The sequence below is a fragment of the Scyliorhinus torazame genome, chromosome 10 (assembly GCF_047496885.1).
Source record: "Scyliorhinus torazame isolate Kashiwa2021f chromosome 10, sScyTor2.1, whole genome shotgun sequence".
Lineage (NCBI taxonomy): Eukaryota > Metazoa > Chordata > Chondrichthyes > Carcharhiniformes > Scyliorhinidae > Scyliorhinus > Scyliorhinus torazame.
The window spans coordinates 136,432,455-136,576,633 of NC_092716.1; positions in this window are offsets into that span (position 1 = coordinate 136,432,455).

The window sequence follows — 144,179 nt, forward strand, 5'->3', positions numbered from 1 at the left end:
TCAACTGATTTGTTTGTTCCATGACGGTCATGGACACCAGGGAATCGATCCCACTACAGCCCACCTCAAGCAGCTTTGTTGGTGGCTGAATTTAAAGGATGATGTAAATCACTACATCGAGAATTGTCTTATCTGTGCCCAGAATAATCCGGACAGATATGCCAAAAATGCTCAACTCAGTCACACACGACCCGTTAATGGCTCCTGGACTAACCTCCAGATCGATTTTATAGGACCATTGCCCCCTTGCAGGAATGGTTATAAATATGTACTCGTGGTAATAGACACGTTTACGAAATGGGTGGAAGCATTCCCAGCCAGAACTAACACAGAAAAGACCACAGCCAAGATTTTGACCCACCACATTTTTACAAGATGGGGACTCCCCCGCAGCATTGAATCCGACCAAGGTTCCCATTTTACGGGACGTGTCATGCAGAACGTCCTCATGATATTTGGCATCACCCAAAAATTCCACATAGCATACCACCCACAGTCGAGTGGTATCGTGGAGCGTCCCAGAGGATTGGAAAATCGCTGTTGTAACCCCCCTGTTCAAGAAGGGAACAAGGAAAAAGATGGAAAATTATAGGCCAATTAGCCTAACCTCGGTTGTTGGCAAGATTCTAGAATCCATTGTTAAGGATGAGATTTCTAAATTCTTGGAAATGCAGGGTCGGATTAGGACAAGTCAGCATGGATTTAGTAAGGGGAGGTCGTGCCTGACAAACCTGTTAGAGTTCTTTGAAGAGATAACAAATAGGTTAGACCAAGGAGAGCCAATGGATGTTATCTATCTTAACTTCCAAAAGGCCTTTGATAAGGTGCCTCACGGGAGACTGCTGAGTAAAATAAGGGCCCATTGTATTCGAGGCAAGGTACTAACATGGATTGATGATTGGCTGTCGGACAGAAGGCAGAGAGTTGGGATAAAAGGTTATTTTTCGGAATGGCAACCGGTGACGAGTGGTGTCCCGCAGGGTTCAGTGTTGGGGCCACAGCTGTTCTCCTTATATATTAACGATCTAGATGACGGGACTGGGGGCATTCTGGCTAAGTTTGCCGATGATACAAAGATAGGTGGAGGGGCAGGTAGTATGGAGGAGGTGGGGAGGCTGCAGAAAGATTTAGACAGTTTAGGAGAGTGGTCCAAGAAATGGCTGATGAAATTCAAAGTGGGCAAGAGCAAAGTCTTGCACTTTGGAAAAAAAGAATAGAGGCGTGGACTATTTTCTAAACGGTGACAAAATTCATAATGCTGAAGTGCAAAGGGACTTGGGAGTCCTAGTCCAGGATTCTCTAAAGGTAAACTTGCAGGTTGAGTCCGTAATTAAGAAAGCAAATGCAATGTTGTCATTCATCTCAAGAGGCTTGGAATATAAAAGCAGGGATGTACTTCTGAAGCTTTATAAAGCATTAGTTAGGCCCCATTTAGAATACTGTGAGCAATTTTGGGCCCCACACCTCAGGAAGGACATACTGGCACTGGAGCGGGTCCAGCAGAGATTCACACGGATGATCCCAGGAATGGTAGGCCTAACATACGATGAATGTCTGAGGATCCTGGGATTATATTCATTGGAGTTTAGGAGGTTGAGGGGAGATCTAATAGAAACTTACAAGATAATGAATGGCTTAGATAGGGTGGATGTAGGGAAGTTGTTTCCATTAGCAGGGGAGACTAGGACCCGGGGGCACAGCCTTAGAATAAAAGGGAGTCGCTTTAGAACAGAGATGAGGAGAAATTTCTTCAGCCAGAGAGTGGTGGTTCTGTGGAATTCATTGCCACAGAGGGCGGTGGAGGCCGGGACGTTGAGTGTCTTTATGACAGAAGTTGATAAATTCTTGATTTCTCGAGGAATTAAGGGCTATGGCGAGAGAGCGGGTAAATGGAGTTGAAATCAGCCATGATTGAATGGTGGAGTGGACTCGATGGGCCGAATGGCCTTACTTCCGCTCCTATATCTTATGGTCTTATGAATCGGACCCTAAAATCCACCCTCAGAAAAATGGTCCAGCAAAACAACACCACTTGGGACTCAGTCCTCCCTTTTGCGCTGATGTTTTTGCGAAACACAGTTTCTACTTCCACAGGTTACACCCCACACACTCTCATGACCGGACGCCCCATGAAAGGTACAGAATTTTTACTAGGTTTAGACTTGACAAGCCCCAAAGTGACGGCCCTCACACACGAGAAAGCAGTGGAATAATTAGTGGATAATGTTAAAACGGCTCAGCTAGCAGCCGCAGTGAAATTGGGAACAAGAAAGAAACAGAGCAAGGCTTGTTTCGACAAGACAGTGCATGCGACAGAGTACAGTGTAGGACAGCAAGTCATGCTCTCCGTATACAACCCCAGCACATTCCTGTCACCAAAGGACTCGGGTCCGTACTCCGTACTCCATTGCAGACAAAGTAAGCCCTTCCGTCTACAAGATAAATTACCCCAATGGAAAGACTGCATGGTTCCATATCAACCAGCTGAAGGCATATGGAACACAGTCTAACCACGCACAGCATGTCATGCTCGATCCAGCACACCACACTCCGCCCACAGCCAACGTATTCCTACCACCCCCATCACGTCCAGCCCAGCCACGGACTCGACCTCGACTCCACCCCCGAAATATGCACTCCGCCCCGGAACACCCACAGACTGCAGCAGCAGAGACAGCGACTGTGACTCGGACGATAGCCACAGCACGCCTCCCTACTATCCCCGTGCAACAGGACCCACACCCAGCGAATCTGACCACGATTCGAGTGCTCCCTTCATGATCACTTTCCTGAACAAACCCCACCACCGACTACTGACCTATAATGATGACCCCGATTCCGTCCCCACACAACTAGACACCACCTATTGGCACAGAGATAACTCGTACAGACTCGTCCGGAATGACGAGAGCGATCCAAAATCATACCAAGCAGCCCTATCTGCCCTGATACATTCAAGAGTTTGGCATCCAGGAGAAGATGACGACCTTGAGTTTGACTCCCAAACCGAGACCCCCTTTGCGACCCTGTTCGCAACCGATAACTGAGGTGTCCAGATGATGTTTTAAAAGGAACCGCTTGGGAGAAAACGGTGTCCTTTCTGATGGAACCTGCAGCATGTTTTACATTGTTTGTACTGTTTTGTTAAATGTTGTATGTCAGACCGGAAAAAAAAATTTCCCACGGCCCCACGCCCTTTCAGCAGAAACCTCTGAGGACTTGCCCACAGAGACCTGTTAAGGTCCCAGGCGCCAGTTCAGCGGAACTCGTCTGTCGACGGAAACCCAGACCCCCGTTCATAACTGCCCTTCTGGTTCGAGGGAAGAACCACTACGGCAGCCCCCCACGATGACTACATTTCTTGCCCGTTCTTGTCGGTTGCTCAGGCAGTGGAGAAACGGCTTGGGACCCGCCCTGCCTGGGAACCCCCTCTGGTCAGCTACGCTCGGGTAGGGGAGAGACATGGCATTGGTCGCCGTCCTACCCGGGGATTCCATCCAACTCTTACATCCTGAAACATTTGGATGGTAAACAGCACAGACTGCGAGACAGCTCGCACTGGTTCATTATTTGTAGGTGTGTCTTGTCCTAAAATTCGGTTTTTGAAAAAAAATGAGGGAGTACCACATAGTGACCAATTATAAAGGGAGTAATTGGCACTAAAGGACAGACAGACTATCGTATGAGATGTTAAACCAAGATAGTAACAGACACTATGCTTGCTTGTTTGTATGGTTGAGGAAGTTAGAGTGATGAAATGTTTATGTGAGAGTAGTGTATTGAAGATAGTTAGAGGTTCCCATTTTCTTGTTTTGCAATGCATATCCCTGTTTGACATAGCGCCCCTTAGAATTGTCAGTTAAAATTTTTTTGCATAGTTATGGTCAGTGTAGAGGCCATGAAAGAAGTGCTCACCAGGCCAGGGAATAGAAAGCAACGTAGTTATTTGATCCTTCACGCTTTGCGTTCGGTAAAGGCTGATGGGACAGTCAGCCAACATAGACAGAAACCAGCAGGTGCAGGTTTGCTGTGTATTTAACTCTGCAAAAGGCCTGACAACATCGATACCAGCGACCATCAGCATAATAATGTAGCAGCCATCTACATACTAATGAGCAATCCCCAGGGACAATAGCAACATTTGGGGCACTCAAAACTAAGCCAGACTCCCCGGCGCCAGCAGAAGCCAACACAAAGGAGGTGAACGAACACCTCAAAACCGCCCATTGATCAGGGAACCGCTCCAGTATTGGAGAAATCGAACCAAGCGATTGGGACAAAGTCCAATCACTTGGGACCAGGTACAGGGTCTGCCCCGAAAGGCGGGAAGCCCCTGGGGACTATAAGAGTTAAGCCCCAAGTTCAAATCGCTCTCTTCATCTCTTCGTCCTGCCCGGGTCACCCAGCAACGCGAACCAACTTTGACCGTGACCGGTGCAGTGACCACCGAAAGAAGTAAGTCTTAATTCAACGCTCGCTACGAGATCGGCGCTCCTAGCTACAAATCCGTATCAACTTCGAATCCTGCAGACTCAGAACCCGAACGAAAGGCCATTTGTTCCCCTGAACTGGTGGGCCAGTCCGAAGTTAAGTACAGGCCTGTTAGTTGTAGAAGTAGCTTAGATGTAGAATTTGTCCATGAGAAGCGATTACTGTGTATAATAAATGTGCTTTGATTTGAATCTTACTAATCGGTGTATTGAGTTATTGATTATTATTTGGACTTGACCACGGGGTAGGCCTCTGCTGTGGCCTGGACCTGACACATGTTGCGTCGGAGCCGGTGCAGAGAAGGGAGCCACCGCGCAGTGCGCAATTGTGCCGGTCTCACTGCGCATGCACGCCTTGGCGCCGGTCCCACTGCACATTTGCAGACCATTTGCGCCGCCTATTTGATGCCGGGAACGGCAGCTGGAGCGGCATGGGTCGCTCCAGTGCCATGCTGCCCCCCTGTAGGGGTCAGAATCGCTGCTTAGGATCAGAGCATCCTGCCTCCTATTTTCCAGTTTGAACTTTAATTCCCATAACCAAAGTTTGGATTCATATGATGAATCACAAAACAGATATGCGGTATACCACACACTTATATGAATTACATGCACACTCCACAGAAACGCACAGAGTGAAAATTGTTCTTGATTCTTGCGACCTGCTGCTACCCCGATTCTCCCTGCAGGAACGTTGTACCAGCTACTCCACTCTGACCCCAGTAAAAATGCCGTTGGAGTCTCACTGGAGACATTTGAGAGGCTGAAGCTTAGTTTAGGCAGGAGTCCCATTGATTTTCAGAGAAGCTGCAGGTTTTAAATCAGCGATGGAGGAAGAAGTCAAGTTCTGAATCAGTAATTACCTGGATATTAACTGACTAATCTTCTAATTTACCGGAGTTGGATAGGAAAAGGATGACCTCTGTGGTTTAGAAATATTGCTTAGGCTGCAAAGTAATATTTTAATGATGATGATCAATCTTAACTTGTGCACTTTTTAAGACTGATAAACACCATTGTTACATGTTTTTAAAAATTCCATATCTGTTGTTGAAGCTGCAGTTGTTCCCAATGCTGAACGGGATACAGTTGATGATGTCAGAGTGGGAAGCATCAAAATGATCCATTTTTATCAATGGAAAATATCAATGAACAAGTTATTGAAAATCAATCCTTTCATTTTAACTGAATTAATTTTGTTCTTGATTAAACACCAAAGATACATCAATTCCTAATCATTTCAAAATTTATTGAATTTTTATTTAATATCGCAAAAGAAATGTCTATATGTGTACAAAGATGTTAAAGCTGGAGAATATAGGCAGCATGGCAGCACAGTGGTTGGCACTGTTGCTTCACAGCGCCAGGGAACCAGGTTTGATTCCCGGCTTGGGTCACTGTCTGTGCAGAGTCTGCACGTTCTCCCTGTGTCTGCGTGGGTTTCCTCCAGGTGCTCTGGTTTTCTCCAACACGTCCCGAAAGATGTGCTGTGAAGTAATTTGGACATTCTGAATTCTCCCTCTGTGAACCCGAGCAGGTGCTGGAATGTGGCGTCTAGGGGCTTTTCACAGTAACTTCATTGCAGCGTTAATGGAAGCCTACTTGTGACAACAAAGATTATTATTTTTATTCATTAACAGCATGTAATGCAGTGAGAAGTGGCAGCTTCTGAGCTAATGTTATACTGATGGGAGTAGAATGTTCAATTGGTAGCTTCTGATGGAGAGAGTTTAGCTTTTTGATCAATTTCTGCTCGCCAGAGTTGGCACTCACATTCTGATGGTTTCCGTGATCAAGGAAACGGGAGTTAAAGTGAAGAATAATGCTGTGGGAAAAGGTATTAATGTATCCATTTATAGCGTATTTGGAGAACCAAGGAAAGGGGGCTTTTTTCTGTGAATAGGAAAGTGAGTATTAGTGTCTGGGCAGAGTGCCTGATGAATTAGTGCATTTAGTGTTCTTGATGTCTGCACTTGTGAGCCAACAACCATTTGTGTATGTCGCCTCTCAGTGACAGTCAGTTGCAGCTACCAGAAAGTGGATAGACTAGGGTACGGTGTTATTCAGGCAACTAATACTATTGAAGAATTGGAGCCTGTTTACCTATTCGTTGTTCCCAACTGTTTCGTGACTATTTGTGCACTAAATGCAGGAAATTCTGCATGTTGGATTTGCAAAGCACACAAAAATATTTTCTTCATCGTGGGAATCCTGACTGCTGCAGAATATGAACTTACCATATTAATATTGATCTGTCTACAGTCTTCTTTTGTTACAGTGTTAAGATTGAGCTGGGAAAAAATCTTGCTCTGTGCAACATAATCTGATAAGATTCTACTACTATGCCTTATTCAAATAAAGTAAAAGTAAAATATTACTTACTTGGCAAAGTGCCTCCAACTGGACTTTCACCTGAAAGACATAATTTGAAACAAATTAATCAATTGAATGGCAAATGTTTAACATTACTACGATGAATTTATGTCTCAAGTATCACTGGAGATGAAATGCTAAGAATGGGAATGCTAAATGGAGATTTCATCAACTGTTAATGAAATTAGCATGTTGTCAGGGGGACCATGAAGAGATTCAGCCCTGTGTCTCCTGCTAACAATGATCATAACGCTTTAAATTAATACATTCCCATTGGTGTTTCAATCTGAAACTCCAGGCCAATATATGCGGCTTTTTAAACTATCTTCATTCTGAAGATATTGCTGAATGCATATTGTCAATATCATACCTGTTGTCAAAGTTGATGGGATTGTTGTTGCTGAAAGGCAAGTAATTCAAGATGTAAGTTGAGAAAATATAACATTTTCAGTTGAAAATCTTCCTTGTCAAGTCAACAGATGAGATTTTCTGACCACAAATTTTAGACTCTTCCATGTTCTCATTTAATCTCGTTGGGTGGTAGCTGGAATATAGCCCAGGAGAGTTGGTCAATCACAGTAAAGACGTTTAGTGTTTAGGACTGGCTTTTAGGCCCAGATTCCAAAAGAACAACCTTCTTTTGAAGTGAAAATCTCGAATTTGTAGCTAGGTGCATCCTTTGGAAAATCCAGGTTGTTTGCATGAGGTCATGACTTGGCCAGACGACCCAAACTGGCGCTGGAGTGTGGAGATTAGGCGATTTTCACAGTACTTTATTGCAGTGTTAAGCCTACTTATGACACGAATAAAAATTATTACCACAATCACATCCTGTTTACACACCCACACAATTACTATTTCTGACCCCCCTCAATCCTGTTGGAATCGAATCCAATATAAATAAAAACATGAACAAGATTATAAACCTTGTCTACTTTACCTGTTGTTGAAGATGGTCTTGGAAAATAAGGCTGGCTGCTTATTCTGCCTGGAATTGAAAAAGAAAATGACCAAACAAGTCTTCTCTGGTGCTCGAAGAACTCTCAATCATTCACTCTCACGAATTAGAGGTCTGCAGACTTAACGCCCCAATATCATGATCATGTCTTTCTTGTTTTCCACCTCTAACATAACCGGATGGTTATTGAAGTTGGTGTGCTTAACACATGAAAAGATTGATTTGAAGGGGCGAGTGTATTAAAATCTTGGTCGAATAAGTCTACACAATTGTGTTGTGAGTGTCAAGCCTGATGCACGGCCCCCGATGGGACAAGTTCCCGAACGTGCATTTGACCCATGATCTGAGCGATGGGGAACCCGGTGTGGCGGCTGCGGTCTGTGTCCAGCACCACCACAGTCGGGCGGGAGCCGTGCTGTTGTCCGGTGGGGCTGACGTGAGGACTGGGTGTCTGGTGGGGGTGGCCCGGGGTGTCGGGGGTCTCCAGTGTGGAACTATCTGGCAGGTCAGGTGTGCGCACGGCCGGCGCAATGTTGTATGGCGCGAGTGCTGTAGGTCGTCGCCGTGCGCATACACGGCCACGGACCCGGCAATTCTCCGCCCGTTTTTGCCGTGGTGGCTAGGCATTTTACATGGCGCCGGAGGATCGGTGCTGGGGCGTCATCGATTTTTTTTGACATAAAATGCCACGGATCCTCCTGACATAGCCTGAAAATCGGAGAATGCAGCCCCTGGTGTCTGAAATTTGTACTGGATATGCTGAGTGGACTGACTCTGGTTTCCTCATTGGTGTTCAGGGAGTTTGATTACTTGGATTTGCCCATATACACTGGGATGGTAATACTTGCTCATTTCAATCACTGCTGTTGACATTTCACAATTCACTCAATCACACATGGGGTGGTGAGGTATGGTGTTGATCTACTTTTTGTGGGCAGCACATTTCTGCTCACTTTTATTCTGGTGGATATTGTTTCAATTTTCTAAGTATTTGTACATTAATAGTTGATACACTCAATGATGCAGCCACTGGTGAGGTTACAGTTAGTGCAGATGTGGAAAATACTTATTACTTTGTTGACGATATGTGGTTCAGTTGATACCTGTTGTTGAAGTTGCTCTTGTTGTTGACTCTGGAAGGATACAATTGATGATTTAAGTGTCTAGAATACAAAATTATCTTGTTATCAGAGAATGATCCATGGGATGGGATTCGCCATTCTCCGATGGCGAAATCGGAAAATGGGATTGGGCGGAGAATAGCTTCCGACGCTAAAATTGCTGCAGGAGCCGATTTGACGCCAAATTGCAATTCGCAGTCACCACAGAAATGGCGTCAATGCGTTTTACTCCGCACGTACAGTAGATACCGTTTGCATATCATTAGCGAGCCCGACCCAGTATTGTCCGGGGCCTCAGCGATTCTCCGCCTCCGATGGGCCGAGGTCCCGAAGGCATGGTTCACTTGTGCTTCAAAAAAAATCAGGAAACCGGCGGCGTCGCTATTGAGGGAGAGAGAGACGAGGTCGGACATGGCTAGGAGTGACTGCAGGTTGCCGGCCCGGACGCTGCCCGTGCTTGCAGGGATGGGGGGCCCTGCCAGGGCAGTGGGAGAGGCGGATGGGTTGTAAAGGAGATTTGGTGGTGATGCGGGGCGGATCCATCAGTGCCAGTCGCGTAGCCCGGTGGACATGGTTGGGCACGGAGGTACGCACCATACTAACATGCAGATCTTTCAACCCTTGCAGACAATGGATATTGGAACACAACCAGGAATGTTGGTCTTCCTGCTGGTGGCTGCTGACTCTTGCAATCGGCTATGGAACTGCTGGAGTGCTGCTGACATCAACCACTAAATCTCACAGATAGGAGTAACAGCAGGCCACCTCCACTCCTGCTGTACCATTTGGGGATCCACCAAGACATAGTGTTCAGGCCCATAAGGCCAGAAAGGGCACAAACTTATATATATTTGTTCACAATAAACATCTGCTAACTCTGTTATTACGTGTCTGGATGCTCTGTCTGAGGGATGTGAGGGGTGGGCTGGTCTGTCAAGGCCACAGAGGGGGGGGGGGGCATGGAATGGTGCGGGCTCTGTGGGTGGCCAGTTTTCCCCACACTAGCCAAGTCCCCCTACTGTCACCGCCACCGCCACCCCAGGGGATTCGATGAGAGCGTGTGCTGGAATGGCCAGCTCCCATGCAGGGATCATGCAGGTGGAGGCGCTACCATAGGCAAAGTTCAGATGTTGTTTACGATGCAGAGCACCAGAGCTCATCGCAGAGCGGGTTGTCATCATCCTTCATCCCATGGACCAGTCCTGCTGTTGCTGCCAACCCAGGGCCCGCACCATTAGTGCGGCAGGTATGTATCACAGAGGGGGTGCAGGCAGTGGGGTTCCAGGGTGGTGGTGCCCCGGGCCTGTCCCCCTCACCCTTGTACCTCCCCCATCCTAGTCAGTGAACCTGGAGGCGATCAGAGCGTCCCGCGCACCTTGGCTCTGGCACACAGGTCGTGCGGACTCCTGTTCCTGCATGGACCCCATGCCCTGCCCAACCTCGCCTTCCCCTACATCCTCCTTGTCAGACGAGGCCAGGCCTACATCGTCCTTCTCCAGCACATCGCCCCTCTGTTGCGCGATGTTGTGGAGGACACAGCTGTCCATCACGATGTGTACGACCCTCTCGACATCATACTGGAGGGCCCCTCAGAATGTTCCTGCATCTTCAGGAGGCCGAAGCTCCGCTCAATCACACCCCTGGTCGCTGCATGGATGTCATTGTAGTGGGTCTCCGCGCGATCTGTAGCCTCCAGTTAGGTGTCAGCGGCCACGACCCCAGCAGATATTCCCTGAAACCCAAGAGCCAAGCCGTCAGCCAGGAGGCTGGTGGTTCTCCAACATGTCAGGAATTGTCGATTGTGCGAGGGTGAAGGCATTGTGCAGACAACCTGGCTATCGGGCGCAGGGGTGAATGATGCATAGCTGATGGTCACAGACCAGCTGAATATTCATCGAATGGAACCCCTTTTGGTTTACGTGGAGAAACCTGTCATCCGCAGGTGCCCATAGGTAACATGCATCCCGTCCATCTCTGCTGCTCGACATGCAGGGAACCGTATCCCAGCCAGCATGGCCAGTGTCCGGCCCGGTAGCCCGCAGTCCTCCCTCTTCACTCTCTCTCAGAAGCCATCGCGGCAGGTTCACAATTTTTAATAGCACACGTGGACCGCGCCGTCGGGAACCCGGCCCATCGGGGGTGGAGAATGGGCCCACAAATGATATGCAATAGCGCTGCTGCGATTTTGGCATCGGAAGCTATTGTCCGACAAATTGTTGTTTCCGATTTCGCCAAAAGAGAATCCCGCCCATGAAATTTTACTATTTAAAGATTTTGTTCTCTGTCAGTTTAATTGATCAATGGCTCTTGTCTGTTTTCTTGCTTTGTTGAAGGTTTCGAAAAGCTGTGTGCTGGCTGCTGAACTCAGATTTGGATGTGAAATCCACCATGAATGGAATGGGAAATAGTTCAATTTAACTATTAATAAGAATAGCTAAAAAAAGGGATTAGGAGAGCTAGGAGGGGGCATGAAAAGTCCTTGGCGGGTCGGATGAAGGAAAACCCCAAGGCTTTTTACTCTTATTTGAAAAATAAAAGAATGACCAGGGTGAGGTTCGGGCCGGTCAAGGACATTAGTAGGAACTTGTGCATGGAGTCAGAAGAGATAGGAGAGGTGTTGAATGAATACTTTTCTTCAGTGTTCACCAAGGAGAGGGGCCATGTTTTTGAGGATGAGAGTGTGATACAGGCGGGAAGGCTGGAGGAGTTAGATGTTCTGAGGAAGGATGTATTGACAATTTTGAAAAACCTTAGGGTCGACAAGTCCCCTGGGCCAGATGGGATATATCCAAGGATTCTTTGGGAGGCAAGGGATGAGATTGCAGAGCCTTTGGCTTTGATCTTTGGGTCCTCACTGTCCACGGGGATAGTGCCAGAGGACTGGAGAATGGTGAATGTTGTTCCTCTGTTCAAGAAAGGGAATAGGAATGACCCTGGTAATTATAGGCCGGTTAGTTTTACTTAGGTGGTCGGTAAGTTAATGGATAGGATTGATGACCATTTGGAAAGATGCAGCTTAATCTGGGATAGTCAACACGGTTTCATGAAGGTAGGTCTTGCCTCACAAATTTGATTGAATTCTTTGAGGAGGTAACAAAGTGTGTAGATGAAGGTAGAGCAGTTGATGTTGTACACATGGATTTTAGTAAGGCGTTTGATAAGGTTCCCCATGGTTGGCTCATGAAGAAAGTAAGGAGGTGTGGGATAGAGGGAAATTTGGCCAATTGGATAAGTAACTGGCTATCACATAGAAGACAGAGGGTGATGGTGGATGGAAAATGTTCAGACTGGAGACCAGTTACCAGCGGTGTACCACAGAGATCAGTGCTGGGTCCTCTGCTATTTGTGATTTTTATCAATGACTTGGAGGAGGGGGCTGAAGGGTGAGTCAGTAAATTTGCTGATGACACCAAGATTGGTGGAGTAGTGGATGAGGTGGAGGGCTGTTGGAGGCTGCAAAGAGACATTGATAGGATGCAGAGCTGGGCTGAAAAATGGCAGATGGAGTTTAACCTTGATAAGTGTGAGGTGATTCATTTTGGTAGGAAAAATTTGAATGCTGATTACAGGGTCAACGGTTCTGAGGAATGTGGAGGAACAGAGAGATCTTGGGGTTCATGTCCACAGATCTCTGAAGGTTGCCACTCAAGTGGATAGAGCCGTGAAGAAGGCCTATCGTGTGTTAGCGTTTACCAACAGGGGGCTTGAGTTTAAGAGCCGTGGGGTTATGCTGCAACTGTACATGACCCTGGTGAGACCACATTTGGAGTATTGTGTGCAGTTCTGCTCACATCACTATAGGAAGGATGTGGAAGCATTGGAAAGGATGCAAAGGAGATTTACCAGGGTGCTTCCTGGTTTGGAGGATCGGTCTTATGGGGAAAGGTTGAGGGAGCTAGGGCTTTTCTCTTTGGAGCGGAGGAGGATGAGAGGTGACTTAATAGAGGTTTATAAGATGATGAGGGGGATAGATAGAGTGGACGTTCAGAGACTATTTCCTCGGGTGGATGTAGCTGTTACAAGGGGGCATAACTATAAGGTTCAGGGTGGGAGATATAGGAGGGATGTCTGGGGAAGGTACTTTACTCAGAGAGTGGTTAGGATGTGGAATGAACTGCCTGCTGTGATAGTGGAGTCGGACACTTTATGAACTTTCAAGCCGTTATTGGATAGGCATATAGAGCACATGAGAATGACAGGGAGTGGGTTAGCTTGATCTTTGTTTCGGACAAGACTCGGCACAACATCGAGGGCCGAGGGCCTGTTCTGTGCTGCACTGTTCATGTTCTATATTCTATATTAATTGCTCCATTGACAGTTTCATGGGAGTTTCCTGTTTGCCTCCAGAACCATCCCTCTTAAAGCAGAAAGTCGATGGCATTATGTTCCTCCCGACCTACTGGTATTTTCGGGTCTCTCATCTGCTGCATTCACTGAAACCCACCACAAACCCACAATCTTGACAATTCGAATCCTGTCCTCTATCTGATTGGGAGAAACTCTGGTTCACAGAAAGAAATTTGAATCCGAGGTTATGGAACACATATGTTGACAGTATGTTGTTTTTTTACATACCTGTTGTTGAAGTTGACATTGATGTTGATGCTGTAAAGAACATAGTTAATGATGTGAATATACAGAATGGAAAATCATTCCATCATCTCGGAATTCAGAATCCCAGTTGTCAAGTGAGTGGGGAACATTGAGTTAATGAGGAAGTGCTGAATCAATTTGGAAAAAGAAGATCGACCGTGCATGTGCAGCAAAGGTGATAGCATATTACAGGGAATGGTTGAGAGAGGAACCATTGTATCTTTACACAGCAACGTGAATAAACATTTGAAGCAGGAGAAGATATTGGGACTTGTATTAATATCAGAGTAATGAGGATGGATTTAGACAGCTGTCGGAAAAAGGAGCACAGAATCCTCTGGGACAATTTGTGCTGTTAATTTCTGACATTAGTACAATTTCACACTTACTCAATGGGAAATTCAGAAATATTGGTTCAAATATTTTGGTGGCAGTGCGGCATTTCATCAAGCAGGACAGAGGTGAGTTGTGAGATCACTGTCTTCCTGCCTTTTCCCGATGAAGTCCATGGTGTGTCGGCTCCTGAATGGCGTCCCCAGCCCACCAGCAACTGAGGCACTTAAGTGGGCAATTCCACTTTGGATTTGTGGGGGTGCTCTCATTCAAAGTCATCCGGTGTCTGATCACTGGACACAGGATTGGAAAGGAGAGTTCCCTTTGAGAGACACGCCCCTGACCTTGCTGGCTTCTATTTGCTGACTACTCGTCATGGACGGGTTTTGGATTCACAATGTCCTTGATCCCAGGAATGTGCCGTTACTGCACAGTTTGGCAATTAATGAGGACGCCCTTCTGAAACTGAGCCAAAGCAGGGCACTCACTTCTTTTCACGCCGTTGACCAAAACACTCATCGCCGAAAATAAAATCCTTTGAATAATTAACACACGCCCTTTTGATTCATTAAGTTATTATGTTCCTACCTGAAGACATACTTATTGAAAATACCAACTAACCTTGTGATCTTTAATAGTGAACGCCAATTATCGAGTTCTTAAATCCCTCTGTGGCTGGTTTAGCACAGGACTATACAGCTGGCTTTCAAAGCAGACCAAGGCAGGCCAGCAGCACAGTTCAATTAATGTACCAGCCTCCCCGAACAGGCACCGGAATGTGGCAGCTAGGGGCTTTTCACAGTAACTTCATTTGAAGGCTACTTGTGACAATAAGTGATTTTCATTTCATTTTCATTTTCATTTCACTGTCATTCTCATTACAATATATTTGTTATGAGGTGACAGGGAAATCATTCAATTTATATTCGCAATTTGATACCTGATGTTTGTGCAATTGTTGATGTTGCTGAAAAGTAGAGATTTGGAGGTCTTGGTGAGGGGATTATTGAGCAATTACATCATCTTTCAGTGAGAAATGCTGATATGAGGTAAACCAAGGAACCTGCTCACAAAGACTCTACCCTGAATCAGAATCATACAGTGCAGAAGGAGGCCATTTGACCCATCAACTCTGCATCAACCCTCTGAATGAACTTGATCCATGTCCACATCACCGTCAACACCGCCCTATCTGCTAAACCTAACCTGCACATTCCTGGATACTAAGGGGCAATTTAGCCGGGCCAATTCACCCACCCCACATATCTTTGGACTCTGTGAGGAAACCGGAGCACTAGGAGGAAGCCAACATGGTCACAGGAGGATGGTATAAACTCTTCACAGAACGTCACCCAAGGCCGGAATTGAACCTTGGTCCCTGGTGCTGTGAGATAGCAGTGGAGCATGGCACCTGGCCATACTGTATGAGGAAGGTTTTGGATTTTGGTGGAAGGTGAGATGTAAGTGAGATGCAGGGAGGTGGGTTTTGTTTGGTCTCTCGTGGAATGGTGGTGATGTGACATGTGAGGGACAGGTGTAATGAGGAAAACAAAGGAACCTTCTCACCAAGAGTCTACCCTGAATCAGAACCATACAGTGCAGAAGGAGGCCATTTGACCCATCAAGTCTGCACCAACCCTCTGAATGAACTCGATCCATATCCACATCACCGTCAACAACTCCAATCCCCGAAACCTAACCTAACTAAGGAGCAATTTAGCAGGGCAAATTTACCCACCCCACATTTCTTTGGCTGTGGGAGGAAACCGGAGCACCAGGAGGAAAGCTACGTGGACAGCAGTGGAGCAAGGCACCTGGCCAAAGAATACAATGACGGTGTTAGATTTTGATGGAAGGTGAGATGTACGTGAGATGCAGGGAGGTGGGCTTTGGTTGGCCTCTAGGGGAATGGGGATAATGTTACGTGTGAGGGACAGGAGTGATGCCACTGGCACAGAGAGAGTGACTCACGCAAGCTGCCCTGAGGAGGTCATTTATCTTTTTCCTGCCCTGGTCCCAGTACTGCTGGTGAGGCAGGCAACACTCACTGCCTCTGCAACCTTTCCCGACTTTGTTAACACTGGCGGGATTCAGACTCTGGCCCACCCTGGCGAAGAGGGTCTCCCTCCTCTTCTCCACCTCGTCCAGCATGCAATCGAGCTCTGATTATAAAATCAGGGGGCAGGTCTATATGAACCTCTCTCCTTGGCTGAAATGAGGAAGTTTCGGGAGTGGAGAGTATATAAGAAGCTCCAGCTAATCAGACTCTCCAGCGCAAACTTCAGCCCCAGTGAATCGGATGCCAAGGAAATGGGATTTTCTCCAAATTCTCATGGGTAGAGTGTTGGCCTAGTTGTGTCTCGTGACTCGCTTCCCGAATAAAGCCCCAAAGGAAATGCGAGCCAAACTATTATAATGCCAAGGTAGTCCGATGAGTTTCTTAAAATTATTTTCCTTCAGGAAAACAACATTACTTGCGTGACACACGGAACACATCACCGGGTCATGTTTCCATTCTAATTGGCTCAACAGTAACCAAGCTTTTATCCTCATGGTGGGTGAGTTAACCTGCCCACAGCAGGGGAGCACAAATTGCAAAGATCATGGGGAAACAATCATCACCAGCTGAATGAGTCCCATGCAGGTTATTCCACCCATGCATTTCAGTCCAGGGGCCAACACTTGGTCTCCCAAATGGAGAGTCCTGCACTCTGTCTCAATCCAGAAGTCTCTAAATGATTCATCTGTTGTTCAGTGTTTACACTTGGAACTCTGACCTTGAACCTAGGTTAGAATTTGATTGTAATTAACTCCAAGCTTGTTCAAATTGCATTTACGTCGGGGTGCCTGTCACTTTCTCAATCAGAAGTGTAGCCACCTAAAATGGTTGATTCCCTATTAATTTGGCCAAAACCCGATTTAAAATGGCTAACCGAAAAGGCTGATGGGAAAAGCAGCCAACAGGACACAAACGGGCAGCTGCAGACAGAATAGCGTATTCAGCTCTGGGAACGTCGGCCCAGATCGATAATCAAGACCATTAGCAGCACATCAACCCAAACATCTGCAGTTTAATCGGCTATCCCCGGGAACAATTGCAACATATTAGCAATTGAATGCTGGGCCAGACCTGTCGGCGCCTGCAGTGGCCGAAACAAAGACAGGCGAACGACCACCCCCCGATCGAGGAATCGCCCCGTTATTGGATATATCGAACCCAGTGATTGGGAACAGGTCCAATCACTTGGGACTCAGGGTCAAGGGCCGCCCCGAGAGGCGGGAAGCCCCAGGACCCTATAAAGTGAGGGGCCAAGTTCAGAGTGCTCTCTCTCCCTTCTTCTCCTGCTCGAGACATTCGCAAGAACATCTGCCAGAAACAGTAAGTTTGACTCCAGCGATCGCTACCCGATAAAGACTCCTAGCCATCGACCCGTATCAGCCTTTTTGAATCCCGCGGGCCAGATCCGATTCGGTAAGCCATTCGTTTCCCTGACCTGGTGTGCCCTTCCTAAAGTTAAGTATTAGCCAGTAGTGGTAGGTTTCTATATATATAGTAGGATTATTGTATAAGCGTTACCTGTTGCATATAATAAATGACCGTTGATTTCAATCTTACTAAGCGGTGTGCTGACTTATTAATCATAACTCGAGCTTGAACCACGTGGCGGTATCAGAAAGATACCTGGCTACTCGTGAGCAAAGGTGACATAATCAGAGCTAATAAACTAAGGCTAAAAAGAACAACAGAAGCCATTATTTCCAGTTTGAATTTTAATTCTCAAAACCAAAGTTTGGATTCATATGATGAATCAGAAAACAGATATGTGGTACAGCACACACTTATATGGATTCCATGCACACTCCACAAAAACTGAGTTTGTGTACATCGTTCTTGATTCTTGCCATCTGCTGCTATCCCGATTCTCCCTGCAGGAACGTTGTACCAGCTACTCCACTCTGATCCCAGTAAAAATGCCATTGGAGTCTCACTGGAGAAATTTGAGAGGCTGATGCCTACTTTATGTGGGTGTCCCATTTACTTTCAGAGAGGCTGCAGGGTTCAAATCAGCGATGGAGGAAGAAGTCGAGTTCCGAATCAGTAATTACCTGGATATTAACTGAATAATCTTCTAATTTACCAGTGTTGGATAGGTAAAGGTTGACCTCTGTGGTTTAGAAATATTGCTTAGGCTGCAAAGTAATATTTTAATGATGATGATCAATCTTAATTTGTGCACTTTTTAAGACTGATAAACACCATTGTTACATATTTTTAAAAATTCCATATCTGTTGTTCAAGCTGCAGTTGTTCCCAAAGCTGAACGGGATACAGTTGATGATGTCAGAGTGGGAAGCAGCAAAATGATCCATTTTTATCAATGGAAAATATCAATAAACAAGTAATTGAAAATCAATCCTTTCTTTTTAACTGAATTAATTTTGTTCTTGATTAACCTCCAGTTATACCTCAATTCGTATTCATTTCATAAGTTATTGAATTTTTAGGTAATATTGCAAACGAAGCATCTGTATGTGTATAAAGATATTGAAGCTGGAGAATATAAGCAACGTAGTAGCACAGTGGTTAGTCCTGTTGCTTCACAGCGCCAGGGAACCAGGTTTGATTCCGGCTTGGGTCACTGTCTGTGCGGAGTCTGCACGTTCTCCCTGTGTCTGCGTGGGTTTCCCCCAGGTGCTCTGGTTTCCTCCAACACGTCCCGAAAGACATGCTGTGAAGAAATTTGGACATTCTGAATTCTCCCTCTGTGTACCCGAGCAGGTGCCCGAATGTGGCGACCAGGGGCTTTTCACAGTAACTTCATTGCAGTATTAATGGAAGTCGACTTGTGATAACTGAGATTATTATTTTTATTCATTAACTGCATGTAATGCAGTGAGAAGTGGCAGCTTCTGAGCTAATGTTATACTGATGGGAGCAGGATTTTTATTTGGTAGCATCTGATGGAGAGAGTTTAGTTTTTTGATCCATTTCTGCTCATCAGAGTTGTCACTCATATTCTGCTGATTTCTGTGATCAAGGAACCGGGAGTTAAAGTGAAGAATGATGCTGTGGGAATAGGGGAGTGTGTTGGTTTTACCGTAAGGGCTCTCTCTTTTCCATTTATAGCGTATTTGGAAAACCAAGTAAAGGGGGCATTTTTCTGTGAATCGGAAAGCGATTGATAGTGGCTGAGCAGAGTGCCAGCTCAATGAGTGCATTCACTTTTATTGTTGTCTGCGCGGCAGCCACTCAACTCCGTGGGACCCAAGTGCTACTACTGCGGACAGACAAAACACCCCCGGCAGCGCTGCCCGCCGCAGAGCGCGCTCTGCAAGGCCTGCGGCAAGAAAGGACATTTCGCTGCAGTGTGCCAGGCCCGCTCAATCGCCGCTATTGTCCCTGCACCTCCCGCATACGGCCAGTGGGTGCCGCCATCTTGCTCCCCTCACAACATGTGCAGCCCGTGGGCGCCGCCATCTTGCTCCCCTCACAACATGCGCGGCCCGTGGGTGCCGCCGTCTTGCTTGCCTCACAACCAATGGGCGGAGCCATCTTGCCTGCCCCAGGACACGTGCGGCCCGAGGGCACCGCCATCTTCCCCGCCTCTGGACCTCTGCCCATCGGGCACCTCATCGGGCCGCTCATCGCCTGCAACCGCCGCCGACCAGCCGCGTCTCGCCTCCATCACGATCGACTAGTCCCGACCGCACAACCTCGCGACCGCGTCGACAAAGGTGAAGGTCGACGGGCATGAGATATCCTGCCTTCTGGACTCCGGGAGCACTGAGAGCTTCATCCACCCCGATACGGTAAGGCGCTGCTCCCTCGCGGTACACCCCATGAACCAAAGAATCTCCCTGGCCTCCGGATTCCACTCCGTGGCGATCCGGGGGTACTGCATCGTCACCCTCACCATCCAGGGCGTAGAGTTCAGCGGCTTTCGGCTCTACGTCCTCCCCAACCTCTGCGCTGCCTTGCTCCTCGGCCTGGACTTCCAGTGCAACCACCAGAGCCTAAGCCTGAAATTTGACGGGCCCCTACCACCCCTTACTGTAGGCGGCCTCATGACCCTTAAGGTCGTCCCGCCTTCTCTGTATGCAAACCTCACCCGGATTGCAAACCCGTCGTCACCAGGAGCAGACGGTACAGCGCCCAGGACAGGACCTTCATCAGGTCTGAGGTCCAGCGGCTGCTGCAGGAAGATATCATCGAGGCCAGCAACAGCCCCTGGAGAGCCCAAGTGGTGGTAGTGAAAACAGGGGAGAAAAACAGGATGGTCGTTGACTACAGTCAGACCATCAATCGATACACGCAGCTCGACGCGTACCCCCTCTCACGCATATCTGATATAGTCAATCAGATTGCATAGTACCGGGTCTTCTGAACATTTTCTTAGGGTTCCCTTCGGCGTCACTAACAGGGTCTTGGTCTTCCAACGGGAGATGGACCGAATGGTTGGCCAGTACGGACTGCGGGCCACTTTCCCGTACCTGGATAACATCACCATCTGCGGCCACGACCAGCAGGACCACAACGCTAACATTTCCAAATTTCTCCACACCGCCAAACTCCTCAACGTAACCTATAACAAGGAAAAGTGGGTGTTCAGCACAAACCGATTAGCCATCCTCGGCTATGTGGTTCAGAACGGAGTTCTAGGGCCTGACCCCGATCGCATGCGCCCCCTCATGGATCTCCCCCTTCCCCACTGCCCCAAGGCCCTCAAACGATGCTTGGGGTTCTTTTCGTACTGCGCCCAGTGGGTCCCTAACTATGCGGACAAGGCCCGTCCACTCATCCACTCCATCGGTTTCCCACTGATGGCTGAGGCTTACCAGGCCTTCAACCGTATCAAGGTCGACATCGCCAAGGCTGCGATGCACGCGGTCGACGAGACGCTCCCCTTCCAAGTCGAGAGCGATGCATCAGACTTCACTCTGGCCGCCAACCTCAACCATGCAGGCCCGTGGCATTCTTTTCCCGCACCCTCCATGCCTCCGAAATTCATCACTCCTCCGTCGAAAAGGAGGCCCAAGCTTTCGTTGAAGCTGTGCAGCACTGGATGCATTATCTGGCCGGCAGGAGATTCACTCTCCTCATAAACCAACGGTCGGTTGCCTTCATGTTTAACAACACACAGCGGGGTAAGATCAAAAATGATAAGATCTTGTGGTGGAGGATCGAGCTCTCCACCTTTAATTACGAAATGTTGCATTGCCCCGGTAAGCTCAACGAGCCCCCCGATGCCCTTTCCCGAGGTACATGTGCCAGCGCACAAGTGGACCGACTCCGGACCCTGCACAACGATCTCTGTCATCCAGGGGTCACCCGCCTTTATCACTTCATAAAGGCCCGCAATCTGCCCTATTCCATCGAGGAAGTCAGGGGCTGTCACCAGAGACTGCCAGGTCTGCGCGGAGTGTAAACAGCACTTCTACCGGCCAGACCGTGTGCGCCTGCTGAAGGCCTCCCGCCTCTTTGAACGCCTCAGCGTGGACTTCAAAGGGCCCCTCCCCTCCACCGACCGCAACACGTATTTTTTCAATGTGGTCGACGAATATTCCTGATTCCCCGTTGCCTTCCCATGCCCCGATATGACGTCTGCCACCATCATCAAAGCCCTCAACACCATCTTCGCTCTGTTCGGCTTCCCCGCCTACATCCACAGCGACCGGGGATCCTCATTTATCAGTGATGAGCTGCGCCAGTACCTGCTCAACAGTGGCATTGCCTCGAGCAGGACGACCAGCTACAACCCCCGGGGAAACGGGCAGGTGGAGCGGGAGAATGGGACGGTTTGGAAGGCTTTCCAGCTGGCCCTAGGATCCAGAAATCTCCCGGCCTCCTGCTGACAATAGGTCCTCCCCGACGCACTTCACTCCATTCGGTCGCTCCTGTCCACGGCGACTAACGAAACACCCCATGAACGTCTCTTTGCCTTCCCCAGGAAGTCCACCTCAGAGGTTTCGCTCCCAACGTGGCTGGCAGCTCCAGGACCCGTTCTCCTCCGCAAGCACGTGCGGCTCCACAAGGTGGACCCGTTGGTTGAGAGAGTACAGCTACTCCATGCGAACCCGCAGTACGCTTACGTAGCGTACCCCGAAGGCCGCAAAGCCACAGTCTCCCTCAGGGACCTGGCACCAGCTGGGTCCCCAGACAACCCCCCCTCTGCCCCGGCGCCACCCTCCCTTCCCCCAGTGCACCCCACCACAACCCCCGCTCCAGGATAATCAGTCCTCCCCTTGGTCCCACCCGGGGATGAAGAGGATGTCGACATGCTCCCAGAGTCACCGACGACCGAGCTGACGCCTGACTCGCCACCAGCACTGCGGCGTTCTCAACGACAGATCAAGGCGCCCGACTGTCTAAATTTGTAACCTTCTCTGAAATTTTAATGACAACCTGTATGTAAATAGTTTTCCACCACCCCCGCTGGACTCATTTTTAACAAGGGGTGAATGTGGTAGTCATCACTCTTGTATAATATTGTATATAATGCACTGCATGCAAGGGTATTACGCCAAGATCACTGCCTGCTGCCTCCGCCCAGTAGGCGGAGTATAAATGTATGTGCTCTCCGAACGGCAGCCATTTCGGCAGCTGTAGGAGGCCACACATTTCTGTGTAATAAAGCCTCGATTACTCTCTACTCTCGTCTCATCGTAATTGATAGTGCATCAGGCACTTAAGCGTGCAATTCCACTTTGGACTAGTGGGGGTGCTCTCATTCAAAGTCATACGGTGTCTGATCACTGGACACAGGATTGGGAAGGAGGGTTTGCTTTGACAGACATGCCCCTGACCTTGCTGGCTTAATATTGACTGACTGCTCGTCATGGACGGAATTTGGACCCACGATGGCCTTGATCCCAGGGATGTGCCATCACTGCAGACGTTGCCACTTAATGAGGAGGATCTTCTGGAAGAGAGATGATGCAGGGCTCTCAACTCTTCTCAAGCCGATGACGGGAACTCTCATCGCCAACAATAAAGTCCTTTGAATAATTAATGGTTGTTCTTTTGATTAGTAAAGTTATTATTTTGTCGACTTCCGGTTGTGGCTATGCAGAGCTAAGTTGCACGTTCGGCAGCTCCCGCTTGGAATGGACTTTTGGTCTCTTTTCAGGGCCCCCAACGGCATTTGTCTGACATTTCCCGGTGTGGGAAGAAGACTGCAACATTCCCCCGACAGTGTATGGCTTGGACCAGGAGCGGGGCGACTAAAAAAGTGGTCGTGAACCCAAAGAAAGTGCGAGGGAAGAAGAGCAAGATGGCGGCGGGCGGGGACCAGGCAGCGTGGATGCAGTGGGCGCAGGAGCAGCAGGAGGTTGTCAAGCGCTGCTTCAGGGAGCTCAAAGCGGACCTGCTGGAGCCGATGAAGGCTTCTATCGATAAGCTGCTGGAGACCCAGGCGGCCCAGGGGGCGGCGATCCGCGAGGTCTGACAAAAGATCTCCGATAACGAGGACGACGAGATCTTGGGCCGAGTGGTAAATGTGGAGGCGTACGGGGCGCTCCACAAGAAATGGCAGGAACGGTTCGACGAGATGGAGAATCGGTCGAGGCGGAAGAATCTGCAGATACTGGGCGTCCCGGAGGGGCTGGCGGGGTTGGACGTGGGGGCCTATGTGGTCACCATGTTAAACTCACGGATGGGAGCGGGGTCCTCGTGGTAATACCAGGTATTGCAGTACCTGAGAGGTGAGTGACCATTGGCTACCCCGAGGGGTCTACCATTGGATAATGTACATAGCCCCGCCCTGAGAGGCGGGGTATAAGAACCGATGCCGTCCCAGCAGCCTTCACTTTCTGCATCACCGCTGCTGGGCACAGTTCTAGCTGATTAAAGCCGATTAGATATGACTCCTCTTTGTCTCGAGAGTATTGATTGTGCATCAGTTCTTCCAGGGGCCCCTGGAGCTGGAAGGGGCCCATGGAGTGCTGGCGAGGAGGCCCAAGGCTAACGAGCCGCAATGGGCGGCGCTGGTGCGGTTTCATCGGTTCGCTGATCGGGAGTGCGTGCTCAGATGGGACAAGAAAGAGAGGAGCAGCAGGTGGGAGAACACGGAGGTTCGAATATATCAGTACTGGAGCGCGGAGGTGGCGAAGAAGAGGGCCGGGTACAACCGGGCGAAGGCGGTGCTGCACAGGAAGGGGTGACGTTTGGCATGCTGCAGCCGGCGCGACTGTGGGTCACCTACAAGGACCGGCACCATTATTTTGAGTCCCCGGAGGAGGCGTGGGCCTTTGTTCAGGCCGAGAAGCTGGACACAAACTGAGGGTCGGGATGGGTGGTCGGGGATTGCTGTTGGTGTGTTACATTTTGAGGGGGGGGTTCTTTGCTCTTGTTTCTTTTTGATTTGGTGTGGGTGGTTAGGGTGGGTTGGGCACTGTTTTGGTTGGGTGTGTCGGGTGGGCTCTTGGAGGGGGGCAAGTAAATGGAGTAGGGGTGGATGGCCGCTAGGGGGGATGGGGCCCTGCGGGGGAGGGGGAGGCCCGAGTCGGGGGTGAGGGGACTGGGCCTGTAAAAGGAGCTGCGCCAGAGGTGGCGGGGCCGGGCAGGTGGAAAGCGCGGGCTTTTTCCCGCGCTGAAGGCTGGAGGGGGCACGGCCGGGGCGGGGAAGCGTGGGATGGAAGAGGGAGGCGGAGAGCCTGCTGATGGGTAATGGAGGAGGAGGGGAAGTCCCACAATGGGAGGAGTCGAAGGAGAGGCGGGAGTGGCCGGGGTCAGCAGGAGTCAGCTGATGTGCGGGAGTGCAATGGGGGGAGCAAAGCAGCTAGGAGGGGTCATGGTCAAGGGGGAGCTGGAGCGAGTAGAGGGGGTTGGGACGGGGGTCTGCCGCCGTGGGGAACGGGCCGGGTGTGGGGTGCGGACGCGTGGCTGGCCGAGGAGGGCTTATGGCTAGTCGGCGGGGGAGGGGGGGCGGGTAGCCCCCTGATCCGGCTGATAATCCCTGAACGTAAGGGGACTGAACAGGCCGGTTAAGCGGGCCCCGGTGTTCACGCACCTGAAGGGGCTGAAGGCAGATGTGGTCATGCTCCAGGAGACACACCTGAAGGTGGCAGACCAGGTAAGATTGAGGAAGGGGTGGGTAGGTCAGGTGTTTCATTCGGGACTGGATGCCAAAAATCAGGGGGTCGCGATCTTGGTGGGAAAGAGGGTGTTGTTCGAGGTGTTGAGCATTGCGACAGTCAATGGCGGTAGGTACGTAATGGTAAGTGGTAAGCTGCAAGGGGAGAGGGTGGTGCTGCCCAACGTGTACGCCCCGAACTGGGACGATGCGGGTTTTATGCGGTGCATGTTGGGTCGGATCCCGGACTTGGAAGTGGGGGCCCTGATAATGGGTGCGACTTTAACACGGTGTTGGATCCGGCACTGGGCCGCACCAGGTCTAGGACGGCTAGGAAGCCGGCGGCGGCTAAAGTGCTGAGGGGGCTTATGGACCAGATGGGAGGGGTGGACCCTTGGAGATTTGCAAGGCCGGGGGCTAGGGAATTTTCATACTTCTCGCATGTTCAGAAGGCCTATTCCCGGATCGACTTCTTTATTATGAGTAGGGCGCTGATAGTGAGAGTCGAGGATAGCGAGTACTCGGCGATAGCCATTTCGGATCACACCCCGCATTGGGTAGACCTAGAGCTGGGGGAGGAGAGGGACCAGCAGCCGTTGTGGCGTTTGGAGTGGGGCTGTTGGCGGACGAGGAGGTGAGTGAGCGGGTCCGAGGAAGCATAGGGAGATACCTGGAGGCCAACGGTAACGGGGAGGTCCGAGTGGGGATGGTCTGGGAGGCGCTGAGGCGGTGGTTAGGGGAGAGCTGATCTCCATTAGGGCCCACAAGGAGAGGAGAGGGCAGAGGGAGAGGGAGAGGCTGGTGGGGGAGATGGTGAGGGTAGACAGGAGGCATGCGGAGGTGCCTGAGGAGGGACTGTTGAGGGAGAGGTGTAGCCTCCAGGCCGTATTCGACCTGTTGACCACCAGGAAGGCGGAGGCGCAGTGGAGGAAGGCCCAGGGGGTGATTTACGAGTATGGGGAAAAGGCAAGCCGGATGCTGCCGCATCAGCTTTGGAAGCGGGACGCAGCTAGGGAGATTGGGGGAGTTAAGGATAGGGGAGGGAGTGTGGTGCGGAGTGGGGTTGGCAACAATGGGGTCTTCAGGGACTTCTACGAGGAATTGTACCGATCCGAGCCCCCACTGGAGGAGGGAGGGATGGGCCGCTTTCTGGACCAATTGAGGTTCCCGAAGGTGGAGGATGGACTGGTGGTGGGATTAGGGGCCCTGATTGGGCTGGAAGAGCTGGCCAAAGGGATAGGGAGCATGCAGGCGGGGAAGGCACCGAGGCCGGACAGTTTCCCGGTCGAATTCTACAAAAAATATGTGGACCTGTTGGGCCCGTTGCTGGTTAGGACCTTCAATGAGGCAAGGGAGGGGGGGCTTTGCCCTCGACGATGTCCCGGGCACTGATCTCCTTGATCCTGAAGCGGGACAAGGATCCCCTGCAGTGTGGGTCTTACAGGCCGATTTCGTTGTTAAACGTAGATGCCAAAGTGCTGGTGAAGATCATGGCCATGAGAATTGAGGACTGGGTGCCGCAGGTGATCCACGAAGACCAGACGGGGTTCATGAAGGGGAGGCAGTTGAACGTGACTGTGCGGAGGCTCCTGAACGTTATTATGATGCAGGCGAGGGAGGGGGAGGCGGAGATAGTGGTGGCAATGGACGCTGAGAAGGCCTTCGATAGGGTAGAGTGGGGGTACTTTTGGGAGGTGGTGAAGAGGTTTGGGTTTGGGGAGGGGTTCGTCAGGTGGGTTAGGCTGTTGTACGAAGTCCCGATGGTGAGAGTGGCCATGAACAAGAGGAGGTCTGAGTACTTTCGGTTGCATCGAGGGACGAGGCGATGGTGCGCAAGTGGGTGATGGAGGGGGAGGGGGCTGCATGGAAGAGGCTGGAGACGGCGTCTTGTGAGGGTACGAGTCTGGAGGCGCTGGCAACGGCGTCGCTGCCTCTCCCTTCAATGAGGTATACCATGAGCCCGGTGGTAGCGGCTACCGTCAAAATCTGGGGGCAGTGGAGGTGGCACAGGGGGGAAGTGGGGGCCTCGGTGTGGACCCCAATACGGGGGAACCACCGGTTTGTCCCAGGGAGAATAGATGGAGGGTTTTCGGGGTGGCACAGGGCAGGGATAAGAAGGTTGGGGGACCTGTTTGTGGATGGGAAGTTCGCGAGCCTGTGTGAGCTGGAGGAGAATTATGGGCTCCCTCCCGGGGAACACCTTTAGATATCTACAGGTAAGGCCGTTTTCCAGGTGGCAAGTGGTGGAATTCCCACGGCTACTGCCACGCACGGTACAGGACAGTGTGCTTTCGGGTGGTGGGTTGGAGAGGGGAAGATCTCGGCAACTTACCAGGTGATGCACGAGGAGGAGGAGGCCTCGGTCGTGGAGTTGAAAGGTAAGTGGGAGGAGGAGTTGGGGGAGGAGATTGAGGAGGGGACGTGGTCAGATGTCCTTGGGAGGGTGAACTGTTCCTCTTCATGCGCGAGGCTCAGCCTCATACAGTTTAAGGTCCTGCACAGGGCACACATGACTGGAACAAGGATGAGCCCGTTTTTTGGGGGTGAGGACAGGTGTGTTAGGTGCTCAGGGAGCCCAGCAAACCACACCAATATGTTCTGGGCATGCCCAGCGCTGGAGGAGTTTTGGAAGTGCGTAGCAAGGACGGTGTCGAGGGTGGTAGGATTTCCTCACACAGTCCAAAGATATGGGTGAATTGGCCCTGCTAAATTGACCCTTAGTGACCAGGAATGTGCAGGTTAGGTTTCGCGGATCGGGTGGTGTTGACCGTGAGGTGGACATGGATCAAGTGTTCATTCAGAGGGTTGGTGCAGACTTGATGGGTCAAATGGCCTCTTTCTACACGATATGATTCTGATTCAGGGTAGAGTCTTTGTGAGCCGCTTCCTTGGTTTTCCTCATATCAGCATTTCCTACTGAAAGATGATGTAATTGCTCAATATTCCCCTCAATTAAACTTAAAAATCTTTACTTTGCAGCAACAACAACAATGACACCAACAACAACAGGTATCAAATTGCTAATATAAATTGAATGATTTCCCATTCACCTCACAACAAATTCATTGTAATGAGAATGACAGTAGATTTCAGAACTCAATAATTGGCATTCACTATTAAAGATCACAGGGTTATTTAGTATTTCTATTAAGTATGTCTTCACCAGGTAAGAAAATAATAGTTTAATTAATCAAAAGGACGTGTGTTAATGATTCAAAGGATTTTTTTTCGGCGATGAGAGTTTTGGTCATCGGCTTGAAAAGAGGTGAGTGCCTTGCATCGGCTCAGTTCCGGAAGGCCGTCCTCAATAATTGCCAACCCTAGCAGTGATGGCACATTCCTGGGTACAAGGACATTGTGGGTCCAAATCCCGTCCATAACGAGGAATCAGCCAATATAAGAGCAGCAAAGACAGGGCGGGTCTCTCAGAGGGAACTCTCCTTCCTAATCCTGTGTCCAGTGATCAGACACTGGATGGTTCAATCAATGGTGAATCTCATGCCCCTGTTCAAAAAAGGGAATAGGGATAATCCTGGGAATTACAGGCCAGTTAGTCTTACTTCAGTGGTAGGCAAAGTAATGGAAAGGGTACTGAGGGATAGGATTTCTGAGCATCTGGAAAGACACTGCTTGATGAGGGATAGTCAGCACGGATTTGTGAGGGGTAGGTCTTGCCTCACAAGTCTTATTGAATTCTTTTTTTAAAATAAATTTAGAATACCCAATTCATTTTTCCAATTAAGGGGCAATTTAGCATGGCCAATCCACCTAGTCTATACATCTTTGGGATGTGGGGGCGAAACCCACGCAAACACGGGGAGAATGTGCAATCTCCACAGAGCCGGGATCGAACCTGGGACCTCGGCGCCGTGAGGCAGCAGGGCTAACCCACTGTGCTACCGTGCTGCCCTCTTATTGAATTCTTTGAGGAGGTGACCAAGCATGTGGATGAAGGTAAAGCAGTGGATGTAGTGTACATGGATTTTAGTAAGGCATTTGATAAGGTTCCCCATGGTAGGCTTATGCAGAAAGTAAGGAGGCATGGGATAGTGGGAAATTTGGCCACTTAGATAACGAACTGGCGAACCGATAGAAGTCAGAGAGTGGTTGTGGATTGCAAATATTCAGCCGGGAGCCCAGTTACCAGTGGCGTACCGTAGGGATCAGTTCTGGGTCCTCTGCTGTTTGTGATTTTCATTAATGACTTGGATGAGGGAATTGAAGGGTGGGTCAGTAAATTTGCAGACGATACGAAGATTGGTGGAGTTGTGGATAGTGAGGAGGGCTGTTGTCGGCTGCAAAGAGACATAGATAGGATGCAGAGCTGGGCTGAGAAGTGGTAGATGGAGTTTAACCCTGAAAAGTGTGTCCATTTTGGAAGGATAAATATGAATTTGTCCATTTTGGAAGGACAAATATGAATGCGGAATACACTGCCTTCCTGCCTCTGCCCGATGAAGTCCATGGTGTGTCAGCTCCTGAATGGCCTCCCCAGCCCACCAGCAACTGAGGCACTTAAGTGGGCAATTCCACTTTGGATTTGTGGGGGCGCCCTTATTTAAAGTCATCCTTTCAGAGAAGCTGCATGTTTTAAATCAGCGATGGAGGAAGTTGTCGAGGTGCGAATGAGTAATTATCTGACTAATCTTCTAATTTATCCTTGTTGGGTACAAAGAACAAAGAACAAAGAAATGTACAGCACAGGAACAGGCCCTTCGGCCCTCCAAGCCCGTGCCGACCATGCTGCCCGACTAAACTACAATCTTCTACACTTCCTGGGTCCGTATCCCTCTATTCCCATCCTATTCATGTATTTGTCAAGATGCCCCTTAAATGTCACTATCGTCCCTCCTTCCACCACCTCCTCCGGCAGCAAGTTCCAGGCACCCACTACCCTCTGCGCAAAAAATATGCCTCGTACATCTACTCTAAACCTTGCCCCTCTCACCTTAAACCTATGCCCCCTAGTAATTGACCCCTCTACCCTGGGGAAAAGCCTCTGACTATCCACTCTGTCTATGCCCCTCATAATTTTGTAGATCTCTATCAGGTCTCCCCTCAACCTCCTTCGTTCCAGTGAGAAAAAACCGAGTTTATTCAACCGCTCCTCATAGCTAATGCCCTCCATACCAGGCAACATTCTGGTAAATCTCTTCTGCACCCTCTCTAAAGCCTCCACATCCTTCTGGTAGTGTGGCGACCAGAATTGAACACTATACTCCAAGTGTGGCCTAACTAAGGTTCTATACAGCTGCAACATGACTTGCCAATTCTTATACTCAATGCCCCGGCCAATGAAGGCAAGCATGCCGTATGCCTTCTTGACTACCTTCTCCACCTGTGTTGCCCCTTTCAATGACCTGTGGACCTGTACTCCTAGATCTCTTTGACTTTCAATACTCTTGAGGGTTCTACCATTCACTGTATATTCCCTACCTGCATTAGATCTTCCAAAATGCATTACCTCACATTTGTCCGGATTAAACTCCATCTGCCATCTCTCCGCCCAAGTCTCCAAACTATCTAAATCCTGCTGTATCCTCTGACAGTCCTCATCGCTATCCGCAATTCCACCAACCTTTGTGTCGTCTGCAAACTTACTAATCAGACCAGTTACATTTTCCTCCAAATCATTTATATATACTACAAAGAGCAAAGATCCCAGCACTGATCCCTGTGGAACACCACTGGTCACAGCCCTCCAATTAGAAAAGCATCCTTCCATTGCTACTCTCTGCCTTCTATGACCTAGCCAGTTCTGTATCCACCTTGCCAGCTCACCCCTGATCCCGTGTGACTTCACCTTTTGTACTAGTCTACCATGAGGACATTGTCAAAGGCCTTACTGAAGTCCATATAGACAACATCTACTGCCCTACCTGCATCAATCAGCTTAGTGACCTCCTCGAAAAACTCTATCAAGTTAGTGAGACACGACCTCCCCTTCACAAAACCATGCTGCCTCTCACTAATACGTCCATTTGCCTCCAAATGGGAGTAGATCCTGTCTCGAAGAATTCTCTCCAGTAATTTCCCTACCACTGAAGTAAGGCCTGTAATTCCCTGGATTATCCTTGCTACCCTTCTTAAATAGAGGAACAACATTGGCTATTCTCCAGTCCTCCGGGACATCCCCTGAAGACAGTGAGGATCCAAAGATTTCTGTCAAGGCCTCAGCAATTTCCTCTCCAGCCTCCTTCAGTATTCTGGGGTAGATCCCATCAGGCCCTGGGGACTTATCCACCTTAATATTTTTTAAGACACCCAACACCTCGTCTTTTTGGATCTCAATGTGACCCAGGCTATCTACACACCCTTCTCCAGACTCAACATCTACCAATTTCTTCTCTTTGGTGAATACTGATGCAAAGTATTCATTTAGTACCTCGCCCATTTCCTCTGGCTCCACACATAGATTCCCTTGCCTATCCTTCAGTGGGCCAACCCTTTCCCTGGCTACCCTCTTGCTTTTTATGTACGTGTAAAAAGCCTTGGGATTTTCCTTAACCCTATTTGCCAATGACTTTTCATGTCCCCTTCTAGCCCTCCTGACTCCTTGCTTAAGTTCCTTCCTATTTTCCTTATATTCCACGCAGGCTTCGTCTGTTCCCAGCCTTTTAGCCCTGACAAATGCCTCCTCTTTCTTTTTGACGAGGCCTGCAATATCTCTCGTTATCCAAGGTTCCCGAAAATTGCCGTATTTATCCTTCTTCCTCACAGGAACATGCCGGTCCTGAATTCCTTTCAACTGCCACTTGAAAGCCTCCCACATGTCAGATGTTGATTTGCCCTCAAACATCCGCCCCCAATCTATGTTCTTCAGTTCCCGCCTAATATTGTTATAATTAGCCTTCCCCCAATTTAGCACATTCATCCTAGGACCACTCTTATCCTTGTCCACCAGTACTTTAAAACTTACTGAATTGTGGTCACTGTTACCGAAATGCTCCCCTACTGAAACATCTACCACCTGGCCGGGCTCATTCCCCAATACCAGGTCCAGTACCGCCCCTTCCCTAGTTGGACTGTCTACATATTGTTTTAAGAAGTCCTCCTGGATGCTCCTTACAAACTCCGCCCCGTCTAAGCCCCTGGCACTAAGTGAGTCCCAGTCAATATTGGGGAAGTTGAACTCTCCCATCACCACAACCCTGTTGTTTTTACTCTTTTCCAAAATCTGTCCACCTATATGCTCCTCTATCTCCCGCTGGCTGTTGGGAGGCCTGTAGTAAACCCCCAACATTGTGACTGCACCCTTCTTATTCCTGATCTCTACCCACATAGCCTCACTGCCCTCTGAGGTGTCCTCCCGCAGTACAGCTGTGATATTCTCCAGAACCAGTAGCGTAACTCCGCCTCCCCTTTTCCATCCCCCTCTATCCCGCCTGAAACATCTAAATCCTGGAACGTTTAGCTGCCAATCCTGCCCTTCCCTCAACCAGGTCTCTGTAATGGCAACAACATCATAGTTCCAAGTACTAATCCAAGCTCTAGGTTCATCTGCCTTACCTGTAATACTTCTTGCATTAAAACATATGCACTTCAGGCCACCAGACCCGCTGTGTTCAGCAACTTCTCCCTGTCTGCTCTGCCTCAGAGCCCCACTGTCCCTATTCCCTAGTTCTCCCTCAATGCTCTCACCTTCTGACCTATTGCTCCCGTGCCCACCCCCCTGCCATACTAGTTTAAACCCTCCCGTGTGACACTAGCAAACCTCGCGGCCAGGATATTTATGCCTCTCCGGTTTAGATGCAACCCGTCCTTCTTATATAGGTCACACCTGCCCCGGAAGAGCTCCCAGTGGTCCAGATAACGGAAACCCTCCCTCCTACACCAGCTGTTTAGCCACGTGTTTAGCTGCTCTATCTTCCTATTTCTAGCCTCACTGGCATGTGGCACAGGGAGTAATCCCGAGATTACAACCCTAGAGGTCCTGTCTTTTAACTTTCTGCCTAGCTCCCTCAACTCCTGCTGCAGGACCTCATGCCCCTTCCTGCCTATGTCGTTAGTACCAATATGTACAACGACCTCTGCCTGTTTGCCCTCCCCCTTCAGGATGCCCTCTACCCGTTCGGAGACATCCTGGACCCTGGCACCAGGGAGGCAACATACCATCCTGGAGTCTCTTTCACGTCCACAGAAGCGCCTATCTGTGCCCCTGACTATAGAGTCCCCTATTACTATTGCTCTTCTGCGCTTTGACCCTCCCTTCTGAACATCAGAGCCAGCCGTGGTGCCACTGCTCTGGCTGTTGCTGTTTTCCCCTGATAGGCTATCCCCCCCGGCAGTATCCAAAGGGGTATACCTGTTCGAGAGGGGGACAACCACAGGGGATTCCTGCACTGACTGGCTGCCCTTTCTGGTGGTCACCCATTTCTCTGCCTGCACCTTGGGTGTGACCACATTTACATAACTGCGATCTATGACGCTTTCCGCCACCTGCATGCTCCTAAGTGCATCCAATTGCTGCTCCAACCGAACCATGCGGTCTGTGAGGAGCTCCAGTTGGGTGCACTTTCTGAAGATGAAGCCATCCGGGATGCTGGAAGCCTCCCGGACCTGCCACATCTCACAGTCAGAGCACTGATAACTGGTAGCTTTGATAACTGATCAAGACCTTGGATCCAGACCTTCAGAGCACCCTACTTGCTCTCATCCCACTTACTCCCAGCATTGGAGATCTCTACTGCCTCCCAAACATACACAAGACCAACACAGCAGGCCGTCCTATTGTATCAGGCAATGGGACCCTGTGTGAGAACCTCTCTGGCTACATCGAGGGCATCTTGAAATCCCTCATACAAGGAACGCCCCGCTTCTGTTGCGATACGTTGGACTTTTTACAGAAACTCAGTACCCATGGACCAGTTGAACCAGGAACATTCCTCGTTACCATGGATGTCTCGGCACTCTACACCAGCATCCCCCATGACGATGGCATTGCTGCAACAGCCTCAGTACTCAACACCGACATCTGCCAATCTCCAGATGCAATTCTGCACCTTATCTGCTCCATTATGGATCACACCGTCTTCACCTTCGACAACAAGTTCTTCATCCAGACACCCGGAACAGCCGTGGGGCCCAAATTTGCACCTCAATATGCCAACATCTTCATGCACAAGTATAAACAAGACCTCTTCATGGCAAAGGACCTTCAACCGACGTTAGATGCCAGATACATTAATGACAGTTTTTTCCTTTGGACCCACGGAGAAGAATCACTGAAACGACGACACGATGACATCAATAAGTACCATCACACCATCAGACTCACCATGGACTACTCTCCAGAAAGGGTTGCATTCTTGGACACACTCATCTCCATCAAGGATAGTCACCTCAGCACTTCGCTATACCGCAAGCCCATGGATAACCTCACGATGCTCCACTTCTCCAGCTTCCACCCCAAACACATTAAAAAAGCCATCCCCTATGGACAGGCCCTCCGTATACACAGGATCTGCCAGACGTGGAGGACCGTAACAGACATAAACAGACGCTGAAAGATGCCCTTGTACTAATGGGATTTGGTGCTCGACTCATCGATCAACAGTTGCAATTCGCCACAGCAAAAAACCGCACCAACCTCCTCAGACGACAAACACGGGACACAACCGACAGAGTACTCGTCGTCGTCCAGTACTTCCCCGGAGTGGAACAGCCTTAAACACGTCATTGATGAAGCCGAACATCTTGCCAATGTCATCCCCACACCCCCGCTACTTGCCTTCATACAACCACGCAACCTCAAACAAACCATTGTTTGCAGCAAACTACCCAGGCTTCAGAACAGCGACCACAACACCACTCACGCCTGCCATGGCAATCTCTGCAAGACGTGCCAGATCATCGACATAGGTACTACCATTACACGTGAGAACACCACCCACCAGGTGCGTGGTACATACTTGTCCAACTGAGCCAACATTGCCTCCCTCATACTCTGCAGGAAAGGATGTTCCAAAGCGTGGTTCATTGGCGAGACCATGCAGACGCTGCGACAACGGATGAACGGACATCGCGCGACAATCAGCAGGCAGGAATGTTTCCTTCCAGTTGGGGAACACTTCAGCAGTCAAGGGCATTCAGCCTCTGATCTTAAAGTAAGCGTTCTCCAAGGCGGGTTTCAGGACGCGCGACAACGCAGAATCGCCGAGCAGAAACTTATAGCCAAGTTCCGCACACATGAGTACGGCCTCAATCGGGACCTTGGATTCATGTCGCATTACATTGAACCCCCACCATCTGGCCTGGGCTTGCAAAATCCTACCAACAGTCCTGGCTTGAGACAATTCGCACCTCTTTAACCGATGATTATCCATCTCTCCAGTTGCTCTGTCTGGACCTGTAGACTTAAATAAATGCAAAGTATCGTCTTGCATCTTTGACTTTGTCTATATATATATATGTTTCTGGAACCCACCTCTTCATTCACCTGAGGGAGGAGCAGTGCTCTGAAAACTAGTGATTCGAAACAAACCTGTTGGACTTTAACCTGGTGTTGTAAGACTTCGTACTAGTTGGATAGGTAAAGGTTGACCTTTGTGGTTTAGAAATATTGTTTTGGCTGCAAAGTAATATTTTAATGATGATGATCAATCTTAATTTGTGCACTTTTTAAGACTGATAAACACCATTGTTACATGTTTTTAAAAATTCCATATCTGTTGTTGAAGCTGCAGTTGTTCCCAATGCTGAACGGGATACAGTTGATGATGTCAGAGTGGGAAGCATCAAAATGATCCATTTTTATCAATGGAAAATATCAACGAACAAGTTATTGAAAATCAATCCTTTCATTTTAACAGAATTAATATTGTTTTTGGTTAACCTCAAAATATACCTCAATTTATACTCACATCATAAGTTATTGAATTTTTAGTTAATATTGCAAAGGGAGCATCTATATGTGTATAAAGATATTAAAGCTGGATATGGGCAGCACGGTAGCACATTGGTTAGCACTGTTGCTCACAGCGCAAGGGTCCCAGGTTCGATTCGTGGCTTGGGTCACTGTCTGCGTGTGTGTTTTTGAGTTGCTTGAAATTTTGTTTTCACCTAATTATTTTTTTTAATCCAAGGATGGGGAGACTGTTAAGTAATGGGTTTAGAGACATTCCAATTAGTTGTCTCATTTATGTTAAGCACCCAATAATTGACACTGATATGTAAAAGGGCTTCAGGTGGCCTTTGTGTCAGGTGATGTGATGTTAGAGTTTTCTGTAGAGTCTGTTGAATTAGTTAAAGATGTTTGTGGAAAAGGAGCAGAACCTTTGACTCTTTATACAACAGCAGCTAAACGTATAACAAATTGTTTTGCCATCGATGCCTATGAACTTCCCTGAGCCTTTCCATTCATTAAAATTGTCTCTCTTATAGTATACCATGTCTCCTTGCTGAAAAACGGTATTTGATGGCCGGACATTATGAGTCACAGTTCTGCGAATTCTTTCAGAGACCTCTGCTTCCAAAAAAACTTTTCTACTGCTATGTGATGCACTAAAATGCTCAGCAAAGGCAGAACTAATTAGTCCCTTCCCAATCTGGAGGCTGGTCATCCAAAATGGATGGAATTTTAGTATTTCTACCAAACACTAATTGAAAAGGACTATAGCCCCCAACCAGCTGAAATGAATTATTTGCATGTACCGCCCATGCTAAAGCTGAATTTAGCTTGCAGTTTGGTATATCTGCCAAAATTTTCCGGAGCATGTCATCTATTACCGCATGGTCACTTTCACACATACCGGGCAAAATTCTCCGGTATCGGCGTGATGTCTGCCGACTGGCACCAAAAGCGGCGCTTATCAGTCGGGCATCGCGCCGCCCCAAAAGTGCGGACTCCTCCGCATCTTCAGGGGCCCAGCCCTAACCTTGAGGGGCTAGGCCCGCGCCAGACTGATTTCCGCCCTGCCAGCTGGCGGAAAAGGCCTTTGGTGCCCCGCCAGCTCGCGCGGAAATGACATTGCCGGGCGGCGCGTGCGCGGGAGCGTTAGCGGCCGCACACGGCATCCCCCCGCATGCGCTGTGGAGGGAGTCTCTTCCGCCTCAGCCATGGTGGAGACCGTGGCGAAGGCGGAAGGAAAAGAGTGCCCCCACGGCACAGGCCCGCCCGCGGATCGGTGGGCCCCGATCGCGGGCCAGGCCACCGTGGGGGCACCCCCCGGGGCCAGATCGCCCCGCACCCCCCTCAGGACCCCAGAGCATGCTCGCGCCACCTTGTCCCACCGGTAAGAGAGGTGGTTTAATCCACAAAGGCGGGACAGGCATCCTAGCAGCGGGACTTCGGCCCATCCGGGGGCCCGCCAACCGGCGCGGCGCGATTCCAGCCCCCGCCGAATCTCCGGTGCCGGAGAATTCGGCAACCAGTGGGGGGGGATTCACGCCAGCCCCCGGCGATTCTCCCAGCCGGCGGGGGGTCGGAGAATCTTGCCCACCATTACTAAATAGGCTTTCCGCAGCCGTATTCATAACTGTGATATTCACGTTTCCACACCTATCCCTAAACACATCATTAGCAAATTCTCCCCCATTGTCCGTAAGGAATTTTACTGGCGGGCCCATTCCTGTCCCATATCCAGTTTCATGTTTGCTTTCTTCATCGACGGTCTGCTCAGAAGCAAAGGTATCTCACTTGATACAACATCTGTGCCAATGAAATGATTCACTCCGGCAATATTGCAAGGGATCACCACTCTTTTCAGCGACTTCAGAGTATTATCATCCCCAAACCTGAAACTTGTGGAACTTCCAAATTCCTTAATCTTGTTCTGATTTTCAGCATTCAAGGAGTCCAGATAACATTTTAACCAGTCAATTCCACACACAGTAGATGTGCAGCCACTGTCCAATACAGCACAATTGAAGGATTCTGCAACCAACACTGTAGTGTAAATGGAAGACTACTTGTGACAACAAAGATGATTATTATTATTTATTAACACCATGTAATGCAGTGAGAAGTGGCAGCTTCTGAGCTAATGTTGTACTGATGGGAGCAGGATTTTTACTTGGTAACTTCTGATGGAGAGAGTTCCATTTTTTGATCTATTGCGGCTCACCAGAGTTGTCACTCATATTCTGGTATTTTCTGTGATCAAGGAAACGGGAGTTAAAGTGAAGAATGATGCTGTGGGAATAGGGGTGTTGGTTTTACCCTAAGGGCTCGCTTTTCCATTTATAGCGTATGTGGAGAACCAAGGAAAGGGGCTTCTTTCTGTGAATAGGAAAGCGACTGTGAGTGGCTGAGCAGAGTGCCAGATTAATTAGTGCATTCACTTTTATTGTTGTCTGCACTTACGAGCCAACACCCATTTGTGTATAACGTAGGTTGATGTCCCCTCTCAAGGACAGTCAGTTGCAGCTATCAGATAAGTGGATAGACTGGGGTATGGTGTTATTCAGGCAACTAATACTAAAGAAGAATTGGAGCCTGTTTAGCCTATTCGTTGTTCCCAACATTTCAGTGACGATTTGTGTACTAAATCCAGGAAATTCTGCATGTTGGATTTGCAAAGTACACAAAAATATTTTGTTCATCCTGGGAATCCTGACTGCTGCAGAATAGGAACCTACCATATTAATATTGATACAGCGTTAAGGATTGAGCTGGGAAAAAATCTTCCTCTGTGCAACATAATCTGATAAGATTTTACTACTTTGCCTTATTTGAATAAAGTAAAATTAAAAAATTACTTACTTGGCAAAGTGCCTCCAACTGGACTTTCACCTGAAAGACATCATTTGAAACAAATCGATCAATTGAATGACAAAATGTTCAACATTATAACGATGAATTTATGTTTCAAGTATCACTGGAGATGAAATGCTAAGAATGGGAATGCTAACTGTTAATTAAATTAGCTTGTTGTCAGGTGGCCAAGAAGGCATTCAGCCCTGTGTCTCCTGCTAACAATAATCGTAACGCTTTAAATGAATACATTCCCATTGGTGTTTCAATCTGAAACTCCAGGCCAATATATGAGACTTTTTAAACAGGCTTCATTCTGAAGATATTGCTGAATCCATAATATCAATATCATACCTGTTGTCAAAGTTGATGGGATTGTTGTTGCTGAAAGGCAAGTAATTCAAGATATAAGTTGAGAAAGTATAACATTTCAGTTGAAAATCTTCCTTGTCAAGTCAACAGATGAGATTTTACAACCACAAATTTTAGACTCTTCCATGTTCTCATTTAATCTTGTTGGGTGGTAGCTGGAATATAGCCCAGGGGAGTTGGTCAATCACAGAGATATTTTGTGTTCAGGACTGGCTTTTAGGCCCAGATCCCAAAAGAACAACCTTCTTTTGAAGCGAAAAACTGTAATTTGCAGTTAGTTACATTCTAGGGAAAATCTAGGGCAATTGCCACTTGGCTGGACTTTCCAATCCATTTGGGGAATTAGACCTTCGATACATCATAATCGTGCAAGAGCGAAACATGTTATTTTGTGGCCATCATGACACCACAGGAAGTATTATGTGCTCATATCAATACTTGTATAATGGAGGAAACCTCATGTATTATTAAGTCAGTATCGGTCAATATTTATTTGCCCAGATTTTTTTTCCATGACCAAAATGACAAAGCTCACTGCTGACACTGATTAAATTGGATATTTTAAATTAAAGAATTGGGGACTTTAAATCAAACTGCTGTCAAGGGTAACACAGTGGCCCACTGGTTAGCAATGCTGTCTCACGGCGCCGAGGACCTAGGCCAGGTTTGAACCAGGATCACTGTCCCTGTGGAGTTTGTACATTCTCCCCGTGCCTGAGTGGGCCTCACCCCCACAACCTAAAGTTGTGCAGGGTAGGTGAATTGGCCACGCTAAATTGCCCCGTAATTACAAAACTGCAGTCAAACCTCAGGCAGGCTGATGGGAATTCAGACTTGACCAAAGTCAAAGATACAACCCATAGATAAAGTGTCAGGACATGTCTGGTCCTGCCCGGTCAATGACATACCAGGAAATCATCGATTCAATTGTTCTGAACCGATTTTGGGAACCTAGCTCGAGCCAGATTCTCGGGCGCCCAGACTTCCCGTCATTACCTTATGTGGCAATCAGGTATGTGCAAACCACACCACCGTAGATGGACACCGGGGGCTGGCTGACCCCCGGTATCTTGTCAAACGGTCACCATGTAACTCATTGGGTGTTGGGACCCCCCCCCCCCTACCCCATGGCATCATTGGCAGAAAGCCAGAGAAGCTTCCAGAAAGGTGTGAATGGAGGTGGATCAAGGTGGATGCCAAAGAGCCATCATGAGCGAAAATTCAAAGTGGGAGGTGACCTTGGCTATCCAGAAGACTAACCATAGAAGGAAGGAAGAAAGATACCAGCGAGACTTACCTTTGTAACGATGGACCAGAGAGGGAATTGGACCCACAGTTCGACCAAGCCATCTTTACGGGCAGTTTACCGAATCTTGGGCATCTCTTGTATTTTATGTGGGTTAATTTAAGGGTTAATATTGTGTTTGTGAAATAAAGTTGGTTCAATTTTATATTTTGTTCTCCTGGCTATTAAAGACATCGAGGTAAAACCTTTGAGGAAATAGACTGGTTGAAGTATCTGAACTGGGTAGAAACAACAATGCTGACGAAGATTTAATGGTGCCCATGTTCCATAAACATCAGGAGGCAGAATTTTGGCTTTTAACCTTTGGTGCGGCAGCTTATTGAATGCCTTTGGTTATTGAATGAGATATCCAGGTATACTGCCCTTCTAGTTCCCCTTCATCTACCATAGGAATTAAATCCTCAAATATGACTTCCGGTGATGACGACGTGCTGAGCAGTGGCACGTTTGGTGGCTCTTCTCCCTTGGATCAATGAAACATGCTAAAAAGACGCAGCAATTCAGTCCCCAACGTCAATAAGACAAAGAAAGGAAGAAAGCGAGAGACCAGAAGCGAAAATGCCCAAAGAAAACCAAGCTAGAGGCAGAACAGACACCAGAAGCAGAAGGTGCCAGGGGCGAACACACTCGGACGAGCCGACCAGCACACGAGGTGGCGGAATGGAAGTTTCGCCGAAACGAAAAGAGCAGGTCAAGCAGGAGAAAGTTCCTGCTGTACCAGGAGGGAACTGGACGGCACCCTTCGCCGAGGTGCTGAGGGAGCACCAGCAGGAAATAAAAGCAGAGGTGAAAGCAGACATGGAGGCTGCGATGAAGGCAGCGGTGGCAAAGACCCTGGCCGAAATACAGCTTGCCCTGAGCAGAGCAGAGAAGAGACTGGAAGCCCAAGAGGCGACCATTAAAGAGTTGGAAAAGGCCGCAACTGACAAGAACGATCGGATCACCGCACTGGAAAAGGCGGTGGCGAGGCTGGTCACGACGCAGGGGCACCTGTAGGGCAAAGTGGACGACCAAGAGAACCGCTCGAGAAGGCAAAACGTACGGATTGTGGGCCTACCGGAGGGTATCGAAGGCAGGGACCCCACGGTATACGTGGCCGAGATGCTGGGCAACCTAGTGGGGAGGAAAACTTTCCCCAACCCACCAGAAATGGACAGGGCACACTGGTCGCTGCGTCCGAAACCCAAAGCCGGGGAGCAACCGAGGGTAGTAATAGCCAAACTGCATCGGTACCAAGACCGGGAAACAATCCGGCGCTGGGCCAGACAGGCCAAGAACTGCCAATGGGAAGGACATAACATTAGGGTATACCAAGACATTGGGCGGATCTAGCCAGGAAACTGGCTAGAACAAAATCAGCCCTTTATAAGAACGGCGTACGCTTCGGTATGCTGTACCCAGCGAAACTCTGGGTCACGTATCAAGAGAAAGAGTATTTCTCAACAGCCCCCACCGAGGCAAACAAGTTTGTCGAGGAATGCGAGCTGGAAAACCAACAGCAGGGGATGAAATAAGGGCCCCAAGGCAAGGAGCAACAGCATGTCGTGGGGGGGGGGGGGGGGGGGAGGCAACACCTAGCTTCCCCCCCCGACTGGAAACACACTCTGAATGATGTGTGGGAGTGTGTAGAGGCGGCATCATGCAAGGACACAAGTAACGTGCAAGATACTTGTGATCATGCAAGTAATCATTCAAGTTAACGGTCCCTCTGCCGTTCTCGCCGGCCCAGTACTCCACAAGCCCGGTGGTGGTGGCAGCCCTGAGAGTCTGGGGGCAGTGGAGGAAATATAGGAGAGTGGAGGGAGCATCAGTCTGGGTCCCGATTTATAATAACCATTAGTTTGTGCAGGGAAGACTGGATGGAGGGTTTTGGAGATGGCAGAGAGTAGGAATTGAGTGGATGGGAGATCTATTTATAGACGGGAGCTTTCCTAGCTTGAAGGAGTTGGAGGAGAAATTTGAACTGCCAGCAGGGAATGGGTATAGAACATAAGAAAATAAGAACTAGGAGCAGAAGTAGGTCACCTGGCCCCTCGAGCCTGCTCCGCCATTCAATGAGATCATGGCTGATTTTTTGTGGACTCAGCTCCACTTTCCGGCCCAAACACCATCACCCTTAATCCCTTTATTCTTCAAAAAACTATCTATCTTTATCTTAAAAACATTTAGTGAAGGAGCCTCTACTGCTTCACTGGGCAAGGAATTCCATAGATTTGCAACCCTTTGGGTGAAGAAGTTCCTCCTAAACTCAGTCTTAAATCTACTTCCCCTTATTTTGAGGCTATGCTCCCTAGTTCTGCTTTCACCCGCCAGTGGAAACAACCTGCCCGCATCAATCCTATCTACTCCCTTCATAATTTTATATGTTTCTATAAGATCCCCCCTCACCTTTCTAAATTCCAACGAGTACAGTCCCAGTCTACTCAACCTTTTGTCGTAATCCAACCCCTTCAACTCTGGGATTAACCTAGTGAATCTCCTCTGCACACCCTCCAGTGCCAGTACGTCCTTTCTCAAGTAAGAACAAAACTGAACACAATACTCCAGGTGTGGCCTCACTAACACTGTATACAATTGCAGCATAACCTCCCTAGTCTTAAACTCCATCCCCCTAGCAATGAAGGACAAAATTCCATTTGTCTTCTTAATCACCTGTTGCACCTGTAAACCAACTTTTTGCGACTCATGCCCTAGCACACCCAGGTCTCTCTGCACAGCAGCATGTCTTAATATTTTATCATTTAAATAATAATCCCTTTTGCTGTTATTCCTACCAAAATGGATAACCTCACATTTGTCAACATTGTATTCCATCTGCCAGACCCTAGCACATTCACTTAGCCTGTCCAAATCCCTCTGCAGACTTCCAGTATCCTCTGCACTTTTTGCTTTACCACTCATCTTAGTGTCGTCTGCAAACTTGGACACCAACTCCAAATCATCTATGTAAATTGTGAACAATTGTGGGCCCAACACTGATCCCTGAGGGACACTACTAGCTACTGATTGCCAACCAGAGAAACACCCATTAATCCCCACTCTTTGCTTTCTATTAATTAACCAATCCTCTATCCATGCTACTACTTTATCCTTAATGCCATGCATCTTTATCTTATGCAGCAACCTTTTGTGTGGAACCTTGTCAAAGGCGTTCTCGAAATCCAGATATACCACATCCATTGGCTCCCCGTTATCTACTGCACTGGTAACGTCCTCAAAAAATTCCACTAAATTAGTTAGGCACGACCTGCTCTTTATGAACCCATGCTGCGTCTGCCCAATGGGACAATTTCCATCCAGATGCCTCGCTATTTCTTCCTTGATGATAGATTCCAGCATCTTCCCTACTACCGAAGTTAAGCTCACTGGCCTATAATTACCCGCTTTCTGCCTACCTCCTTTTTTAAACAGTGGTGTCACGTTTGCTAATTTCCAATCCGCCGGGACCACCCCAGAGTCTAGTGAATTTTGGTAAATTATCACGAGTGCATTTGCAATTTCCCTAGCCATCTCTTTTAGCACTCTGGGATGCATTCCATCAAGGCCAGGAGACTTGTCTACCTTGAGCCCCATTAGCTTGCCCATCACTACCTCCTTGGTGATAACAATCCTCTTAAGGTCCTCACCTGTCATAGCCTCATTTCCATCAGTCACTGGCATGTTATTTGTGTCTTCCACTGTGAAGACCGACCCAAAAAACCTGTTCAGTTCCTCAGCCCTTTCCTCATCTCACATTATTAAATCTCCCTTCTCATCCTCTAAAGGACCAATATTTACCAAAGCCACTCTTTTTTGTTTTATATATTTGTAGAAACTTTTACTATCTGTTTTTATATTCTGAACAAGTTTACTCTCATAATCTATCTTACTCTTCTTTATAGCTTTTTTGTAGCTTTCTGTTGCCCCCTAAAGATTTCCCAGTCCTCTAGTCTCCAACTAATCTTTGCCACTCTGTATGCTTTTTCCTTCAATTTGATACTCTCCCTTATTTCCTTAGATATCCACGGTCGATTTTCCCTCTTTTACCATCCTTCCTTTTTGTTGGTATAAACCTTTGCTGAGCACTGTGAAAAATCGCTTGGAAGGTTCTCCACTGTTCCTCAACTGTTTCACCATAAAGTCTTTGCTTCCAGTCTACCTTAGCTCGTTCTTCTCTCATCCCATTGTAATCTCCTTTGTTTAAGCACAATTTGTTTCTTTGTTGGGGCGTGAGGAACGTGTCAGGGATGGAAATGTCTTATATACTATGTTCATCTATGTTGTTGTTATTGTTATTATTATAAAAACTATAATTACCCGAATAAAATGTTTTTTTTCAAAAATGATCAGGGATTGAAGGGCTGGAATACAACAAATAATTAGCAGGAAGCTTCCCTGCCAGTGTTCTCTTTAATTTAAAGTCTGACAGGCTAAGGTCATGTTAACGTTAAAGCATTATCATGTTTAACTCTACAGCAACCAGATGTATTAAAATCTGACAAACCAAGGTTATGTTTTACACCAAAGCATCCTCATGTTAACAGTACAGCATCCTCCTGTTAACACCACAGCAACCAGATGTAATCAGTAAGGCTTCTAGAAGGGTAATAAATACCCTGAATCGCTAGTTGCCAGGATGAGCTTTTGCAGCTACTTTGGTGTATGGGGACATCCGTACTGAGGAGCCGAACAGCGAACTGCGACTGCTGATAACAAAGAGGAAAAGAGATTGTCAAGGGGGCCAAGAAGGTCTCATCAACTCGAACGGGACTCCAGAAGCAAGTAAAAACAGTGATTTTATCTTTTGAGACAAAATAAAGTAAGTTAAAAATTTACTCCAATCTGAAATAGCGGTTGTTACAAAATAGTCAAAGTCTACTTTACTGTACCTCAGCAAAGCAGAACCCAGGATCAAAGCTACTGAGTGGGAAATAGATAAAATCTTCTTTGTAGATATAGGTTTTACCGGGAATAACTTGAAATATTAGTTTGACCTGAATAGCAGTCTGTAAAGGAGTCAAGGAGTGAAAATCCTTGCACCATATCGAGTCTTTTTGACCCTTAGGTTTAGGGGGAGATTTCAAAAGACAAGTTGGTGATCAAAATACATGACGCCCAAAATCTAAACCTGAAATAGTGGTTCACCTAAAAGACTCACCTAGACATCCTCAACAAATCCAGACCCTAAAAGGACATTGAGTGGTAAATGAGTTAAAATTCTTCTTGTAGATTTGGGATCCTACAAAACTTGAAATATAGTTTGAAATAGATTAGTTCCCATCTAGTATCAGCAAGGGAGTCTAAGGGGTAGAAGACTTGAGAGTATCCAAATAATTAAGAAGGTAGAGGATATAATAATCCAGAAAGGATTAATATCTTTAGTCTTAAAAAAGTTGAGCATAGAAATACAACTAGCATGAAAGCTAGCACCAGAGGTATTCAACAGAGCAAGGCCATGGCACCCCCCCCCCACTCAAACAGGGGGGACGGCGCCAGGCCCGGAGCACGTGGGGGGGGGGGTTTGGGGGGTACCACACTGTGGTGTTGGGTGCTCTGAGGTACAGATGAACCAACACGGTTGCAATTGGTACAACGCTGTTTTATTCCAACTTGTTATTTACAGATTTGTCTTAATACTCTGCACGTGGTGACTCCCTGAGTGTGTTGTTAATCAGGTCCTGTCCTTGTCCTGGTCTCTAGATGGACTGACCACCAGGTGTCGTGTTTCTTGTCCTATACTGTCTCTGTCCTTGTCTGTGATTGGCTGTCGTGTTATGTGTGCTAATTGGTCTGTTGGTCTGTCTATCATGATGTGTGTGTTTGAATATCATGACACACACAACAGGGGTGGGGGTGCAAACAATGGTTAGACCAGAGGAAAGACTGACAAAAGAGGGGTAAACAGGAGGGGGGAGGGGGGGGTGGATAAGAGGAGGAGGGGAGGGATCGGGTAGGGGGCACAGGGAGGGAGGGAAAGTTAGGGCTAGAACGAGAGCAGCAATAAGGCTACAAAAGACCACAATCAGAGGCTCGGAACAAGGAAGCACTGCAAGCAACTACCCAGTTCGGTCTCTGGGTGAAGAGAGACCTCGGACTGCAGGGGCCTACCCACGTGGTGGACGCAATGCTGGCGGCTATGTTGGGTGCCCCCTGGACAAAGGGAAGCCCCGGAGCGCAGGGACCCGACCGCATGGGGAGAGCAGTGACAGTGACCATCCTGGATGGCCCCCGAACAAGGCGAAACCCTGGAATGCAGGGGCACGTCCACCAGGTAACTATGGGAAAGCCCACAGGAGCGGGGAGGGGGGGGGGGGTGCAGAAGCCCCCCCACCAGGACAGTCACCTGGAAGGTAAGGGGACTCAACGGCCCAGTGAAAAGATCCAGAGTCTTCACCCACCTAAGAAACATAAAAGCCAAGATAGTCTTTCTCCAAGAGACGCACCTGAGAGAGCAGGACCGACTGCGGGTAAGAAAGGGCTGGGTGGGACAGACCTATCATTCCTGCTACGGGACGAGAGCCAGGGGGTGGCAATATTGATCAGTAAGAGGACGATGTTAGGGCGACGAAGATGGTTACGGACCCAGGGGGACGTCATGGTCAGCCGTGGACAGTGCACCGGTAGTACTGGGATGACACAAAATTCATTAAAAAGACCATGGAGGAAAACCCCGACCATGGAGGAAAAGCCCATCGAGTCTGCACCGACCCACTTAAGCCTTTACTTCCACCCGATCCCTGTAACCCAATAACCCCTCCTAACTTTTTTTTTGGTCATTAAGGGCAATTAATCATGGCCAATCCACCTAACCTGCACGTCTTTGGACTGTGGGAGGAAACCGGAGCACCCAGAGGAAACCCTCCCGTAGCGACGCACCGACTAATCATGGGGTTGGGGGGACTTCAATTGTGTACTTGACCCAATGATTGACAGATCAAACCCAAAACAGGGAAGACCTCAAACATGGCAAAGGAACTTGGTCGTTTTATGGGACAGATGGGGGCGGTGGACCCCTGGAGGTTCACCCACTCAGAGGAAAAGGAATTCTCCTCTTCTCCCCAATACACAATGGATATACCAGGATTGACTTCTTTGTGGTGGGGAAAACGGTGCTTCCAGGGCTGATCAAAGCAGAATACTCCACAAGTGTGATCTCCGACCATGCTCCACATTATAAGGACATGAGGTTGGAGACGGGCAAGGCCGTACGCTCCACATGGAGGTTAGACACTGCCCTGCTAGCCGACAAAGCTTTCAACGAAAGGGTATCATAGCCCACAGAGGAGTATACGGAGAATAACCAAAAGGGGGAGGTCTCACCCTCCACGTTTTGGGAAGCGTTAAAGGCCGTAATTAGAGGGGAAATTATCGCTGGAGCAGGGCTAGGTTCCACGGGGTGGGGCCGAGGGCCAGCTTAAGTCAGTAGTGGACCTACGATGCTGGTGGGGGAGGGCTGGAATGCCCTGTGGAGTGGTTTTGGCTGATAGAAAAGTGGGGGGGTTGGTGAGCGTGTGAGAGACCCCCAGTCTGAATGGTGACATATAATATACTGGGATTGGCTGGTCCAGTGAAGGGGGCCTTTTCTCATTTGAAGAGCTTGAGAGCCTCCGGAAGGCCGCTGCCTTAGACTCGACATGTATGCTCAAGCCGTCAGGAGTCGCGTCAATGCTAGATTCATCCGTCGCATTCACAAGACAGCCCCGAACGTCACCCAAGCACAACGCAATGCCATCCGCGCTCTCAAGACCAACCACAGCATCGTCATCAAACCAGCAGACAAAGGGGGGGCCACTGTCGTACTGAACAGAACGGACTACTGCAAAGAAGTATACCGACAACTGAACAACTGAAGGCTGTGAAGAAGATGTCAGAAAATCCTGTACCTGTAGATATCTAAACCCATTCCCTGCTGGCAGTTCAAATCTACCCTCCAATTCCTTCAAGCTAGGGAACCTCCCGTCGATAAATAGATTCCCCCATCCTCTCAATTCCTACTCTCTGCCATCTCCGAAACCCTCCATCCAGTCTCCCCAGCACAAACCAATGGTTGTTGTAAATCGGGGCCCAGACCGATACTCCCTCCGTTCTCCTATATTTCCTCCACTGCCCCCAGACTCTCAGAGCTGTCACTACCACCGGGCTTGTGGAGTACAGGGCTGGCGAGAATGACGGAGGTGCCATTATCAGTGCCCCCAAACTTGTGTTCTTACATGATGCCGCCTCTACTTGCTCCCACACCGAGAGACCCCCCCCACCCACTTCCTAATCAGGGCTATATTAGCCGCCCAGTAGTAGTTACAAAAGTTCGGTCGCGCCAACCCACCCTCCCCCCGACTGCGCTCCAACAACACTTTCTTCATTTGCAGGGTTTTACTCGCCCACACAAAGCCCAAAGTCACATTCTTCACCTGTTTAAAAAAGGCCCTCGAGATAAAGATGGGGAGACACTGAAAGACAAACAGAAGTCTGGGAGGACCGTCATTTTCACGGTCTGTACCCTCCCTGCCAGTGACAGCGGGAGCATGTCCCATCTCCTAAAGCCCTCCTTCATTTGTTCTACAAACCGGGACAAGTTTAACTTGTGCAATGTCTCCCATTCCCGTGCCACCTGGATTCCCAGACAGCGAAAGCTCCTTCCTACCATTCTAAACGGCAGCTCTCCCAGTCTCCTCTCCTGCCCCCTCGCCTGGATCGCGAACACCTCGCTTTTCCCCATATTCAATTTATACCCCGAAAACCTGACAAATTTCCCGAAGATCCGCATAATCTCCCCCATCCCTTCTAACGGGTCCAAAATGTACAGGAGCAGGTCATCTGCGTAAAGCGAGACCCGATGCTCCACACCCCACCCTGGACCAGCCCTTTACAGTTCCTGGAAGCTCTTAACACCATAGCCAATGGTTCTATGGCCAGAGCAAACAACAGCGGGGAGAGGGGGCACCCTTGCCTTGTCCCTCGGTGCAATTTAAAATAGCCCGAAATCAGCCGGTTCATACGTACACTTGCTACTGGTGCCTGATACAGCAACCGCACCCAATCAATGAAGCCCTGACCAAACCCGAACCTTCCTAACACCTCCAACAGATAATTCTACTCCACCCCCCCCCCCGGGGATCATGATAACGTTTAAGAGCCTTCTAACATTGGCCGTGAGTTTCCTGTCCTTTACAAACCATGTCTGCTCTTCCCCTATCACCCCCAGGACACAGTCCTCTATCCTTGTGGCCAATATCTTAGCCAGTAGTTTGGTGTCCACATTCAATCGGGAGATCGGCCTGTAATACCCGCATTGCTCAGGGTCCTTCTCCTGCTTCAGAATCAATGAAATTGAGGCCTGCGACATTGGGGGAAGGACTCCCCTCTCCCTTGCCTCATTAAATATCCTCACCAGCAGTGGGCCCAATATCTCCGAGAACTTCTTGTAGAATTCCACCGGGTAGCCATCCGGCCCCGGGGCCTTGTCTGACTGCATGACCTCCAGCCACTCCATTTTTTCCTCAATTTCAATTGGGGCTCCCAGTTCTTCCACCAGTTCTTCCTCCACCCTCGGGACCCTCAGCTGACCCAAGAACTGCCTCATCCCCTCCACCCCAGCCAGGGGTGCTGTAATGACCTCCAATTGGCATTATTGGTTGACCAATTGGAGTATGAGCTCCCTCAATGATAGATAATTGAGGGGGCCCATATAAGCACCTGTGTAGGCTTTGTGAGGCAGTCTTAAGTTGACTGGGATACTAGCAGCTCTGTTTGGAGCTGCTCTTGTATATAAGTTATTGCAAATAAATACTGGTGTAGTGACGGAACCCCTGCCTCCTGTGGATTATTACAGGTTCCGACTCATATAACTTGCTATAAAAGTCCTTAAACACCTCATTCATGGGACATCCGGAGACGGCGGGTGGGAGGCAGCCGCAAGTCGGAGGGCTCCCACTCAGGAATAGAATTTTCGGGGTTTTAATGTCCCAGGGGCAACTCATGCTGAAAAAGTTATAGGAAGACACAGTGAGGAGAAATGTCCAAGTTTTTTTAAAAAACGGCCGTGAAAAAGGGGGCTAATGAAAGTCCGCCGGTGAGTGGAAAAGCCGGCGCGGGAACTGTAAGGAAAGCGGAGGCTGGTGCGCCGGGGAAGGCCCCATTGCTCTTGGCAGAAGGAATGACCAAGGTGATGGCCGTGGAACTTGAAAAACAGTTCACAAAGCACATGGAAGCGATGAAGAAGGAGATGGAGGCCCGTATTGAAAATGCTGGTGGAGGAGGCGATTGCCCCGGTGAGGGGGTGGTGTCGAGCGCAGCGGCGGAGGTGTGGGAGTAGGGTGAAACACTGAAGGAAGTGGAAGAGGTATTATCGCAGCACAGTGATCAACTCACCTCGATGGGGAAGGAGCTGCGCAGGGTGATAGAGACCAACAAAGGTTTGCGAGCCAAAATGGAAGACCTGAAAACAGACCTAGGCAGCAGAATCTGAGGATCGTGGGTCTGCCCAATGGGGTGGAAGGCCCGTGGCCGATGGAGTATTTTGCCACGATGTTGGCGGAGCTATTGGGGGAGGGGGACGATCCTTTTCGATACGAACTGGATCGGGCTCATAGGTCATGGAGGGTTGTACCAAAGGCGAGTGAGCCACCAAGAGTAGTGACTGTTTGTTTCCGTAGGTACAGCGTGAAGGAGAAGGTCCTGTGCTGGGCGGTACAGTGGGCTGGAGCTGGTATACGCATTTACCAGGACATTACGGTAGAGTTGGCGAAGAGGCGGGCGGCCTTTGGCCGGGTGAAGAAGGCACCGTACTACAGCAAGGTGCAGTGCGGCATAGTGTATCCAGCTAAGTTAAGGGTGACCTACAAATCCAAGGAATTTTATTTTGGGACAGCGGAAGCGGCGGAGGGGTTTGCGTAGGCAGAAGGGCTGTGGCAGAATTGAGAAATGGGACTGAGAGCTGGTCTTGTACTGATGTAGCCTCATGTAACTTTATTTTTTCACTGTGTGTTGCCGTTTGTACTAAATGAGTCGACGCTGTATATTTGGACAATGGAAGAGTTGGGACTTTCATTTGCAATGGTGGTTCTTTGGGGCTTGAGTGTGTATGCTGGGGTTGTATGCTGAAGGGGATTTATTTGTTTCCCAGGGACGGGGCAGGGGGTGAAGGAGCAGGGGCTTCCACGCTGGCTGGGTTAAGCCTGCCACTGAACGGGAGTGAGGTGGGGGGAGGGGCTGCGGCCATTGGAGCCTGGTAGAACAGGTTTTGATGAGTCTAGCCGGGGTGAAAAGTTGGGGGAAGGAACCAATACTGGGGGGAGCTGTTTACAAGAGGAAGTGGAGGGGAGGAATCTGTGTGTGTTGGGAGGGGGGGGGGGGGGCTACAATTCATGGGTGTCATTCACAGTACACTTTCGGGGATTGGATGACTTTGAATATTCGGGGGAGGGGTTGGACTATATGTGGTAATGGTGACCATCGGCGATTCCTGATTCCTTTTTCTTTTTTTTCTTGGGAGGTTTCTTTTTATTTGATGCTAATATTGTCATGCAGGCCTTTGTTTGGGGGTTGGTGGGAGGATGGAATCATTGTTGTTAATAAGGGGATTGACATTGTATTCATTACCATTTACTGTTTGTTGGTGGTGTGTAAATTTTGAAAAAAATGTGAAAAAGGAGAATAAAAATATTTTTTAAAAACCCAAAAACACCTCATTCACCCCCACTGGGTCCAGGACCGCATTCCCACCTCTGTTCTTTACTCTCCCTATCTCCCTGGCCGCCTCCCTTTTCCCCATACTCATACACTGCTCCCTTTGCCTTCCTCAGTTGTTCCACCGCCTTCCCTTAGATAACAGCCCACCTCCCCCTGTAACCTCTGCCACTCCTTCAGTAGCCCGTGTCCGGGGTCTCCGAATATCTCCCATCCACCTTTAACATACTTGAACTGTGGGTAAATGCAATACCAGCTTTAACTGTTGACCCTTGCCTAGTCCTAACCAGGTGATGCACTCAGCACATGGTGAATGTCTGTGTTGCAGGCTGTGAGCTCTGTGCTCCGAGCTGGCTGCTACTAGAATGAGCGGGAACTCTCCTGTCCCCTGTCTTTATAATGCGTGTGCTCTCACTGGTGATTGGCTGCGGTGTTGTGTATGCTGATTGGTCCCACTGCATGTCCATCAGTGTGTGTGTGTGTCTGCACCATGATATACCGGTGTATATTATGACATCCCCCTTTTATATAAAGAATATGTACCTGCGTGACAATAAATATCGTGTAGTTAATGTACCTGACTATGTGTGTGCGTGTTATTTGCATGACTGTACATGAAGCTAATCTATTTACACGGGAAGGTGCCTGGTGCCGAGAAATAGGGTGTCACACCAACAACGAAATGAACATTATATACAAACTACTGGAACGATGAAACAGGATAACAGAACAGATCAAAGAGTCCAACATCATAAAACTCATAAGTCAAGTCTCTGAGGTGGGCGACGAATTCTGGTAGACCGCCTCAAGGGTGGTGAATTCTGGTTGAATGCCTCAAATTGAACTGTTGACCCTTGCCTAGTCCTAACCAGGTGATGCACTCAGCACATGGTGAATGTCTGTGTTGCAGGCTGTGAGCTCTGTGCTCCGAGCTGGCTGCTACTAGAATGAGCGGGAACTCTCCTGTCCCCTGTCTTTATAGTGCGTGTGCTCTCACTGGTGATTGGCTGCGGTGTTGTGTATGCTGATTGGTTCCACTGCATGTCCAGCAGTGTGTGTCTGCACCATGATATACTGGTGTATATTATTATTATTTTTTTAAATTATTTTAAAAATAAATTTAGAATACCCAATTCATTTTTTCCAATTCTGGGGCAATTTAGCGTGTTCAATCCACCTACCTTGCACATCTTTGGGATGTGGGGGTGAAACCCACGCAAACACGGGGAGAATGTGCAAACTCCACACAGACAGTGGCACAGAACCGGGATCGAACCTAGGACCTCGGCGCAGTGCTACCACTGCGCCACCATGCTGCCCTTACTGGTGTATATTATGACATCACCAACCATCTATCCCGCTCTGCTCATTCCACCTTTTCCCTATGGGCCCGTATCGAAATTAACTCCCCTCTAACCACTGCCTTCAGAGCTTCGAATGCTGTTGCTGCTGAGACTTCCCCCGTATCATTTATTTCCAAATAGTTCTGGATGGACTTACTCACCCGCCCACGCACCCCCTCATCTGCTAATAGTCCCACATCCAACCTCCATAATGGGGGTTGCCCTCTCTCCATACGCGCCTGTAAATCCACTCAATGTGGGGCATGATCCGATACCGCGATTGCCGAGTACTCGGTATCAATCACCCCCGGCAGTAGAGCCCTGCTCAGGATAAAAAAGTTGATCCGAGAATATACTTTGTAGACATGGGAGAAAACAGAAAACTCCTTCAGTCTCGGCCGTCCGAACCTCCATGGGTCTACTCCATCTGCTCATAAACCCCTTTAGTTCCTTCGCTACACCTGCACTCTCCCTGTCCTAGATTTTGACCAGTCCAATCCTGTATCAATGACTGTATCAAAATCTCCCACCATGATCAGATTATGTGACTCCAGGTCTGGGATCTTACCTAACATAAGCCTCATAAATTCCACATCACCCAGTTTGGTGCATATACATTCACGAGTACCACCCGCATCCCCTCAAGCTTCCCACTCACCATAATGTACCTCCCCCCCGCATCTGACACGATTCTCCCTGCCTCAAATGCCACCCGTTTGTTAATCAGGATCGCTCTATAACCTTCAGGTGTGTCTCTTGTAACATTGCCACAGCCGCCTTCAATCCCCTCAGATGCGCGGACATGCGAGCCCTCTTAACCGGCCCATGTAGCCCTCTGACGTTCAAAGTAATCAGCCTAGTCGGGGAGTTTCCCGCCACCCGCCCCCCTGCCGATTAGCCATCACCCTTCTTAGGCCAGCCTCCCACTCGCGTTTCTCTCCTCCTCAGGCATCCGCTGTCCTCGACCTCCTCTTTGTCCCCTAGCAACAGTTCCTCCCCTGTCAGCAGAGCAGCTCCCCCCGACTTCCAATGGAACAGAATTAACTTTACATTTCTGAGCAGCAGCTCAAACATTTAATCACAACGCAAACCAACGAAAAAAGGAAGGGCAAAAGCAACAAAAGAAATATAAAGAACAAGAAACAAAAATAACCCCTTGTTACAGAGAGCACTGCATATTCAAAACAACACAGAAGTGATTATTATGTTATTCTCTAAGTCTGAATAAAGATTGTAGACTTCCAGTTAACACAAATACTTTATTCAATGGGTTTGTTTTGTTTCCAGAGCTTAACTAGATATAATACAGTCAAGAGGTATGACCAGTGAAGCTAAGGTAAACTGCCTATGCTGAGCTGTCTCTGTCTGCTGCTGCTCACTAGCCCTGTGCTTCTGAAAGAGGCGGATCCTCCCTTGGGCTGGACCCTTTATACCCGTCTCTGATGCTGCCCTCGAGTGATGCTGTGGTTGTTACATCTGTCTGTAGTCTCTGGTGTATGTGCAGACATATGTACAGATGTACAAGAAAACTGTACATAACAAGTGGTGAGAATATGCAAATCTGCACACTGTGAAAATGATAAAAGTAATACAGAAACAATTAACTGTGTTGTGAGTCCATTGTAAGAAATGTCCATATTCGCCCTATGCGTGTGTTGAAGTGTTGTTACAAATCTAGCCAGTCGGGTGCCTTATGGCTTCTGCTGGAGCATCTTAATGGTGGTAGTAAGGATGATGGTTTGATGTCATCAAGAGTACTGTCTGGCATTGTGTGGCGAGGAACGTCCTATGGACAAATGGACTCAGTCAAGTCCAGTGTGGGAAATACTGGCGTTGTAGATCGAATCTCTAATAGATCCCGGCGGTTACGGAGAAAAAGTACTCCCGCCTTCTGGGTCCCTGATTCTGATGGTGTCACCTATTGTCAGTGGCTTGAGTGGGATCGCATGTTGATCGTAGTATAGTTTTTGTTTGGAGCATAGTGCCCTCATGTCGTCGAGAACCGGTGCGTTGCCGGGGTCTCGGAATTGCTTTGCAGGCAGGGTTGTCTGGATGTCTCTGCCGAAGAGCATTTGCGCTGGCGACAGTCCTAAGCTCAATGAGGTTGCTCGGTACGATAACAGAGCGAGGTTTATGTCGGAACATGACTCGGCTGCTTTGCTGATGAGCCGTTTAATGATGTGGACACCTTTTTCCCCTGTTCCATTTGATTGCGGGTAGTGATTCTGTGTCGCACCGTTGTCTGACCTCAACGTTTTCCTGTGTTTGTGGTATTGATTCTGCATGTCATCGTTCATGAAAGCTGTTTTGCTTGTTTGTTCTGGAGCTGATGTGAATTCGTGAGATTCTTTATCATGCCATGGCATGTTTGTAGTCTTGTCATTGTTTCGCAGTGTGCTGTGGCATTGTCCTTCATGTGCAGAGTTGTACCATGTTGTACAGATCGTTGTTTCATTGTTGGTGTTTCTGTCATTTCTGTCTTTGTTGTTTTCGTTGTCGTTCTTGTTGTTGTTTTTGCGTTTCTGTCTTGGTTGTTTTCGTTGGCGTTCTTGTTGGTGTCATTCTTGTTGTTCTTTTTGTCATGCTTGTTGATTCTGTTTTTGTTGTTTTTGCTTTTATTCATGTTCTTTTTCTTGCCGTGCTTGGTGTTTCTGGGATGTTTCGCTTTTTGTTTCGGAGTTGTGATCGTTCTCTTCATGTTCATTGAACAAATCATCTTCTTGTGTGGAGGCTGGGACCCTTCCAATCCAACGGCAAAGCAGAGAAGGGCGTCCACATAGTCAAACAGCTCCTCTGCAACGCTGCCAATGCTGGGTCCGATTTCTACCTCGCCTTGCTGGCCTATCGCTCTGCCCCACTGTCCACTGGCCTGTCGCCAGCCCAGCTGCTCATGGGTCGCAGACCTCGACCAAGTTCCGGTGCAGGTGTAAAATCCCGCGCCTTGGGAGACTCTAGCATCGACATATTTAAGTGAGGGTAACTGCTCACTTAAATACGCAAATCTAGACCAAGCCAGTGAGGGCAAGATCCAGATTGCGATGTCTCGCGAGGTCTCGTTAAGAGTTCGCGAGGTGTCCAAAGCACCGCAAATCTAATGAGAGGCCTCTCGTGAGACTTAATGGCCTTGTCACGTCCCGGTTTGGCGCACGGGACCTTTTGATCGGGCCCTTGATACTTTCATTCGAGTCCAAGGTAGATTTTGTAAACTATATTATCCTTACAAATCTGTATATATTGGTAAAAGTATAGTTGAGTGTGAAAGAGTAGTGCAATATGGTTAATCTTTTCTTGTTTAATAAGTGTTTTATTCTTTAATTAAAAGTTCATCAATGGACTCTGTAACTCTGCTCAGTAGCTGTTCTCCACTTTTCGAAACAAAATTAAATATTTGTATCTATCATGCCTGGCTCCACCCTAGGATCTGACTTGTCCAATAGCAAAACCAGCTGGGATCATAACAATGACCTCAACTAACAAGCTGCCTGAGCCATGTTATATTCAGTCATGGCTTCCAAGGCTACGAGAGGCTGGGGTCAACAATGACTTTACAACTGATGGGTGGGGCCACTAGGTCTGCATTCATTCTAGTTCAATGATTCTGATTTATTGTGATTCAATTTTTAGAAAGACCACAGCTGCCATGCTGCAGTTAAGGAGGGGCAACTCCTTCACTGGATTGGCCAGAGATTGCTCATGTAGGTATTCAGCTAAGCCCTGAACATCTCACCTGAGTCTCTAACACTGAGCTCTGATAAACTTGTGTATGGTCCCAGACAGCAGAAAACAACCCATCAGAAGTTGAAAGTTCCTGGGCAATTTAATCGCGCGTGTGTGCGTCAGAACCTCAGCAGGGATCTGAAATTCTGATTTTGATGATATGGATACTGGAAAGTTTGGGCCAATGATTCTCTCACATTATTGTGATTAATTTGATTATTAATTTCCTACTTGATGAATGTACAACTTTCAGAAATCCTAAATGATACTATGATTTTCCATGGAGAATGCAAGTTAACAAGTCTAACAATGTGCTGTCAATCTTCTAATATGTCGGTGTTTTGAGGTGAATGGAAAATAGTTAATTTTATATTAGTAATTTGATACCTGTCGTTGAAGTCAAGGTTGTTATTGGTCCCACTGTTGACGATGCTGCAAAATAAAGATTTGAAGGTTTATGTGAGCAGGATATTAAGAACTGGCTGATCACCAAGTGGGAAATACTAGATGTGAAGTGAAGAAACAATGGAAATAGAAGCATATGCAATAAATTTCATCCTGTTTCTGTTAATATTAGAAATTTGTTTCAAAACAAATATTTCAATGAAATACATGTTTCATTCATTGTCCAAGCGCAAGTTTTTACTGAACATTCTGTCACATCTGCACAGCTCATTCCATACCTGTTGTTGAAGTTGTAGTCATTGGTGATTCTGGAAAAGATACAGAAAGTGTATTCATGGAGTGCACAAAATCATCCCATCAATTTCAAAAGCAGTGTCGCAGATTCTGAACAACGTTGACTGCACTTCTAATCTAAGGAAGAGCTTTGTGTTAATGCATAGAAATGTCATAGAGTAACTTACAACATTTCAAAGTTTCATGTTGCCATCTATCCCTATAACCTTTGATTCTCTTACCTTGGAATACGTGGCCCAAATGCTCGGCAAACTGGTGGAAAGGGAAGGCTTCCCAAAGCCGCCAGAAGTAGACTGAGCCCACAGGTCACTCTGGCCAAAGCCCAAGGCCGAGGAACAGCCGCAGGCCATCGTTGTGAAACTGCACCGGTACCAAAACCAGGAAAGGATCCTAAATTGGGTGAGACACACACGGTCTTGCAACTGGGAGGATCATTCGATCTGGTGTGTCAGGATATTGGAGCAGACCTGGCCATGTGCCGGGTAGAATTAACAAAGCCAAGGCAGCCCTTTATATAAAATAAGTGTGGTTCGGAATGCTGTACCCAGCCAAGCTCTGACACTCCAGGGCAGGGAAAATTATTTTACAGGACCGGTGGACACAGAGAGTTCATCCACAAACATGGGCTGGGAAGACAACAACGCAACCAGCCTGGAGTTCTCCTTCTTCCCCCAGGTACACAGAGTCTACACCAGGATTGACTTCTTTATAGTGGGGTAACGGTGCTTCAAGGAGTACTCCGAAATCGTAATCTCCGAACATGCTCCACACTATATGGATGTAAGGTTGGAGATCGACCGGGCCCAACGCCCCCCCCAAGGAGGCTAGACACGGCCCTCCCTGCTACTAAGGCATTCTGCGCATGATATCACAAGCCATAGATAGGTACATAACCAACAACCAGAATGGGGAGGTCTCACCCTCCATGTTCTGGAAGGTGCTGAAGGCAGTGATAAGGGAAGAAATTATTGCGTATGATAGTAAAGAGAAGGCAGCTAGGCAGCAACTGGTTGACTCCACAATGGAGGTGGACCGGCGGTACTCTGCGGCCCCAACTGTAGAGCTACTGGCGGCGAGGAAGAAGCTACAAATGGACTTTGACCTGCTTTCCATGAAGAAAGCAGTGCACTAGGTCACCAGACATGGAGGATCTTTTACGAACATGGGCAGCCACGGGGGAAATAGTTAAGGTGAGGGAGAGCAACGGCAAGCTGGTCGCTGTGCCGAAAAAGGTCAATGAGGCCTTTGAGACCTTCTATCAGTCATGGAGGAAGTTAAGAGATAGGGCCTGGAAGCACCATTAGAACTGGGAGAAGTTATGGAGTGTACCAACTCCATGCAGGGAGGAAAGGCGCCGGGGCCAGATGGATTCCTAGCGGACCTCTACAAAAGATTTGCGACAGCGCTGGCCCCACATTTGTGGAAGAAGTTCACAGACTCGCTGGAAAGGGGCTCCCTGCCACCGACACTGGCACAAGCCTCAATATCGCTGATACCCAAAAAGGACAAAACCTGACTGAGTGCAGGTCCTACAGGCCCATCTCGCTACTAAATGTGGATGCAAAAATCCTGGCAAAAACCCTGGCTAAGCGACTGGAGAGCTGCATGCCAGTGGTGATCGCGGAAGACCAGACGGGCTTTGTCAAGGGCAGGCACTAACATTGAACATCAGGCGCCTGCTGAGTGTGATAATGACCCCATCCTGGGAGAGGACACCTGTTATAACCTGCCTACTTACCATTAGCTGGGGACTAATGACAATCCCACAATCCTGTGGGAGTATGAGCTTCCCCATTGAGGGGGGCGGAGAAACCATTAGTAAACAGCTAGTATAAATAAAGCTGGCCAGTTTAGGAACCAGCAGGAAGGAGTGTGCAGCAAGGGAAGTTGCTGCTGCTGTTATATAAATATATATATGATATTGTAAATAAATGTTATTACTTTGTATCCTTAAAACTCGTGCTGGATTCTTCGTGGCCCTCACAAAACTGGCGACGAAGGTTAAAGGAATAGTTGTCTACACTGCTGAAGCCACCTCCCTGGATTTTTGTTGGATACAGGTTGGAAGTTGTTTTCTATTATACCATGCCTCTGTACGGACATTTGGATGTTTTTGATGCTGCGCTGGAAAGCTGGAACCAGTACGCACAACGGATGCGTTACTATTTCCGGGCAAACAATATCACCGAAAACTAGCGCCAGGTGGTCATATTGCTCACCGCCTGCGGCCCGCATACGTTTGGGGTGATTAGGAGCCTTACATACCCAGCTGCGCCGGACACCAAAACGTTTGATGAACTTGTGAATATAGTGGGGCAACATTTTAACCCAACCCCGTCCACGATAGTCCAGCGTTACCGGTTTAATACCGCTGAGAGGACCCCTGGAGAATCCCTTGCCGATTTTCTATCCAGGCTACGCAGGATTGCGGAGTACTGTGACTATGGTGAGACCTTGTCAGAAATGCTACGCGACCGTTTGGTTTGCGGTATTAACAATGCGGCCACCCAGAGAAAGTTGTTAGATGAGCCAACATTGACTTTTCAACTGGCCATTCAAATAGTATTGTCCCGAGAGAGCGCAGAACGAGGAGTGCAGGGGCTACAGGGAATGGAAGTGCATGCCTTGGGGCGCAACCCCTTCCGTCCGAAAACGTCCTCCCGCACTCCTGCAGTACCTTGGGCGAGGCAACGTCCAGACCGACGCCAGTGGCCGTCGGATATTCCTCCCCGAAGGGAGCCTTCTCCAGAACCAATGGATGAGGAGCCATGTCTGTGTCAGACTTGTAGGCGCTGACCCCGTCGTGGACGGCGGTCCTGGGGATGCCAGAGGCGCCGTCGTTCCGACTGAAACTGGGACCAGCCCAGGGGCCGTAACTGGGACCAGCCCAGGGGCCGTACCTTCCATGTGGATGAACCTGCGGCGACTACTCCTGAGGACGTGGAGACGGAGGACGACTGCCTGCAGTTGCATTGTGTGGCAGCTCCCCATGTGGCCCCCATTAAGGTGACAGTACGGGTCAATGGCCACCCGCTTGAGATGGAGTTGGACACTGGCACAGCGGTCTCCGTGATCGCCCAGAGGACATTCGACCTCATCAAGCAGGGTATACAGACCCTTACATTAACCGACTCACAGGCCAGGTTGGCCACCTACACGGGGGAACCACTGGACATTGCAGGAACTACCCCTGTTGTTTATGGACGCCAGGAGGGGCGTTTCCCACTTATCGTGGTGCGCGGTCATGGGCCCAGCCTGTTGGGTCGGGTCTAGTTGCGCCATTTGCGGTTGCAATGGCAGCACATCCTCCAAACAGTTTCTGAAGCGTTGACTGAGGTGCTAGGACGATACCCAGATGTATTCCAGCCTGGTTTGGGGAAAATAAAAGGGGCCGTAGCCCATATCCAAGTCGAACCAGGAGCCACGCCGCGCTATTTCCGGGCGCGCCCGGTGCCTTACGCCTTGCTCGAGAAGGTAGAAGGGCAGCTCACTCGTTTGGAGAGTTTGGGTATTATCAGGCCCGTCCGTTTTGCTGACTGGGCAGCACCAATTGTACCTGTAATGAAGCCAGATGCCACAGTTCACTTGTGTGACGACTATAAACTTACAGTGAATACGGCTTCCCGGCTCGACCGATATCCAATGCCTCGCATAGAGGATCTCTACGCGAAGCTTGCAGGTGGACTCTCGTTCACAAAATTAGATATGAGTCACACCTACCTGCAGTTGGAGCTGGACCCTGCCTCCCGACCATATGTAACAATTAATACACACCGGGGCCTGTATGAATATACACGGTTGCCCTTTGGAGTATCCTCTGCCTGCGCAATTTTTCAACGTGTTATGGAGGGCATTTTGAGAGGTTTACCACATGTTGCTGTCTACTGAGATGACATTTTGATTACAGGGACGTCGGAGCAGGAACATTTGGAAAATCTGGAGGCTGTCCTTAGACGCCTTTCGGAGGCTGGAGTCCGTTTACGTCGCACAAAGTGCATATTTCAGGCAAAGGAAGTAGTCTACCTAGGTTATCGGGTGGATCGCGAAGGTTTGCACCCCGTCGCAGAGAAGGTGCGTGGAATTCAACAGGCCCCCGCCCCGACTGACACTTCGCATCTTCGTTCTTTTCTCGGTCTCGTAAACAATATGGGAAGTTCCTCCCCAATCTGGCAACTACGCTGGCCCCTTTGCACCTTCTGCTAAAGAAATATCACACCTGGGTTTGGGGTCAGCTGCAAGAAACCGCTTTCCGGCGGGTAAAGCAACAATTGTCGTCGTCTGGGTTACTAACCCACTATGTTTCTGGAAAGCCTTTGCTCATCACATGTGATGCAACCCCGTATGGCATTGGGGCCGTCCTGTCCCACAAGATGGAAAACGGGGCCGAGCGACCAATAGCTTTTGCCTCCGCACATTGACTGCAGCGGAGAAAAAGTACGCGCAGATCGAGAAGGAGGGCCTGGCAGTGGTTTTTGCGGTGAAACGCTTTCACCAGTACGTGTACGGCCGCCATTTCACTATCGTGACTGATCATAAGCCTCTGCTGGGACTTTTCAGAGAGGATAAGCCAATACCGCCCATTGCTTCCGCACGGATCCAGCGCTGGGCTTTGTTGCTTGCTGCATACGAGTATTCTCTGGAGCACAAACAGATGGCAAATGCCGACGCACTGAGCCGATTGCCTTTATCAACCGGCCCTATGTCGACCCCCACGACCGGTGAGGTGGTTGCAACCCTAAATTTTATGGACACCTTGCCTGTCACGGCATCACAGATCCGTGAGTGGACCCAGACGGAGCCAGTCCTGTCAAAGTTTCGGCACATAGTCCTGTATGGTGGGCAGCATAGACAGCTCCCAGGCGAGTTGCGGGCATTTTCCTCCAAGCTGTCAGAATTCAGCGTGGAAGACGGCATCCTCTTGTGGGGGACGCGCGTGATTGTCCCGGAAAAAGGCCAGGAGCTGATAGTAACAGACTTGCACAATGGGCATCCAGGTGTGACCAAAATGAAAATGTTGGCTCGGAGTTATGTCCGGTGGCCAGGCCTCGACACCGACATTGAGAAGGTGGCCCAAAACTGCTCCATTTGCCAGGAGCATCAGAAGCTTCCGCCGGCCGCGCCCCTACATCACTGGAAATGGCCAGGGCGGCCTTGGGCATGCTTGCATGCAGATTTCGCAGGCCCTTTTCAAGGATCCATGTTCCTACTATTAATTGACGCCCAGTCTAAATGGCTAGAGGTGCATAAGATGCAGGGGACAACGTCCTGCGCAACATTTGAAAAGGTGCGTTTGTCGTTTAGTACGCATGGCCTCCCTGAGGTGCTGGTCACGGATAACGGCACTCCATTCACGAGTGAGGAGTTTGCGAGGTTCACGAAGATGAACGGCATACGCCATATCCGCACTGCCCCTTACCACCCGGCTTCAAATGGGTTGGCAGAGAGTGCAGACATTCAAAAGAGGCCGAAAGAAGCAGTCTTCTGGATCAATGGACACGAGACTGGCTCGCTTTTTGTTTATGTATAGGACCACCCCCCAGCGGTGACTGGGGTTGCTCCCGCAGAACTCCTAATGGGCCGGAGACTTCGCACCCGCCTTAGTATGGTTTTCCCGGACATTGGCGCAAACGTGCGCCGCACACAAGAACGGCAGGGACAGGGATTTTCTCGGCATCGGCCGATTCGGCAGTTTGCGCCCGGTGATCCAGTGTTCGTTCGGAATTTTGCTGGTGGTGCCCAGTGGGTTCCTGGTGTAATCTTTCGTCAAACGGGCCCTATATCTTACCAGCTGCAAGCCCAGGGTCGTCTCCAGCGCAAACATGTAGACCACATTCGGTCCAGAAGACTATCCCCTCAAAAGATCCCCGCCCCCGGAGCTCATTTCTACAGCCGCAGAGACCAGAGACAAGGGAAGGTAGTCCTCACAATCGTCCACTGGTGCCTCACTCAAAGCCTGCGCAGGTCGTTACAGAACTGAATGGAGATAGAGACGCCGAGATGACAGAGGCAGCAGACTCTGACTCCGAGATGGAGACACAGGATGCATCAGAGGGGGAACCCTCGGGTCCACAGGCCGTGGATGTACAACCGTTGCGCCGTTCATCACGGAAGCGCCGGTCTCCGTCTCGTTACACGCCGCCCGATCCAGCGCCGCGTGCAAATGGTGTCCGGCCTGCGGCAAAACGAGTCCGACGCCCTCCTTCGCCAGGGTCTTCGGTGGATTCCTTGGACTTTGGGGGGGAGGGATGTTATAACCTGCCTACTTACCATTGGCTGGGGACAAATGACAATCCAACAATCCTGTGGGAGTATGAGCTTCCCCAATGAGGGAGGCAGAGTAACCATTAGTAAACTCCTAGTATATATAAAGCTGGCCAGTTTAGGAACCAGCAGGAAGGAGTGTGCAGCAAGGGAAGTTACTGCTGCTGTTATATGTATATGTTATTGTAAATAAATGTTATTACTGTGTATCCTTAAAACTCGTGCTGGATTCTTCGTGGTCCTCACAAAAACACCAGAAGTAATCATCTCCCTGGACACAGAAAAGGCCTTCAACAGAGTCAAATGGTAGAACCTCGCAGAGGTACTGGAGCAGTTTGGGCTTGGGCCAAAGTTCACTTCCTGGGTGAAAGTACTGTACAACGCTCCCATGGCGAGGGTATGGATTAACACCACCGGCTCTAAATAATTCCATCTGCACAGAGGCATGAGGCAGGGATGTCTGCTATCCCTGCTGCTGTTCGCTCTGGCAGTCACGTCACTAGCGATCACCTTCAGAACGACAAAGGGCTGGAGAGGTATCCAAAGGGGGACAGAGAGCATAGAGTTTTACTGAGACCACAGCAGAAAGAGTGAGGGGATAGGTGAAAGACCGGTAGTGGAATGGGTGAGGATGAAAGAGAATTCCTGCATTGGGATGTCCCTCCAATCCTAGTCCCATCCTGTATTCCCATCCCCTCTGACCAAGTGCTCAAGAAGCCCAGTGGTGATAGCCACACTCCAAACATGGAATCAAATGAGACAGCACTTCAGCGTAACTGAAATGTCCACTACGGCTCCCATCTGTAGCAACAGGGCTAAATCGCTGGCTTTGAAAGCAGACCAAGGCAGGCCAGCAGCACGGTTAAATTCCCGTACCAGCCTCCCCGAACAGGCGCCGGAATGTGGCGACTAGGGGCTTTTCACAGTAACTTCATTGAAGCCTACTTGTGACAATAAGCGATTTTCATTTCATTTACATGCCACAGCTTAGCATTGGCAATGTTTGAGACAGAGACCTTTGAGCCTTTAAGCAACAATTTGAACAATCATTTGAAACAGAGGACTTTGCAGGGATATGAATTGGTATCCATACATTGGTGTTGTTTTTAATTTACAGCAGGAAACCGAAACACGGAATTCAATGGGCCAATTTGTGTTGCTAATTTCTAATTTTGAGCCATTATTACATAAATGAATGATTTCTGGTCTAAAATTAGAGGTTTTAATTTGGAAATATTGTTCCACTGAGAATGATTAAAAAATGTTTTTGAGAGTTCAAATGTGAGAATCATTATCCAACTTAGGTTGCCTTCTCTTGATAATGAAGTCAAAACAGACATTGATGTACTGACAGTATGTTCGCTGATTATTATATCTGAGAAAACTGTTGGAATTAGTTGATATAATTTCTATTTGTTGTTAAAGTTGGACTGGTTTTTGACCCTGCAAAGGACAGAGGTGAATACAGATTCAAACAGTTCAAATACCTAAATTATTACTGCTCTAATTAGTGAATGGTTGATTAAAACACATGCCTGCTTTCCTCAATCTTCTACATAAAAATACATTACAGGAAAATAACAGATGGAAGAATTACATTTTTCATTTGAAGATTCTAACCATGAAGACAGTGATTCAAGCACATTTTAATGATAAATTTGATGATTAATTTCCTACCTGGTGAAGATAGAACTGTGATAAATACTAAATGATGCCCTGACCATTGATGGAGAGCACCAGTTAACAATGCTAAAACCTGTGGTCAATTTAAAGAGAATTATTTTGTAATGAATAAAATTGAAAAGCATTCAACTTATATTGGTAATTGGATACCTGTTGTTGATGCCGTGAATGTTGTTGTTGATGTCACTGTTGATGATGCTGCGAAAGAAAAATTTGAGGGTCAAAATGAAGAGAATTTCTTTGTGGTTCCCATCAGTTCAAAATAATCTCAATATTTTACACAGATACAAGGCTGGATTCTCTATTCCTGAGGCTAAATGCCGATGCCAACAGAGGATCCGTGGTGTTTCTCAATGGGAAAATTGGCGCAAACTCCTCACTGATTCCGGTACCGGTGAAGGTCTAGCACCGGCGCGCGTGAAACATCCACAAAGCGTGTGGAAAATGGCTGGATGGGTCCCGGGCCGCGCATGTGCCGGGCTGACAAGCTGCAGCTACGCACGTCTGCACCCCCACTGGTTGCGCCGCAAAACATGGTGCCGGCCGTGCTGGACCATCCACCCCAACCACACAGCCCACTCCCTGGCCATCCCCCACCAGCTCTACCAGAAGCCTCCAGCCAGCGGCACGGATCTCGGCTGAGTGTGGCAGCGCTGGACATTGTCCGCATGCTGAAACGCCAAGCTCCCGACAGCTGGAACCACACGTTCCCGCGCCGTTGGGAACTCGGCCCATCGGAGGTGGAGCACCACGGGTGGGCGGCGGATGATGTGCCATCGGCGTTGCAACTGCGTGCGCCGCACGTCCCGATGGCGCCGATTTGGAGGGGGGCTGAGCATTGTGAACCGCCGTCAAACCGGCGCCTGCCCCGATTCCGGCATCGGAAGCCATTCTCCGCCCGATCGCCGTGTCCGATTTTGGCATCAGGCTGTGGAGAATTCCACCACAGTGTTTGCCATTGGATGTATTTCTCAGATCGTACCTGGTGCTATGGAATGATGCAATGTTGCTTTGCTACACTGACTGTAGTGCAGTACTGAGTTATGTGGAATTCTAGGCTGACATGTGTAATTGGATAATATATTTCCTAACTCTTTCAAACAATATAACAGTATTATTTACCATTTGCATCATTTTTCAGGGGACAATGTGCAGTGGTCAAACTTCATCGCAGTGTTAATGTAAGCTTACTTGTGATACAAATCAAGATTATTATTATTAATTCCATACTGATTAATGTTGCTGCTGGAAATTATTTAGAAGTTGGAAAAGAACTAAAATAAAGAAAATGGCAATGCAGGTACTGCACTGGGACACTGATGGAATCCATGGTTTCAGGACTTTATTTTTAATCAGGACACTATTGAAGAGCAAAATCAAAAAAAGAAACTGAGGAAGGAAAGTGACGCTCCCAATTTGTAAGGAAACTGAAATTGATGGGGGCTGCAATCCCTAAGGCAGCAGCACTGATCGGATGCCCTTTAAAAAGATGCCTTGATCTCGTTGAAGCCGGTTGCCAGTTCTATGACACCCCGCCCCACCAGAGTGGTGGTGTAAACCATGCCCACTCATTTGTTTTGTCCAAGAGGCTCAAGATTTCACAATAAAACTGATCTATGCAACTGATGTAGAGATGCCGGCGTTGGACTGGGGTGAGCACAGTAAGAAGTCTTACAACACCAGGTTAAAGTCCAACAGGGTGTTTCGAATCACTAGCTTTCGGAGCACTGCTCCTTCCTCAGGTGAATGAAGAGGTGGGTTCCAGAAACATGTATATAGACAAAATCAAAGATACAAGACGATACTTTGAATGCGAGTCTTTGCAGGTAATTAAGTCTTTACAGGTCCAGCCGGAGCAACTGGAGAGAGGGATAATCACAGGTTAAAGAGGTGTGAATTTTCTCAAGCCAGGACAGTTGGTCGGTGTGGAAGGGAAATTAATGAGTTGCCAACTTAGAAGCATGCTGGGAAATGCTTGACTATAGTTCATAGATTATCATAGAATTTACAGTGCAGTGCAGAAGGAGGCCATTCAGCCCATCGGGTCTGCACCGGCTCTTGGAAAGAGCACCCTACCCAAGGTCAACACCTCCATCCTATCCCCATAACCCAGTAACCCCACCCAACACTAAGGGCAATTTTGGACACTAAGGGCAATTTATCATGGCCAATCCACCTAACCTGCACATCTTTGGACTGTGGGAGGAAACCGGAGCACCCGGAGGAAACCCACGCACACACGGGGAGGATGTGCAGACTCCGCACAGACAGTGACCCAAGCCGGAATCGAACCTGGGACCCTTTGAGCTGTGAAGCAATTGTGCTATCCACAATGCTACCGTGCTACCCTACAGTTCAACACTGCTTTTGAACGAAAATAAGTAGGTCAGGTAACATAAACAAAATACTGCTTAATAGTTTGGTCTCGGCCTTATTATGCTAACACATCGTCCTCCGAAAGATAACAAAATGTGTACTCGAGTTGTTTTTAGCCAGGGGCAAGGGCATACATACTACCTTTTTCATCTTACGTACTTTCCAAGGTCAACTTAATATAAACATGGCTGTTTACTTCAAGCTGTTATTTCAGACTATAAAAATATGCTTTGTTCAATCGAATCTCAGAGCGCAGTGCACTGGCTTTGCAGCCAGAACACTCTCTCTCCGCAAATATATTTGTGTAACTAAATTTCCTTAAATTGAACCTCGAGGAATTTGTCTTTATTATATTTTCCACGGCAGTAGGATTTCACAAGCCCAGGCCAGATGGTGGGGGATGAATGTATTGCAACATGAATCCAAGGTCCCGGTTGAGACCATGCTCATGTGTGCAGAACTTGGCGATAAGTTTCTGCTCGGCGATTCTGCGTTGTCATACATCCTGAAGAATGCTTGGAGAATGCTTACGTGAAGATCAGAAGCTGAACTGCCCTTGCCTGCTGAAGTGTTCCTCGACTGGAAGGAAACATTCCTGCCTGGCGATTGCCGCGTGATGTCCGGCATTCGTTGCCTCAGCGTCTGCATGATCTTGCCAATGTACCACGCTTCGGGACATCCTTTCCTGCAGCATATGAGGTAGACAACATTGGCTGAGTCGCACGAGTATGTACCACCTATCTGGTGGGTGGTGTTCTCCCGTGTAATGATGGTACCCATGTCGATGATCTGGTATGTCTTGCAGAGATTGCCATGGCAGGGTTGTGTGGTGTCGTGGTCACTGTTCTGAAGGCTGGGTAGTTTACTGCAAACAATGGTCTGTTTGAGGTTGCGCAGTTGTTTGAAGGCAAGTAGTGGGTGTGTGGGGTGATGTTCGTCTTCATCGATGACGTATTGAAGGTTGCAAAGAAGGTGTTGTAGTTTCTCCGCTCTGGGGAAATACTGGACGACGAAGATTTCTCTGCAAGACGTGTACTGGTCCACACAAACGTGGACGATGCAGAACGGCACAAGGGAGGGTCTCCCTTGCAATTGGGGACCCCTAGGTGGTCAGGGATAGGGCAGGGTGGAACCCTGGATCTCCCCCTTGGCACCTGGGCACCTTGGCACTACAAGGCTGGAACTTTGGCATGGCCACCCTGGCACTGCCGAAGGGCGGGTATGAAGCAGCCTCCAGAAGGTTGGGGGGGGGGTAGTGAGGGTGAGAGTTCTGAGAGGATGGGGTGGCCTCAACGACCATATAGCATGGTGTCCTCACTTGGGTGGGGTGGGGTGTAGGGTAATGCCCATTTGTGTGAGGATGACATTGGCCTTGGGTGGAGGGTGTGGGGGACTCACAAGCCCACTCCCCAGTATTATATTCCAGGGGGTGGCATTCACCGTGGGGCAACAGCAAAATCGGGAAATCAGTAAACGCCTGACTCAGTATTCTCCGGGGTCTCCGCTGCAGCCTCGCAGGGGGGGGGAGAATTTCCGACGGCGGTGCCACTTGTGCTTTTAAAAATCGGGAAACAGGTGCCTTCACCTGCCGGCGGGGCAGCACACAGTCCACCCAGGGGCAATGCCCATAGTAGCTCCTGCAGGAGTGCGCCAGACAGGGGCCGCATGGATAGCGCCAGCCACCGGTAGCCCTATCAGCAAGGACAGGCGCCAGGGACCGAGGCCCCCGCAATGCCAGGCACCGAAGGGACCAGGGGTGCAGAGGGCAGGGTGCTAGGAGGAATGGCTGGGGGTGGGGTTGGGGAAGGTGTAGTGGTGGTGGGGGGTGGGGGTGTTGGTGGACATGTGGGAGCATGGGCCGTAGTGCAGAACGGAGTCACCGTGTAACCCAGTGTATCTGGTTGGGCACTGGGGTAAGTACCATAATAACATGTCTGCCTTTCACCCGCTGCAGAAAATGGACTTCGGAAGTCCAACCAGGAATGATGGCCTTCATTCTAATCGCCGGGGATGCAGTGAGGCTGTACGAGCTGGAGCTGCTTGAGGAGGATGCTCCAGCAGCGGAGCCTGCCCCAGGGGAACAGTAGACAGCCAGTGAGGATGGGGAGCCGGCTGCCCAAAAGGCCGAGGAGGAGGATGTGCAAAGGAGACGATGCATGAGGTCTTGTGTGTACTGGCAACACCTGGCATTCGAGGTCCTGTTGAACCAGGCATGCCTTCAAAGATACCGTCTTATCAGGGGACAATGCGACATACCTGCCAGAGCATGACGCACCTGGCACTGTGGGGGAAACGGGGGAGCTCACCTGCTCCCGGTGGCTGTCAAGGTGACGGTTGCCCTGAACCTTTACGCAATGGGGTCCTTCCAGGCGCCGAGTGGGGACCTGTCTAGACTCTCACAGAGCTCGGTGCATAGGTGCATCATGGAGGCCCGATATGCCCAGTCACCACAATATATTAAATTTGATGTGCCGACCAGGATGCCCGGGCAGCGGGGTTCACAGTCATCGCTGAGATGCCCAGGTCCAGGAGATGATTGATGGATGCATGTCACCCCCCCCTCACAAGCACTGGCCCATGACAGGCCTGTCATCACAAACCAAAAGGGGTTGCACTCGATGAACATGCAGCTGGTGTGTGATCATGAGCTGCGCATCATGCATGCTTGCGCTAGATACCCGGTCAGTGTGCACGGCGCCTTCATCCTGGCACACTCTTCTAGGCAATCCCTGGCTAAGGTGTTGGCTCCTGGGGACAGGGATTATCCGCTGTGGTCTTGGCTGATGACGCTTATCCAAAGGCCACAGACGTACGTAGAGACCCGCTACAACGACGCCAATGCAGGGACCAAGGGCGTGATCAAGCGGTGCCTCGGCATCCTGAAGATGTGGTTTGGGTGCCAGGATAGCACTAGGAGAGTCTCCCACATCATGGTAGCCTGCTGTGTCCTGCACAACATCGCAGAGCAGAGGGGCGATGTGCTGGAGGAGGGGGATCAATGCCAGTCCTCATCCAATGAGGAGGATGTAGGAGAGGGCGAGGATGGGCAGGCGGGCAGGCAGGGGAGGCCGCACAACATGTGTGCCTGGGTTAGCACCCACAGGACCTCTGATCGCCTCCAGGTTCACCGGCTAAGGGGTCGGGTCAGCAGCACGGAAATCCCATCCCAACCCCCATCCCCCAGCCAACCACCCCCTCCCATGAATACCCTCCTTGCGCAACCCCCCCCCCCCCCCAACTTGCAATCCCTTTCATGATACCTACCTGCCTCACTATGGGATGCGACACGGGAGTGGTGAGCGCTGGCTGAACTGCGATCCATGGGCCTATCCCATCCACAACATCTGCCCATCCCTCCCATCGCCCCCTCTGTGGCCAGCCCTGTCAAGCCCATCCCTCACACCCATCTGACAGAGCACCAAGGCAGGTTGTAACATTGTACATAGCTGTTTAATGTGAACAAATATATACAGATTTGTGCCCTAGCCTTTGATGCTACACTGTGCCCTACACCCATGCCAACTTAACTCATTGTGCCATTGTGAGAAATAGCAGAACTGTAACATTTAATGTTATCTCCGAATCAACCACGAGAGGGAGCTAGACGCCTAACTATATGAAGCATCGATGCTAAGCCTTCTGGGAGAGTGCTAAGGAGAAGGCTACAAGACAGACAGTAGGAAAGCTCGTGTGAGTGAGAGCAGATCATAGTTATCATATAAGTGTACAGATTAGTGGTAGAAGAGTGTAGATAGTATGCTTATTGTCAATTGTTTATTATATGGAATTAAGAGGTCGAATTCAATTAAGTAATGCAAATAAATCTTAAGTTTTGTTTAATACAAAAGCTAGTTGTGGTGTTTGTGAACACTACGCCAACCATCCTAGGATCTGAATCACACAAAGAACACCACATGGTACCCGGAATTGATTTCTAAAACATAAGTAATTAGTTCAGACAGTATATCTTTAAGACAATTCAGAAAAACAGTCACGCCACTACACTGATTGAAAAAATCTGCGCAAACAATGGATTGTACGATGGAAGGTCTGAAGAAACCTGACCACTTCAGAAGGACCGGTAAACTGTGTCAAAATTGGGTATTATTCTTATCTGCCTCCGAACTAGAAAATACTTCCGATCAGAGAAAAATCACGCTTCATCTTAATTTGGCGGGACTGAAGGCATTAGAGTTGTTCATTCATTTGAATTTGCTGAAGATGAGGATTTAAAAAAATAAAACACAGTGCTGGAAAAATTCAATGCTCACTGCAAAAAAACAAGTGAATGGGATATACGGGCGTGACATGTTTTGGAAAAGACTGCAGCTGAAAGGGGAGTTGGTAGATTGCTTTATTACTGCTTTAAAATTAAGAGCACAGTTGTGCAACTTCTCCTCTGTTGCTGATTCAATGCTTCGCGATCAAATTGTCTTTGGAATTAATGATGAACGCTTGGGAGAATAAATGCTGAGACGACCGATTTTGCTGCTAAATAAAGGAATTAGTATGTGTAAAACCAGTGAACAAGAAATCTTTGAATATGCGGACTGCAGGGCAAACTAAAAAGGCACGGAGTTTGGAAACATGGCTCTCGCTGTTTGTGTGCCACTTTCCCCTGGGGTGGGGGGGGCGGGTTTGGGTGGACGGAAAACACACAGTGTTAGGCAGTCGGATGCATGCAGCACAGAGGGTTGGTGGTCTTCGTGGCCAGGGCACCCGGCCATGGAAGCCGGTATGGGTGCTGGCAGTTGGTGCAGGGTGGGAGTTCGGTCGCCCGTCGGGAGGGGGGGAGGGGTGGGGTTACGGGTGTGTGGGATAGGGATTAGTGCCACGGGCACAGTGCTGCCGACTCACCCTAGCCGCCATGAGGAGGTCGTGCAGTTTCTTGCGGCACTGCTGGCCGGTCCTACTGGTATTGCCCAGGGTGCTCAAGGCCTTTCCCACCTGCGCCCAGGTCTGGTGCACGACAGAGAGTAGCAATTGCCTCCCCACCCCGGAGTATAGGGTGTCACATCTCCACCACTGCATCTAGTAGGGTCTTCAGTTCGGCATTGCTGAACTGCGGTGCAGCTCTCCTCGCTGCCATCATGTTGTTTGGGATGAGTGCGTGTGGGTAGTGGAGTGCTTATTTGCGGCTGCAGCTTGTCAGCCTCCTGAGTGCCAATCCCGAATCCGGCGAATCTGACACCATTTTTCATTGGAATCGGTCGTGTTCCACGTGGCGCCGGTGCTAACCCCTGAGAATGGCACCAATTCTGCTGGCGTAGAACACCAATGATTCAGTCCCGGCATCAGCACTTGGTTTCTGACGCAGAGAGTTCCGCCATAGAACTTTGTCATTCACTGCATAAAAAATGCTTTTCCTCCTGCTCCCTTTGATTCTTTTCCCATTCACCTTAAATTTGCATCCCTTCCCAGACCATCTATCATATGGGAACTGTTTCCAGCTATTTACTCTAGCCAGACATCCTCATAATTTTAATCACCTTAGCACAATCTCCTTCTGAACTTCTCAATGGAGAATAACCCCAGCTTCTCCACTCAATCACTCACCCATGCACGCAAGTGATATTATACCATTTGCAAAGTCAAAGCAGAGATCACTCGCTCAACGATACCCTGACCCACGCTACAATCATCCCAACAAACCCTCCTCATCCCATGGCACCTACAGGTGCAAATGGAGGAGACACAACACCTGTCTTTTATCTCCACTCTTACTCTCCATCCAGGATTCCAAACAGTTCTTCCAGGTGAAACTGCTAGTTACTTGTACTTGTTCCAGTAGAGTATATTGCATCTGTTGTTCATGGGCAGCACGGTAGCATAGTGGTTTACACAGTTGCTTCACAGCTCCAGGGTCCCAGGTTCTATTCCTGGCTGGGTCACTGTCTGTGCGGAGTCTGCACATTCTCCCAGTGTGTGCTCCGGTTTCCTCTCACAGTCCAAAGACGTGAGGGTTAGGTGGATAGGCCCTGCTAAATTGTCCTTAGTGTCCAAAAAAGGTTAACTGGGGCTTACTGGGTTACGGGGAAAGGGTAGATACGTGGACTTGATAGGGTGCTCTTTGTAAGGGTCGGTGCAGATTCGATGGGCCGAATGGCCTCCTTCTGCACTGTAAATTCTATGATCTATGATCAAGACACATTATCCACTACATTGTGGAGGCTAAACACAGATTGTATTGTATGGTGTTCACTTCCACTTGACACTCTTCAGATAATGAAGTCATCTGTGTCACCATAGATTATGACCTAGGCAACATTCAAGCTTGGTCAAGTAAATGGGAAGTAACTTTTGGGACACACAAATGCCTGTAAAGTGATCAACCATATCATGGTAAAATCTAACCACTCTCCTTGACATTCAACAGCTTGACCATCACTAAATCCCCCACTATTAATATCCTGGGGGCTACCATCGACCAGAATCTCAACTGGAATAGCACTATAAATGCTATGGTATTTAGAGCAGGTCAGAGGCTGATATTCCTGTTTTAGAAGAACAATAACAATAAATGCATGGGAATACCACTATTTGCATGTTCCCCTGCAAGTGACACACCATCCCTGACTTACAAATATATTGCTGGGTCGAAATCCTGGAACTGTGGGAATTTGTACAGCAGTCATGGTGCAAGACGGTGAGTCCTCATCACCTCAAGGGAAATCATGGATGGGAAATAACGACCGACTTTGATATAATTTCTTGCGCAAATAATTAAAAATCAGGTACACCGCCATTTAATGCCCAAGCATGACCCTGAGCTTCTGGTCACGAGTCACTTTAATTCTCTGTACCACTTTCACTCCAACCTATGAGTCATCAGCCTCCAACACAATGTTCTAATAAAGTTCAATGAAAGCCTTCAATTAGACATTTTACAAATAGAGAATATAAGTCAGTGTAAATCATCATGACTCAATAAACCTATTTCCTTTATGAAAGAAAGATGCGATTATTCCCCATGATTTTGGCTGGAACAGTTAGTAATCTGCCATTTTCCATTGTTAATGCCAATAATACTAAGTTGAATAAAACCAACACATATATGCAGCAGCAAATCAGATAATAAATTAATTGTACTGTACCTATTGTTGAAGTTTGAGTTGATATTGCAGATGTAGCGTGTGGTCCAGTGGGTATGGGTGTGGGTAATGGAGCTGAAAAATAAGATACAAAATAAATAAAATATAAATTTAAAAGTTACTGTTTTAGAAATGGTAAATGGGGCAGGATTCTCCACTTTTCAATGCTGGAAACTCAAATCGTGCTCCCGTGGAGAATCACTGGTAATTCAAAAATTGATGTTCGTGCCTGGCGCTGACTGCAGAGCCATGCTCTCGTCTCTCGCTGGTGGCAAAATCGAAGCTTGCATTCTGCACTGGTGGCCCATGCAAAACCATCATTTACATTGATTTAAATCTCTTAGTGTGTTGGACACTTCAAGCTCTACCCTTCCACAATGCTCCGCCCTCCTAGGCGGAATTCACATTGTTGGGGGGGGGGGGAGTGGTGAGATGATAAAAAAAACTTTTTAAAAGCCTCCAAAATAGTCGGGCTTGCAGGGGTGTGGCTGCCTGGGGCAGGGGGAGTTGCAGGAAATGACCTGGTGACAGGTCTGCTGATTCAGGGTGTCCGCTTGGGATCAGGGTTAGCCTGTTTCAGACCGCCATTGCTGCAGTAAGTGTTTTAATCGCACCCCTTTGGTGCGACTTACAGGCCCCTGGCTACTCACACGCTGAATGCTCACTGTCTCCTGTGAATGTTCAGAGATTATCTGGGAGCCCAATTAGCCTGCCCCTCTGGAAACCCTTATACTCCAGCTGTCACACCAACTGGATGGGCATGGCCAAGCTCAATCAGTGGCCCACAAGGTGCTGGCATTCATAAGTATAATCATCAGAAGCACAGCCCCACTGCAGGGGAAGAAGGGGGAATGCAAAGCTCACCCCAAACTAAGGACATATGTACCATGGCCTTTGCCACCTTTCCTGGAACACTGCCCGTCACTGGGCAGAGGCTTCACCAGTGAAGCTATCAGCTAGCTCACCTCTCAGAACCACCAGCTGTCTCTAAGCGCCGCCTGTCCACCGCGCCTCTGCTCCCATCCATCCTTCCCCTGGTCAGGTTGTCACAACTTGTGTGTCACACCCAGGACCCAAATCACACTGCAGCTAAGCTCACCTCCATCTGTCGGACCTTCCCACACACAAGCCTCCAAGCATAGATTGGTGACACAAGGTCACCTTCTCCATTGCACAATCAGATGCCACACTGCTGGCGGGATAACACACGGCCCATTGAGGAAATCCACAGTAAACCACACTGTGGGAAACAGAACAGGGGCCACAGAGCCTATCGCTGACATGGGTTGCGGCAGCCACTGTTGACAGGGATGGGCAGTGAGGATAGAGGCTCCCCACATCACAGGCCAGGTGCCACTCTTTCATGAGGACAGGGGTGCAGTGCAGTCTGGGCAGCAACATATCGAGGGGACCAGCTGAGGGGTGGGGTTGGGGGACATTTTGAGGGTGGCGCTGATCATCTGATAGCCCACCCAAGCTGCCCCTCTGGAAACCCTTATACCGCATTGAGCGGCCCCCGACCGGCGCCACGCCGGCGCCATTGCCGCCAATTCTCCAGTCGCCTGAGAATCAGCGGACCGGCATCAGAGCGGCATTGTGTGATTCGCGTCCCCCCCCACCTCCCCCCCGGAGAATCCCACCCAATGACTGCATTAAGTAGGACCTCATGGACTGTGAGGTCAGCAGCAGTAATCGCTTGGGTCCCCTTCAAAGAGGCACTGGAAAGGTCGGAGCAGTGATTAGAGGCCCAGGAGGTAATGGTGCGGGAATTGGAAAAAGCGGGCACTGATCAGAGTGATCGGGTCATCTCACTCGAAACAGAAGTGGCAAAGTTGGTGGCGGCCTAGCGCTCAAGGGAAAGGTGGAGAGAACTGGTATCGCCGCTAGAACCTCAGGATCATCAGGTTACCTGAGGGTACAGAGGGAAGAAACCCAACGGAATACGTACCACAGAAGCTCAGAAAGCTGGTCGGGGAAAAAAGCTTCCCCAAGCCATAGGTAGACAAGGCCCACAGGTCGCTCTGGCAAATGCTCAAAACAGGAGAACCCACAGTGGGCGATATTTGCAAATTTTCACAAATTTCAGGACATGGAGTGAATTCTGAACTGGGCGAGAAGCATAATATTTATTGGTGACACAAGTAGGCTTACATTAACACTGAAATTAAGTTACTGCGAAATCCCCTAGTCACCACACTACAGCGTATGTTCACTGAGGGAGAATTCAGAATGTCCAATTCACCTAACAGCACGTCTTTCGGGACTTATGGGTGGAAATCAGAGCACCAGGAGGAAACCCACGCAGACATAGGGAGAATGTGCAGACTCCGCACAGACAATGACCCAAGCCAGGAATTGAACCCAGGTCCATGGCGCTGTGAAGCAACAGTGTTAACCACTGTGCTACGTGCCAAATGGGAAGAGTATATAATCTGCATATATCAGGGCATTGGGGCCAACCTGGCCAAACGCACAGCGGAGTTCAACAGGGCCAAGGTGGCTTTATTAAAGAACAAGGTGCAGTTCGGAATGCTGTACCCAGTAAGATTCCGGGTGACATATGAAAATAAGGAACTTATTTAAACACACCAGGAGATGCAGAAGAGTTCATCCAGAAGAACAGGGGGGAATACAGCAATAATGAACACATATGGACCAGTAATAATATTTATTCATTCTTTGAGCTGATTACCTGCACGTCCTGTGTCGGGGGCGGAGGGTGGGGGGGTTAGGAGGAAGCAATGTTTGGCGGATGGTGAGGAAGCCACCACACTGGCAAGCATGCCAGGACATGGAAGTAGGAGGAGAGGGGGGGACTGCAGTTCAGCTCTTGAAAGAGAGGGAGTGCCTGGCAGCAGTGGGGGACAAAACAACAAGTCAGTGGAGGGGGAGAAAAAGGGCAAGGGTGGGGGGGGGGTGACCATAGAGGCACGGGAAAGCGGGGTTGGTAAGTGTAGAGGGTCCCAGGTGAGATCGGGGAATACCTTGGGGTGGGGGTTAGAATGCTGGTACAACAAGTCACACGAGGGGATGGCTAGAACAAAGAAGGCAACAGCAGCCATCTTGGATGGCCCCCAAACAAAGGGAAACCCCAGAGTGCAAGGGCATGTCCACATGGTAAGTAAGGATGACCCTGCACGAGTGTGGGAGGGGTGCGGGGGTGGGGTGGGGGTGGGGGGGGGGGGGGGAGCGGTCAGAAACCCTCCATCAGAATTGTCACCTGGAACGTCAGGGGACTTATCGGCCCAGTGGAAAAACCCAGAGTCTTAACCCATCTGGAAAGCATGAGGGCCGACATAGTCCTCCTCCAAGAGATCTGAGGGAGAAGGGCCAACTGATGGTAAGAGCTGGATACAACAGATTTACCAAGTGTGCTATGGATGAGGGCGAGGGGGTAGCCATACTGTTCATTAAGAGGACAGCCTTTACAGCGACAAATACAATGACAGACGCGGGGGGACGTTATGTAATGGTCAGTGGTGTCATGGAAAGGGCACTGGGGTGGTGCTCGTGAAAATATGTGCCCCAACTAGGACAACGGAGACATGGACCCATGCAGGCTCAAACACCCGAGGGTGAAGGAGTTCTCCTTCTTCTGCCATGTCCTCCAGTCCAATGATGTGCTGTTAGTTAATTTGGACATTCTGAATTCTCCCTGTGTGTACCCGAACAGTCGTTGCAATGTGGTGGCTAGGGGCTTTTCACAGTAACTTCATTGCAGTGTTAATGTAAGCCTACTTGTGACAATAAAGATTATTATTAATATTATATATACTCCCGCATTGACTTCTTTGCAGTGGGGAAACTGGTGCTTCCAGGGTTGGTTGGGGTGGAATACCCTGCAATAGTAATCTTGGACAATGCACCACGTTTTGTGGATGTGAGATTGGAGACGGGCTGGGCCCAGCACCCCCCCACAAGCTGGCTGGACACAGCCCTCCTCGCTGACAAGGCGTCCTGCGAGAGAATATCACAAGCCATCGATATGTATCCTGCTACCAGAAAGAGGAGATCTCACCCTCCACATTATGGGAGGCACTGAAGACGGAGTTAAGGGGATGAGGAATAATGACACATAGGGCACTTAGGGATGGTAGGAGAGGTCAGATAGGCAACAGTCGATTGACTCCATATTGGAGATGGATCGGTGGTACTCCACGGCCCTTGGAACTTTTGGCAGAGAGGAAAAAGTTCCAAATGGAATTTGACCTGCTCTCCTGTGGGAAGGCAGTACACCAACTTTGCCAGACCGGGGGATCTTTTAGAACATGGAGATAAGACCAGCTACCTTCTGGCTCATCAGCTTAGAAAACAAATGGCCACGAAGGAAATAGCACAGGTGAAAGACAGGAATGGCAAGCTAGTCACAGAGTCAGATAAGTTAATGAGGCCTTTGTGACTTTCTACCGAGTGCTGTACACCTCCGAACCCCCTGAGGGGGACTTGAAGATGAGGTGGATCCTCGACGGGCTGGACATGCCGGCGGTCATGGAGGAAAAGAAACAGGGTCTGGAAGCACCACTGGAGCTGGTGAACGTCATGGATAGCATCAACTCCATGCAGTCGTGGAAGGCGCCCGGTCCAGATGGATTCCTGGTAAACCTCTATAAGAAATTTGTGACAGCACTGGCCCCGCACATGTGGAAGATGCTCAACGACTCGCTAGAGAGAGGGACCCTGCCGCACACACCGGCACAGGCCTCGATATCACTGTATCACTGATCCCTAAAAAAGACAAAGACCTGACGGAGTGCAGATCATACAGATCCATCTCACTCCTAAACACGGACGGCAAACTCCTGGCGAAGCGACTGAAGAGTTGCGTGCTAAAGGTAGTCACAGAGGATCAGATGGGCTTTGTCAAAAGCAGACAACTAATGAAGAACATCAGAACCCTGAATGTGATTATGACTCTGTCCGGGAAGGACACATCAGAAATGATCATCTCCCTGGATGCAGAGAAGACCTCGACAGAGTCAAATTGAGGTACCTCATGGAGGTATTGGAACAGTTTGGGTTTGGGCCAGGGTTCACCATGTGGGTAGAACTACTTTACAGTGCTTCCATGGAAATGCACGGTCAAACACAACCATTTCTGAATACTTCCCGCTGCACAGAGGCAAGAGGCAGGAATGCGCATTATCTCTGCTGCTATTTACCCTGGCAATTGAGCCACAGGCTATCACTCTCATATCAACAAAGGGGTGGAGAGGCATCCAGAGGGAAGATGGAGAGCACAGAGAGTCACTCTATGTGGATGACCTGCTCATGACAAGTCAATCATGCCGTTTGTTTGTGGTTGGAGGGGTGGGAGTGGCGGAGAGGAGAGAACCTTAATAGGATCCCCAGGACGTCCTACAGAGAAGGAGAAACATGGGAGGACTGGCCCTTCCGAATCTCCAACTCTACCACTGAGCATCCACCACAGAGAGAGAATGGGGACGGGTCAAAGAGCCAGGAACAGAATGGGTAAGAATGGAGGAGAGCTCCTGTAAGGGGACGTCCCTCTGGGTACTGGACACTGTCCCTCTCCCATTCCCCCCAGCCAAGTACTCAAGAAACCCAATGGTAGTAGCCACGCTGAGAATGTGGAACCAATTCAGGCAGCACTTCAGACTGGTAGCAATGTCCGCCATGGGCCCCATCTACAAGAACCATAAATTCATCCCAGCGACAATAGATGCCTTCTTTAGAAAGGACCAAGGGACACTGACGGTAGGGGACCTATACATGTATGGCAGAGTAGTGACCCTGGGGGAACTGATGGACAAGCTCCAGGATTCATGCGCTGAGGACCCGGGTTCAAATCCCGGCCCTGGGTCACTGTCCGCGTGGAGTTTGCACATTCTCTCCATGTCTGTGTTGGTTTCACCCCACAACCCAAAGATGTGCAGGTTAGGTGGATTGGCCGCGTTAAATTGCCCCTTAACTGGAAAAAATACAATTGGGTACTCTAAATTTATTTTTTAAAAGCTCCAGAGGCAGCATGGTGGCGCAGTGGTTAGCACAGCTGCCTCACGGTGCCAAGGTCCCAGTATAAATCACGGCTCTGGGTTACTGTCCATGTGGAGTTTGCACACTCTCCCCATATTTGCATGGGTTTCGCCCCACAACCCAAAGATGTGCAGGGTAGGTGGATTGGCCTTGCTAAATTGCCCCTTAATTGGAAAAAATTAACTGGGTACTCTAAAATTAAAAACAAAAGCTCCAGGATTCAGAAGCGCCGAGATGTTCCAGCACCTCCAGCATCCTGCGGTAGTCACCAAAATGGGCCCCTTCAATACCTCCTTCCTCAGGGTGCTTGATGGTGCCTTGACGACGCCATGGGATGGAGGTGAGGCCAGAGTGAGCTCCGGAGGCTTCACTGCCACCAGACAATGCCAGGCCTGGAGGACCGCCCTTGTCTGAGCCATGGTCTCGATGCCATCAATCATGAAGGACACATAAGTGAGTTGTGTCCCTTATTACATTATCCTTTAACATTAAGCACTAGTTATAATATCAAAAATCAAGAACAATTCTGCAGGTATATTTTTCATATTACTAAGTAATTAATCCTTTGAAAAATAACATCTTTTTAACCTGAAGCATACAAGCATCATAGACTTATGGACATCATTGTTCTGCTTTATTCTGCAAACCATCAAAAACTGGGATTGGTTGAGCTTAAACAAAGGGGTCTGGAATCTCCGTTTGCGGGATCCTCCGTTTCGCCGGCAGTGCACTCACGCCCGTGGATTTCCCAACGGCATGTGGGAGGCCCACAATGGGGAACCCCATTGGTCAGCTGCCGGGCCGGAGGACCCCGTTGCCTGTGGAGGCGTGCCACACCAGAAAATGGGTGCGGCGGGACGGAGAATCCCGCCCAGGGGATCTCAGGGAACATACAAATTTTACAACATAACCATTATTCTCTCAGTTTACTCGGCTGCAGACTTTGTGGTAGAGTGCAAGTTATGGTAATTAAGCACTTCCACCAGTTACAGCTTGCCATAAACAAGGAGGTTGCTGTGCTATAAACTTAACTGCAAGACTGAACAATGTGATCTGACAGTATAGGGTGGAATTTTATAACAGACCGGTAGGCCCGTCCACTGGCTGGAGAGCTGGTGGCAACTTTGGCGCAGTCATTTCCCAGAGGCCAGTTAGGGTTAAATTCCGCAACAGGTATCTTTTTAAAAATTTATTGAGAGGACGTGAGCTTCCCTGGGTGCACCAATATTTATTGCCCATCCTTATTTGCCCTTGAGGGGGCATTTTAAAAGTCAACCACATTGCTGTGGATCTGGTGTCACATATAGGCCAGACCAGGTAAGGACCACAGATTTCCTTCCTTAAATTACATCAGTGAACAAGATGGGGTTTTCCGACAATTGACAATGATTTCATGGTTACCATTAGACTTTTATTCCATTATCAATAGTTTAACTTTACTCTCAATTGATTAACCTTCTAATAACCAAAAATATTGAGTGTATTTGGAAGTAAACAGTTTTTTCTATATCAGGCAAAAATAAAGTATTTGTACTTACTACATGACGCACAGCGCTGCTGGCCTGCATCATAATACTCATCTATGCTGCAATTGTAACAACCTTTGAACAGAAAAATTAAATTTATCCATGGTGTTGAACTTGAAAATAATTCAAAAACTACACTGTATAAATATCTAGATTTGCAGCTGTGAAATAGGATGAGTATAATCTTTTTAAAAATTCTTTCACATTATGTGGTTGTCACTGGCGAGAGCAGCATTTGTTGCCCTTGAGACGGTGTTGGTGAGCTATCTTCTTGAATCACTGCTGCCCATTTGGGTATAAGTACTGTTATAGGATTTTGACCCAGCAACATTGAAGGAAGAGTGATATATTTCCAAATCAAGATGGTGTTTGGCTCTGGGGGAACCTGCAGAGAATGGTGTTCCCATATTCTGCTGTCCTCTCCTTTTAGATGGTTGAGGTCATGTGTTTTGAAGATACCACGGCTCCTGGAACCTTTGGGGCGGCCCAACGCCGGAGTGGTTCACGCCACTCCATCACGCCGGGACCCCCCGCCCCGCCGGGTAGGGGAGAATCCCGTCCCCTATTTTCATTTCATACAAATCCCTGCTATAATTACAGGTACAATTATTGATCAAACACAATTGATTGTTAATTGCTTGGTTGTAAAGGTGTTATTAGTCAATCTGTAATTAAAAGCGATGAGATCAAAACTTAGCAGAAGGGAATTGTTTTCTTAAAATGACAAATATATCAGTTGCAACATAAATTTAAGTTAAACTAGAAAGGAAAAATTACCGTACCTTCCATATTGATCTTTGGGAAGGTCCATTGGGCATTAGGGCACAAGCAAGGCTGATAATGCCATTTGCATTCAATGTCACCAGCATATTTATAACTGTTAGTTCTTCGATCATGAGTATTGTAAAAATCACAATTAACAGCTGAAAGATATTTAAAATGATCAATTATTCAGACATGAAAGAGTTATTGCTGATTTAATTGAGTTACTCAATTTAGCAGATTCCTTAATAACTATCCCTTGCCGTTGTGCTTTTTATTCTGATGTTTTGTTGAAGACAATGACATCTATTAAATATTAATAGCAGGTATAAGCCTAGGATCACTGGGATGAATTTCAATGGTTTTTTATCATTCACTGTACTGTTTATATATAATTATAGAATTCACCGTTATTGTTGTTCACTTTGTACTGTTTATGCGTAGCTACAATGTTTTGCAACCATTTTAAAAATAAATTGAGAGTACCCAACTCATTTTTTATAATTAAGGGGCAATTTAGCGTGTTCAATCCACCTACCCTGCATATCTTTGGGTTGTGGGGGCGAAACCCATGCAAACACGGGGAGAATGTGCAAGCTCCACACAGACAGTGACCCAGAGCTGGGATTGAATCTGGGAACTCGCGCCGTGAGACCACAGTGCTAACCACTGCGCCACCGTGCTGCCCCAATGTTTTGCAACCTTTTGCTGCCTCATGTGCGAGATTCAAATTTTAGAGATCATAAATATATTTAAATATATTTGGAGTTTTTTAGGTAGGCGGGGAGGGTGAGGGAGGGATAGTAACAACTTACAAATTGAACATTGCAGGTTAGTAGTGATGGGGCAGAGGGAGGCACTTAGAGGTATTGGTTTTAAGGAAGTTCTGTTTTTAAACCATCCAGTGGGAGTCACCCAGCCAGCAGATATGCTGGTTAACAGAGGTGAAGTGTGGGACAAGGGGTCAGGGAGTATTGGATCAGGGGGGTGGGGAGGCGGGTGGAGAGGAAGAGATAATTTTTGAGGTTCTTCTTTCCTTAGTTTGGGTGGGAGTATTAAACAGGGTGTGGTGGGTCTTTCTCTGGGAGACTTGGGGGTGGGGGGGGGGGAAAGATTTTTTCTGGAGTCATTGTGCGGAGGGGGATAGACGCAAACACCTTGAGGGGGCCTGAAAGACGGGCAAGACAGGGGCCGAGGAAACCTCACTGCGTTCCAGATATGGGTGATGGGAGTCAGGGTAGGGTGCGGACACACAACCAACTCCCGGTTCCTCCGCGATCAGACTGATCCTGTGGAGTGTTCGCCCACTTAAAAAGTTTAAAGGCAGATATCATGCGGGAAATTCCATTGACCGACACTGAAATCAGGAAAGGCGATTGGTCAGAAAATTGGTCTCGAGGCCGAAATCGTGGCCGGCGCCGGGTTCACGCCAAACCTCATAAAATATAGCCATGCAGCTAGATAAAATGAATACCCTTAAGCGGGCAATTAATCTGCACACTAAAGTCCCTTCTACAACAAGCGATGGGAGTATAGAATCTCACCACCGAGAAAACCACGGCTGGGGATCTGGAGAAAGTTGCTCCATTTCTTCAACTTACAGATGGCATAATGTTACCAATCACCTCTGATGGGCAGAAATAGAAATAGAGAGATCGTCCAGATCTATCAATGTGTTCGAGAGGTACCAATGGGTTTGAAGCAAACATCTTCTCTGATGCCTCACCAAATGCCTCCAATCTAATTTTCTATTTCCTCTTCCTCTTCCTTTTCATATTCAATATGCAAATAATCCCCATTAGGAAATCTACTTTATATTTACTGAGATTTTCATTAAAACAACTTCATGAACTGTATATTTTTTGAACTGCATATGGATAACACAATAAATACATCCTTAAATTCTAGTATAATGTGTTTGTAATACAAAAGATCCTAAATTGGCTTAAGGCACAAATAATTAATTATAAGCCAAACGTGCTGCATATTAACAACCAATTTCACCATTCAGCTAAAATGTTAATGGTAGATTTGTTCATATCACAAGTCGTAACAACTTTTGATAGTAAAACTTACGACAATAGTCAGGGGTTCTCCAGTCAATGCAAACTCCAGCATCTAAGCATGCTTTAGCAAAGGCTGCAACAGCATCACAGAGGCAGTCACAATCCCCAACCAGTTCACAACCGCATGCATCTCTGATACAATTATCATAGTAGGGACGCCACTGGAGCTGGAAGAGAAATAATACTTTGAGTAGTCCAATTTGGTACATTTTAGGAATTCAGAATTTTTCATAAAAGAACAGAATGAAAATAAGAAAATTACATAATTCCATCTCCTTTGGTGTCATCACCATAAAGAGTAACATTGTGATGTAATCCAGAATTATTGTCATAAATGCCTAACAAAACACTTACAATTTTCAGTATACTTAATAATGCAATCAAACACCCTAGTCACCTTTTCAAATGTTTGTACCCAGCACAAAGGATCGCTCATTAAATGGTTATGTGGCTAATAGTGAGGAAGAAAGCTGTAGACTGCAGGAAGGTATAAGCTGACTGGCCAGGTGAGGGTAGCAAAATGGTAAATAGAAATTAATTTGAAAACATGTGAACAAATGCATTTGGAGGGGACAAACAAGGCCAGAGAATACACAATAAATGTCAGAATTCTGAAAATGTAGAGGAACACTAACATAAGAACTTAAGGAATGGGAGCAGGAATAGAACATGAAGTTCATCTATGCATTCATAATGAGACCATTGACAACTGTATTAACAAAAGCAGGCTAAACAGATGGCCTCAATATGAACGCTTGGCAGAGCTCCAAGAATGGAAATTGCACTTAAATTTCAACAAGCCACATTTGCACAGCTGCAGAGGGGAATGGAAACTTTGTTTGATTAACATCTCTTTACCTTGTAATAACTTGTTGTTTCTTTGAAGAGATGCTTCACTGGCTGTCTGTTTATGTACAAAGGATAATGATGTCTAAAGTAGGAGAATGTGTATGGAGGATGCATAAGGGAGCATGAACGATTTGAGAGAGTTTGGAGGGATCGTTGGAGGTATGGGGGAGACATGGAAGGGTCATGGTGGATGTGGGGCAAGTTATGTGAGGTATGAAGGACGTATGAGAGTTCTGGAGAGAGGGATATGTAGTCTTCCAAAGCATAAGAACATGGCAAAATTGCAAGGCAGGTATTTTGGTAATGACACACAGAGTGTGACAGGAAGGGACAGAATGCACAAATAATTAAAAATGCAGCAAATCGGGTCAAATATGGAATAATAATAATAATCGCTTATTGTAACACGTAGGCTTCAATGAAGTTACTGCGAAAAGCCCCTAGTCGCCACATTCCGGCGCCTGTTCGGGGAGGCCGGTATGGGAATTGAACCCGCGCTGCTGGCTTGTTCTGCATTACAAGATAGCTCTTTAGCCCACTGTGCTAAACCAGCCCCAAAAATGATAAAAAGGCAAAATTAATGGCTCTTTACTTAAAATCACCAGGAACGGCAAAAAAAACATAACGGCATAAACTGAGGTTAATGTATATGATCTTATAGCCAGACGTGGTTACATGGAGATCTAAGCTGGGAACTAAATATTCAAGGGTGTGTGACTTTTTGTAAGGACAGACAGGAAGGAAAGGGTGGTGGGGTAACTTTTTTAGTGTGAGATAGAATAAGTACAACAGCAAGAAATGATCTTGGATCAGAAGATGTAGAATCCATACGGGTGGAGGTCAGAAATAACAAGAGAAGACACTGGTGGGAATAGCCTATAGACCCCCTAACAGTAGCTATACAGTCGGATGCAGAATAAATCAGGAGAAAATGTGGGCTCGTTAACATTTATCATGGGTGACTTAGTCTTCATGTGAACTGGGAAAATCAAATTGGAAGAGGTAGCCATGAGGAAGAATTCATAGAGCATATTTCAGACCATTTCCTAGAACAATATGTTGTGGTTTCAACCAGGGATTTCAGAGTAAAAGATCCCATAGGAAACAGTCACCATAGCACAGTAAAATTTGGCTCTCAGTTTGAGAATGAGAAACTTGAGTCAGAAACAACTGTGCTAAACTTAAAAAAGGGTAATTATGAAGGAATGTTTGACTGGAGTGAACTGAGAAAGGAGTTTATTAGCAAAGACGATTGATCAGCAATGGCAGACGTTTATGAGAATGGTTCATGACTCACAACAAAAATATATCCCAGTGAGGAAGAAGGATTCTAGGAAGGGGATAAATCAACCATGGTTAACCAAGGAAGTTAAGGATGGTGTTAAACTGAAAGAAAAAACATACAATGTAGCAAGGTTAGTGGCAAGTCAGAGGATTGGGAAAGTTTTAAATACCAACAAAAAATGACCAAAACAATTAAGAGGGAGAAGATAAACTAAGAGGATAAACTAGCAAGTAATATAAAAAATGTACAGTAAGAGCTTCTTTACATATGTAAAACATGAGAGAGACCAAAGTGAACATCATCACCTTCGAGAATGAGACTGGAGAAATACTAATGGGGAAGCTGAAAATGGCAAAGGAGTTAAATAAATACTTTGCACAGTCTTCACGGTGGAACATATTAATAATACTAAATAATCAAGGACATAAAAGAGATTAGGAAATAATACAACAACTATCACTGGGGAAAAAGTATGAGGGAACCTAATCGGGATAAAAGCCAATAAATCCCCTGGACATGATGGGTTGCATCCTGGGATAATAAAGGAAGTTGCTATAGCGCAGGATTTCCGGCTGTTCACGGCGACGGGAAATTCCGGTCCCACGCCGGCGCATGGGTTTCCCGGCAATGAGGAATGCTGTCAACGGGAAATCTCATTGATGACGGTGGGACCGGTAAATCCTGCTGGCAAGTCACCTCGGCCCCGAAAAACACGCGGTGGGTTGGTCAGTAAATCCCGCCAATAGAGATAGTGGCTGCACTGATAGTAATCTTCCAGGAATCCTTAATTTCTGGAAAAATCCCGAGGATTTGAAACCTGCCAATGGTATTCAAAAAGGAGGGAAACAAAAAAAACAGGCAACTATACACCAGTTAGCTTATTATATGTCTTTGGGGAAATGTTAGAGTCCATTATAAAGGGCAGCATGGTAGCACAGTGGTTAGCACTGTGGCTTCACAGGGTCCCAGGTTCGATTCCCCGCTGGGTCACTGTCTGTGTGGAGTCTGCACGTTCTCCCCGTGTATGCTTGGGTTTCCTCCGGATGCTCCGGTTTCCTCCCACTAGTCCCAAAAGACCTGCTGTTAGGTAATTTGGACATTCTGAATTCTCCCTCTGTGTGCCCGAACAGGCGCTGGAATGTGGCGACTAGGGATTTTTCACAGTAACTTCATTGCAATGTAAGCCTACTTGTGACAATAAAAAAAGATTATTATAAAGGATGTAATAGCAGAGCATTTCGGAATATATAATAAAATCAAGCAGTGTCAACATGGCTTCTTGAAGCTAAAATCATGCCTGCCAAATTTATTAGAAATCTTTGAGTTGGTAGTAAATTTGCATGGATCGAGGATTGGTAAACTAATATAAGAATGTTGGGAAAAGGGGAGCATTTTCAGGATGGCAACCTGTAATTAGTGGAGTGCCACAGGGATCAGTGCTGATGCCCCATTTATAATATATATGAATCACTTGGACAAGTGATTGGCAAATTTGTGAATGACACAAAAATAGATGGGAAGGCAAGTGGTGAGGATGACACACACTCTACAGAGGGATATAGATAGGTTAAGTGAGTGGGCAAAATCTTAGCAGATAGAATGTAATGTAAGAAAATGTGAAGTAACATACTATGGAAGGAAGAATAAAGGAGCTGAGTATTATTTAAACGGAATAAGACTGCAGACAGCTGCAACACAGGGATTTGGGGGTCCTTGTGCATGAATTACAAAAAGCTGGCATGCAAGTTCAGTAAGTAATAGGAAAGACAAATGGAATGTTGGCCTTTATTTCAACGGGAATGGAATATAAAAATCGGGAAGTTTTGCTGTACTGCACAAGCACTAGTTAGACCATACCAGGAATACTGTGAACAGTTTTGGTTCCCTTATCTCAGGAAAGATATACTGGCATTTGAGGTTGTCCAGAGAAGGTTGACTCCGGGTATGGAGGGCATTTCTTATGAGGTAAGGTTGAGTAGGTTAGGTCTGTACACATTGGAGTTTAGAACATTGGAAGGCGACCTTATTGAGACATATATTTCCAGGGGACTTGACAGGGTCGATGATGAGAAGTTATTTCCCCTTGTGGGACATCTAGGACCAGAAAGCATAATCTCAGAGTAAGTGGTCAGCCATTTAAGACATAGATGAGGAAGAATTTCTTCTCAAAGCGTAGTGAAGTTCTTCAGCAGAGGACCTTGGTGACTGAAGTATGTTCAAGCCTGAGATAGTCGAATTCTTAATCAGTGAGGGAATCAAGGATTATGGGGATAAGGTGGGAAAGTGGAGTTGAGGACTATCATATTAGATCAGTTATGATCTCATTGAATGGTGGAGCAGACTCGATAGGCGGAATGGCCTAGCTCTAATCCTCCTATGCTTATGGATGAGAGAGTGAGGTTTCAAGGACCTGACATTCATCATTACAACAGGGTTGATGACTCAATGAGGCACAAGTTGCTATAAGGACTATAGTGGTTCAGGAATTCTGCTCTCCACCACCTTCTCAAGGCCATTTGGAATGGGCAATAAATTCTAGCCCAGCCAGCAATGCCCAAACCCATGGAAATGCAAATTTTAAAAAACGGGTGCATGTGTTTCAACCTGCTTACGTTACAACCTGCCCGCTTCCACTGCCGCTAGATGCAGCAGGTTGTCTCTATTGTGCCCCGCCCCTCTGGAACAGAAAGTATGGCAGGTGGAAGCCTCCTCAACAAAGTCAGGAACTTTCCTAAATCCCAATAATTCTGGGTTATTATGTGTGTTGCTTTCCATCCATCAACGTTAACGTTTAGCAAGACTTCCCTACTTTTATACTCCGTTCCTGTTGAAAATCCGGCCCATTAACTTTGCTACTTTCCACAGAGCCAGACTAACTTGCTGAGTATTTCGAGCTGTTTCTGACAGTATTTTAGAAAATGGAGGTCACTTATTACATGGAAAGTGCAATTCCAGGTGGGGTGGAGATACAAAGAGATCTTGGAGTCCAGGTGCATCAATCAATAAATTTGTTCCACAAATTAGTTAACCAAACAATAGGCTTTATATCTTGAATGACAGAATTAAAAAGTAGTGGGAGATAGGGTATAGCAACATTGAGAGGATACAGAGTAGACTTATAAGGATGTACCAGAAATGTTTGGGTCAAAATATCAGAAAGTTTTGATAGGCTGGGTTGCTCCTGTTACAAAAGAAAGGCAGCTGTGGGAGACCTAATGGAGGTCTCGAACATGAGGAAACCCTTTGATGAATGGATAGAGAGAGAATGTTTCCTCTTGCTGGGCAGAACATAACTAGAGGCCATTAATATAAGACCATCATCAAGAAATTCAAATGGAAATTCAGAAGAAATCTTTTTACCCAAAGAATGTGAAAATATGGAACTCTACCGGAAGTCGAAACATGCACTGTAGAGATGCAGTTAAGGGGAATCTAGACAAGTAGATGAAGGAGAAGGCGATAGAGGATTACACTGATAGATTTAGATGAGGAAATATCAGAGGAAGCTCATGTGGAGCATAAACACCGGCATAAATTGGGCCAAATTCTCTTTCTTTGTGCTTGATAGCCAATGTAATTTTATGCAATGACAAATGGACTCCACGTGGGTTAAATTACGAAGAAGGATTACACAAAAAAGGTTTCATAGTCCTGAAATTTAGAATTTTATGGGGTGCCTCATCAAAATTCTCCGACAGTAAAGGGAGCAAGTGGAGTAGATGGAGAGAATCCACCTCCTCTAATTGTGGAGTCTAGAGCAAAAAGGCATCGTGAAAAATTGGAACCAGAACTTTCAGGAGAGAAATTAGGAAATATTTCTAGATTAAAGGGTGGTAGAAGTTTAGAACTTTCTTCCCAAAATGTCATTGGAGATAAATCAATAGTTAATTTAAAATTCTGCTACTAGTTCGCTGATGACCAAATATTTATTCAATTCAATTTCACAAATTGCCACCACGGGTTTGAATTCATCAACATTTGATTCCTTGTCCAGTACCATAAATGTGGCATTTTGCTATCCAAAAATTATTTTTTAAATGCTCTCTTAAATTTAACATTGATGCATGGAAAGCAACATACATAATAATCCAGGTACCCCTAGACCTAAATTTTCAATATGGGCTCTTTGCTCAAAGTCCTACCCTGGAGAAATAAATCAATAAGTTTAACCCACATCAGACATTTTAGGTAAATTGTCATTTCATCCAAATGGTGAATCTACCTAGCTTCCTTCTGAATGTCACAAGAAGTGTCCCTTGTTGTTTCCCGAACAATTTTTATTATTAACTTAAATAGTCTTTCCTAATACCTCGTTCCACAGTCTAATTATCTTTTGAACAACATTGGCCTGGCTTTTGTTTCCTCACAGCTAACTTTCTTTGGATTTATCTATTGTTAAAGAACTTAACAAAATATTTTAAGTGAAATATAGTGGAAAGTATTTTACGTTATAATTCTGCAAACTAGACAATTTCATTTTGGGTTTCTGTGAGTTTAATGCTTATCAATGTCACCTTCCATTTCTACCCAGGAAGAATATATAAACCCAACTGTACTCAAATAAGCATCCAGAATATTGACATGGGAAGCCACCAAAAAGGGCCACTATGATATATTTTGGGTCACCCAGGGCTGCAAACATCAGTATTCATTTCTCAGGGTTTAAGTTTTGAATTTTCCCTCAGAACCTTTTCAACTGTGGCGTTGCACAAGACAATGTTCCAAGATGTCTCAACCAATCTTGGGTCTTGTCTGAGTACATAGCCAATTTAACTGTCCAATCAAACTGATTGAAGTTTGTCCTTCAGATGCAAGATCATCTTTGTGACCACCTGATCTGATATACTGGTTTTCAATTGACACTTTCTAGGTGTGATGGTCAATTCAAAGTCACTCTTCATAAGCCGATATATTTGAAGGCACCAAAATCTGACTTCCGACCTTCAATTCCCTTCTTGGCTTGTCTATAAGAAATTGCACAAGTTCTGCAGAACCCTCCGAGGGAAAATCATCAGCGTGCATCTCCTCTTGATAGCAGGAGAGCATTGCTGCATCTGTTTTCAGCTGACCTTGATACACGGTCATATACAACACTAACTCCTCAATGCATCTTTCAATCCCTAAACACATCCAGTTTCATTTTCACAGCTTCCCTTCAGCCTCATTCGCTTCTTCAGCTGGTTTAGAAACACTAACATTTCTGACCTTGCAAAAATGCCTCTTTTTATATCAGTGGACTGACAGGCCCACACATCTGTGGCTGTGAAAATGTTCAAGCTATGTTTCGAGTCGGAGGCGAATCCACTCGAACATTTTGATCTGTGAAACCCAGGCGCTACAAGTCTCGCTTTTGCCTTACATCCTTGGGCGGCATATAGCACAGTGGTTAGCACTGTTGCTTCACAGCGCCAGGGACCTGAATTCGATTCCCGGCTTGGGTCCTGTCAGTGTGGAGTCTGCACGTTCTCCCCGTGTCTGCATGGGTTTCCTCCGGCTGTTCCGGTTTCCTCCCACATGTCCCGAAAGACGTGCTTGTTAGGTGAATTGGGCATTCTGAATTCTCCTTCTGTGAACCCGAACAGGCGCCGGAATGTGGCGACTAGGGGCTTTTCACAGTAACTTCATTGCAGTATTAATGTAAGCCTACTTATGACACTGATAATGATTATTATTATCATTATTTAACCTATTTTAGGAACAAGATATCCAATTGTTGAATATACTCACCAAATTATGACATGGTTGAAACACATCACTCTGAATTAGCTTACATCGTTTTTCTGCCCAGGACTTACGATATGGATTTTTGGCACATGGATATACAACATCAGTAACATCATCACACATGGGATTTTCTTTCCAAGAATTTATGAAGCTCATCAAAGTGAAAGCTGAGTAGTGGCTTTGAGTTATCAATTCATCTTTAATATTACTATTGGCATTGCCACAGAGTCCACAAACTGAAAGCTGAGAAAATGTATGCGTTAGTCATTTGTAATCCTGACATGTTATTGAGCATGCATTTCTTTTGATTTCAATCAAAACAATTAGCATTATAATAGGGAAAATCAATTATCTGTCATTAACGAAAGGGACTGGCAGATAATTGACACTAACCACACATTGATCTTTACATATCACATAGAAATGGCACAGGACTATCAAAGAAGAGGAGCACAACATAAATATCCGAAGATTAATGTATCCCTTTCTTGATCTGAGATTGTTTAATGTCAGATATGAGAAGATTTCTGTTTGGGGAGCTATGTAGGATTCAGGCAGATGAATGGAATGTTAATGAAGAGTCAGCTGATGACTTTGGGTGCAGTGGCATTCATCCACACAATGGGGGCTGGATTCTCCGATTTTGTGCTAATGCCGGCGTGTAAACAGTGGTGTTTATGACAACAAAAATGGAGCAACAGCTGCACCGATTCAGCAACTCTAAATGGGCTCGCACCATTACCACGTGGAACACAACCGCTTCCAAGCGAAATGGCGCCAAATTCACCGGGTCCGTGATTGGCGCACTTGAGGCTCATACGCCGCAGCTGAACTTAAATGATCCTTCCCCCACACACACCATCCCAGTCAACAAGATGGCTGCAAGGAGAGCAGTGCCACGGTTCTGCAAAATCTCGAACAGATCCCCACTTGGCGACTGGAACGACCCCATCACATAGAGGTTCAGCGCGACCATCACCTTGACAGTCACCGGGAGTATGTATCCTCTCCCATATCCCCACAGTACCAGGTGTGCCATCATCTGGCAGATGTGTCTCACAGTCCCTCTGCTCATCCACAGTCTCCGACTGCATGCCCGGTCTGGAAGGTCCTCGAATGATATGCGGTTACGGTACACGCAGGGCCTCATCCGGTGCCCCTTTGGCATCTCCTCCTCGGCCTGTTGGGCGGCCGGCCCTCCAGCCTGTGCGGCTGCCACCTGCCCCTCTGCAGTCCATTCCTCTGCTGCAGCCTCCGCCTCCTCACTGAGCAACCTCCGCTCACAATGCTGCAGGGCATCTTGCAGAGCTGCGGCCATCGCCACGGCGGCCAGCATCGCTGTTTGGTTCTCTGCAGGGGGTGAAAGGCCAACATGTTAGCATGGCGCATACTCCCGTGCCCATCTAGGTACCATGGGCTACACAGTGGCCCCGGTTGACACTACAGGCCCCACCCACGCATGCCCCCCCTCCCCATCCCCGTACCCTGGCCCCATCTGTGCCCCAACCCTGGCGTCTGTCATGCTGCCAAGGGTACCGTTTGCTGGCCCTGCCCTCATTGGGGGCTGCTGTGGGTGTGGCCCTGGGTGGTCCCCCGGTGGGTGGCGGCAGTTGGATGGAGTGTTCGGCGGCGGGTGTGACCATACAGCTGGTGTCACTGTGTAGAACCAGGGGCCGGGGCGGGTGGTCGGCAAGATGGCCACTGTAATGGTGGTCAGTGCCTGGGCACCGCCTCAGTCTGGTGGGGGGCACCCCGGCTGCTCAGACTGACCTCCTCCCCTCCCGCTCCCCTCCCCTGGCCTTGGCAGGGGGCGTCCGCCACAGCCAGCTGTCAGTCCACACCATTTCCTACCTCCTCTCTCTAGCTGCTAAAATGTCAGTAAAGTACGTCTGCTCAACCCATTGACTAAAATGACCCTGACTCATTTTCCCAGGTTACAGTTGTATTGCACCTACTTGTACAGCACAAGCTCCCAGTCAAAGAAGCAGACCATGCCACTGCCTGAAAGGAAAACATGACAGTGCTCCAGCAGGACATCCACCGGTGTCCAACCTGTTACAGACATTTACGTCCATCATATCAATGGTGCAAGTGATTATCTTCATAAGAGCTATTTAGTAAAGTCTCAACTTCATAATAATGATGCCCTCCATCGTGTAGTATGCAATACCATCATACTATGTGCAAATAGTATGGATATGACTAGCAGCCAAAAGTAGTCATTCTTGAGGTACTGCAGGCCATCAAGTTAGACTACAATCTGTACCTTGTGGCTTGCATATCCCTCCCTCATTGTTTGATCACCATCAATCCAGAAGACTTGTTCGATATGGAATGTAGAAGGAGAGACCAGGAGCAGCACCGAGCATACCTTAGAGGAAGCCTGAAGTTAGTCAAGTTACTTGCACACTAAACAGCAAAGGCAATGAGAAATAGATTATAACTGACTTGTGGCCCCAATTTTATAAAACCAAATATAAAAAGTTGGTTAAATGAACTGGCCACTGAACAGGTCTTTGTGGGAAGGAAGCTCCAGCTGGACAAATAGGACTCCCTTCTGACCACCAAAGTGAACACACCTCCTCATGCAGGCACCTACTGTCATTAGAACTGAGGGGCGCAATTTTCCCACTGCATTGGCGCCGATTCGGGCACGCTGGGTGATTCGCAGGAGAGGCTGAAATTGAGATTCGCGCCGGGCTCGAACAGTTTTGCATTTCACCTGGCCCACTCCCCATGCTGAGGTCGAAGTTGAATGCAGCGGCCTCCCAGGAGTCACCAGACTCCTCTGCGAGAAGTTGTTTGGGCGTCATTTGGTGCTCCTCTACAAAAACGTAAAGCTGCCAGAATGGCTACTGAGGGGAAGTGAGGGGAAGTCCATTCACCGGTCTGCAGCTCAAGGGCACCAGAGTTTCTGCCCAGAGTACTGGGCTTGGGGGTGTGGAGAGTGCATGAGAGAGGTCCTTCAGGGGGAGGCGGGGGGGGGGGGGGGGGGGGGGTAAGGTGTTGAGGCTGCTCCAGGGGGTGGATGGAGCCAGGTTGCCCCTGGGCTTTATGTCTGCAAGACCTTTGAGCCATCTTTAAATATTGTGGAGCCCAGGGGCAGAACGGTGGCTCAGTGGGTTAGCCCTGATGCCTCCCAGGTTCCGTCCCGGCCCTGGGTCACTGTCCGTGTGGAGTTTGCACATTCTCCCCGTGGGTTTCGCCCCCACAACCCAAAGATGTGCAGGGTAGGTGGATTGGCCACCCTAAATTGCCCCTTAATTGGAAATTAATTGGGTACTCTAAATTCTAACTTAAAAAAATATTGTGGAGCTCCTTAACAAGGGCAACCTCAGCTGCGGCCTGTCTGTCCTAGCAAACTCGCCCAGGACAGAGCCCTTCTGCGGCTTCTCTCATGAAAGTCAATTGCATTTTCTTTGACTGTGAGCAGTCTCTAGCTTCACAGCTGAAGGCTATTTCAAATGAGGAATTAGTCTTCTTGGTTGTGATAGTACATCACGCTCCTTAACTCCTGAACTCTCAAGTGCATCCTCAAAATAACAGGTGTCATATCTGAGAGGATAATTAGTAGACTGGATGTCCAGCAACTGTTGAGGCTTAAACCGTGTGCCTGTGAGGAGTACATCAACCTGAGGAGGGGACCAGAAGGGAAGTCCAGTGACGTGCAGGATTCATTGGTCCTTCCTTGAGCTAATGGACAGCAAATGCCTCAGAGGACTGCATCTCAACAGGGGGGCAATGCGCCACTTGTGCCACATGCTCACGAATGTGACACCCCTTGGAGGAGGAGGGCACCCGCTCCGGTGGCAGTGAAGGTCACTGCAGCACTAAATGTCTGTGCCGTAGGGTCATGTCAGGGCTTGAGCAGGGACCGTCATCAGCCCACAGGTGCATCCAGGAAGTGAAGGATGCTCTGTTATCCTGGGCATCAGACTAGAACATCTTCGACCTGGATCAGGCCCACCAAGATGCCATGGGCTGCAGGTTTCGCCATGATCGGCGTGTGGCCATAGATGTCGTCCTGCGAGCAGTAGGGCATCAAGGAGTGCCCTACATTAACACATTCACTCCCTGAATTTTCAGGTCATGTACAACCACCACCTCAGGATTGTTGTGTTATGCTTCTTTGTGTAGCATAAGCTGCTTCCTTGATGTACGCTTTGAAAAAAGATGGTCCAAACTTTGTAATGAGTTCAATATGTTTATTGAACTATTAACACAGTTCTTAACTGAGTTTGACTCTCCTGCAAATCTAACTGTAGTAACTCAGTCTAACTAAACCAGTCTGCTCTAAGCCACGTGCTGGGTGTGATGCTTCTGATCAACCCTGATGTACTCTCTAGGGGCTGGATTCTGTGGGAATCGGCGGGGCGGGCAACTCCGACACGAAGGAGTGGCGTGAACCACTCCGGCGTTGTGCCGCCCCAAAGGTACGGAGTCCTCCTCACTTTCAGGAGCTAGGCCGGCCCCGGAGAGGTTTGCGCTGCGCCGGCCGGCGCGGAAGGGGCTTGGCACCACACCAAAAGGCGCCGAAATGCCTCCGCCGGCCGGCGCGAGTTGGCGCATGCGCGGGAGCGCCTTCGTGTGCTGGCGTCATCCCAGCGCATGCGCAGGGGGGTTCATCTCCACATCGGCCATCGCGGAGATCCACAGCAGCCGACGCGGAGGAATAGAGTGCCCCCACGGCACAGGCCCGCCCGCGGATCGGTGGGCCGTGATCGCGGGCCAGGCCACCGTGGGGGCACCTCCCTGGTCCAGTTCCCCCCCACCCCGGAGTGATTTGCGCCACGCCGGCCGGCGTGGAAGGGGCTTGGCGCCATGCCAAACGGCGCCGAAATGCCTCCGCCAGCGCGAGTTGGCGCATGCGCGGGAGCGCCTTCGTGTGCTGGCATCATCCCAGCGCATGTGCAGGAGGGTTCATCTCCACATCGGCCATCGTGGAGATCCACAGCAGCCGACGAGGAGGAATAGAGTGCCCCCACGGCACAGACCCGCCCGCGGATTGGTGGGCCCTGATCGCGGGCCAGGCCACCGTGGGGGCACCACCCGGGTCCAGATCCCCCCGCGCCCCCCCCCCCAGGACCCCGGAGCCCGCCCGCGCCGCCTTGTCCCGCCGGTAAGAGAGGTGGTTTAATCCACGCCGGCGGGACAGGCATTCTAGCAGCGGGACTTCGGCCCATCCGGGCCGGAGAATCGCGGGGTGGGGGGTCCCGCCAACCGCCGCGGCGCGATTCCCGCCCCCGCCAAATCTCCGGTGCCGGAGAATTCGGCAACCGGCGGGGGTGTCGGAGAATCTCTCCCCTGATTTGGATTCTTTTTTTTTTCGATGCTTGTGGTAGCGATTCTTGATGTCATTTGTCCTGTCTGACCTGGACTGGTGTCCGTGTTTGCGGTATTGATGTCGTATGTCAGCTGCCTTGAAAGCTGGTCTGGTTGTTTATAGTGTAGCAAACGTGAATTTGTAAGATGCGTTGTCATGCCATGGTATGCCTGCACACTTGCCATTGTCTTGAGCTGTGCTGTCACAGTGTCCTGCATTTGCAGAGTTGTACCCTGTCGTACCAGTCATTGTTCCAATGATGTTGGTTTTGTCATGCTTGTTGTTGACGTTGGTGCCTTTGGTACGCTTCTTGTTGGTGTTTTTGTAGGATTTGTTGTTGTGCTTGTTGCACTCAATGACCATTCCGAGTGGAGAATTCGAGTCCTTCACAAAGTTACTTGTGCCAATGTCCTTTGTGGCAACTGCTGTTTCATTGAGCGTTTCGTCTTTGATTCCTCTGTGCTCTCCGTCATGTCCAGTTCACTTGAATCATCTTTGGCTTGTTGATGCTCGCCGTCTGTAGTCCGTTCTGGTTCACCTGAATCATCTTTTGTTTCTTGATGGTCCTCTGTCGGAGTCATTTCAGGTTCACTTGAATCATCTTTGGTTTCTTCATGCTCCTCGTCTGGAGTCAAAATGTTCAAGATTTCATTTTCTTGTGGAGAGGCTCGAGTGGATGCGGTTTCAATTGACGTGGTCGCACCGGACTCACGAGTAGTTTCACTTGGATTGTCGAGTGCCTCTGTGCATACAAGCTGAGATCTATCAGTCACGCTGTGATGTTGCACATCTTGTATGGGAATTGTGATGCTTTCGTCACTTGTCTCACATACAGTGGGTAGACATTCAGTGTCTTCTTGTTGGTTAAATGAGCTGGGTAGACTGTCAGAGTCTTCTTCTGGTGGCTCAAGTAATCTGGGTAGACTGTCATAGACTGGGTAGACTGGGGCTGTTTAGCACAGGGCTAAATCGCTGGCTTTGAAAGCAGACTAAGGCAGGCCAGCAGCACGGTCCAATTCCCGTAACAGCCTCCCCATACAGGCGCCGGAATGTGGCGACTAGGGTCTTTTCACAGTAACTTCATTTGAAGCCTACTTGTGACAATAAGCGAATTTCATTTTCATTTCATTTCATATTCTTTCTGTTGTTCACGTGAGCGTGGCAGACTTGCATCATCTGCTGCTGGTTGCTCAGAAAAGGTGGATAAACCTTCATGGTCTTGTTCATGCATGGACTTCGCTTTGGAGTCTTGAGTTGCTCCCATTGTGGAGTCTGTCAACGAGCTCGCTGTGGAGGCTTGTATCGCTCTCTCTGTGGAGTCTGGCATCGTTCCCTGTGTGGAGTCGTGCAGTGGTCTCACTGCGGAGTCTTTCATCGCTTTCTGTGTGGAGTCGTGCAGTGGTCTTGCTGTGGAGTCTTTCATCACTCTCTGTGTGGAGTCAGGGACTCTTCATGGTGCGAGGACCACCTTTCGTGTGGAGTCGGGGACTCTTTGTGGTGCGTGGATCACCCTCTGTGTGAAGTCGGGGACTCTTCGTTGTGCGTGGACCACTTTTCGTGTGGCATCAGGCCGCTCTCTGTGGGCTTGTACCGCTCTCTGTCTATCGTCAGGCTGCAGCAGAATCCTGTACCTATGTGTCGGGATGGCGTCTATGCTGGGCTGAGGAACTTCAAATCCGAAGAACTCATCCATTTTGTGTAGGATGCTTCAATGTACAAATCATCTCATTGCGGTTCGGATTTGTTACGATGCTCGCAACGTCCAATGATGATATCATCAAGTTGTAGTCTTCATGGATCAAATCATCTCTTTGGGCGGTGCTAACTGCTTGTTTCAGGGTTCTGCGGAGGTTGATTTCAACTACTGGTCGAAGTTCAGGCATTGTGCTGTCTTCCGTGGTGAAAGAATTGTGTTTTCTAGCGTTAAAACTCTTCTTCACTATTTTCAGACATTTCCCCTTTAAGTGGACATGGTCCGGATCCTCTGACGCCATGACGCTCGTAACGTAAAGCGTAGGAATGGATTGTGCATGCGCAAATCGCTTTTCCTTTACTGTGCTCTCTTTTTGCGACTGTGCATGCGTGGCTTCTCGCACATGCGCAAAAAAGCTGGTTCGCTTCTTCTGGGGAACTGCGCATGTGCGGACTGGGGCGGCTGGATACGTGCAAGATGGCTGCCAATCAAAAATGCCGTTTGCTTCTGTTGCACCCCTACCTCTGCCTCGTGGTGAGTATAGGCGCCAGTTTTACCGATTTCTTTGTGTTTATCTCGCAGTAGTTTTGAAACTTGTCCAGGGCTGTCTGGAAGTCTTTTTTGTCCTGCCCTTTGGAGTATTTGAAGGAGTTGCAGATCTCTGTTGCATGCTCACCTGCAATGGTGAGTAGAAGAGCTATCTTTTTAGCATCGGCCACGCCATTTAGGTCGGTTGCTTCCAGGTAAAGCTTAAATCTCTTCTTAAATGCACGCCAGTTAGCACTAAATTGCCGTGGTACCTGAGTTGCTGAGGAACCAGAATCTCAATCACCTTGCTGTTGCTGGTTGTTCCGGATCTTGCTGAGTTGAGCTAAGTAACAGTGACTCCTGGTATCATGTTGTGTTATGCTTCTTCGTGTAGCATAAGTTGCTTCCTTGATGTATGCTTTGACAAAGGAAGGTCCAGACTCTGTAATGAGTTCAATATGTTTATTGAACTATTAACACAGTTCTTAAATGAGTTCGACTCTCCTGCTAATCTAACTGTAGTAACTCAGTCTAACTAAACCAGTCTGCTCTCAGCCACGTGCTGGGTGTGATGCTTCTGATCAATCCTGATGTACTCTCTAGATGTCTGTCTGTGGAAAGTGGCAGAGCATGTGTGCCCTGTCCTTTTATATGGGTTGTGAAGTACCCCCTTGTGGTAATGCCACCTCTGGGTGTCTTGATTACCCATTGGTTGTGTGCTGTTGTAATGACCCATTGGCTGTATGTCTGTGTGTCATGACATCTCTGGTGCTCCCTCTAGTGGTTACTTAGTCGTAGTGTATTTACATTAACCACTTATGTAGATACAGTGATGCATATCACCACAAGGATCATGCGCATGCGTGCACACTACCCTGGGAGCATGCATGACAGCTACATCCTGGCGTACTCGGAGATCCCCAGTGTCTTCAAGGGCCACCCCAGGATAACAGGTTGACTTGTGGGGACAAGGGATACCTACAGAGGTCATGGCTAATGACACTGGTGTGGAGGCCTGAGACCGAGGCAGAGACCTGTTATAATTAGGCCCAAGCTGCCACCTGTGCTGTCATTGAGCAGTGCATCAGACTGTTGAAAATGCAGTTCCGGTGCCTGGACAGTCTGGCAGGGCCATACAGTACACCCCCCAGAGGGTCTCCCGCTCTGTGGTGGTCTCTTGTGTCTTCCACATTCTGGCACAGCAGCAGTGCGACATGCTGGAGGAGGAGGAGGCAGAGGGAGATGTAGCCTTGTTTGAAGAGGTGGAGCAGTGGGAGCTGGAGAATGAACCTGAAGAGGAGCCGAAGGATGGAGAACAGACAGCGGCAAGGGTCCAACATACCAGGACGACTAGAGAGGCGCTTATCATCTCCAGATTTTCCTAGGGCAAGGCTGTGTCCAGCAGCTCAACACTCCAATCACTCTGTCCCCTCCCCGACCACCTGATACCCCCTCCAAGGATCTAAGTAACTTCACTCCATGGTGATGGGCCTGTGTTGGTACTGTCTGCATGTCCCTATACAAGGCAGAAGAGTGATGACCACATGCTGTGAGGAGCTCTGGTGCTCCTCAGGATCTGATCAAGTCTGACCCCTCTCTTTTTGCTGACAGCACACTCACACCTATCCTCTTGACAGAGTCTGCATCGGGGGCTTTTGATCTTGGACCACTGTGCTGGGGTGTGGCCAGGTCCACTGTGAACACTAAAGTGACCGAGGCTTCACATGTATCAGGTGTGACATGTTATAATGGTTAACATTTCAATGTGACTCATTTCCATGTCCTCTAGCTGTGGACAGTGACCTCACCAGTGCCCACTCAGTGCTCCTCACTCCTCTTGATCTTCCATGGTCGACTGTTACGTCTAAGTGTGTTCTCAGCATGTAAATCAGGTGGAGGCAACCTGCTGCTTTTCGCCTTTCATGCCCTTGGCAGACATCCTTGAGGGGCTGAAGCGGAAGGGCCCTGGTCAACCTTCTGGTGTCACAGGCGTTGCAGTGCCACACTGTTCTGGCCACTGTCCTTGAGATGCGCCGGTGTCAGGAGGCGGGGCGGGGGGTGGGGGTGGGGAGGATTCAGAAGAACCACAGACCACCGTAGTCTCCTTGGTGGAAGGCCCCGGGTTGGCCTCCAGCACTTCCCCATCCCTGAGGTTGCCTGTATGGCTCTGGGCAACTCCATGGGTCAGAGGGGCAGCTGGAGTGAGCTCCAGAAGGCTGAGTCATCAAGCACTGCCAGTCCAGAAGGCTCCCCATTGTCTGCACAATGGTGTTGATGCCTTAAGTGATGGTCCTCAGTAACTCGGTGAGACTCTGGAGTGCCTCAGCAATGCCCACTTGTGTCAGGGACCTAACTTTCATCGACTGGGATATTATGCTGATGCCCTCAGCCATCGCATCTCAGACTGAGCCATGCCTTGGACACCGCCACTCCAGGTGCGGACGTCATGCTCCAGGTTTTCCACTGTGGTCGCCACAGTGTTGGCTTGGGTGCCATGCATTGTCAGCACCATCTCCTGCGTCTGAAGAATTTAGGACTCCACCAATCGGTCTTACAGTGCCTGGAATTTCACTGACAACCCCCTCCTGAATGTTACGGCTGTATCCAGCTCTGAACCTTGTCCAGAGGCTCGATATCTGGCTGCCACCCATCTGCCTGGGATCCAGCAGATCTCTGACTGCTGTCTTCGTTGGATGTTCCCCAGAGGAGAAGATAGCCCACAATAAGAGGAAACGGCGAAGGTAGGGAGGCAAAATTTCACCTAATGTGCATTAGCAACATTGTTGTGCTCACCAGATAGTGCCCCAAAAGCCTGTCCAATAATATCGCTCACTGAGATGTGGGTCTCCGCTCTGGTGAAAGGTGCATCATTGGTGATCTTTCCAGTGCCGGAAGGTGGAGGGTGGTTGCAGGCTCACCTCGCTGTCGGCCACTGCTCTCTCCTTGGATGATTCCATGACCCCCAGTGCCAGTTCCTCATAAGAGGTGGGGATTCAGATTTCTGGAATTCTGCCCCCCCACCCCCTTCCCTCTTATGATGGGCTATTTTCGTTTCTGCGGATGAAGAGAGGATATTGTGAGTCGCACGCTTGATGAGTCGGGGGGCTCTACAGCAGGTCGCATGTGTGAGCACTGCGCCTGAACATGAAGGGATTGGGTGGGGTGCTGATGAGCAAGCTTGAAGATTGGATGTTGGGAGGGTGTGTGAGGTGTCAGGCAGTGGATTAAGAGGTTGGAGGGGGGTTCATGGTAAAGAGAGATGCGGGGGGGTTTGGAAGCTGAGGGGTGGCAGATGAGACTGATGCCAGGAGAGTGGTGGTAACTTACCCTTGCAGCTAGGTGCAGGTCGCTCGTCTTCTTCCGATTTGGACACCATTCCTCCTGGATTTGCTGCTCACACTCACTGCAGATGCCCACTGCCTCCCAGGCAGCATTGTTGATCCTGCTGCTGGTTCACCAACTCCCTCAGTGGAGTAGTGTGTCCCACCTATCATCCATGGTGTCGAGAAGGCTGGCCAGGTTGGCAGTGCGTAAGCGAGGATCAGGTATCTGCGCTGCCATCCTCATTTCTTGACTGGGAGTGAGTGGCGAGGGAATGTTTAATAGCAGCTCCCCCTTGTTAGCAGTGAGCAGCTGAGGAGTGAGTCGGGTAAAACAGACAGCGAGGGAGCCAGACATGGCGGGATTCACGTGAGGGCTCATTTTTGGAACTAAGTGCGGGTGAATGTAGGTCGCCACCTCGCCATTGGAGCCGACACGAAACATCCTGCCAACTTCGTCCAAAATGACATTTATACATTTTTGGGGTGAAGCACGCCCAAGGTATTTTGCAGAGTATGTTGCGACCAGCATTCACAATTTTCGATGCATCAATTTTAACATATGCAAGAGTGACAAACGATAATTACTTGTCTTGTTGGGGGATCATTTAACCCCCCAAAGAGACCCATGCTTCCCATTATGCTAAAAGTTATGAGCGTAATAACAATGGAGTGGGAAAATTGAAAATATCTATGCTCAATCATAAATAAGCAGAAGGCTCATGGAAGGATGGAAAAATAAAGGGAATATCTTCACTTTGGAACACCATCTGTTTGGAATATTAAATATGCAAGGGTAGGATAGATTAGATCTAAATACTCAGGGATATTTTGTAGATCAGCATATCACAGCCAATCAAGCTGGAAAGATGCAAATGGTCACAGTAGTCAGGAGCGAAACCAAGCTTATGCGCACCTTGCCGATGGAACTAAAGGCAACAAATGTTTTGGAGTTCAGAGCGCATATCCATCAAGCCAGGATTACTATTTAAAATGCTTAATGCAGAATCACAGGAGATATGGAAGTTTAGATTGCCAGAAATTGCTGTATTGTTGACTTGCAACTATGTTCCCATCTTTTCGTTACTTCATTTACGAATCCCTCAAAATTGTTTACAGTATGAAGACCAGTTCGGCTCAAAGTCACAACTGACACTTGATGTACTTGTGATAATGGTTACTTATGACCCCTTGGTCTGTAATGAGCGACGAGTAGTACCACAGGCTCTTTGCCTGGAAGCCCTCCAGAAGATTCATAAAGGATAAGTTGAAATTACCAAGTTTTGGGCAAGGGCACAATAGGCCACCTAATGGCCAGATACTGCATGCTCTAGTGAAAATATGGGGCTGGATTCTCCGTTCCTGAGCCTACGCGCTGACGCCAATGGAGGATCTGTGGAGTTCCACGTTGGAAAAATTGGCGCCACATGTGCATCGATTCCGCGACTGATGAGGGACTAGGACCAGTGCAGAGTGGAACACCCGTAGAACACGCGAAAAAGGATGGGGGAATCACTGGGTCTGTGATGGACATACACATGACAAGCTGCAGCTGCGTGAAGACTATACACTCCCCACATACACCAATCACGTCCGACTATATGGCCCGGTTTCTGTTGGACCGCGTCCCCGTCCACTCCGACCCCACAGCCCACTTTCTGCCACGTGGCAGAAACCCCCCAGCCGGGTCATGAATGTCGGTGAAATATGGCGGAGCTGAACACTATCTGTATGCCCTTGCTCTCTCTAGCCACCGTAGCCAGGTTCACGGCCGTTCAGAGCACACGTGGACCACGCCGTCGGGAACTCAGCCCATTAGAGACGGAGCATCATGGGTTTGTCCGCTAATGAGATGTGAACACAGTTGCAACTGTGCAAGCGGGCGTCACAATAACGCTGTTTTGAAAGGGGCGGATATTCGTGATTCAGCTTCAAACCGGCACCTGCCCGCGATTTTGCCATCGGTAGCTATTCTCCGCTCGTTCGCCATTCCCGATTTCGACGTCGGGCAATGGACAATCCAGTCAATGGTCTCCAGCTGTGTCACCTGTGCCATTCATGGACAGGAGCAGAAAGAACCACTTTTGCCCTCCTCCGCCTTACCATATAAGCCTTGGGAACGCTTTGGTATAGACCTGTTCAAATTCAAAGGGTAAATAATTTTCATAGTTGTAGATTATTATTCCCACTGGGTAGATGTGAAAAGGCTACATGGCCTCGGCTCTGAACCTGTTATCCTCTCTAAACATAGTGGGATGGATTCTCCGTATCAGCGGCTATGTGCCGGCTCGATAGAGAACTTGTGCGCGTTTTACGATTCCGGGACCGGTGAGGGGCTAGCAACGGTGCCCGGTGAAACCCCCGGCTCCCGCGCCGAAAACGGTCGGAGAATGGCCATGTCCATGGCTGAGCATGCGTACAGCCACAACCTGCAGCAGTCGCGCCATACAACATGGCACCAGCCGGTGTGCGGAGCCAACACGCAATCCGCAACCTCACAGGCCACCCCCTGGCCACCCCTCACTAGTCCTCCCAGCCCTTCACGGAAGTCCCCTGGCCAGCGGCACGGATCCCAGCCGCGTGTGGCGGCGCTGGACACAGTCTGCAGGCACCATGCCGGGTTTTTGACTGCTGAGACAACACGTGTCCTGCGTGGTCAGTAACCCAGCCCATCGGGGACGGAGCATAACGGAAGGTCCTGCTGATGACGTGTCAACGTTGTTGCAACAGCGCGCCCCGTGATGACATTATTGCGGAGGGGGCGGAGCATGGCTGATGAGCGTCAAACTGGCGTCGTCACCGATTTGGGCTTCGGATTTGATTTTCTGCCTGATCGCTATCGGCACCCAGTAACGGAGAATCCCGCCCAATGTTTTCCACACACTGCATTTGGACATTGTCATAAAAGTGTTTCCAATCCTTCTCAGCATCATATGGATTTGTCTCAGTCACAGGTTCGCTGAAGTACCCTCAATCTAAAAGAGCAGCTGAGACAGGAATGCACACTATAAAAAGCCTATGAGGGAAAGCTTGATACTTTGGCTAGCCCTGCTCAGTTATCACTCTACATCTCTGCAGAATGGTTTCACCCCATGTGACTTTCTGATGGGCTACAGGCTAATAACTCAACTTCCTTTCCTTCCCCACAGGTTGATACCAAACATTACGGTAGAATACCATGCTTGAGCCAGAAAAAAAGAAGAAAGTTACAAAGCAATTCAAGCCCATGCTTATAACTAAAGACACAGAGCAGTTTTCTCCCATTTTTAGACTCAGTGCCATGGTGGGAGCAAAAAGGTGGAGTGTTTCCCACTGGGAAAATAAAGGGTCAACTCTAATATTGGCCACTGAGCATGTGCATGAGGAACTATGTCATAATTATGTCACTCACTCAGAGATGTGTGAGAAACATTTTAAAGAGAAGCTGTAGCTATGCCCCAAAGATGTGTTACATTACAAATACTTAATGATGCCATCAAAGCATTTTGAAGGTAAAATGTAAAGATCTTGCTGAAAGAAATGTCTCTCAAGACAACCCAGCAACAACAGAATGCTCAGGCCAGTCGTAGCCTGCAGTGGTGCTTTAGCGCTACAAGGGGAAAGCTTTCCTTTGCATTTCTTCAGGAGTTTTAGGGATAACTTTAAGGATCATTGTTCAGAATATTGTAGAGCTGAAAAAACTAGTTGGAACTCACACAGAGCATTCTCAACTAGTTTCACACACTTTAAGATGACTGGGTCCTGATACAGGCACAGAGCCCTTCTTTGCATATTTAAATTAATCTAATGCTGGTTTCAGGTAGCTGCCACGGATGACTATAAAATAGTGAAGATCCTGATCGTGGAAGTCATGCTGATGATGCATCTTACGTGTCAGAATCTGAAACCAGCAATTGGTATATATTAAACTCATTTTATGTCGAGTAAATAGACTCATTTTTTTATATATGTGCAAGTAACTTTTGCCGAGTGTGGACCATGTCATGTGTCAGGTTGTTAAATTAATTCCACTGTACAAATTGAATTTGACACCCAAATCTACATATATTCGTACACTTTAGTACCTAAAAATACATAAATACTTACTGGTGCTGTTTAATTACCTTTGATGGTCCAGCAATCTGGATATAAGTATTCATTCTTAAGTTCCAGGTAACTATTAGTTGAAAACTTTCACGATTTCCAAAATGAAACGTCAGATACATCTGATTGTGAACCACGGAGAATTGGTCAGTTGTATGTTCGGGTATGACCTTGTAAGTGCCATCTGTCATTTTGATCAGAATGTCCTGAAGGAAATACAAATTACTGATATGTATTTGTATGATGGCAAAATACATTAAAACTTCAATTTGTTTCAATAAATACACAATTCCTTTACAAGCATGACATTTAATTTTAATCATTCAATACTGTTTAATTCGGAATAAATTGATGAAAAAGCTGATGAGCAACCCTGCACTTCCAATGAGAAATAGGGCTCGAACACAGTAATGATCTTCAACCAGCAGTCATGTAGAGCAATGCTCTGCATTAGTGAACATAGGATTACTGAATTAAAATCTCCAATGTTTTGGGTGTTGGTACACTCCTGAAACTAGAAAAGGGGTAACATTCTAGCTTTTCCTGACAGAATATATGTTACGAGGGAGAGAGAGAGCAGCTCCTTTCCTCTGAGCATCCAGGATTCCAACTGTCCTTCCCCGGGCTCTCTGAAAATCATCACTTTCAGGCAGGACCCAATCACCACCTTTTACCGGTCAGAATACAGCCTTTTGGCCAATTCACTGTTCAGTTTGAGTTCCGGCAGGGTCACTCATCTCCTGATCTCATCATAGCCTTGGTTCAAATATAGACAAAAGAAGTAAGGTAGGAGTGACTTCTCTTTAAATCAAGGTCTCTTTTGACTGAGTGCTGCATCAAGAAACCTTAGCAAATCTGGAGCCAATGGGAATCAGAGGCAAAATGCTCCATTGGTTGGAATCATACCTAGCACAAAGGAAGATGGTTGTGGTTATTGGATGTCAGTCATCTCAGCTCCATGGCCATACTGCAGATGTTCCTCAGAGTGGTGTCCTAGGTTCAAGCATCTAACTACTTAATCAATTACCTTGTTTCCATCATAAGATCAGAAGTGGGGATGTTCACTGATGATTGCACAATGTTCAGCACTATTCATTTCTCAGACACTGAAGCAATTAATACCCAAAAGCAGAAAGACCTGGACAATATCAAGCTTGCGCTGACAAGTGGCTGCAAGAGCAGGTCAGAGGCTAGAATCCTGTGGTGACTAAGTCATCTACTGGCACCCCAAAGCATGTCCACAATCTACAAGGCACAAAGAAAGGCAATGTAATACTCTCCTCATACTTGAATGTGTGCAGATCCTGCAAGCCACTTGATTGGCACCCCATACACAAACATTTACTCCCTCCACCACCAATGCACAGTTGCAGCAGGTGTACCATCTACAGGATGCATTGAAGTAACTCACCAAGGCTCCTTAGCGGCATCTTTCAAACTCACAACCGCCACCATATAAAAGGACAAGGGGTTCAGATCCAGAGGAACATCACCACCTGATCATTCCCCCCAAGCCTCTCTGCATCCTGACTTTGAAATACATCATTCTTCACTACTACTAGGTAAAAATCCCAAAATTCCACCCCTAACAGCAGTGTGTACATATTCCTGCAACACGTGCACTGCAGCAGTTCAAAAAGGCAGCTCACCAGCACCTTCTCAAGGCAATTAGAGTTAGATAACAAATTATGACCAGTCAGTGAAGTCCACATCCCTTGAATTTATATAAGAAAGCATAAACAATGCATAAAAAAAGAAAGACTTACATAAAAATTCTGTAGTTTAGGATTTCAGGACCTCGCAAATTGTTCTCCACCCAATGAAGTATTTTTTAAATGTAGTTATTTGTAATACGGGCAACACAACAACCAGTTTGCTCACAGAAAGCTCCCACAAACAATAATGTGATGATGACAGAGAATCTATTTTCGTGATATAATTTGAGGGATTAATATCAGACAGGATACCTGGAAGAATCCCAATACTTTATGTTGAATTACCATGGGATCTTCTACATTTACCTGAGATGACACTAGGATCTAGGTTAAACATCCCTTCCAAAAAATATCGGGTGGGATTCTCCGCCCCGCCGCATCACGCCGGCGGGATTCTCCGTTACGCCGGCCAGTCAATGGGGTTTCCCATTGTGGGGCAGCCCCACGGCATCAGGAAACCCCTGGGTGCCGGCAAAACGGAGCATCTGTTGGCGGAGAATCCTGCCCAGCATCCCTGACAATGCTCTACTGTCTCATCTGAGATATTTCGCTCAAGTCTCTGACTCAAGTTCAAAACTGTCTGACTCAGAGATGAGAGTACTATCCCAAGGTTCAGATGACACCTAAAAGAAAACAACAGTACATCTCATGGCTGAACGAGAGTTTTGTTTGAGCATACTTTTACTAAGCTCAAATAATGTTTCAGCTACAATCCCCAGAAGAATGGCATAAATGATGATAATGATCTGTATGCTGCACAACAGATTGGAACATAGAATATAGGATATAGGAGCTGCTCTAGGTACACAGGAGTAGGCCATTGCCCTCAAGTCCGCTCTACCATTCAATGAGATCATGGCTCATCATCGACCTCAATGTCACTTCTCTGCACTACCCCGTGTCTTTTGATGTTATTAGTATTCAGGAATCTATTGATTTCAGTCTTGAACGTGCTCAAGGATTGAGCTTCCACAACCCTCTTGGGTAATCAATTCCAAAGATTCATCAGCCTCTGGGTGAAGATATTTCTCATCATCCCAGTCCTAAAAGGTCTACTCCTTATTCTAGTACCTCCTGGTTCCAGACTCACCAGTCAGGGAAAACATCCTGCAAATGTACCGTCATGCCCTGTAAGAATTTAGAAAGTTTCAAATGAGATAATCTAAGAGGATCATGGTCTATGTTAAATAGGACATCCAGAACATTCAGGACTTGTGTTGAAGAGGAAGTTTCAGGAGGATCAGATTCTGTGTTGAACAGGAGGTCGAGGTGTGTCATGGTCTATGATGTGGAGATGCTGACACTGGACTGTGTTTATCTTGAATCACTAGCTTTCGGAGCGTAGCTCCTTCATCAGGTGACTCAAAAGATAGTGATTCCAGATAAACCTATTGGACTTTAATCTGGTGTTGTAAGACTTCTTACATTATCATGGCTTCTGTTAAAGAGAGGTTTGTGGAAGATCAGGGTCTGTGTTGAAGGGGAGGTTGAGTGGGATCAGGGTCTGTATTGAGAGGAAGGTTGAAGAGAATCAGTTTAGTGTTGAAGAGGAGGTCAAAGGGGATCAGCGTCTGTGTTGAAGAGGACTTTGAGGAGTTTCAGGATCTGTGTTGAAGTGATGGTTGACGAGTATCCGGGCCTGTGTTGAAGTGAAAGTCAAGATCAGAGTATGTATTGAAGAGAAGCTTGAGGAGGTTCAGGGACTGTGATGAAGAGAAAATAGAGGAGGATCAGGGTCTAGTTGTGAAGAGGGCATCGAGGAGGATCAGCATCTGCATTCAAGAGAATGTTGAAGAGGATCAGGGTATGTGTTGAAAATTAGGTTGAGGATGAACAGGGCCTGTGTTGAGGAGGAGGTCAAGGAGGATCAGGGTCTGTTTTGATGAAGAGGCGAGGAGGACAGGACTCTTTTGGAGAGAAGTTCGAGGGGGATCATTTTGGTCGATCAAATCAGGGCAGGAGCTACTCAGTTAATGGTAGGGAGTTGGGGCGAGATATGGAACAAAGCGATCAAGGGGTACAGATTCATCACCCCTTGAAGGTGGAGTTGCAGGTGGACAGGGTGGTGAAGAAGGCATTCAGCATGCTAGGTTTTATTGTTCAGAATATTGAATACAGGAGTTGGGACGTCTTGTTGAAGTGGTACAAGACATTAGTAAGACCACACATGGAACACTGTGTTCAGTTCTGATCACCCTATTATAGGAAGAATATTGTGAAACTAGAAAGAGTGCAGAAGAGATTTACAAAGATGCTACCAGGACTTGATGGTCTGAGTTATAAGGAGAGGCTGGGATTTTTTTCCCTGTAGCGTAGGAAGCTTCGGGGTGATCTTCTGGAGGTCTACAAAATAATGAGGAGCATAGATAAGTAGATCGTCAACATCTTTTCCCAAAGTTAGTGGTGTCTAGAACTAGAGGGCAGAGGTTTAAGGTGAGAGGGAAGAGATACAAAAGAGACCAGAGGGGAAATTATTTCACTGAGAGGGTGGTGAGCATTTGGAACGAGCTGCCAGAGGCAGTGGTAGAGGCAGGTACAATGTTTTCCTTGAAAAATTAGACAGTTACATGGGCAGGGTGGGAATAGAGGGATATGGGCCAAATGCGGGCAAGTGGGACGAGCTTAGTGATAGAAACTGGGTGGCATGGACAAGCCAAAGGGCCTGTTTCCATGCTATAAACATCTATGACTCTATACCTTCTCATTCTTCAAAACTTCAGAGCAGGGATTCCCAAACTAGAGTCCGCGGGCTCCCGGGCGTCCGCGGAACTGGCAGCTGTCTTGTGACTGGCAAACGCAGTTTAAATGGAGCAACCAGCCAAATTCAGAAATAATTGCTTCAATGAAATAGTCCAATCAAAACAAGGTCTTTTGGAGCACTGGATACTGCTGGGTGAACAGTGATCCGAGAGGCTTTTCATAGAATCATAGAATTTACAGTGCAGAAGGAAGCCGTTCGGCCCATCGAGTCTGTACCAGCCCCTGGAAAGAGCACCCGACTTAAGCCACACCTCCACCCTATCCCTGTAACCCAGTAACCCCTCCTAATCTATTTTTTGGGACATTAAGGGCAATTTAGCATGGCCAATTCACCTGACCTGCATATCTTTGGACTGTGGGAGGAAACCGAAGGACCCGGAGGAATCCGAATGCACAAAGAAATAAAGTTGACTTTGTATCGAGCCTAACTCCACTCGCCATCCTCAAGTTCCTGGCACAATTCCTCCTCCTCCCATTTTCTTTGAATTTTGTCTAACAGGACCTGATCCGTTCACATCAGCTGACCATTGATCTCTGACATCCCACCCTCTCCAACGCTTGCTGCCAAAATAGCTTTGTCTGCATTTGAGGCGGGGGGGGGGGGGGGGGGGGCCCAAAGGAAAGGAAGCAATTTCCTTTTGCGCAAAGTTTCATACCTGGCAATATCAAAACTCATTATCTCTTGAGGGCTTACCCCTCACCAGCCACTTCTCAAGACTCAGGAACTTACCATTCACAAACAGATCCCCAAACATTCCCAACTCCTCCTCCTCCTTCCAAACCCCGAAGGACAAATCCAAAACTGCCGGCATGATGGTTCTCACATTGGGGCCATAGCACCCAGTTTGAAGTTTGACATAGCACCTGGTTTGAAATGCCGTTTGGCGTACAGTCATTCCCCTCCATATGTCCCACATGGACTGCGTCCCTCTATGCCACCCGGCACCTTTTCAATACTTGCCACCCAATAATAATATAATAGGTTGAGTAACGCAAGAACCCCTGATTGCCTATTCCTTTGTAAAAAAAAACCTTAATGATCTGTGAGGTCCTGCCCACCCAAATAAAAAATGAGAATGCCTTATTGACTCCAGTAAAAAAAATACTTTGAAAGAAAAACTGGAACGCACTGAAACAAAAACAGAAATATTGGGGGATATTCATTTTAATCGACCGGATCCTTCAGTCAGTGGGAGGTTATCCCATCTCTTCAGGTCCTCCTTCAGTGCTCTAACCAAGACCCCAAAATTTAGCTTCTGTACTGAGGCCCAGTTGTGGGCCACCCAGACTCCCAGATAACGCAAGTTGGACCTTCCTCAGGCAACTCCTCAGATCCACTCCCCTTCCATGGGGAATTCACCGGAAAACATTTGCTTTTACCCAGGTTCAATCTGTACCCCGAAAAGGAGCCAAAACGCCCGAGCAGTTTCATTATCACCTCTGCACTGGAGAGAGGGTCCGTCATATACAGTACCAGGTCATCCGCATATAAGGACACCCGATGCTCCCTCTATTTACATAGAACATAGAACATTACAGCGCAGTTCAGGCCCTCGATGTTGCGCCGACCTGTGAAACCACTCTAAAGCCCATCTGCACTATTCCCTGATCGTCCATATGTCTGTCCAATGACCATTTGAATGTCCTTAGTGTTGGCGAGTCCACTACTGTTGCAGGCAGGGCATTCCATGTCCTTACTACCCTCTGAGTAAAGAACCTACCTCTGACATCTGTCCTATATCTATCTCCCCTCAATTTAAAGCTATGTCCCCTCGTGCTAGACATCACCATCCGAGGAAAAAGGCTCTCACTGTCCACCCTATCCAATCCTCTGATCATCTTGTATGCCTCAATTAAGTTGCCTCTTAACCTTCTTCTCTCAAACGAAAACAGCCTCAAGTCCCTCAGCCTTTCCTCATAAGATCTTCCCTCCATACCAGGCAACATTCTGGTAAATCTCCTCTGCACACTTTCCAATGCTTCCACATCCTTCCTATAATGCGGCGACCAGAATTGCACGCAATACTCCATATGCGGCCGCGCCAGAGTTTTGTACAGCTGCAACATGACCTCATGGCTCCGAAACTCAATCCCTCTACCAATAAAAGCCAACACACCGTACGCCTTCTTAACAACCCTCTCAACCTGGGTGGCAACTTTCAGGGATCTATGTACATGGACACCGAGATCTCTCTGCTCATCCACACTGTCAAGAATCTTACCATTAGCCCAGTACTCTGTCTTCCTGTTATTCCTTCCAAAATGAATCACCTCACACTTTTCTGCATTAAACTCCATTTGCCACCTCTCAGCCCAGCGCTGCAGCTTATCTATGTCCCTCTGTAACTTCTAACATCCTTCCGCGCTGTCCACAACTCCACCAACTTTAGTGTCATCTGCAAATTTACTCACCCACCCTTCTACGCCCTCCTCCAGGTCATTTATAAAAATGACAAACGTCAGTGGCCCCATGGCCTCAGTGCTACAGCCAGAGGTTCAACAGCCAGGGCAAACAGTAGAGGAAACAATGGACATCTCTGCCACATGCCTCTTCCTGGTTGGAAGTATTTAGAGTTTAAATCATTTGTATGGAAAGTCTTTTTTTTCATAAGAGAGCTTTTTAATTTTTACCAGATGACCCACTCCTAAAGTGGCTACTACTTCCAGGGGTAAATATTAAGAGGCAATGGGAGGTTGGCTTGGCCAGGGGTTAATGTGAGTGGACTATGTAGCTAGTGAATGTATTTGTGACTGTTTGCCTCTTTGTAATTCCTAATATATGCATACATATAGTTGGCAAAGACCAGTTCACATTTCATTTCTGTGATCACACCTATTTTGCAGCAAAACAAATGATGTCGGCATTATGATTGAGGTTCCCCGATGCTCTGGGGGAGGTGGGGTCTCAAGGGGTTTTCAAAAGGTTTGGGAAACCCTGCTCCAGATAATACAGGCTCAGTTTCCTGAATCTGTCATCACAAGACAATACAACCATTCCAAGGATCAACCTCCATTGCACACACACCATATCATAGAATCATTGAATCAACAGTGCATAAGCAAGCCATTCGGCACATCGAGTCTGCACCAGCTCTTGGAAAGAGCAGCCTACTTAAGCCCACATCCCCTCACTTTCCCCATAACTACGTAACCCTACCAAACCTAAGGGCAATTTTGCATGGTGTCATGTGAGAGTACCTTTAAGAAATAGGTGTTTTTATAGAATAACTGTAGTGGGTGTACTTTTAAGAAATGGGTGTTGATTACTGCAGTGATGTCAGACTGTGGTGGAGCTGGGCTGTCTGTCAGCTTTTAGTTTCACTTTGAGAAAAGCTTGGGTGTGTCTGTGTTTTTTTGGTTTTGGTTCAGTGTTGGAGCTGAAGCCAGACAAAGCAGGTGCACTGTTGTTCTCTCTGCCATGAAAAGACTATATCTTGATCATTTGGTGAATTCAGAATTATAACTGTTTTCAGCAGTGAATTTAAACCTGATGTGCTTGTGTTAAAAGGTGTTTTTTTAAGTCTTATGGATGTTAAAAGGAAAGTAAGGATTACTTAGTGTTGTATTCTTTGGGGGTTGTATTTGAATTAATGGTTGCTAAGATGTTCACTGCATGTTTTAAAAAGGTTAACTTGAGTTCATAGAATAAACATTTTATTTGCTTTAAAATATACTTTTCGATTTCTGCTGCACCACACCTATAGAGTGGGCCGTGTGCTCCCCATACAAAATGAAATGAAAATTGCTTATTGTCACAAGTAGGCTTCAAATGAAGTTACTGTGAAAAGCCCCTAGTCGCCACATTCCGGTGCCTGTTCGGGGAGGCTGGTACGGGAATTGAACCGTGCTGCTGGCCTGCCTTGGTCTGCTTTCAAAGCCAGCAATTCTACCTGTGCTAAACCAGCCCCATACCACAATCTATTAAAAGTTGTGGATCAGGAGAACTCCATGATACACTTTGGGGTTCTATAAACCCTGGCCCATAACATTAGCCAATTCACCTAACCTGCATATCTTTGGACTGTGGGAGGAAACTAGAGCACCCGGAGGAAATCCACGCAGACACTGGGAAAATGTGCAAACTCTGCACAGACAGTGACCCAAGCCGGGAATCGAACCTGGGACCCTGGAGCTGTGAAGCAACTGTGCTAAACACTGTGCTACCGTGCTGCCCACACTGTGCTACCATGCAGCCCACACTGTGCTACTGTGCCACCTACTTGAGACACGATCAATTTGATTGGAGACGAAGTTAAATCCAAACTGAGGCTTTATTAGTATAAGATGTGTGGCCTCCCACAGCAGCTGACGAAATGGCTGCGAGCTGGAGGCCACACATATTTATAACCTGGCTCCTGTGCGGAGCTACCATGCAGGGGACCCAGGTGAACCTGTAGTGCAGGTTCTACCGTACAACCTCTAATATCAGAACACAGTGGTTTACCACAATCACCCCCTGTTAAAATTGAGTCCGACGGGGGTGGTGGATAACTATATACAATTAGCAATTTTTAATATTTACAGAGCAGTAAAAAAAATGTCTCTGGTCATCTGGCTGGCCGGTCAGAGGTTCAGCCGGTCCGGCGCCTTGATGGTCCTTTGAGATCGACGAAGTGGAGACGGCAGCCAAAATCCTCTTCATCAACGGGGATGGGCAGGGGGAGGACGGATGGTCCTGGGGGGGTGATGGGGGCGGTGGGGGCGGGGAGGGTAGCGCCGGGGACAACGGGGGTGGTGTGGAGGTGGAACCTGCTGGTGCCTTGTCCCTGAGGGAGACGGTATCCTGGCGGCCGTCGGGGAAGGCCACATAGGCGTACTGTGGGTTTGCGTGGAGCAGGTGCACCCTTTCCACCAACGGATCCGCCTTGTGGAGCCGCACATGTTTACGGATAAGCACGGTTCCCAGAGCTGTGAGCCAAATTGGGAGTGATACCCCAGATGTGGACTTCCTGGGAAGGCAAAAAGACGTTCATGTGGTGTACTGTTAGTAGCAGTGCAGAGTAATGAGCAAATGGAATGTAGTGCATCAGGGAGGACCTCTTGCCAGCGGGAGGCCGGAAGATTTCTGGGCTGCAGGGCCAGCTGGACGGCCCTCCATACCGTCCCATTCTCCCTTTCTACCTGTCCGTTCCCCCGGGGGTTGTAGCTCGTCATTCTGCTGGATGCGATACCCCTGCTGAGCTGGAACTGACGTAGCTCATCACTCATGAATGAAGATCCCCTGTCACTGTGGATGTAGGCGGGGAAGCCGAACAGAGTGAAGATAAAATTAAGGGCTTTAATGACGGTGGCAGACGTCATGTCGGGGCATGGGATGGCGAAGGGAAAACGGAAGTATTCATCGATCACACTGAGGAAATATGTGTGTCGATCGGAGGCGGGGAGGGGGCCTTTGAAATCCACGCTGAGGCGTTCAAAGGGATGGGAAGCCTTCACCAGGTGCGCGTGGTCCGGCCGGTAGAAGTGCGGCTTGCACTCCGCACAGACCTGGCAGTCCTTGGTGATCGTCCTTACTTCCTCGACGGAGTAGGGCAAATTTCGTGCCTTAATGAAGTGGTACAACCGAGTGACCCCTGGGTGACAAAGGCTGTCGTGCAGGACCCGGAGTCGGTCTATCTGTGCGCTGGCACATGTACCTCGGGATGGGGCGTTTGCAGGCTCGTTGAGTTTACCAGGGCGATACTTAATCTCGTAATTATAGGCGGAGAGCTCGATTCTCCACCGCAAGATTTTATCATTTTTGATCTTGCCCCGCTGTGTGTTGCTGAACATGAAGGCTACCGACCGTTGGTCAGTGAGGAGAGTGAACCTCCTGCCGGCCAGGTAATGCCTCCAATGTCGCACAGCCTCAACGATAGCTTGGGCCTCCTTTTCGACAGAGAAGTGGCAAATTTCGGAGGCATGGAGGGTGCGGGAAAAGAATGCCATGGGCCTGCCTGCCTGGTTGAGGGTGGCGGCAAAGGCGACGTCCGATTCGTCGCTTTCTACTTGGAAAGGAAGTGTTTCGTCTACAGCGTTCATTCCAGCTTTGGCAATATCAGCTCTGATCCGGGCGAAAGCCTGTTGGGCCTTGGCCGTCAGGGGGAAATGAGTGGACTGTACGAGTGGGTGGGCATTGTCCGCATAATTTGGGACCCACTGTGCGCAATATGAGAAGAACACCAGGCAGCGTTTGAGGGTCTTGGGGCAGTGGGGAGGGGGAGCTCCATGAGGGGGCGCATGCGGTCAGGATCGGGCCCCAGAGCTCGGTTCTGGACTACGGAACCGAGGATGGCGAAGCGGTTAGTACGGAACACACACTTCTCCTTGTTATACGTGAGGTTGAGGAGAGTGGCGGTGGGGAGAAATTTAGCGAGGTTGGCGTCGTGGTCCTGCTGACCATGGCCGCAGATGGTCACATTGTCTAGATACGGGAACGTGACCTGCAAGCCGTACCGGTCGACCATTCAGTCCAGCTCCCTTTGGAAGACCGAAATCCCATTGGTGATGCCGAAGGGGACCCTAAGGAGGTGATATAGCCGGCCGTCTGCCTCGAAGGCGGTGTATGACCGGTTCGATTTACGGATGGGGAGCTGGTGGTAAGCGGATTTCAGGTCCACCGTTGAGAAGACCCGGTCCTGTGCAATCTGGTTAACCATGTCAGATATGCGTGGGAGGGGGTACGCGTCGAGCTGCGTGTACCGATTGATGGTCTGGCTGTAGTCCACGACCATTCTGTGTTTCTCCCCAGACTTAACCACTACCACTTGAGCTCTCCAGGGACTGTTGCTGGCCTCGATGACTCCCTACCGAAGCAACCGCTGGATCTCGGACCTGATGAAGGCCTTATCCTGGGTGCTGTACTGTCTGCTCCTGGTGGCGATGGGTTTGCAATCTGGAGTTAGATTGGCAAAGAGGGAAGGATGATCGATCTTTAGGGTCGCGAGGCCGCACATAGTGAGGGGTGGTAAGGGTCCGCTGAATTTAAGGGTCAGGCTCTGGAAATTGCACTGGAAGTCCAGGCCGTGGATAAGTGCAGCACAGAGGTTAGGGAGGACGTAGAGGCAAAAACCGTGGAACTCTACGCCTTGGACTGCGAGCGTGACCGTGCAGTACCCCCGGATCGCTACGCGATGGGATCTGGAGGCCAGGGAGATACTTTGATTGGTAGGGTATTACTTAAGGGAGCAGCGCCTTATCGTATTCGGGTGCACAAAGGTCTCGGTGCTCCCGGAGTTCAGTAGACAGGAGGTCACATGGCCGTTGACTTTCCCGCTGGTGGATGCGTTGGTCAGGGTATGTGGTCGGGACTGGTCGATTGCCATGGATGCGAGCCGTGGTTGATCGTCGGGTAGTGAGGCAGCTGTTGAGTTGGGGTCCTGAAACGCCGTTGGTATCCATGTGCTGCGGGGTGGACAAGATGACTGCGCCCGGAGGTCCTGGGGATTAAAAAATGGCGGTGCTCATGGAACGCACGATACGGGGGTGGAGCAAGATGGCGGCATCCATGAAACGCACGTGCTGTGCGGGGGAGAAGATGGCAGCGCCTATTGCTCGCTCATGGTCTGGGGGGGAGAGGAGGATTGCGGCGCCCATTGTCCGTGACCGGGGGGGTGGGGGTGACCGCGGCCGCTGAGCGGGCCCAGCACACCGCTGCGAAATGGCCCTTCTCCCCACAGGCCTTACAAAGGGCAGCGTGGGCCGGGCAGTGTTGGCGGGGGTGTTTTTGATGGCCGCAAAAATAGCATTGTGGCCCCTCGGAGATCACTGGCTGGCGCGTAGCGCAGGCGTATTGGGTGGGTAGCGCCCCCGCTGGGGCGGCTGCCTGTGAAGCCCATGAAGCATAGGAGGCGTGGGCCACGCGGTTGGGGGCGTAGGACTGGACATTGCGCAGGGCAACCGTCATGGAAAGCGCTAGTGTTTTAGTCTCTGCGAGGTTGCCCGTGGCCCCTTCTGCTGCTGCCTTATAACATCAGACGCAATCCCAGTTACAAAAGCGTCCCTCATAAGGAGATCTGAGTGCTCCTTAGCTGTAACGTCCTGGCAGTCACCGTCCTGAACTAGTGGGATCAGGGCCCTCCAGAAGTCTTCGATTGACTCACCAGGTAGTTGAGTACGGGTTGCGAGCGTGTGTCTGGCGAAAAGCGTGTTCATCTTCTGCTCATAATTTTCTTTGAGTCGAGCCATGGCATCAGCGTAATTGGGCGCATCCTGGATCAGCGGGAAGATTTTAGAGCTGATTCTGGAGTACAATATTTGAATCTTCTGAGCCTCTGGAACAGGGGTCGGCGCCGCGTTGATATACGCTTCAAAACAAGGTAGCCAGTGTTGGATGTTCTTTCTGGCGTCGCTTGCGTGTGGATCCAGCTGCAGTCGATCTGGTTTAATCCGGAGGTCCATCTTCTGAATCAGATACTAATAAATTGAGGCACGATCAATTTGACTGGAGACGAAGTTGAATCCAAACTGAGGCTGTATTAGTATCAGATGTGTGGCCTCCCACAGCAGCTGACGAAATGGCTGCGAGCTGGAGGCCACGCATATTTATAACCCGGCTCCTGGGCGGAGCTAACATGCAGGGCCCCCAGGTGAACCTGTAGTGCAGGTTCTACCGTACAACCTCTAACATCAGAACACAGTGGTTTACCACACTACTCTATGCGACCGTGCCGCCATTGTGCTACCGTGCTGTCCACACTGTGCTACCGTGATCCTCCTGCATCTCCTTCCTCTGCTAGCGGAACTCTTCCTTGATGAAGGCTATCAACTGTTCCCTTCCACTGGCTTCTTCGCCAAAGGTCTCTTCCAATTCCTTGGTCAGGTCTTTCACCTTCTGCTGGGTTTGGTAATCAGCAGATATACCACTCCCTGGGCGGGATCTTCTCCGACTTTCAGCTACACTTTTCCGTCAAAGTTACATCCAATATCTGATAAAAAGAGCCTTCAAGCAGCAGCTGCCCTGTGTGAGACCTCTCACACCATTGCCACCACGGGAAGTCATGAAGCAACAGTACGAACCACTGTGCTCCATATCTTCATGACACAGCACTGAACTCCAACTGGAGGTATACATGGCTCCTGTGCAGCTCCGTGAATGAGTGACTCTGGCTAACTTTTCGTACAAATCTTCTACACGTGGCATGGTGTACCGGTCCAAGCGGGAGACTCTTATAATCTCTCCACAGGCAGACGGAGTTGTCCGGTTTCAGCAATGGGACCACTGGCACTGCCCACTCTGCGAACTGGACCAGGTGTATGATGCCCAAGCTGTCTAGTTGGCTCAATTCTTCACCCACTTCTGTAAACAGGATGTATGGGACAGGCCAGGCCTTGAGATTTTTGGGCTGATCCTCCAGGTCAACATGTATGTTTGCTTTGGCCCACTTTATTTTTCTCAGGGCCTCCTGGAAAGCCTCTGGATACTTTCACAGGATTTCATACAGATCACCAGTACCCTGGAAAACCTTTTGTCAGTCCAGATGGAGTCTTTGTAACCAATCATGGCCTAGGAGGCTGGGTCTAGGTCCTTGTACCAAAACTAATGGTAACCTAATCGACTGTTGTCTATGGGTAATGAGGTCACCGTGGTACCAATGATGGTCAATGTTTCCCCCGTGTATGTTGCCAGATGGGTCTTGGTATCCCTCAAGCCCAAGTGCAGATACCCTTGCGGAGCCTATGGAAAGTCTGTTGTCTGATAATAGAGATAGCAGTCTTCATGTCGATTTTCATGTCCAAGGGGTGATCATTGACCTGAAGCCTTATTCTAATCAAGGCGACTTTGGGGGAAGTAATGCATTTGACACTCATTAGGTCTTCTTCTTTGGGTGGGCAATGTGCAAAGCCCTTGCTCGGGCGCTTTTGCAACCTGGCCAGGGTGACACATTCGCTGTCGATCTGGCAGCCTGCAACTCCAAGTGCAGTGCTGTTGTGGATACTCCTCATTCACACTGTTTTAGTGGTGACTGGGTTACGTGAACCGTATTGTTAGGGGCATCAACCTTCAGAATGGGGGCTGGCCAATGCTGTGTATGCCACAATCCATGGAACCCTGGAGCTCCTGGTTCTCATTTTCTGCATTCTCATGGGAGAGTGACAGCTCTATGGCTCTTTTCAGATCCAAGGCCGGCTCCGGGAACAGCTTCATTTGAGTTGCCATATTGAAATTGCCATACATCAAACGATCTATTAACATCCCTGGGACCGATGGGCCAAAGTCACAGTGTTTGGCTAACTTGTGAAGGCGTGTAAAGAATTCCATAATCAATTCCACAGGGGTTCGTGTGGCTGTATTGAACCAGTACTTCTGCAGCATGGTAGCACAAGTGGATAGCACTGTGGCTTCACAGCGCCATGGTCCCAGGTTCGATTCCCCGCTGGGCCACTGTCTGTGCGGTGTCTGCACGTTCTCCCCGTGTGTGCGTGGGTTTCCTCCGGGTGCTCCGGTTTCCTCCCACAGTCCAAAGACGTGTAGGTTAGGTGGATTGGCCATGATAAATTGCCCTTAGTGTCCAAAAAGGTTAGAAGGGATTATTGGGTTACGGGGTTAAGGTGGAAGCGAGGGCTTAAATGGGTCGGTGCAGACTTGATGAGCCGAAAGACATTCTCTGCACTGTATGTTCTATGTTCTATAATCACCGACAGCTTGGGGTCGTAATGATTCACAACAAGTTCCACGAGTTTGTTAAAGGTCCTCGAGTCCGGGATCGTCGGGTATGTGAGGGTCTTGATTACACTGAATGTTGGGGCCCCTCAGATAGTTAGGAGTATTACTTTCTGTTGGGGCGGCACGTGGCGCAGTGCTAAGCACTGGGACTATGGCGCTGAGGACCCGGGTTTGAATCCCGGCCCTGGGTCACTGTCCGTGTGGAGTTTGCACATTCTCCCCGTGTCTGCGTGGGTTTCACTGCCACAACCCAAAGTTGTGCTGGTTAGGTGGATTGGCCACACTAAATTGCCCTTCAATTGGAAAAAAAATAATTGGGTACTTTAAATATATATTTTTTAAGTTTTTGGTCGTCTCCAACAACACAGCACTGATGTACTGACTTCAGGCTGCATTAGAGTGCTAACGTGGGAGTTTTGTGATTGAAGGAGTTCGATGAGGAGGGAGCGAGGTGCTCCATTCATTTCCTACCTGTCTCAAAGAGCATGAGAGGAGCCAGGAATTTACAAAGGCTGCAGCTGACTGACGAGTAAGTCCTGGTGGGTATTTTTCAAACTAGATTGAATTGCAAGGTCATTATTTCAGCAAGGATAGGGACTTGGTTGAGTTTTAAAAAAATATAATTGTCTTCCAAAGTTTTAAATTTAAAGGGTTTGGTCATGGCAGGAGAGCTTAAAGCCGTGGTTTGCTCCTTTTGCTGTATGTGGGATCGGGAACATTTTCAGTCCCTGGGACCAGCATGTGTGCAGGAAGTGTGTCCACCTCAGCTCCTGGAAGCTCAGAGCTGGAGTGGTGGCTGGAGACACTGTGGAATATCCACGAGTCTGATAGCATCGTGGACAGCACGTTTAGAGAGATGTTCACATCGCAGCTGAAGGGAGTTGAGGAAGAGAGGGAATGGTGACCACCAGGCAGTCCAAGAGAAACAGGCAGGTACTTCAGGAGTCTCCAGGTTCCCGCTTGAAAATCGGTATCCCATTTTGGAGGTTGATGAGGCTGGTTCCTCCAGGGAGTGTGGACAGAGCCAAGCTTCTGGCATTACAAGCAGCCTGTCTGCACTTGAGGAGGGAAAGATAGGAAGAGCAATCGTAATATAAGTTTCTATAGTCAGGGGAACAGGCAGGCACTACTGTGGCCATCAATGTGACTCCAGGATGGTGTGTTGCCTCCTTGGTGCCAGGATCCAGGATGTCATTGAACGGCTGCAGGATATCCTGAAGGGGGACGGTGATAAAGCAGAGGTCATGGTACGAGGGATGAGGTCTTGCATCAAGAATTCAGGAAGTTAGTCAGTAGACTAAAAAGAGGGACCTCTCGGGTTGTAATCTCTGGATTACTCCCAGTTCCATGTGCTAGCAAGTGCAGAAATGGGAGAATAGCGCAGATGAATGCTTGGCTTATGGGTTGGAGCAGGAGAGAGGGTTTTAGATTCCTGGACCATTGGGAGCATTTCTGGCAGAGGTGGGGCCAGTACAAGTGGGACGATCTACATCTGAAACACAGAGGGACTAACATCCTTGCCGGAAAGTTTGCGAGTGCTTTTTGGAGGAGTTTAAACAAAATTGGCAGATGACGCACACTTTTAGCAGAATAGGGACACAGCATAACACCAAAAAGCAAACAAGTCAGAGGGAATACAGCAATAGTAATTTTGAATGGAGTAATACAGTGGATGGCCACTACTTTAATGCCAGTAGTATTACAGGTAAAATGAATGAGTAAAGGGCGAGGATTGACACGTAGAATTGTGATATAGTAGCCATCACAGAGACGCGGTAGAAGGAGAGGCAGGATTGGCAGCTCTACATCTCGGGATATAGAATCGTCAGGCAAAAAAAGATGGGGTAAAAGAGGAGGAGGCATTGCATTATTAGTTAAGGAGTCAGTTACTGCGGTAAGGAGAGATGATATCTTGGAGGGGGTATCAAATGAACTTATGTGGGTAGAGCTTAGCAACAAAAAGGGGACAAAAAGGGAGAAGGATGTTGCCGGGGATGGAACATTTAAGTTATGAAGAGAGGTTGGATAGGCTTGGGTTTTTCCGCTGGAGCAGACAAGACTGAGGGGTGACTTGATTGAGGTGTATGACGTGTACAAGATTAGGACAGGGTGGATAGGGGGCAGCTGTTCCCCTTAGTTGAAGGGTCAGTTATGAGGGGACACAAGTTCAAGGTGAGGGGTAGAAGGTTTAAGGGGGATTTAAGGAAAATCTTTTTTACCCAGAGAGTGGTGATGGTCTGGAATGCACTGCCTGGGAGGTGGCAGAGACAGATTCTCTCACATCCTTTAAAAAGTACCTGGATGAATAATTGGCACGTCATAACATTCAAGGCTATGGGCCAAGTGCTGGTAAATAGGGTTACGTGGACAGATCAGGTGTGTTTCATGCATCGGTGCAGACTCAATGGGCCGTAGGGCCTCTTCTGCACTGTATTAGTCTGTGATTCTGTGATTACCATTTGTCTGTAAGAAATACCGCATCCATTCAGTATACTGGGTCCAGTCTTCTCTGTCTGCCTCAAAAGCCTCTGGGCTGGTTTCTCCGATCGCTGATGCCAAAATCGCTTTCGGCGATCGGCTGGAGAATCCACGCTTACGCCGGAATCGGGGGTGGCGCAGTTTTTGCAATGCCCCGCCGCCTCAAAAACGGCATACTCGGGGAGTACACCGCGTGCCGTATGGACGGCCTCAGGATGTCCCCTGAGGCCCTCCCCCGATGCTCCGAGTCCCCAATGGCGTCGCTCACGTGTGCTCACACCATTCGGAAATGGAGTCCAGCGCCGCCACAGTCAGTGGGAAGCCGTTCCGCTGGCAGGGGGGGCCTTGGCGGGGGCTGAGGGCACTGGTGGGGGGTGGTCCAGGGGTGGCGAGGCGGGTTAAAGGGGGGCAGTTTTTGGCAGGATGAGTCTATGCGCGGCCGTCGCCATGTTGCACGGCACAGCCGCCACAGGCCGCCGCCATATGCATGCGCGGCCACGGACTTGGCCATTCTCCATCCGTTTCCGCAGGTAAAGCCGGGAGCTTTATGCTGCGCAGCTGCTAGACCCCCACCAGACAAAGGATTGATGCGGGGGCGGGGCTGACTTTCTGGTTGTAAGTCCAGACGGATCATGCAGACATAGCCGAGCATCGGAGAATCCAGCCCTCTAACCTTCTGAAAAACGGCAGGACGTCGCTCCTGTGATAGCGTATTCTGGTGTGGTCAGGTCATCCAGAATCACAGCCACTATTTTCCTCAACGCCAGTATAAAAGCTCAAGAGGCCCAAGAAAGAAAGTTAAACATTATTTAATAAACCAACACAAAGTAAAGGCTGCAACACGGCTTACAATTCATAGAACCCAACCAGGACTACAGATCATGCCGGCCTCAGTCCAGGCCAGTTTTTATTACGCAGATTTACAAGTGCCAGCTGGACGGCCCTCCGCTAGACCCTGTTACCGTCCCCCTCCTCAATTAACCAGCAAGCTACACCAATATTCCTTTCCCTAGATCAGTCTAATTTTTACAATGTTCCGATTTTCACAAAGCAGTTCAACAACAGCTCTCCATTCCTTGTTGGAAACATTCTGTCCAATACAAACCACCAGCTCCATCATTCCCATCATCAATACATGGGGAACTTATGCACAGAGTTTGTACAATCCCCTCATGGCACATGACCAGTGTATATTGCCCACTTGGAATTGCTTTACTAAAGACTTTCCAATTGTGTAGAACAAAGCTCATTCAAAGCATTGAAAACAAATGTGCTGTGGAAATGTTGACTTTCTTGCAATATGTTGCAAGTGAAGCATGTGGAAAAAAAAACAGCCAATATTAGAACAATTTCCTCACTGTCAGTCAAACCCGTGATCGGTGAGTGACAAGTCAAGTGGATCCCCTGACTGTCCGTTGAATTTGATATTCGGCCCCAAAATCCGGCATGGTTGCAAGGACAAGGAAATAAAAGATCTTTCTACCTGGCTTTCAATCAAATATTCCTTAATGCTTATCGCAAAAATGCGAAGACCTAGGGATTGTTGTATCCAAACTGAAGGAGGGAAGGGGGCTATTGGGAAGATAATGAATTTTGAACACAGCATTCGAGCGGCAGCTACAGCTGGTTGGGCCTTCTTGGGTGGCTTGATGAAAGGGCGCATGTATGGGAATGCCGGTGGCCAGAGCAAACCTGCACCTTCAATGTGGCACCTCTGAGCTTTATGTTGACTCAATGGCTTGTTAAACTCTTGTTTTTACAGGGGAGTGGCTTCTCCCTATGAATTACAGAATTGTTGCCTGTTGCAGGCTTCCGACCCTTCTAACACCCCGTCTGCAACCCACCTGCAGGTCGCGACCCGCACTTTGAAAAACCCTGACTTAACCTATTTATATCCCTTCATAGGCTCTTTATCTTTTCTTGACAATTTACTTTCCTTTCTTTTGGTGCTATTGGAAATTTTGCTCTCGTACACTTGGTCCTTTCATCTAAATGATTGATCTAGATTGTAAACAGTTGAAGTCCCAACAATGATCCCTGTGGCATTCTACTAGATACAGTTTGTTTGACAACCCAAAAATGACCAATTAATGTTTACTCTCTGCTTTCTGTTAGCTAACCAATTCTTTATCCATGATAATGTTATTTCTTACACTGCAAACTCTTTTTTGCATAGCAACCTTTGATGTGGCACCTTAACAAATGCCTTTTGGAATTCTAAGGACACCACATCTATGTGTTCCCCTTTATCCAACTTGCTTGCTATTTCCTAGAATATTTAAACAGATTAGTTAAACATAATTTTCAAGTATCCTGCTTTGACCTTCTCAATAATAGATTCTAGCAAATTCTCTATGACGGATGTTAGGTCAACTGGCCTACAGCTTCCTTCTTCCTGCCTCCCTCCTTTCTCAATTAAAAGTTTTATATCTGACATTTTGCAACCCTTCCTGAATCTAAGTAATTTTGTAAGATTTCCACCAAGGCTTCTACTGTCTATGCAGCCACTTGTTTTAAGCCATTTCTTTTGGTTCACTTGTATTAAAAGTATTGTGAACCTGGCTTCCTGGCTGATGAGCAAGAGAGAGAGGAGGTAGGAAATGGTGTGGAGTGACTGCGGGCTGCCGGCCCGGACACCAGCCGCGGTGAGGGGGCTCCTAACAGGGCTGAGGTATTAGGGGGGAGGGGAAGGAACAGGGTGAGCAGCCAGGGTGCACCCCCCCCCCACAGGACTGGGATGGTGCCCAGACACTGACCGTCATTACGGCGGCCATCTTGCTGACCACCAACCCCAGCCCCTGATTCTACACAGTGACACTGGCCGTATGGGTGCGCACAACCCCACACCCCCCGCCACAGCCCGCCCCCCCATCCCCCGCCTCGAACACTCCGCCCAACCGTTAGCCACCCACCGGGGGACCACCCAAGGCCACACCCACGGCAGCTCCCAGTGAGGGCAGTGCCAGCCAACGGTGCCCCAGGCAGGAGGGATGGGTACCAGGACCGGGGCGACCGTTGGAGCCGGATACCGACGGGGCAGAGGGGGGCGGGGGGGGGGGGGGTATGAGTGGGTGGGGCCCACAGTGCTAACCGGGGCCACCATGTAACCCATGGTACCTCGATTGGCACAGGAATATGTGCCAGTCTAACATGTTGGCCTTTCACCCCCTGCAGAGAATGGCTTTCGGACATCAACCTGCTATGCTGGCCACCGTGTCGATGGCCGCAGCTCTGCAAGATGCCCTGCGGCAGCGTGAGTGGAGGCCGCTCAGAGAGGAGGTGGAGGCTGCAGCAGAGGATCGGGGTGCAGAGGGGGAGGTGGCAGGTGCACAGGCTGGAGGGCTGTCCGCCAAACAGACCGAGGAGGAGGTGCCAATGGGGCACCGCATTAGGCCCCGCATGTATCACAACCGCATGTCGTTTGAGGACCGGCCGGACCGAGCATGCAGGCGGAGACTGCAGATGAGCCGGGAGACAGTGCAAATCATATGCCAGATGATGGCACGCCAGGGTATGTGGGAAGACCCCGGGGTCCCGGTGACCGTCAAGGTGATGGTTGCACTCAACTTCTATGCCACGAGGTCGTTCCAGTTGCCGAGTGGGGACCTGTCCTGGATTTTGCAGACATCGGCGCACAGGTGCATCCGTGCTGTCATGGAGGCCCTATATGCCCAGGCGGACCAGTACATCCATTACCATGTGGACCATGCCCACCAGGATGCCTGGGCAGCGGGGTTTGCTGCTGTTGCAAGGATGCCCCTGGTCCAGGGGGTGATCGACGGGATGTATGTCATCCGGCAGTCACCTGCGGATAACAGGCACGATACACAAACAGGAAGGGCCACCACTCCTTGAACAAATAGCTGGTGTGCGACCAACAGATACGCATCATGCACGTCTGTGCCCGATACCCGGGCAGCGTGCATGACTCCTTCGTACTGGCACACTCAGTGATCCCCGACATGTTTGAAGCGCAACTCCAACCGCCGGCTGTGGGGCTGGCTGCTGGGCGACAGGGTTACCCGTTGTGGTCGTGGCTGATGACACCTATCCGGAGGCCACAGACCGACACGGAGACCCACTACAACGATGCCCATACAGCGACCAGGGGTGTGGTCGAGAGGTGCTTGAGGTCCTGAAGAAGCGCTTCAGGTGCCTAGACCACTCTGGAAGGGCCCTCCAGTACGAGGCTAGAAGTGTCACCCGCATCGTGGTGGTCCGCTGCATCTCCACAATATAGCCCAGCAGAGTGGCGATGTTCTGGAGGAGGCTGAAGAGGAAGGCAGACCTCATCTGACGAGGAGGATGCGGGGGGAGTGGGGTACAATGAGCGGGACATGGGGCCAGGGCAGGTATGGGAGGCCGCACAACTTCATCACCAGGGCCAGCGCGCACGGGACACCCTCGCCGCCTCACGTTTCACTGACTGTGGGGGGGGTTCTGGCCAGGAGCATGGACACCACCATCCCAGACCCACACCTCCCACACCACCAAACCAACCGCATGCACACCCCCTCCATGACACCTACCTGCAACGCTACGAGCTGGGGACACTGGGTTGGCAGTGATGGCAGGTCAGGTTTGGGATGGAGGATGATAACAACCTGCTCTGCGATGAGCCACGTGCTCCACATCGTATGACAATGTCTGACTCATGCCAACAGTAGCATCTTCCACCTGCGTGATCCCTGCACGCGGGTTGGCCACCCTATCACACTTTCCCGTTGAATCCCTAGGGTGAGGTGCTGGGGACGATCACGGCAGGGAGTGAGGGAGGGTGGGGAACACAGTCGACCCACAGGGCCTGTATTCTTCCCTCACCCCCAACTCCCACTGGCCAGCACTGACCAGCCCACCCCCACACCCATCAGACAGAGCATTGAGGCAGGTTCAACGGTGTTAATAGGTGTTTATTGTGAACAAATATACACAGTCTGTGCCCTAGCCCCTATCACTAAACTGTGACCTGCACCTGTGCCAACTTAACTGGTGTCTAACTTTCTGGCCTTGCGGGCCCTAACACTACGCCTAGGTGGTTCCCCAGAAAGTACAGCAGGAGTGGAGGTGGCCTGCTGTGACTCCTGCCCACGACTCCTGGGGAGACCCGGCCTGGATTGTGCCAGCTGCTGCTCGAGCGTACCTGGGGGGCTGCCCTGTTCTGCACACTGCCCACTAGATGCACCAGGGACGGGGGATGGGGGGGACGGACGGACGGGGGGGGGTGTCCAAGCTGCTGCGGTGTTCTGGGACCTCCCCTGCAGGGGTCACCGGCACAGCCCCTAGCACGTTCTCCTCCTTTGGGGTGCCTATTGGCCCCTGGGCTACTCCATGGGATGGGGGTGCTAGTGGAGCCACCCCCTTAGACCGCCCCGCCACCTGGCGCTGCCAGTCCTGGAGGCCCCCTCTGGTCTAGACCAGGGTCTGCATGTTCACGGCCATGGAGCACAGGGAGTGGATCATCGTGGTTCCTGGACTGTGCCATCACCCTCCGGGTCCAAGTCACATCAGCCAGTGACTGGGCCACATCCCTCTGGGTCTGGGCCACCTCCCTCTGGGATTGGGCCACGTCCCTCTGGGTCTGGGAAGGTTATCTAGGTTTGCAACAGGATCTTGATCAATTGGGTTTGTGGGCCAATAAATGACAGATGGAGTTTAATTTAAATAAATGTGAGGTAATGCATTTTGATAGATCAAATCAGGGCAGTGTTAGCCTACACAGTTAATGGTGCGGTATTGGGGAGAGTTATACAACAAAGAGATCTAGGAGTACAGGTTCATAGCTCCTTGAAAGTGGAGTCACTTATGGCATTCGGCATGCTTGGTTTCATTGGTCAGAACATTGAATACAGGAGTTGGGACGTCTTGTTGAAGTTATACAAGACATTAGTAAGGCCACACTTGGAATACTGTGTACAGTTCTAGTCACCCTATGATAGAAAGGATATTATTAAACTAGAAAGAGTGCAGAAAAGATTTACTAGGATGCTACCGGGACTTGATGGTTTAAGTTATAAAGAGAGGCTGGATAGACTGGGACTTTTCTCCCTGAGCGTAGGGGGCTTATGGGTGATCTTATCGAAGTTTATAAAGTAATGAGGGGCATAGATAAGTTCGATAATCAACATCTTTCACCAACGGTATGGGTGTCTAAAACTAGAGGACATAGGTATAAGGTGAGAGAGGAGAGATACAAAAGGGTCCAGAGGAGCAATTTTTTTAAACAGAGGGTGGTGAGTGTCTGGAACGAACTGCCAGAGGAAGGAGTAGAGACGGGTACAATATTGTCTTTTAAAAAGCATTTAGACAGTTATATGGGTAAGATGGGTATGGAAGGATATGGGCCAAATGTGGGCAATTGGGACCGACTTAGTGCTAAATACTGGGCGGCATGGACAGGTTGGGCTGAAGGGCCTGTTTCCAGGCTGTACACCTCCATGATTCTATGACTGCACTGTCTCCTACTACCACTACATTCGTATTTACACTCCCTACTTACATGGTTTCCTGTACTATGGTGCCATGGCCAGTTGGCTCATCCACCTTACAGCCCCACTCTCATCCACAAAAGCTGCAAGGACATCAAACCTTTTGAACAATTGCAAAAGCTGAGGCTCTTCCACTTTACTTTAGAGATGGTAACCAGAACATTGATGAAGGTTCACTGACACAGCAATTTTATGGTTGAATTAGTCTCATCATTAATTATGCAATTGCCCATGTTGTTACTGTGATTAAAACCTTATTTTGAAAACTTTAAAAAAACATACAATTATTTTTGAACAACCTTTTGAGGTACCAGATGAATTCAGTTAAACCACAATGATGAGGATTTCCTGACTGCTGGTCTTTCAGGAATGACAACCTTCCAAACTCAGAGACCAAAACTACAGGCTCTAAATATGAGACAGCTGCTAATGAATCCATAGAGAATACAAGAGAAACTTCTTCAGCATGAGTGTGGTGAGAATATGGAACTTATTACCACCTGTAGCAGTTGAGACAAACAACTTGGATGCATTCATGGGGAGGTTAGATGAAACAGAGAAAGAATGGAAGTACATGCTCACGAGGCAAGATGAAATATGGAAGAAGGTTCTTTGAAAGCATAAACACTGGAATAGATCATTTGAATGCATTGATTATGTTAAAGCGTTTATATCACTTCACTTCAATCCAAAGGCTTATTATAGGAAATTGAATAACTGAAGTACATAATGCACAAATACCTGATAATAAATTTTTATAGTCTTCGTACAAACTGTTTTTGAGCTGCTGCAAATAACATTTTCTGCTACTATCTTGAATGATGGCTGTGTGTAGATTGCAGAACAAGCATCCTAAAAAGTCAAATGGATTGAAGATATTCTTTAAATTATACACAATAATTATCAACTTTGTCATTGCTTTTAGCAGACAGGTGTAATTAGTGAAAACTAGTGTGACTAGAGGATAAAGAATAATAAATATGAACAGTAATTCTTCATATATTACCTGAACTAAAATATATTCGCAATTCCCATCAAACACATATTGCCTTCCACCGAATGTAGAGATATGCCCTTCACCGTGAACCATACATGTTACAGGACACATTTCATTTCCATCGCAATTCCATTTTCCTCTATCACAGAAACTGTTAAAAAGCAAAATAATCCCACAGACATCAGGAAATTTCTTGTTAAAAAGATTTGAATATTTAAAGATGCAGATGTAACAAAATGTTGAGTAGATTTGCTGATCAAGCATTACTCTAGTTTGCCCAATTGTTAATGTGCTGCGCTGCTTATTTTATAATATTACGGACAGGAGAGTTATTGATCTTCTTTATCTTCTCCCCATCTGTCGGTGTTTTTGCAGAGATGTTTTTGAATAATTTTTTTAATAGACTGTGGCGCAGCTTCCCAATGTAATAATAGCTTGTCGCAAACTCACGTAATGATTCACTTGGAAGGTTAGTTTATTCACACTCAGTGTGGGGGGGGATGGGGGTGCATTGTTCGCAACACACATGCAATCGCGCACACACACATATATATATTACATATAGTAAGGGAGGGGTAGAAAAGAGGAAGATTTACAAAATATGGGCAATATCAGTAAAAGAACCATCAAAATAAGTATTAATTCATGTGATTTCCAAAGTCCAAGAAGTCTAATACCAGAAGGTGTTTCCTTTGTGGCAGAGTTCAGTCCAAATGAGCTCCTGCTCAGAGACAGCAAACTAAAACTCCTTGAAATGAATGACTGTTTTCTGTGCTTAGACTGGTTGGCAGGCAATATTCAGAGACTTTTAAAAGCAAACAGGATTCAAGGAGTTGCGAGATGATGACCCAATGCTTGGGCAGTTGGGAGCTGCTGGAATCTGGCTCTGCATTGTCCCCAATTGACCAGGGCCCTCAGCTGAGCAGAAGTTGGCAGCACATTCTTCTTGCTGTAAAGTTTTGTTATTTGGTCTTTTTTGGGTCCAGGTAGCACCTCAAAGGTCATATTTGTTTGTTTTGAATCACTAGCTTTCGGAGCTTAGCTCCTTCCTCAGGTAGATTCACCTGGACTTTAACCTGGTGTTGCAAGATTTCTTTCTATGCCCACCAGCATCTCCACATAATGTCATATTTATTGCCTGAGGATGTTAAGAATCAACCATATAGTATGCAACTGGAATCACACATAGGTCAAGTAAGGAATGGCAAGTTACTATGCGGTTAACGTTTGTGTTTCTATGACATTCAGGAAGCTTTTCAACTTATTCCTGGTGCCAGCCCACCATTTGTTGGATTGATCACATTTGATTTTGCAATGTGTCAAAGTGAGATTTGGGGCAGAATTTTCCAGTCTTGTCAGTGGCTGGTTTTGTGGCAGGCAGGCGTGGAAAATTCAGAGAGAGGCCAAAATTCATAATCCAGCTGGTGGGAAATCAATTTGGAATTTTCAGTCAACGCCTGCATGCCAGACTGATGTCCGGTCGGGTTTCCTGATGATCCATGTCAGGAGCACCATTACTGTATCATGTCTTCTTCGACGATCAGTCGCTGACAAGCATGATTGTCCATCTAAGAAACTCCATGTCACTGTTTATAGGTTCTGTGGGTACTTGTGATGAGCCCGATACTGGAGCCACATCTCTGACCGCACGCTTGGCAGACGTTTCGAGGATGTGGGATTGGTCTTTGGACACAAGGTCGCTGGTATTCATTCTAAATCTACACTAAATAACTAATTCCAGCATTTGGCCCACAGCCTTGAATATGACACTTCAAGTGTTCATTCATGTACTTTTTTTGAAGGTTGTGAAGTCCAAGCAGTGTATTTCCAAAAAAATACTTTCTCAAATTCCCTCTAAATCTCCTGCACCTCAACTTAAAATTCTGCCCCCTTGTTATTGACCCTTCAACGAAGGGGAATAGCTGCCTCCTATCCACCCTGTCCATACCCCTCATAATCTTATACACCTAAACCAGGTATTCCCTGCTCTAAAGAAAACAACCCGAGCCTATCCAGCCTCTCTTCATAGCATAAATACCCCAAGCCAGGCAACATCCTGGTGAATCTCCTCTGCACCCTCTCCAGTGCAATCACATCCTTCCTACAGTGAGGTGACCAGAACTGCACACAGTACCCCACCTGTGACCTAACCAAAGTTTTGTACAGCTCCAATATAACCTCCCTACTCTTATAATCTATGCTATGACCTATAAAGACCCAGATTCCTCAACTGCCCTATTAACCTGTCCTGCTGTCTTCAGGGAGTTTTAAATATAAATTTACAGCACCCAACTCATTTTTTTCGAATTCAGGGGAAATTTAGCTTGGTTAATCCACCTACCCTGCACGTCTTGGGTTGTGGGGGTGAGACCCACGCAGACATGGGGAGAATGTGCAAACTCCAAACGGACAGTGACACGGAGCCGGGATCGAACCTGGGTCTTCAGCGCCGTGAGGCAGCAGCGCTAACCATTGGGTCACTGCGCCCAGCTTCAGGGATCTGTTGACAAGCACCCCAAGATCACTCTGTTCCACTGAGCTTCCTAGTGTCCTGCCATTCAGTAAGTACTCCCTTGCCTTGTTACTCCTTCCAAAGTGCATCAACCCATACTTTTCAGGGTTAAATTCCATCTGCCACCGATCTGCCCACCTGACAACGCGTCTATATCTTCCTGCAACCTAAGACTTTCTTCCTCACTACGAACGACCTGCCAAACTTTGTGTCATCCGCAAACTTACTTATCACCCCCCACATTCTCATTTTTATCATTTATATACATCATAAACAATAAGGGATTTAAGACTAATCCCTATGGTACGCCACTGGTCATTGGCCTCCAGTCTTCTACAGCCTTCTACTACCACCACATTCTGTCTCCTACCATTAAGCCAATGTTGGATCAAACTTACCCTGCATCCCATGTGCTTTTACCTTCTTTATCAGTCTCCCACGTGGGGTCTTGTCAAAGGTTTTGCTGAAATCTACATCAACTGCACTCCGCTCATTTACACGCCTGATCACCTCCTTGAAAAATTCAATCAAATTCATGAGGCATGACCTCCCTCTGACAAAGCCGTGCTGACTATCCCTGATCAAATCTTGCCTCTCCAAATGGAGATTAATTCTCTCCTACAGAATTTTCTTCAATAGCTTCCCTACCACTGTTGTAAGACTCACTGGTCAGTGATACCCTGGTTAATCTCTCTACCTCCTTTCTTGAAAAGTGGAACCACGTTAGCTGTCCTCTAATCCTCTGGCACCTCACCTGTGGCCACAGAGGAATTAAAAATCTGGCTCAAAGCTCCTGCAATTTCCTCCCTTGCCTCCGACAGCAATCTGGGATTCAATACATCCAGGCTTGGGGAAACAACTCATCCAGACCTGGGGAATTGTCCACTTTTAAGCCTGCCAAAACCTCCAGTACCCCTTCACTCCCTTTGTCAAACTGCTAAAGAACCTCACAGTTCTTCTCCCATGAAATTCTCCACCTACATCCTCCTTCTCCTGAGTGAAGACAGATGTGAATACTTGTTTAAAACCCTACCAATGTCCTCCAATTCCACGCAGAGTGCTCCGGCCTGGCCTGAGTTCCATGATCCAAGGGAACATCAGCAAAACAGCGCAAATGCTGCATAAAAGGACTTGATGCAACCATCACCAACTTAATAAGGAGTATTTAGCAGGCATTGAGATATCGGCATTGTTGGTGAGATCATCATGGTTGTTGGTCGTGAGTTGTGTCACTACCAATGAAGACCACCATCTTATTTTGATAAAACAATTACAGTTAACCCTCCAAGGCTATTGAGAATGTTTTAACTGCTTGAACAAAAACAGGGTTATTTAATTTTCAACCAACACTGAAAAAACAAATCTACTAGTCATTTCTTTTTCTTGTTTATGAAATTTTCTTGTGTACATTTTAAACATTACTTGCGTTTCCCAAAATAACACCTTAATTTACATTGCCCATTTTTTAAAAGTCATTAAGGAGATACAAATGAAAAGTTCCTTACCATTTCATACAGTCCTTCATAATTACCATACCCCGTTCATATGAAAAGCCACTATATTCGCATGAACAATCATCAGGATAAACACAGCCTTTTGCCTCATCCAGCACAAGCCCATCTGGGCATATACACCCAGATACGCAATTTGTTGTTAACTGAGGAAATGGAAGCAATTACAATTGAAAATAATTGACTTAAAAAGTTCCATAAATTATACAAATATAACTTTTGGTAGTTTAATCAGATAAATTAAATGTATGCTGTATTTCTTTTACTTACACATTGACCTTCTGCAGCAAGCATCTGACAAGTTGGTGCACAAGCAGCTCCATATTCACCTTCTTGTGCATTTTCACACTTGAAGTAAACTTTAGGAGGATAACAATGTTCTAGAAAGAAAGACTTGTATATCATTTTCAATAATGTTGTATTGCTAAGATAGAATTTATTTTCTAATTAAATATTAATTTGAATATATGATATTGAAATCTATATATTTATACGAGATGTTGACAGGAGAATACAGACCAAAATTAGTTATCAGAGGAAGAGGGAGTGAGGGGTCACAAACAGTAGTTTAATTGTGTGTTCATATTTGAAGTTATACACTGTCATTATTATAACTTTCTATTGTAAATTTCTATTTAAAGTTGTAATTATAGCCTTCCAGTCGTGTTGGTACTACAGCAACATCCAGACTAGAGAGAGGTAATTGAGCAATTTAAGATAATTAAAGGTAGACAGGAAATAGATCAAGAAGAAAGGGACAATTCTGAATATTGATTGTCATGATATGCAGACACACACATAATGATGTACAAACAAGCAGCTAATGGACATAGAGAATAGGACATGCCCAATAAGCAGGCAGGACACTCAGGGGTGGGATCTGACTATCAAAGACACGAGGCATTCACACTCCGCCTCTTTTCACTGATGAACATCTAGAGAGTCAGTCAAGGGTGTTGTTACAATGTTGTCATGATATGCAGACACACACATAATGATATACAGACAAGCAGCTAATGGACACAGAGAACAGGACATGACCAATAAGCAGGCAGGACACTCAGGGGTGGGATCTGACTATAAAAGACACGAGGCACTCACACTCCGCCTCTTTCCACTGATGAACATCTAGAGAGTCAGTCAAGGGTGTTGTTACAATCTCACACCTCCACCACGTGGCTAAGAACTAGTCTGGTTCAGTCAGACAGAGTAACCACACTTAAGTTAGAAGAGAGTCGAACTTACCGAGAACTGTGCTAACTGTGCTATTTGTTCAATAAACCTGATTGAACTAACTTCAAGGCCTGGAGTATCTTCCTGATGTAAGCTGCATCCAGCTGCAGCCAGTGTTCTACCAGTGTACCTAACACAACATCATTAGCTGCTTGTCTGTATATCATTATGTGTGTGTCTGCATATCATGACAATGATGAGAGTGATGGTTCAACTGAGGAGCGCAGCCAAAGCCAAGTCCATGCCACCTAGGTGTTTCAGCTGCACAGATGGACACAAAAAAGAATGTAAGGGCAATAGTGGTAGGAGATTTTATAGGGGAATGTACACATTTCTGTAGCCACAGATATGAATCAAGGATAGCATGTTGCCTCCTTGGTGCTGGTGTCAAGGATGTAACCGAACACCAGAGTGGGGGGGGGGGGGGGGAGGGGGGGAGCCAGCAGTCATGGTCCACATTGGTACAAACTACACAGTCAAAGGGGGATGTGTTCCTGAAGTCAGAATTTAGGGAGCTAGGTAGGAAATTAGGGAGCTAGGTATCAAGCAGAGACTCAAAAACAGGAATCTCTCGATTATTTCCAGTACTGCATGCAAGTGAATATAGAAATAAGGGTAAAAAACAGATGAATGTGTGGTTGCAAAGAAGGGATTTAGATTCTTAGGACATTTGGACTGGCTCTGGGAGATGGCACATCCACAGGCTGGATGGTTTGCAGTTGCACAAAGTCAGGGTTGAGTTCATGGAAGAAAAAATTGTGAGTGTATTGGAAAAGGTTTAAACTAATTTGGGAAGAGTGTAGGAACCAGGAGTTAATATCGGAGAGGAATACCAAGGTACATTGAACACTCAGAGAGATAGCACTGGATTAAGAAATAGTAAGTTACAAGGTGGAGTCAGAGTAAAGGGAGAAAATAATAAAGTCTAAATCAAGGTTACTGTGCATGTATGTGAATTCATAGAGCATGGTAAATCGGTGAGTTACAGGCACGGATTCCCATACAATGCTGTGGTTATAATAGAGGTTAGGCACAAAGGAGGACAGGACTGGGTATTAAATGTTCCTGGAAGTAACAGGGTCCATGCCATTGTTTATACACCACACAAGCCACATCCAGCCTTTCTTATTCTGATCTCGTCAACATGTCCTATTCCTTTGCCTCTCGTGTTCAACGAGCTTTACCTTAAATGCACTGATGGTGGTATTCACTTCAACTAATCCTGATCGTAGCATGTTCCACATTTTAACCACTCTCCTGAATTCCTATACAGATGTTTTTATTGGCTAACTCACATTTATGGACTTTAGCTTTTGACCTTTCTTGTAAATGGAAATATATTCCCCCTTTCAATCTCATCAAACCCTTTTGAAACCTTTAAAACTTATCAGGTCACAATTCAGTCTTCTCATTTCTCGAGGAAAGCACCTCAGCTTTTTCACCCTTTCCCGATAGGGATAACCTTGAATCTTTCCAATACCTTTCCAATGCATCTGTTCCTTGTTAAAGTATCAAAACCTTCTAGAATTGTTCATAGTACCCCAAGATAACTAACCTGCTTATAAAAGGGACCCTTTCTCATCACTCCTTTCAAAGAAGGCCGCATCTTGTGCCACTCAGTCACTTAACAGGCCAACAGCAGGCCTCTTCTGAGGTTGAGGTTCCTGACGTGACCCTCGAGAACTGCTGACCAATCAGAGGCCATCTGCTGTACTCAGAAGCAACACTGGGAAAGTGGTTGCTGCTGCCAGCACTACACCCAACTGAAGCCCCAGATCAAAGAGGGACTAAGTCACAGGTCAGTGATGGTGGTAAGGAGATCATAGGACAGATAAGTAATGATGGGCAGGGGGCTGCAAGGGAATATAGTCAACAGCAAAGACAAGGGCAATGGCTATCAGTGGGCCCTCCCTTCCTGATGCAAGGTCCCTTGGATCAGGCATTAATTACCCACTTGGATCAGGCATTAATTACCCACTTACCAATTGGCGGGGAGGTGAAAGCCGTCCATGGGTGTTCTTGCCAAGGACTTAATGGGGATAGAGGCGAGGAGGTGGCAAGGACACCACCCTTTGCCCTCTCGCCCAATTAAAGGCCTCCATCACCAAATTCATTGCAGGGGCAGGTATAATGTTCTGTTTTTATTTTCCAAATATTGTGTGACCTTATTCTTCTGAATCTACTCGTGCCCAAATTTAACCACTGTCAGTCTAAGTAGCTATCTTTAATCTCAAGCTGTTTTATAGCCAGTTTACTGCCCATCCCCTAACTCCACATATTCTAGATTTAAATACAGATCCACTACTTTACTCTCATCTACCAATTCTGTTGCTTCAAAGGTTGGCCAGCACAAACTTCCATTTCAATTTTTGTATTCTTTCATGAGGTATGAATATTGTTGGTGAGGCCAGCATTTATTGCCATCCTAAATTTATTAATTAACTTATTAATGCATTTATTAATTAGGATTGCCTTGATTTTGACCCAATGAAAATATAGGAATGACAATATGTGAGAGTGAATGACTGTTCACTATGTTGGAAGGGGTGTCAATCAATTAGGCTGCATGACTGGTGCCACATTTCTCATTGCTGTTGGAGCTGCAATCATTTGAGCAAACAAGGAGTATTCCATCACTCTCCTGACTTGTGCTCTATTGATGGTATGCAATCTTTGGGGAGTTAGGAGATTATTTACTCTCTGAAAAATCACCAGCCTCTGACCATCTTTTGTAGGCACAGTATTTATATGGCTGGTCCAGTTAGGTCTCTGGTCAAAGGGAAACCCCAGGGTGTTGATGGTATAGCAATCAGTAATAGTATTGTGATTGAATGTCAAGGGAAATTAGTTAGATTCTCTCCTTTTGGACTTGATCACTGCTTGTGCGGCACAAGTATTACTGATCATTTCTCAGCCCAAATCTGAATTATGTCTATGTTTTGCTGCATATAGACACAGCAACTTTGCTATTTGAGGTGTTGTAAATGCAACTGAATGCTGCAACCATCAGCAGATCATTCCAAATTCTGAGCTTATGTTATATAAAGCAGTTGAAAAAATTGAGGATAGGACACTGCTTTGAGAAATTCCTGCAGTAAAGTCCTGAGCTGAAACAATTGAACAACCATGACGCCTTTGTCCAAAGTTGGTCTCCAAATGGAGAGTTCTTCCTCTGATTCCCAATAATTTCAATTTTACTCGAATTCCTTAATGCCATACTGGAGGTGTGGGCTTGGGTAGGGTGCTCTTTCTGAACGCCGGTGCAGACCCGATGGACCGAATGGCCTCCTTCTACACTGTAAATTCTATGGTCTTCATGTCATCACGTCATGTCTGGAATTTAGGTCTTTAGTCCATACACTGCAGGGTGCAATGAGATTTGGAGCAGATGTAGACCTGGTGGAACCTAAACTGAGCATCGATGAGCTAGCTTGCTTTATTAAATGTTTTATATTACATCTTTATTGATAGGTCAATTACCTACCTTATCTTCATCTAATTACTCTATACTTCCTTGGACATTTCAACCTCTCTGTTGAAGACAGATCTAAACAACCCCACAACCAACACATCAGGCCAATTCTCTGTAATTCTGCACAGTCAGTCATGAAAGGTGGTGGACAAATAAACAACTAACTCAAGGAGGCGCTGCAGGAATCCACATGTTCAATGAGGAGTAGCCCAGCACATCAGTTCTAGAGACAAGACTGAAGCATTTGCAGCCAGCTTCACCCAGAACTGCCGAGTGGATGACCTGCCACTCGTTTTTGGGTAATTGTATGCTTTTTCTTTCCATCACATTTCTCTCCTTGGAATATGTCTATTCTGTGTACTCTGAAATACTTTTGCCACTAAACCTCTATTGATCTACCTACCCCTTCAGTGCATTTAGCTAGCTACACTTTGCATGCCCTCTTAATTGTCCTTTTGTGGTTGACAGGATGTGACAAGTGGTGTGCCACAGGTTTCAGTGCTGGGTCTCAACTTCATACAATTTATATAAATAAGTTGGATGAAGTTACTGAAGTTACGGTTATTAAATTTTATGAAAAACCTAAGATAGGTAGAAACGTCCTGCTGTCTAGGATACATGTCTTCTTGTGTCTTACAGGACCTGCCGGAGATGGGTCTGATCCTTCCGGAGACCCCCGCTCCCAGCCAGTGTCATAGCCGTTGCCCCCCAGGCGGCCGAGCACTGACGGGGTGAGCAGTCCGAACACCAGCCTTCCGCCTGAGACTCAAGAGACCCCCGGGTTCGGGTCAGAGGAGGACACTGACTTTCCGTCACAGCTGTCTCCTTCAGCCTCCACCATCTCAGAGACTATCACCTCGATTGGGCACATTATTCAGGAGACTCCTGGGAGACTATCTGATATTGGGTGGGGTGTTAGGGGGTGGGGGGACAGCGCACTCATTTGGCCGGTGTCACTGTGTAGAACCATGAGCTGGGGTGGGTGGTCAGCAAGATGGCCGCTGTAATGGCGGTCGGTGCCTGGGCACCGCCCCAGTCCTATGGGGAGCTCCCCGGCTGCTCGGCTCGCCCTTACCCCCCCTCCCCCTCCACTGGCCCTGTCAGGGGCCTCCCGCCATAGCCAGCATGGCTGTGTCCGAATAGCCCGCAGTCACTCCACACCATTTCCTACCTCCCATTCAGCAGCCAGGACGCCAGGTTCACGATTTTTATAGCCATAAGTAAACCACGCCGTCGGGAAATTGGGCCATCATAGGCGCTGAATCGCGGAAGCCCCGGAGCAGCGGGCGTCAGGCCATCTGGGCAGCATGGTAGCATTGTGGATAGCACAATTGCTTCACAGCTCCAGGGTCCCAGGTTCGATTCCGGCTTGGGTCACTGTCTGTGCGGAGTCTGCACATCCTCCCCGTGTGTGCGTGGGTTTCCTCCGGGTGCTCCGGTTTCCTCCCACAGTCCAAGGATGTGCAGGTTAGGTGGATTGGCCATGATAAATTGCCTTAGTGTGTCCAAAATTGCCCTTAGTGTTGGCTGGGGTTATTGGGTTCTGGGGATAGGGTGGAGGTGTTGACCTTTGGTAGGCTGCTCTTTCCAAGAGCCGGTGCAGACTCGATGGGCCGAATGGACTCCTTCTGCACTGTAAATTCTATGATAATTCTATGATCTAATGATATGCATACTGTACTTTCAGCCGGCGTAGCGAGCGCCACATTTAAGCCATTTTGGGGGTGCCGGAGCATCCCGATTTGGCCTCAAACTGACATCTACCGCGATTTTGGCATTGCAAGCTATTCTCCGCCCAATTGCGTTTCCTGATTACGGCGTCGGCTAATGGAGAATCCAGCCCACTGTTCCTCTCTTATATTCTTCTACTCTTCCACCAGTTTTACATCTCAATTCTCTCCAAATCACCAGCACAGCACGTTATTGCTTACAAACCACAGGCACATATTTCTAACACATAGATGAGTTGATTATATTTTAAATTCATCATGTTTAATAGCATGTTTTAAAAAATCATTGTGGTGATATGCATCACTGTAAATACACAAGGGGTTCATGTAAATACACTACAACTAA